This window comes from Molossus molossus, unplaced genomic scaffold, assembly GCF_014108415.1.
Source record: "Molossus molossus isolate mMolMol1 unplaced genomic scaffold, mMolMol1.p scaffold_m16_p_11, whole genome shotgun sequence".
Lineage (NCBI taxonomy): Eukaryota > Metazoa > Chordata > Mammalia > Chiroptera > Molossidae > Molossus > Molossus molossus.
In genome coordinates, this window is record NW_023425346.1 from 87,883,586 (window position 1) to 87,999,512 (window position 115,927).

At 41.0% G+C, this 115,927-nt stretch overlaps 1 protein-coding gene across 4 annotated transcripts; it reads right to left on the reverse strand.

Annotated features, from left to right (window-relative positions):
* Window positions 1-372: 372 nt before the first annotated feature.
* Window positions 373-69,694, reverse strand: BARD1 (BRCA1 associated RING domain 1). Of its 4 annotated transcripts, XM_036254861.1 has the most exons (13): window positions 66,152-66,262; window positions 54,609-54,665; window positions 51,738-51,786; window positions 50,819-50,967; window positions 44,152-45,140; window positions 35,210-35,290; window positions 33,171-33,343; window positions 23,023-23,128; window positions 14,945-15,077; window positions 14,312-14,404; window positions 3,338-3,435; window positions 2,178-2,515; window positions 373-1,283 (listed from the first exon to the last, which is right to left on the reverse strand). In XM_036254861.1, exons 4-12 carry the CDS (start codon window positions 50,871-50,873, stop codon window positions 2,183-2,185), a joined length of 2,061 nt encoding a protein of 686 aa, XP_036110754.1. In that variant the 5' UTR covers window positions 50,874-50,967; window positions 51,738-51,786; window positions 54,609-54,665; window positions 66,152-66,262; the 3' UTR covers window positions 373-1,283; window positions 2,178-2,182. The 4 variants fall into 4 exon arrangements, with proteins under 4 accessions (XP_036110754.1, XP_036110752.1, XP_036110753.1 ...); XM_036254859.1 differs by lacking the exon at window positions 51,738-51,786; XM_036254860.1 differs by lacking the exons at window positions 51,738-51,786; window positions 66,152-66,262 and adding an exon at window positions 57,136-57,183.
* Between the last annotated feature and the right edge of the window lie 46,233 nt (window positions 69,695-115,927).

Below are 115,927 nucleotides of genomic sequence, written 5' to 3' on the forward strand. Positions count from 1 at the left end.
CAAAAACTATACTTGATGGTTCCAAACTACCGAGGTTACATTGTATTTAGAAAAATGTTTAAGGCACTAAAGTGTCTAATATACTTTAGAAATATTATATCCAAAAATAACTAAAAAGCATTAGTGTTTAAAAAGATAATTTTTTATTAGCTGAAAGGTTTCCTCACAAGTCTTATTGAGTCTCATTCTTCAGGAGTGCAGAATAAACCACCTCTACAGAAGATACAGAAACACCAATAACTTTAATGATTTAAGGTACATAAAAGGAAGCTTGAATCTATGATTGAAAAATGAAAATAATTACAAGTATATCTATGCAGAAAGTACAAGTTTCAAGAGCTTGACAACAATCAACCGTTGTCAAAATAAATATTTAAGGAGAGCAAAAATAAAACTGCTTAATAGTGGGAGACAAAATATGACAAAGAGGGAAGCAGACAGACCAAGAAAAGGACAAAGGAAAGCAAGCAGCATCCCCACAGGTGTTTTAACACACAGGGATTCAGATCAGAGGAACAGACACACACCTGTCTAGGAATGTGACCAGTGAGCTAATAGAAAATGATGAAAAGTCAGTTATAAGTCAAAAATGACAATTCAAATCCCAAAGCATCTTAAATGCTCCCATCCAGACATTATCTAACCCCTCAGCTTTGCTTGGTGCTCTGGTGTTCATCACTCTCCATTAGAAGGGAACTCGGGACAAACACAGTACTGGTTGGAGAGTTTCGGAGCTGAGTCACCCCTGAAGGTCAGTCTGCAGTACATTACTGTATTCACATAGTATTATTTCCTGATATGGAGATATAAAATGCCTAAGAAGAAATTAAAGCAGAATTTATTTTGAATAATCAGCAGAATCTCCAACTTTCAAATAAATCAATCATAAAACATCCATTAACTCCAGACTCAGCATTCTAATCCAGTGGTCATCAAACTGCTCTTTGGCCCACAGCGACCAAAATGACAGGTCTCAGTGTCTTCCTTCCCATGTCCTCAGTGTTATTAAGAACATTCAGTTTCTAGGGAGACTTTTAAAACATGTTTTTAAGTGATCGAATCTACCTTGAGGATTCACAAAGGAGAACACTCAGACCTGGGTCACCTCCCCAGGTCTCCCCCTTCGCAGGTGGTATCCTGTCCACTACCCACAACCTTGATGGTCTTGTTATGAGTAAGCTCTTCCCACTCCTACCTTTAGACTTATTGTTACGGCCTTTTGTATCATCTGGATAAAATCTGTTCTAAGTCAATTAATCCCCAACTTCTGCCTACAAAGCAACCTAAAAATTAAAAAAAAAAAACCTTTATGAAGGAAGAAATTAAGACCTTTAAAAAATTATTTTCGTATAGATAGTAGGGTCTACCAGAAAAAGACTGCTTCCTAATTTAATTTACTAACATTTGATTGACTGGTGAGACCTTCTAAGAAATATTGCTACTAAAATATATTGGAGAAAATGCTCGAGGTCTATCCATAGAGATAAGGACTGCAGCATGCTGAGTCACCGATAAGCAAGTGCATACAGCAAAAATATGTGGCATGAGCCAATGTTGATTTTCACCACCAAAGAACAATTAATGTTAAGGTTATGAAGCCATGATTTCCTGATAAAAAGGCAAGATAAAAATAAGGGATAAAAGTATAGGAACAGACATCCACGTAAATTATAAGAAACTAAATGAACACAATGTAAAATGAATGCAACTGTAGACAGGAGAAAAAGTTAACACCTCTGGTAACACATGTAGGCCAGGTACTCTATTTTCATCACAATAAATTATGTGACAATATTCTTTGTTTACTAAAAGGATGGCAATTTCTGCTGGTGGCAGGTGTAGATTGTTTGATCAAAAAACATTAAAAGGCTGAGACATTAATACCACTCGTATATCAACCAATAGTTCTGATACCCTTTCATTAATCTCTGATAGCTGACAGTTTCAGTAGAAAGACATGATGAATCAAAACACCTATCAGTTTTAAAAAGAAAATCGTTCAATGCAATCTCAGCATCTAAATGGTAAACACAGAATAAATTCCTAATCTGGCATAAGATATCTTTTTAATTCAAGAAAAAAATATATGAATGAGTCTGCCTATTGATACAAATGTGAATCATCGAAACAGTAGAATGACTGGGTTCTCACAAGTTCCATTCGAAATGTTCACGTACAGTCTTCAGCTGTCGAGAGGGAGCAGTTTGAAGGACATGACACAATCTATAAACCAGCTGGAAGGAGCCACCCAGACTTTGCCCTGCCGAACCCTCTCTGGGCGGTGGCTGGACAAGTCCTCGTAGATGATGTACTGTGTGCAGAAGCGCTGATCCGAGTCGGGTCGGGCATGGTAGGCGACTGTGTTGATGGTCTGGGTCACGTCGCTGTCGGGCTTGGGCTTTCTCCTGAGGATCTGACCTCCCGCTGCGGTGACGAGCTTAATAAGGTTGTCCCTTGGATGGTGTTTGAAGATTCCCCCAAAATAGAAGTAGCATCCATCAAACAGCTTTGGCAACTGAAATAACAACAACAACAAAAAGCTGGTTAAAAGCAGGTTAGGTGTGTTTCGTATAAAACAAAAGAAGTAAATAAAAACTATTCATGAAACTTCTTTTATCGGACAGTTTACTCATATCTGGTGGGACTTCACGGCCAAAGGATCCCTGGGTATCTGAAATACGCTTCAGGGACACGCGCTAAACTTAAGTGATAAGAGTAGCATCTGTGCCATGGACCTTCCGTTCTGCCCATCTACATTCAGGCCCGTGTGCCACCAACCTAAGGTCTCCAGAGCAGCTGTGGCAGGGTGTGGCCTGCAGGGTTTAGAGATGTATTCCTTGGGGACGTTACATTCTGAAGCCAAGGCTAAGGATCCAATGAGCTAGGAGACACACTTGTATGCTTTATGAAAAAAAAAAAAGTTTTAGAATCCCCTCGTATGAAAATCTTTCTTCATCATTTCTAATATACATCCACAGAATAATGGAATATTATCCATTAAAACTGAGATATATGGCAATAAAGACATATGGTAACGAAATCGGAGCAGCAGCTGTAAGTCTTCTTTCAAGTTGCTTCCTGTATCTGCGACGTAACCTCAGCTTCTGAAAGGTTTATGGTGATGTTCAAGATGCCAAAAACCCATTAACGGGGTGGAATTATTGTCTTCTGGGTTTTACAGCTCATCGTGATCATCTCTCAGAATCAAGTGCTTGAAATAAGTACAATTAAATTTTTAATCGGTCACCTGCACTTGTTGAAAGGGCAGAAGTTTTTCCTGATGGCGGTAATATTCAGATACAGTGAGAACAATGAAAGGAGTAGCAAAAGGAAATACCAGCTGCTCCCTGTTGAGCCTGCTGCTCCGCGGCCCCTCGGGAATCTCGTACTCGTCCTCCTGCTCACGGCGTCCGCTCTGCAGACAGGCTCGCACCCCTGCAAGAACAGAGCGCAAGCCACGTCAGGGAGCTCACTTCTCTCTCGCTGAAACAGGCAACGCACCTCAGGGATTCTTCTTCTTCATGGTTAAGTCTTATTTCAAAAGGACAACAGAAACTTTACTGATGCTAAAAGAAATGTAATAAATGGGCTTCCCACATAAGGGCAATATAAGAAACCTCCCCTTCAGAGGACTGAGCGATGAAGTCGTCCTCAACACTAACAAATGTGTTGCCTTTCAGAAAATCCAAAATCAATACACTGTCTCACATACAAACAGAAATCTAAGTGACCGCAAGGAAGGTGAGCGGAGTCCGCCGTCTAGTGAGCCCAGCGTGCTCTGAACCTGAACGTCGGCCACCCGCAAGCTCACTGCTGCAGCCCCGCCTCATCGTTAGCCAGTGGTTCTCCACCTTCCTCCTGCCGCGAACTTTAATCAGTTCCTCACGTTGTGGTGACCCCCGACCATAACATTATTTGTGTTGCTACTTCATAACCGTAATTTTGCTGTTATGTCTTAGGCAACCCCTGTGAAAGGGTCGTTCGACCCCCAAAGAGGTGGTGACCCACAGATAGAGAACCACTGCAGGACTAAGCGATCTGACATGAAGCCAAGTGCTTTGGTCCAGGGCACTTAGCTCAGCTGGTGTCACACACTCCAGGGGCTGACGGCACTTGTTCAATCAGCAACAAGCAGAGCCGGAGGTATGTTTGCGATCTGACAGGTACACACTGAGGTCGTCCCTCCAGAGATGACTTGGGGAGCATCTCCAGTGCCTCCCGGCCGCTCCAGCGCGCTGTTCCAAGGCGCCGCCCAACACGTTTAAGTCGAAAGGCTGAACAACCCAACACCCTGACTCTCCAAAAGCAGGACTTTGGTGAGAGACTAAATATTTTCTTGACTTGGGGCTGTTAACGTATATTCAAAGGCAACACTGAACCTTGGCCTCTCCATAATTCCCTATCACGTGATTCTTAATTTGTTCGTTTTGCCTGTGCTTTGGTGTGGCTGTCTCCCGGTGTTTTTAACACAAGAATCATTGTTAGCCAAGTTTGCTTATGCTGAATGTCTAAATCCTATTCTTCTCACTAATTGATCATAAACATCATGGTTCTATAAAAACCAGTTTCTTCATATAGTAAAAAATCTATTTTACAGCCTGGCCGGTGTGGCTCAGTGGACTGAGCGTCATCCCAGGGACTGGGAGGTCCGGGTTCAATTCCCATTCAGGGCACATGTCCGGGTTGCGGGCTTGATCCCCGGTAGGGGGCGTGCAGCAGGCAGCCGATCGATGTTTCTCTCTCTCTCCCCCTTCCATTCTCTCCAAAAAAAAAAAAAAATCAATAAACAGATATTTAAAAAATTATATTTTACAAATATTGTATTTTTTGATAATCGGCTACTGAGTAAAAAAAAACTATCTTTGTAATGAAGCTAGTATTAAAATAGTAACTTTAAAGATACAGACCAAAGAACTCATATGCATAACCAATAAACACAGACAACAGTTTGGGGAAAGCACGAGGGGAGTGGAGCCAGGAAGAAGGGGTGATGGGGGAGAAAGGAGGACATTTGTAATACTTTCAACAATAAAGATAAAATCATAAATAAAATAAAATAGTAACTTTACTGTGTATTGAAAATGAGTCTCAAAATTTCTGACTAGGTCCAAGTATCATCCCAGAAACACTGCCAGTGTGTTCACACATATATACTATTACCATACTAAACACCATATACTATTACCACATTAAACACCAACCCCCAAAACATTGGCAATCTAGCTAATTCACTGACCTACACCACACTCATTATTTAACACGTAAACAATTACTTCTACTATCAAGCATGAAGGTCCCTTTCTAAATCTCCTTTCCTAGTGACATCTGCAGAGCATCCGTAACAGAATCTTTAGAAGAAGGAACATGCCAGCCTGTAAAGCCAAGGACGTAACACTCCCATGTGTCCACTGTAACAAGTGGATGGCTAATGTTTAACTACGGAAATAAACAAATGGGCTGTGCCTATGCTTGTTGCTTATCCAATGTGGCTTTATTTACTGTCAGAAAAGCATGTTAAGATGGTATCTATTGATCCTGGTAATGTGCTCACCTTAGACCCTCAACAGAAGCAGCCTTAACAGACACTGCAATGAGATAAGCATGGTATCAAGAAAACGAGGTGCAGACACCAAGGGGCAGCGTGGCACTCCACAGGAAGACGCCAGTGCCTCTACAGTATAACTATGCCTCAAACCATGAGCCTTTCAGCTTTACAGCAGTTGTTCAGTAAGCTTCTATAAAGTAAGGCAGGAAAATCCATGCTCAATTGCTAGCTGAATGGAGAACACATCCCCTCTGATATTCTCTTATTCTAAGGAACAATGTGCCAACTCTAGGCCACCTAATACCAACTAAAGGAGAAAAATGCAGCTCGTTTTCCCCCCTGAAAACTAAGAAACAACGTGTTTGAACGGTGACAAAGCGCTCTGCTAGAACTGCTGTGACAGCTTAGGAAACATGGAGAATTTCTTAAAAGCTAGGAGTGATGTCTTGTCCAAGGGTTGCACCTACAAAGTCTATGAGGGCCACTCAGATCCATACAGCCGTGAGGAACCTGGTGCTAACTGGCAGGAAGTGGAGGCAATGAATGGGGAAATGCACATCCTACTTAAAGACACGAAAATGCACGGGAGTGCTGGGCACAACCACACAAACTGTATCTGCCCTGGCCCTGCCACCCAAAACTCCTGCGGCTGCATCTCATCAGCCTCCTCCTTTCGTGGATAAGGACATTCAAGCTCTAAGATTTTAGCAGCTTTCCCCATGACACAACCGAGGTGAGAACTCATATACCCTCCAATTCCTAGGCCAGTTTAAAAATCTTAATTCTTCTTGTATCTGTAGTTCATTATTTTTTAAAAGCATCTTAGGACATGCCAGGAATTCTCCACTCAGATTTAATATATTGTGCCTCTCTTACAATAAATCACATCACACTCATTAGATGAGTAATAGAAGGATCCTTATTTTTAAGAGATTAGCCAAAGAATGTATGAAATGGCAAAAGCTGCCGACTACCTTGAGGAAGGAGGTATGGGGAGAATAGTTCATTTGGCTTTGTCTTCAGTGGACCAATGAGTTTATTTACTCTAACGATTGTCAAAGTTAATTTGTACCCTAGGCATTTCAGAATGAAGATGTACTGCACAGTAGACATTTGCGATAATTACAAATTCATATCAACTTCCTAGTGAACCTGTTTTGAGCTGAACTGCACTAGTTGACTAAAGGAGTAGAAAACAAGAATGAAATATTTTCAAATACACTTCAAGCAATTTAAATGGTGATACATTACGCAACCAAGGAAATGAAAGAATCTCCTAGCCAAAACATTTACCTTAACGAATAAGCCTAAACAACAGATGTTTTAAGGTTTTAGTTACTCAAAAACCTGCAACAAGAACTCTTAAGCCTATTTCCATGTTAAACAAAGTATCAAAACTTTCCCAACATTCCTAGTTATAAACTCATCTAAAGTATAATATATACTGTAACATACATCAAGATTTAAAAATAAGTCATTGTTCACCAATTTAAAAATACTTTTTAAAATTTAACCAAAATATACTTTATATTTGTAATATGTACTTAATAAAGTCTGTATTATTCCATCACTGCCACTAAAATAGTTCAGCACAAAGATAAACTCTTCTCTTTTGAAGAAGGAAGTGTATACAAGCACCTGCTAGCTTTCTCACTAATAATTTCCAAACTGAAACGACTTAACATGAATAAGCTATGCTTAATGTAAACACAGATTTCTTTATATGCCAGAATTATAATTTAAAATGTGTCAAGCCACTATCCTTATAAAAAATACGCTTTTTGATGAAAAGAATATATGAAAATTTCAAAAATAAAAGCAAAAAAAAATTCTTTATATCCTTTATTATTTTTCATGTTTCAGTATTTTAAGATTTTTGACAGAAACTATCATTTTGCAGAAATAGAGGAATGAATTAGTTATCTAATTAAAACTGAGATTCTTTTAGCCCAAATGTATTCCTGATCATGTCTACCATTTCAGGTAAGCTTTCCTTTAGTCCTGTCGTATCACTTTATATATATATATAGGTAAGCAGCCCAATTCCCAAAGTACTGCTTACCTCAAAGTTATTAACTCCAAGCCATTAAGGTAGCTCTGACTACCTTAGCAAAGCCTAGAATCTTTGTATACTAAAGCAGCTTATGAATTCTGGGTGTACACACACACACACACACACACACACATATATATATTTTTTTTTTCAAAAAAGAAGTTTGTACTATGCAGAAAATTACTCCTTTATTCTAAATCTCTAGTAACCACTCTTACCTCCTGCCTCATAAAATAAACATCTACAGATGTGTATTTTCATTTTAGCTGCATGAACCAGTGATGATATTCATAGATCTATATTAAGTTTAGTCAATCTTCATTTTATAAGGAAAAAAGAATCATACTGAATCCACTGCTACATACAAACGATACAGACCCAACGAAGACAGAACAGAGCTTCAAGATGAAGATCTGCTAAATGTCCAAAGGGGGACATTATCCCTCCATGGAAGCCAGAGAATTTGCTCCGTCTCTTCAAAAGCTAGAGCAGTAAGTAAATCCATATTTTAAAGAACTGTTACTCTTCTGGAGCTACTATAAAAAGTAAAATAAAAACGAAATGCTCCACTCACGCCATCATAAACATCTAGGTTTGTACCTGAAACAGCACTGAAACTCAGAATTAAGCATCACTCAGTTATCACCAGATGTCCTAAAAACAATTACAGTGATACCTCGGTTCTCGAACGCCTCGAATTTCGACCAAATCGGTATTCGACCAGGAGATTCGAGAAACTTTTGTCTCGGAATCCGAACAAATATTTGGAACTCGAACTTCCGAGATGACCGAGTTGAGCCGAATGGCGTTCATTCGGCCCAGCGGCCTTGCTCGCGTCATCAGTGTGAGTGCAGAGAGAGAGCCACGCTTTGTGGAGAGAGTCACGCTTTACACTGAATTTAACCCTTAGACATACTGTACACTTTTATTTCTTGTTGAGACTTATGTTTTTCTACATATTATATACAAATTAGGCCAGTAAATAGGCATTTTCTGGGGCTTGGAACGAATTAATCCAGTTTCCATGATTTCCTATTGGGTTTCATTGCTTCGGTTCTCGAACAATTTGGTTCTCGACCGTCCTCCTGGAACGAATTATGTTCGAGAACCGAGGTATCACTGTAAAATATAAAATCATACATCACTCTGTCAACAGCAAAAATCCTAATAAATATGCCACTAGATCCAAACTAGACACTTATATAATCAAGACAACAGCATATTAAAAAAGTTTTTCAGAAAAATTTTTCTTCTGATTCTATTAAAAAATAACACCTACATTATTAAAAAAGTGTATTTTTAAATACTTTTCTGTTAGGCTTTTTAGTAAACTAGGCTACGATATCACTACACTTTAGAAAAAAGAAAATCACAAGAGGAAACATTTTAAACCAATGACAAAAAAAAAAAAAAAAACTTGTACACATGGCAATGTTTGAAAATCTGGGTGTCAAGGAAAGAAGAAATAAGGCCAATATTATGAAATTTCACAGTCAACAGCGGAAGAACAGTGAAATTAAGGCTAAAAAGGTAAAACAAGAGCTAAATGCTCCCCTCCTGCCAGCATAAACATCTGGATGTGGGATGTCACAGTAAACAGTCACACATCAGTGGATTTCATGACAATTTAACAGCTAGTTATTTCTGGATACTTCTAAGCCAGTATTCTAATTATAAACATATTTATATATAAAAACATATTTCCTCATATGATAGTATGCTCTATTTATTATATTTAATGCATATTAAGAAAACAGGTCAAGTTCTATCATTATACATCACTGTATCATAAAGTTTTCATAGGCAAATTTGAGTAGCAATTTAAAAACTTTATATTATGAGTAATAATATCAAAATAATTCTCTTTACAGATGTGGTTAAAGACCAAACTTGGCCCAATGTCCAAAATTTTCTTAATAAAATAATCTAAAAACTCATACTTGGTGTTCTTTTCAGCCATATATTCAAAGTTCAAAAGTTTATGCAAGAATATCTGCTTTGATTAGGACAAGCGTCACACATCGGAATGCATTGGCTGGGTCTGAATAACAGTACAGAGATCTGGTATATGAGACTAGAGAGAGATACAAACACAGGTTCTAATTTCCCTGAGACCAAGCCCTTACCTACTCAATTACTCCATGGACAGACCAAAGGAGAAGATTGTTATTACAACTTGAGAAGTTCAATTTCTTCCTTGAGAACTTGAATTCCATTTAATAGACACATTGTTCTTAAAATGGTTTTAAACAAACAGGCATCTACTGACTAATCCACTACTGTTTTTTTTTGTTTTGTTTTGTTTCTTTATCCTCACCCGAGGATATTTTTCCATTTTTTGTACAGATAGAGTGGGAGGGAGAGAGAGGAAGGGAGAGAGAGTGAGAAACATCAGTGTGAAGGGACACATCGAGTGGCTGCCACCCGCACGACCAACCAGGGCCGGGGACAAACTGCAACCGAAGTATGTGCCCTTAGCGGGAACCGAACCCGGGTCTCTCCGGACCGCAGGCCGACACTCTAACCTCTGAGCCAAACTGGTCAGGGCTCCACTACTGTTTTTTGCTGATTATTTCTCTGCTGTACACATTTACAGATTATTGAAAGTAAAAATACAATTGTTCTATACATTTTAAAACAGAAACAATTCTGTTTTTCATAACAGTTCATTCTTAATAATCATATAAAAGTATAATTTTTTCAGAGAATACCTTTAAGCCTTCCAGAATTTTCTCTAATTCTCTCACATTTAGGCTATTCCACCTACTTTTCGCTATTTGAAATAACACAAATAGTTTTTTGTTCTTTTATCTGTATTACTTGCTAAGGGTAAATTCTCAGAAGGGAAATTACTATTATTTTTTTATTCTTGGAGAATCTTTAGTAAAGGATTTCTGTAAGCATGAAGTTGCCTAATCAATCTTAGTTGACAGAAATGCTCAGGTATATTTACTTCTTCATAATTTGAATAGAAAAATCATTACATTTATTTTTAAAATTCCATAGAACTCTCAATATCCTTTTGAAGAAACACAGTTTAATAGAAAAGTAAAAGTATGTTAATCTGATTATTAGGTTATTAATAAAATGATGACACGATTGTCTCTTAGGTTCCATCTCCCTCAACGAAAACAGAAAGAAAACCCACCCGATTTGGCCTTTCTGAACCTCAGATTCAAGTCCTCGGTCACCTCGTAGGCACATTCCCACGGCATCCCCTCAGGTGCTGAGGCCTGGGGAAACTCCTACAGCAGCAATCTTACTTCAGCTCAGAGGAGAGGGGGAGAGCCATCTGCTGTCCCCTTCACAATGAGATGAAAAGTGAAGAGGCAGAATTAATTTTTGTTTTTTGAAGGTTAGGCTAGAGGAAATTTTCAAAGCAGTGTAGTAAAAGAGCAAGTCAAAAGATATTTTCCTAGTGCAGGCTCATTTACATCTTTAGGATGCAGTTCTGCCTTATTCATACTCTAAGAGATCGATGGAAAGACATTTATATATCGTCGACTGTTTATTCTAGTCCCTTGCTACCAAAATTCACCCTTACACAGAGCTGGTGCCAAAACCAGGACTAAAACAGAATCTCAGCCACAAATTCAGTCTTACAGAAGGAACTTCTCCTGTCTATAGCTCCCATTTCTATAAATTGTATAAAATACATATGATTAGTCCTGGCCAGTTTGGCTCAGCAGTTAGTGCGTTGGCTCACGGACTGAAGGGTCATAGGTTCGATTCCTGGTCAAGGGAGGCAACCAATCGATGTGTCTCTCTCACATCAATGTTTCTCTCTCTCCCTCCCTCCCTCCCTCCCTTCCACTGTATCTAATAATCAGTAAAAACTATCCTCCAGTAAGGATTAACAAAAGAAAACAGAAAATAAAATACATATGATTAGACAGAATGGTACAATAGTAAAATTATGGCTGATTTTCAGAATCTTCATGCTAAGTCTATTAACTGTAACATTCTAATACACTCTACATGTACAATGTAGAAACACAGGAATATTAACAATTAAGACAAAACATGGTTAAATAGAAAACTTCTAATAAATTGGATGGTTATTCTTTTTGTTAATTTGCTTAAATTTGTTTAATTTGTTAAATAATTATCTACAAAGAACATTTAGATAGTTTCCTCTTAAATCCACGTGATTTATGAAAAATCCCACTAAAAGATATTATATTAAAGTTTCTACATAGTTAAGCCAGTGAAGGTTTTCTCACCAGTAAGCTAATAAATAACCTCAAATACAGTATCTAGTTTTAATAAGTCACAGATCTTTACAATTAATTTTGAAAGCTTTGTTCCACATTATTTTTGTTTAATACGCATGGATAGTTTTGAATAGCTCTGAACATTTTTTAAGTAAAACTAGATGCCTAAGACTAATATAGAAACTGCGAGAAATATATATTTGAAGGTTCTTGCCTACTTTTTATAAACCCAGTGACTATTTAAAGCAATTGTCTCAAACCCTAAACCCATTTCTCGTTGGACTCTATCACGAAATATGGGAATATGAACTTCAATAAGAGATCCCATCCATCCTTTACACTAAAAGAAGCACCGATATTAGAATATGTTATTCACTACTGTGAGAATTACCAAATAGCACTCTATTAAGTCAGCTTGAGTCCATCAGTGATTCTATAAAAATGACACGGCCAAGCCATTAAATTGACAAAATCTTCCATTTCTTAAAGAAGGCAGATTTTATAGACATGAATCATGTAGTCTGTATATATAACCAAATGCAAGTGCAGCATATTCACAAGAACTATACACTCAAAGTGGTAAATGCCGTAACATTCAACATTTCACATGGTTTCTTTATTACTGAGACCTTATTATTATGAAAATCTATTCCTGCCTATAACCACTGGCAAGATTTCTGACACAGATTCAGTACAAAAGCATCTATACACATGGAACCATTTTAAATCAATGTTTTAAACATGGAGGCCCAGTAAGACTTGCCACAGATTTGAAAGGGAAAAGAAGTTCCAAAAAATAAGAGTGAGACAGAAAGGAAAACTTTTTTCCTATGAAAATGGTTAGTCCAATTGCTTATCATCCGTGTAAACTGGTCGTGACCGGGAGAGTGGTAACAGAGACCGGAGAGAACAGCGTGCCCTCGCCTGCCACAGCCACTCAGCTGGGCACTGGAGACCAGCATCATGAGAAAGGTGGCAGCTGCGTTTAAAAAGGACATGAATACTGCCCTGACCAGTTGTTAAAGCATCATCACACTAGGCCAAGGCTGTGGGTTCAATCCCTGGTCAGAGCACATGCAAGAATCAACCAATAAATGTATAAGTGGAATAACTAATTCATGTCTCGCTCTTTCTCTCTCTCTCCTCTTTCTCTCTGAAATCAATAAATAAAAAACTATTTTAAAAAAAGGACATGAATAACAAAAGGAAACAGTTTTACAAACCAAATCAACTTAAAAATATAGATTAAATAATATAATTAAGATATTAATAAATCAAGCGTTTCTACCATAAAACCTTCAAAGCACAAAGCCATAAAACAAAGTTTTAAAAAGTGAATTCTAATCCATTATTTGCTTCTTAAAAAGAAAGTTTCATCAAAAATATACAACACAGTATTCTTTTTTCTTCAACTGTTTAATTTGAAATTACAGATTCATAGGCAGTTGCAAAGAAATGCCCAAAGAAGTCCGGTGCACTTGCCTCCAGAGACCATTGTTAGCATCGTACACAACTGCAGCACAATATCCAAAGCGAGAAGCTGACACTGACACAATCCACACAGCTTGGTCAGATTTCATTAGTTATACACGCACTTGTGTGGTGTGCGGTATGCGTGTGCGTGTAGATCTGTAAGTGACTTACCTGTGTAGCCCTGTGAAAGGTAACACCACTAGGATCAAGATACTCAACTGTATCATCACAAGACTCCTCCTGTAACCCTTCCATGACCACTATGCTTTCCTAAACCATTAGTTAACCAAAAAGGTCAATCCGCCGTCCCATTCTAGCCCCTGTGACAGAAGTAGATACTTTTGCTCTTCAGGAATAGAAAATAACCCTGTATGAGTTTTCTTTTTATTTGCCTTTAAGTCCTAAGTGAATCCAAGGCTGAGAAAAGCAAGCAAGGACGAGGAGGGACGGTGTAGGCTCTGACGGTGTGTGACTGCCAGCAACAAGCGGCTCATGGGGACACTTTCAGGGCAGGGTTAGAGAACAGCTGGTATAACTGCTTCAAAGCAGGTAGAACAAGGCAGAGTCTAAACTTCCCAGCAGCTTCCTAAAACCTAACGGATCAGTGAAAAAAGCAAAAAGGTGTTTACATATAAGTTTTTAGAAATCATAGAGGAAAAGCGATAAACTACTTTCATTTCGTAATAGTATATTCAAAAGATGCATTTATGAAGTAAAATGTATCATTTAATAGTAATATGGATTGCTTGGGCTTAAAAGTTTACTACATAACCCATTTATGCTTTATTAAAACAGTTGGTATTGAAGAAAAAAAGACTTTAAAACCAGAACATTTCTGGGGACAATTACCAAGAACATCTAAATGATACCATAAATACGACAAGCCTTTGCAAAATGCAGTAACTAACCAGAGGTTTAAAAAAAAAAAAAAAAAATTAGTATAAGTTCCTTAAATAATTATTGGCAACAGTGAACTGTGAAAAATGAGATTAGTCATTTTGGAATTCTCCCAAATGTAACACTTACACTCAAATTTTAGGATCCAGCACCCACTGAGAATCCCAAGCATACATTTCAGCGTACTCTGAACTGTATCGCCAGGAATAATGACATGAGTTACTAGAATACAAAAAAAAAGCAGTAAGAGAAACAAGAGATACACACCAAAATAATTCTTTAACAAGTCTGCATTTTATAGCCAGTGAGTCTGCACTTTATAAACTTCTATCTGAACTTTCTTCAAAAACAACCATTTTTATATTTAGGTATAATATTTCTTTTATTATGATCCTCTAGCCTGGCCACCAACATGAAAAATCAGATCATAAATCAAATATCTTAAAACCACATTAACATATACCATTTTTTCCTTTATTTTCAAATCAAAACTGAGGAATTAAAGTATTATACGCACTATAATTTCCCTGTCATTAGCAAACTCACAAATGTTCTCTTCTGACATATGTTCTGTCCTAAACTAAGGGCAAAGCTTTAAACTACATTTCCTAACCAAATCAGGCCTGTACGTACTTTATAACTGCGGAAAGATATTAGCTTTCTTATAAGATTCAAAGTATACAGCCATATCCCAATGGAGTGCTACAAAGGAGTTACCTAATTAAACTTTTCTTCTACCAAAAAGAAATACATAAGCCTCACCTGTACTGTCAAAGTCAGCACATTTCCTAGCCTTGAGGACTGCTGCGAGCTCACTGAGCATCTTCTGTTGCTCTGAAGAAAGCCCACTGCCTATCAGCGCGAGAGGCCCATCCCTGCGCTGACCAGCGCGTGCCTGGGAATAGAAAAGGAGATGCCAGAGTTAGAAACATTTGAAGATTAAGATATCAAACTGACCTTCGCTTGATGTAAGCTTGAATTTCATTCCTTAGCTTACTCTATCTACTAATTCCCAGATTCATCACTCAAAACCTTAATGCTCAATTCATTTAAACAATTAGTTTTCTATTTCTTTCCCCCGCCCCCAATTAAACCATTACCCGGGATAGCTCTTTATATCCAGGGCATCCTGTTTCCTTGATTCTAAATTGGATCTCTTGCCCTGGCCGGTTTGGCTCAGCGGTTAGAGCGCTGGCCTGCGGTCCAGAGAGACCCGGGTTCGGTTCCCGTTAAGGGCACGTACCTCGGTAGCAGTTTGTCCCCGGCCCTGGTTGGGTCGTGCAGGAGGCAGCCATTCGATGTGTCCCTTCACGTCGATGTTTCTCTCTCTCTCTTCCTCTCTCACTCTTTCCCACTCTATCTGAACAAAAAAATGGAAAAATGTCCTCAGGTGAGGATAAAAATAAATAAATAAATAAATAAATAAATAAATAAATAAAAAATAAATTGGATCTCTTTACAGTTTCATTCTGTCATCGCTAAGCCTTTTTTTTTTTAAGTAATCCATAATACCCATTTAAAATGATCAATTACCTATCTCCCCTCCACTAACTCATTCTAGTAGTTTGTTTGTTTTTTAAACTTATCTTTATTGTTGAATATATTACAGATATTCCTCCTTTTCCCCCTACTGACCCCTTCCTGCCTTCCCCACACTGTTGTCTGTATGCATTGGTTATGTATATATGCATATAAGTTCCTTGATTTATTTCTTCCCATCCCTCCCACTCCCCTACCCTTTGAAGTTTGTCAGTCTAACAATCAATTTGTACTTCTTAAGAGTTTAACTCAAACTTGTTTTATTTAGTTTAAACTGAGATTATGTGGAAAAAAACAACGCTAAGACTTCTAGAACAGCAGTGATGTGAAAGATAGAAACAAATTTTTACATTGAAACAGTTACCTTTCAAAACCAGGAAAAAGAAAACAGACAAGAGACTACAAAACACAGTAGTAAGTCAATGCAGCTCATGAAAAGGAAACAAATGCTAGTATCTTCTCTTCCACAGAAACACTTGAACTGTATTACAGGAGACAAAAAAGACAAAACACAGAGAAGGCACCAATGGATAGCATTAGAGATTAGACTTGAAAGATTAAAAACAAAACACACACAATGGGATCATTTATTCAATAGTAGCCAACAGAATTTAATAAACGGAACAGGAAGGAGAGCCGGCTGAAGGCTGCCTGCTGGAGCAGCAGCGAGGACTGAGCGATGAAGAAAGGAAAGTCAACACCACTGCATTAAAGGGTAAAGTAAAACACAATACTGTCGTGTTCAAACACAAGACAGTGCTCCCCTACGTGTGTGAGTATATATGCGTACTGGACGCGAATACACGAGTGAAACACGGACAGAGTGATCACCAGTGCAGGCCAGCACCTGGGTTAGACAAAGCTGGTACCTGTGTATGCACGTCAGCTCTCAGAGCAGTGATCATTTATCCAGTCTGATGTCCTATAAAATTACATCTAAATTGTTGGCTATACCTACAAATGGACTGATCTCAATACTTCATTCATCCAAAATATATTAAATGAAAGTCTACTATGTGTTAACAATCTATACCAAGATATTTGTTTAAGATTTTCATAAAACGTCTTTTATTTTTATTTCAAAAGGAAAAAGAACTCATAGACAATCACTGTGGTGACTGCAGGAGGAAGGGTGGGTGGAGGTGGAGGAAGGTATGGGGGAGGTAAGTGGTGATGGAAAAGTCTTTTTAAATTGTAATGTTCAGCACTTAGAAGTCCACCTTCCTAAATCACCTACTGCTTTAAGGCTCAGGCCGCAAAGGTCTTTCACTGGAGAGGCACGGCGCACACATTTCCATGCCTTTCTGCCCAGCTGTCTTTCCTAGACACTGAACTGCAGCGCGGTAAACCTCGTCCACCCTAAACATTGTCAACACGCCACAACGTGAAAACAGTTCAGCATACCCCACAGATTGTTGAATGACTGCACAATGGTGATATTAAAAACAACAACAGTATTTCAGTAATTCTTGTCAGTTATACAAATAAGTGCCATAAAATAGCTCCAAATGGAACAGTTTACTTTCTAATTTATATAACTTCACTTCGGCTAAATTAGTTCTCTACACAAAATACAAGAGTGGAAAGGTATCAATTCCAAATATAGGATATGATACTATTTCTACCAACCCAAGGAAAGCACCGAAGTGGGTCCAGACTTTTCCTAGCACCGTTTTTAAATGTGAATTCAAGAAACAGAAACTGGCACTAATTTCTCACAGTTCAGAAATGCCAATAAGAAAATAAAACACAGAGCAAACACAAGTGAAGCACATGTGTGCCAGGGGCCGGAGTGAGGGCGGGGTGGGGGTGGGGGTGGGGGTAGGGTGCTGGGTCTGAATAAGCAGAGGTCTCAGAACCATGAGCTTCAAAACACATTCGAAAAACACCCCAAGGGGTCCAAAACCCTGATTTTATAGCGATTAGATACTATGTACACGGACATTAAATTCTTATTTAAGGGATAATTTGACATGGAACATATTCTTAGATAAATTAGTTATTCTTAATTAATGAGTTTATCAAAAACAGGGCTTAGAAGTTTTGAGAAGAAGAAATAGGATCAACATGCGGCTCTACGGGATCACGGGCAGAGAAGTCACAAACGAACAAATGAACAGAGCAAGGAGCTTTTTAAGTCTTTAAGCCCCCAGACTGCTTCTCAAATTTAAAAATGCTTTTCAAGGGCCATTCATCTTCACTTGACACTGACAAACCTTCTGAATGGTTAGCAGAGGAAGTCAAGCCCCACCCCCTTTCACCGATGTCTCGATGTCTCGCAGAATCACTCAGAAGTCACTGATCTGAGCGCTTTCAGACCCAAGGACGAGGCGCTGGTGCCGGTTTCAGGGGCGAGCACGTGTCCTGAACCACCCTCACGGCCATGCACACTCCACACGCACCTGCTGAGCACAGCTGTGCGCCAGACACTGTTCTCAGTGTGGGGACTACCATAGTTAACCCAGGAGGCAAGTGCCTGCCCTCAGTGTTTACATCCTAGTTGGGGGACAATATCCACAATATATAGACAATGCTAGGTGACAAAGCAGGGCAGGGGCTTAGAGGCACTGGTATATACTTAATATACTGTAGAAGAGAGATCTCTTCGGTGAGACGACAGTGGAGTCGAATCCGAAGAAAGCGAGGAGCCATGTGGACATCTGGTCCCCACATTTGTCATTGGCAGAGACAAGAGCTAGTGCTGAGGATCTAAAATGGGGCACGTTGGGCGGATTCAAGCAACTGCGAGACAGCCATGTGCTGAGAAAGAATGAGAGCAGGGAGTCTGGGGGCTGGAGTACGGCAGACTCCAGAGCTTCGGTTTTAAGAATGAGCATAAAGAAAATCCCTTTCAACTCAGAACTTATCATTCGTTATCTTTTCCTTAGTCAAGAATCTACCATTAAGATAGTAAATAATGGTATTCACTGGCCATGTCCATGTGACGTGCAGAAAGCATAGGTTTCCTACATTTAACAAAAACACAACAGCCCTGGCCGGTTTGGCGCAGTGGTTGGAGCATTGCCATGCGGTCCGGAGAGACCCGGGTTCGGCTCCTGTTAAGGGCACGTACCTCAGTTGCAGTTTGTCCCTGACCCTGGTGGGTCATGTGGGTGGCAGCCACTCAGGTCCCTTTCATGTTGATGTTTCTCTCTCTCTCTCACTCCATCTGATCAAAAAATAAAAAAAAAAGTCCTTGAGGATAAAAAATAAATAAAAGAAAATAAATAAATAAAAACACAATAGTAACTGGAGTATTCAACCGGGAGGAGGATAATCACTTTGCTCCTTTCTGAAGGGCATTCATATCCTCAGACTCCAAGAATACCATAAAGATTATCTTATTTTTGACACACTTTAAATAATCTTTTTCTAGCTTTTACATAAAAGGAATGCTGGCAAATGACAACTTAGTTATGCTATGTTCTGCCAGAAGAGTTCAAGTTCAAATGAATAAAATAAGTGCCAATTTATAGTTAAGTATGCGGAGACTGAACGAGTACTGACCTAAGATTTGAATAATTTGTGTTCTAACTGATCCATTCAAAAAAATTTTTTGTATGCCTGATTAACCCAGGGCAGATCACAACCTTCCTAGGTCTCAACTTCCTCATTTCTAAAATGAGGAAATTAACCTGACTTCTAGGTTCTCTTCCAGCTCATCGCCGCTGCCTTTACTAGACAAGAAGTCTTCTCTAGGGGTCCTACATGTCAACATATTCCTTTCTCTTGTTTCCTCCATCTGAGCAGGTGCTAAATATAGTGAGTCCTCCATCCACTCTCTGTGAAACCCTCTCATCCTGCCCATCCCACACCACCACCGCCGCCCTACTTCCTGAGCACAGCACACCTGGACTTACCACCACAGCCTCCTAGCCAGTCTTCAGTCTTGTCCCACCCCATTAAAAGCACCCTGAGGGTGCCCGCTAACCAGGGAAATAAAGTCTAATCTCGGGGCATTCGAGGCCTTGCACCATCTGATCCAACCCAGCTCTTCACTGTCCATTCCTCTTAACACACTCACGCTCCTCACACTAAACTCTGGTTCTCAGACGGCCAAGGTCCTCCGTGCCGTCCCGTCTCTGAGCAGCTGCTCCTTCCATCGGGCCTGCCACCCTCTGCATACCTGACGGCAGTGGGCACTGTTGGCTGTCCACTCAAAGCCCATTCCTCACTTCTTACACACTGTAAGAATCCCAGCCCTGTTCAGATACCACTCTTCAAGGACTAACCCTATCTTCAACCATGACGTATGTCAAAACCAACCGTGTGACCAGTTCTGACAAATGGGACAGGAAGAACGTCCACTGAAGGCTTCTGGGAAATGTTTTCATCCTTTTAACACCAGACACTGTCCCATCTGAAACTGCAGCCATCGTCCTACAACCACTGGGGAGGGTTAGTGAAGACAAAGCTGAGGATGGCAAAGAATGAAGATGGTGGGAAACCAGGTCTTTGGTGCAGCCACTTAACTGCTGAGCTACCAAGTGGAAAGCTACCTTATATTGGGATTATCTTCATATAAGCTGTACACGGTCTTTACATATTTGAGTGAAAGTTTTCTGTTATTTTCAGCTAATAACATTTTCTTTCTAAACTAAGATATAGCTGAGATACAGCATTATATTAGCTCCAGATGTACAACATAATGATTCGACATATGTATATACAGAAAAACTAAACCACAGTAAGTATAGTTAACAACCATCGCCAAAGAGTTACTTTTTTTTTTCTTATGATGAGAACTTTTATGACCTACTCTCTTAACAACTTTCAATCTGTTCTTTGCATCCTGGCTCAGGTTTTTGGGGGAGGTTTTGTTTGTTGCTTTTAGATTCCAGTTAAGTGAGATCACACAGTAGTTGTCTTTTTCTGTCTATTTCACTTAGTATAGTGTCCTCAATGTGCCTCCACACTGTCACAAATGGAAAGATTTCTTTGGTTTTTATGGCTGAATATTATTCCATTCTGTATGTATGTATTTGTGTGTGTATTTTTTTCTTAATCCATTCACCCATCAATGGACATTTAGGTTGCTTATCTTGGCTTCATAAACAATGCTTCAATGAACACAGGGTGTGCAAATATCTTTCAAGGTAGGGTTTTTGGTTTCTTTTGATAAATACCCAGAAGCGGAATTGCTGGATCATACGGTAGTTCTATTTTGAATTTTTGGGGAACTTCCACACTATTTTCCATAGTGACTGCACCAATTTAGCTTCCTACCAACAGTGCATAAGGTGTTCTCTTTTGTCCATATCTTCATCAACACTTATTTCTTGTCTTTTTTATAATAGCTATTCCAACAGGTGTGACTCTAATTGTGGTTTTAATTTGCATTTCCCCAGTGATCAGTGACACTGAGCATCTTTTTATATGCCTATTGGTCACGTGTATTCCTCTTCAGAAAAATGTCTATTCAGATTCTCTGCTCATTTTATAATCAAATGGATTTTTTGTTATTGAGTTGTAGGGATTCTTTATACCAACAGTATTCTATTAGATACCTCATTAAAGCTTTTACTTTTTTAAAAAACTATATATTTTTATTGATTTTGTTGAGGAAGAGATAGAAACATCGATGAAAGAGAAACATCGACTGGCTGCCTCCTGCACACCCCCAGTGGGGATCGAGCCAGCAACCCCAGCATGTGCCCTGACCAGGAATCGAACTAGGACCTCTCAGTCCATGAGCGGACGCCCAATCCTCTGAGCCACACCACCTGGCAAGCTTTTACCTTTAAAGGCTTCATAGAGAAGGTCTTAGACATGTTCATTGTAACATTCTCTGTGAAGTAATCCCTGATTCCTCCCGAAGTTAGTTTTTTCCTTCTGTATAATTCTACTGAACATCTTTATGGCTTCTATTATGAATTTATTACATGTGTAATATTTTTTTTCTTTTTTATTGAATTTAGTGGGGTGACATTGATTAATAAGAACATATGTTTCTGGTGCACAATTCTACAATACTTCATCTGTACACTGTATTGTGTGTTCACCACCTCAAGTCACGTCTCCTCCACCACCATTCATCCTCCCCATACCCTCTGCCTCTCCCTACCCCCTTGCCCTCTGGTAATCACCAGACTGTTGGCTGTGTCCATGAATTTTTAAACTTTTTACATTATTTTCCCCACTAAACTATGGGTTTATCTCCAGCTGGCACCTCTGTAAGCTACAGACTCACACACAGAACTATTACCTTCCTTCTCTACGGCAGCACTAACTGAAAACACGTACTAACCCGCATCACTTCTCACGGTCCTCACTATTACCTTAAACCTGCCTTATGTACCTTTATCCTGAGCAATCTCCCTGCTGCCGTTCTTGCCCCCGCCCCTTGGTCTCTTTATTACAAAGCAGCTGCAGTGAACTTTCTAAAGCACAAATTAGCCCTGGCCGGTTTGGCTCAGCGGTTAGAGCGTCAGCCTGCGGTCCTGAGAGACCCGGGTTCGGTTCCCGCTAAGGGCGTGTACCTCGGTTGCAGTTTGTCCCCGGCCCTGGTCGGTTGTGCGGGTGGCAGCCACTCGATGTGTCCCTTCACGTCGATGTTTCTCTCTCTCTTCCTCTCTCTCCCTCCCACTCTACCTGAACAAAAAATGGAAAAATGTCCTCGGGTGAGGATAAAAAAAATAATAATAATAAAGCACAAATTAAATCATGTCCTCCCTTTGCTTTAAGTCCTTTCGGTGTTTTTTCACTAGTCCTAGCCTCGCTAGTTGCCAGTAATGACGACGTTCTCTCTGTCCTTCCAATGTGACACGCTCCTCCACCGAGGGGCCTGTCCACTGCTGTTCCCCTGCCCGGCGCACCGGTCCTCTGCACCCACTGGCTGCCTCGGCCCCTCGTGGGTATCAAATCAAGCACCCACTCTTTGGAGGCTCTCCTCAATGACCCCGATGCAAAGCAGCGCCTCAGCGGGGGTCCACCACGTCCACGGAGCCACAGACCTTCGTCGCAGCGCCCACGTGGAAGCTCCTGGAATTGTTTGATGCATGTACCTTACACAGGTGCCGTGCTTCCTCCATCCCACTACAACGCGAGCTCTCTAAGAATAAGAGTTCCATCGGTCACACCTACTGCGTATGAATGCTTCCTAAAACACAGAGGGGACGTGCGACGAGTACTTGTTGGCATCTTTATTCTGATTATGTCTTCAAGTTCACAACGGCTAACACACAGGAAGTGCTCAGTAACTGCTTAGTGAAGGAAAGCAACTGGAAATTTTCCCATTATGCTTCTTTCATAACCAATTTCAGTAAAAGATATAAATTTCCCCAAACTAAATCCACACTCACCACTGAGCAGTGGCTGGTTGCTGACTCGCTCTTCTCTGGCGGCAGCAGCAGCGATTTCGTCGTCTCGCAGTCTGTACAGTCCGCAGGTCGCAGACCAAATATGTTCCTGGGAAGTGGGGACAGACGCAGTAAGTAAATGAAATATGTGACTTGACTCTTAACTAAACGAATGTCCCAGCAAAATAATGTTTTCAACTTCCTTAATAATACATTATTTTTACTAAAGAAATGACTCAGAATTCACATAAAGCGTAAGGATCAAGCACCACAAGCTGCTGAATTCACTGAAATAAAAGAGGTGAAATTTCAGTTTGCCACCAGACTATTACAGGGGGTATTTTCATTGAATATATTGTTACTGACACATGAAATTTTTCACAACTCTCTATTCTTCTGTGTTCATATTCATACTTTAAAGCATTAATCACTACATGCGATGTGTTTTCAAATGCAAATAAAAATCATTTACTGTAGCAATTACAGGCTCTATCATCTATTTACACAAATACAAAAATCAGATAAATTCCCACGGTAGGTATTTGGGTCCACTAGAAGGAAAACCAATGCCACAGGACAAGTAATTTAATAAAGCAGTGAACAGGACACTCTTTAAATTAACTTTATGTGTATGTACACTGCAGTCTGTAATGACCACACCCCACAGAACAAAGTGGGGTGATCCGGAGGACAAGGCAATGCAGACCTCTCTCCATGTCCGAATGCACAGGCCAGAGCGGCCCACCGGAGGGGCTTAGAGACCCAGCACGACGCTACTTCAACATGAGGAGACAAAGAGAGAACGTTCCCAGTGACTTGGCTTAAGGTCGTGTTTTCCTTGTTTATTACAGTGATGGTTACTGCCCTTCATTAGTCTTTCACTTATCAGTAAATTGTACAAACTATATAACTTTTGTCTACTATTCCACTTTCTTACATATAGTTTCAAAATGATTTTAATATAATACTATGGCAGAAGCTTTCTAAAATGAGCCATTTATTTTATAATTTTTTATGATTTTTAAAAAATATTTCTATTGATTTTTTTTTTTTTATCCTCACCCACAGAGATTTTTGCATTTATCTTCAGATAGAGCAGGAGGGAGAGAGGTGGGAAGAGAGAGAAAGAAACATCCATGTGAGAGAGACACATTGACTGGTTGCCACCCACAAGACCCCAACTGGTGCCAGGGGCAAACTGCAACCGAGGTCCGTGCCCTTAGCAAGAACCAAACTCAGGACTGTCTGGTCCACGGGCCGATGCTCTAACCGCTGAGCCAAATCGGCCAGGGCTCTAGAGCTTTTTAGAGAGTGAAGAAGAGAGAGAAACGACGATGTGAGAGAAGAACATCGACCTGCTGCCTCCTGCACAACCCTCGGACTGAGCCGGCAACCCGGGCACGTGCCCTGACAGGGCCTTGAACCAGCAACCTTGCGGCACACAGGACATCGCCCAACCGAGCCCCACCAGCCAGGGCATGACCTTTTATGGTTTTTAAGATTATGGTATGTCCATATAATGGCCACTAAAATCCACGTGAAAATGCAAGGTGTTAAATAGGATATAAAATAATAAACACGATATAATACCAGAATTTACTACTAGATGGCACGTGTAAAAACCTTGGAAGGAAAGAGTGAAGCATCAGAGAAGAGGGAGGAGGAAGCAGCCACCGCTGATGCTGCAGGGAGGGCTCCCGCCGGGAGACACGTGGATGAGAGACAGAGACGCCTCCGGGGCTCAGGGACAAGGTCATTAACAACCTTAGATGGCACAGTAGGAAAAGAAAGCTAGTACATTAAGAACAATAAAAAGGCCTGGCCCAAGTGGCTCAGTGGACTGAGCATCGTCCCTGCTCGATTCCCAGTCAGGGCACATGCCTGGGTCGTGGAATCGATCCCCAGTGGAGGGCGTGCAGAAGGCAGCTATCGATGTTTCGCTCTCACGTTGATGTTTCTCTCTCTTTCTCCCCTCCTCTAAGAAAATCAATAAAAACCCATTTAAAGAAAACAAAACAAATGAACCAGAGCAAATGTTTCTCTAATGACTACTATTCATGACTAGTGGGTTCAGTCTTATCGGGACAGCGTGGGGTAAACACTGATACATTTGTATCCTCAGATGCCTTTACACCCAGGGCCAGTACTCTCTGGGAATAGCCTGTTTCCAGACAAGGATGCAGTGATCCACTGCACATCAGCTCTCTGATTTACAAGTGGCACGAGTCCTGTCCTGAAATTTGGGTCTTTGCACATTCCCATAGAGGTGGCGCAGACAACCTCAGCTTATCTGAGGCAGCTGATCTCATCACGATGCATCTACCGCTCGATGGCATTCCCTGAATTATGATGCCCATGCCAACTACACAATCTCTTCACAGACATACTCTAAGTGTGACGATCGAAAAATAGAAATCGGAGTTAAAAAACCAACATTTTAGGTCTTAACCCATCAAGTGTAAAAAATGAATTAAAAAAAAGGTCACGCTGTATGCCATCACACACACAAAAAATCACTGCACACATAAGGACCTTTTAACAAAGAGAAATGTAAAATTTACATTTCAAATAAATAAAAGGTAAGCATCCAACCACGTGTACTACCAAGGAAAGCCTCATAATCTTCAGTGACCTCCACGTGACCACACAGATAACATACTTTATCTACACTAAAGCATAAAAATTGCATTTTTCCGGTTATTGAAACATTACATACCTTTCTGATTCTGAATTTTGTTCTGTTCCTTCACAACTTGGTACTTTGGCAAATTTTACCACTTTTCCTCCTCTAATGTATTCCTGCTCTATTCCTTTAGGTGTAATTTTCCATCATAATTTTGAAAATATATTTCTCATAAAACTTTTAGTGATTAAAGATTTTAACTTACTTTAACATCTTGGCAGGAGACCTAAGTGTTCTTAAGTTACTGCTTTTTGCTATCCAAGGCTACTAAGAAATATTGGAGGATCATTGCGACTGATGTAAGTTAATAGATTCTATGTAAAAATGGCTGCATATAGTAACGTACATATCAGAACATACATATACCAGGACTGGCAGTAATCATTTAGTTTTTATTTATTTAATACACATAGAATGAGTGCCTGTATATATACATAAAGGGGGTTACAAACATCATCTGGTAATCAACTGGGCAGACAGCCATTCAGCTAGTACTTCTAAGAACTCTTTTAGTCACTAAAGAACCGAGGAGAGAGAGGCAGCTTCTGTCCTCGCAGCGGGACAAAGCAGGGGGGAAGCAAACAGGAAGAACTTCAGACCCCGGTGAAACTTCCGGCTGTGGAAGAAGAAAACGAAGCGAGCAGAGAAGCAGAATACAAGCATCCCAGGGCAGGAGAGCGAGCTGCTGTGCAAATCAGAACAGCAGAAAGAGAGAAGGTCAACAAAGACAGAAAAGTAAGAGGGAGAGCGTGACAGAGACAGAGACACAGAGAGGAAGAACACGCAGGGAAAAGGGGTGTCCTGGAAATGCACGCTGTGGCCAGAGAAGTGAGAACGAAAGGGTGGTGCTAGCGCTGGACGTTATCCTTAGGACAGGAAACCCTGAGCAGCCAGCTCTCCAATGGCTGCAGCAGGACGGGTCGCACAGACAGAACGTTTACAGTTGAGAGCTGGGGTCACCGTATCACATGGCCTGAATTTAGATCTCAGCTCTGAAACTCAGTAATCGTGATTTTGGAAGAGTTAGTTAACCTATTGTGCCTGTTTCCTCGTCTGTAAAATGGGATACAACCTACTACTTTATAGGACTACTCTGTGAAGTCCAAATTAATTGATACACCAAAAGCACATACAACCGTGCTCAGCAGACAGTGAACGCTCAATGACTGTTAGCTAGGAACACTGTTAGAGTTCCACTTTTGGAAAACAGATACAGAATGAAGACAGAGAACATAAGTGATATCTATAGTGCTGCCCCTGCTCTTCATTATCCCCAACTTTATAATCATCTTCATGTGTGCCTGTAATGATAATTTGGAGGTTTACCAAGGAAAGGCTGTTTTCTTAACAACATTAAAACAGGAAGAGAGAATCATTTCCCTGAATGGTACAAATCTAAAGACAAGCAGTATGTACTAGGTGACCCTAAAAATACTCTTCTTACTAGGATTCTTTTTGACCACTAAAACTGATGAAAAAGAAGTACTTATCAGCTCAGCTGGTGTGGCTCAGTGGTTGAGCATCAACCCATGCACCAAGAGGTCACCGGTTCGATTCCCAGTCAGGACACATGCCCAGGTCGTGGGCCAGATCCCCAGTGGGGGGCATGCAGGAGGCAGCCAAGCTATGTTCTCTGCCATCAATGTTTCTCTCTCTCTCTCCTTCTACCTCTAAAATTAATAAAGAAAAAAATGTTTTATAAAGAAGTACTTCTCGAATGCAGTGTTTAATGGTTCAGCCCAAAGGCGGAGTTCAGCACACAGTGTAACCCTGTAATGTCCTTCTCCCCTCAAGAATGATGACAGGTGCTTGCCTACAACTACGCCCGTGATGGGCTGCACAACTATGAAGATGAGGAGGGGGAGATGGCAAATTTAAACCTGCACTGGGCACATACAGGCCACTCAACCCTAAACACACGTAAGCAAAAGGCATTTTACTGATGCCTCACCTCTCACGGCTGACAGGAGACAGTCCAGGAATGAAATCGTCATGACAACCATGAAAATGCAAGCATATAGGTTTTAATTTTTCAAGCACTTGGCCTGATGTGAAGCAGGAAAAAGCACGGAAATTCAAAAGCGCAACTTTTTTTTTTAAGCTATAAAACAAATTACGTCTGTCGCAGGAAATAAAACTTTTTTTTTTTATCCTCACCCGAGGACATTTTTTGATATTTTGTTCAGATGGAGTGGGAGGGAGAGAGAGAGAGAGAGAGAAACATCAATGTGAAAGGGACACATCGAGTGGTCGCCACCCACACGACCCACGGGGATAAACTGCAACCGAGGTACGTGCCCTTAGCAGGAACCGAACCCGGGTCTCTCCAGACCACAGGCCAACGCTTTAACCACTGAGCCAAACCGGCCAGGGCGGAAATAAATTTTTTTAAAAATCAGGTAGAGCAATCGAAAGGATCAATGGTCCATCTGGTATTTTCGAATTAAGAATTCTACATCTACATCCTTCCAAGGAAAACTCTGCTAAGGCAGACCAAGTACCAAATCTGAAACTACGCGTCTGAGAAAGAAAAAAGCACCTGCTGTTCTCTATACACTCAGAAGGGCTCGGATGACTGAGAGCCCTTATCTCGGGTTCCCACTGGGGACAGGGCTGTAAAGAAGGCGGTGGGGAGGAAGAGCCGCCGCAGAAGTTCTGAACAGTTATCCAAAGAAATAGTCTCAGGCAACAAAGGAGTATAGAAGATATGAACCTTTTTTTCATTATCTGAAGTTAAAATAGAACTCACTTTCCCTCTGAGTAATGGACTCGTATTTTAGCTCACTAGAGGTAGATTTCCCATGAAAATAGAAGTTCAGAGTTAAATGAGTTAAAACTGAATTCAAATGCAAGACGCACTTAAAAAATGCCAAAGTTGCCCTGCTAGTGTGGCTCAGCGGACTGAGTGTCGTCCCTGGACTGAGAGGTCCCAGTTCAATTCCTGGTCAGGGCACATGCCAGGGTTGTGGGCTCGATCCCCAGTAGGGGGTGTGCAGGAGGCAGACGATTGATGTAGCTCTCTCACATCAATGTTTGTATCTCTCTCTGCCTCTCTCTCCAAAAAAAATCAATTAAAACATATGTTAAAAACTAAATAAATTTTAAAAATTAAAAATAAAAAGTACCCAATTTTGTACAGCAAAAGTTCAAAGCACATAATACAGTATTCTAAGTAAAATGTGACCTGGAAAAAAAACAGTCATCTGTGGCCGAGTGACTCGGTTGGTTGGAGCATCGTCCTGTATACCAAAAGGTTGCAGGTTCGATTCCTGGTCAAGGCACATACATACCGAGGTTGTGGGTCGGATCCCCGGTCGGCACATATGGGAGAATGGGAAGACCGCCAATCAATGTTTCTCTCTCACACTGATCTCTCTGTCCTTCTCTCTCTCTAAACATCAATAAAAAAAAAACATCCTTCAAATGTGCTAGACTCTTTTGCCTTCTAGCCTTTGACAGGCTTCCCCACTGGGTTGTGGTGGCCGGTTTCTCATCTCAGGTACCTTGACTCCTTCCTCTGTGTGAGGGGTTTCCTCCCAGGTGGAGACCTTCAGTCGTAGCACCTTTGCTGCCTCTCCCCTTGTCATCAGGCTGCGCAGGCCCTGCACCAGGAGCACGCCTGCCTGCCTGCCGGGCCTGCCAAGGGCCTAACAGTCTGCCCCATGGACTGGGAGAGTGAATTAGCAGTGTGTGAATGCATGAAAAGATGGCATATTTTTCCCCTCTCTTTTGATAAAGGGTCAGATGAGAATAAAATAGGAATGTGTCTCTTTCTGCTCCATTTCTCTGTACATGTGAAGAGAACGTCTAACACCAAGTGTCCACAGGCAGCCCCTTCGCCAAGGTGGTAGAACTAGCCCTGGTGGATGTTAGAGTGAGGGGTGTGTTCCCTGGCAGAATCCTCGTCTCCTGCCCAGCTGGGCATCACAGTGTGCTCCGTTAGTGGGATCGCGGCCCCCAAAGGAATCCCGTGGCCCTGACGATCTAAGGCCTGTCTGTCTGTCTGACACCCTAAGGCCTGTCTGTCCACCGCTCTTCCAGAGATGGTCTTTCATGAGTTAAACACTGGCAGGTTAGAGCAGATGAAATGTATTCCTCTGCTTTCTCCTTTCCTAAAGAACATGGGAAGTGGGGGACATGGGGAGTATATGGGGTTCTTACTACTTCTCTCTTTTTATCTGACGCTTTTATTCCTTTCAAGCCATTAGTATCTCAGGATCTGGAATCTGATTTGGCAAGCACGTTTCTTTTTCTTCACTTATTATATCTCTTTTATTCTTGATGAAACTCTTTTCTCAATAACCGGGACTAGACTCGGCTCGTTTGTCTCATTATTTAATCTTATTGACTATAAACCTACAGTTACCATTAAAATCAATAGAAGACCACCTCGGAACAGCGGTACACAGACAGGCCTTAGAGCGTCGGGGCCACAGGATTCCTCTGGGAGCCGCGACCCCACCTATTCACACACTGCTGATTCACTCTCCCAGTCCATGGGGCAGACTGTTAGGCCCTTGGCAGCCCCGGGAGGCAGGCAGGCGTGCTCCTGGTGCAGGGCCTGCGCAGCCTGATGACAAGGGGAGAGGCAGCAAAGGTGCTACTGCTGAAGGTCTCCACCTGGGAGGAAACCCTCACCCAGAGGAAGGAGTCAAGGTACCTGAGATGAGACACCGGCCACCACAACTGAGTATTCCAGACAAGGGGAAGCCTGTCAAAGGCTAGAAGGCAGAAGAGTCTAGCACATTTGAAGGAATGAAAATTTTAAAAGGCCGAAAACACGTGCGGGCAGGAAAGGGAGACGGCAGGGAGTGTGCAAAGACGAGACCGAAGAGGTAGGTGGTGTCAGACCGTCCAGGGGCTTAGAAACCATGTTCTGAAGTTTAACTTTGATTTTAAAAACCTGGAGAGGTACCAGTGGAGCATTTTAAGCAAAACAGTAACTTGGCCAGACTTTGTATTTTTTTAAAGTTCTTGGACTGCAAAATGAGAAGTAATATGAAAAGAAAGAGACCAGGACATGGTGAAGCCAATCAGATGAACAACAACTACTATAAAACAAAACGGAAATCAAGAACCACAGACAATACCTAAGTGTGATGACTAACAGTCTGGAAAACAAGGGATGACAACATTTAGAAACAGCTACCACACTAATACACCCTAGATTAAATCAACCCCGCATCTGTCCTACACTTGTCTTACTATCCTTTCAATTTCATTCCCTACCTCTTACACCAAATGCACCCTCCTTCCCCACTATCCTAACTGTATCAACCAGCTAGCTGTCCCTCATGGTGGCCATTTGGCACACATGGCTATTAAATTAATTAAAATAAAATACATGTCAAAAGTTGGTTCTGCGCCAGGCCGGTGTGGCCCAGTGGCTGAGTGTCAACCCATGCACCAAGTGGTCACTGGTTCAATTCCCGGTCAGGGCACATGCCCAGGTTGTAGGCCCGATCCTCAGTGGGGGGCATGCAGGAGGAGGCCAACCGATGTTTTCTCTCATGGATGTTTCTCTCTCTCTCTTCCTTCCTCTCTCTCTAAAACCAATAAAGAAAAAAAAAGGTTAGTTCCGCAGTAGCAACAGCCACAGTTCAAGTGTTCAACAGCAACAGATGGCAGGTGCTGAGTACCCAGCACAGCTCAGAGCATGTCCCTCACTGCAAAACAGTCTACTGGACAGTGCTGGGCTCTAGACACACCTCAATCTGCCACTTCGCCAGGTAAACCTATTAGAAACAGCACATCTACCTGAGAAGCACCTGGGAAAACAGATTCACTCACTGTCTCATGCCCACACCTTGGGTATTAATAAGCTTCACAGTATAGTGAGACTCATGGTGCGTGAGCCACAGGACAGCTCTGTGTTGGGGCTCATTAATCCTCACTATGATCTGAAGAAATGGAAAAGTCACAGACATCACCCATGTTTTATAGGTGAGGACACAAGGCCCAGAAATTAACCTGCCTGAGGCTATAAAGTCAATAATGGAGTCACAAATAGAACCTGGATTCCCTTACGCCCGGCCAGTACCCCATTCATTAACGTAGTCATGGCTGATTTAAGGAGCCAAGGACAGAAACTATTCTATTTCACCTGACCCAAGCAACCATTCGCTTTGTCAAATGGCTTGTTACACCCACAGGAGGGTCATATCTGTTAGGTCCATATATGGACCTAATGTAACGTACGTGTGTGTGTGTGTGTGTGTGTGTGTGTGTAAGGCAAAAAATAAGAATGTAAAAAGGATATTCATCCCGAGTTTGCCCCAATTACTTTATCACATATGATGGGAAAGAAAGGATATTAAACACACTTAATGAAACTAACAGCTCCAAGGTATAATACTCCTGTATTAGTAATTTGCATTATATGATTACGTATAAAAATTACAACCTAGAAGCTCTGCATTTTGTAATTCTTATTTGCCTCTGTAACCAGAGTAAGTCTGACCTTTCCATGTTCCTTCCATCCTACAGAAGCAATGGGGACACAGAGAGACAATTCTTGCATTTCCATTTCAACTACCTCATTGACTGGAAAGAGTAAAATAATATATAGGGAGACATGACCCAAGTTATAGATTAAAGACATCAAATCCACACACAGCATTTCCTTGACAATCTTTACGACGAGTTCCCAATGCAGCCTCAGCACTCACTAATGCGTCTGCCCTGATGCTGCAAAACGATCCACCGGCGCTTCGTCCCGGTGACGCGAGCGCGCTGAGAACACACCGGACCGCCCTTGCCTAATATCGGAATTCTTACATGTTTTAACTGTTGTTAGACCAAATATGCAGAAAAGGCAGAAAAGGAATGGAATATTTAAAACAATTGAAAGCACTGGGAGGCATATAACAGTTATTTCTATGTGTCTAATTCTTTTTCTATTAATAAGTTTTTCTTTTTCATCCTCACCCGAGGACTTTTTTTTTGTTGTTGCAATTATCTTCAGATAGAGCGGGAGGAAGAGAGCAAGGAAGAGAGAGAACCATTGACGTGAGAGAGACACATCGAGTGGCTGCCACCCACATGACTTCAACTGGGGTCGGGGTCAAACTGCAACCGAGGTACATGCCCTTACCAGGAACTGAACCCGGGACTCTCTGGTCTGCAGGCTGAAGCTCTAACCGCTGAGTCAAACTGGCCATGACTCTATTAATAAGTATTAATCCATCCAAAGAACATAAAAACCAACTGAATTTGTACAGAAAGTCAAAGCTTCCAAAATAAATTGGACAACTATTTCTGAATAAAAGAGCTTATCTCCTTCGAATATGGATCATAAAGGAAAAGGGCATAAATGATGATTTTAAACACTGAATTTAATGGTCACATCTAACTTTAGTTGAGAAAGAGGAGAGAGCCAGCCATCAAGTAGATTAAAAAGTCTTTGCTTCGCCACAGACCCTGACTTAGGAGTACGAGTCAATAAAAAGCCCCCATGTTGAATACTCACACAGCGCTCCTGGAAGCTCCGTAGGACAGTAACAGCCTCACGACATCCACGTGCCCGTTCCTGGCCGCGTCGTGGAGTGGCGAGTCGTTCTGATACCCGGGGGTGTTCACCAGCGCCTTGTGCTGGAGTAACAGCTCCACGACCTCCAGGTGTCCGTGACTGCAGGCCTCGTGCTGATGTTAAACAGGGAAAAAGTGAGAAGAGTGACGAGGAAGAGCAATGGATAATGTCCTAATAAAACCACACGTTAGAAAAATAAGCGTGAACCTCAGTCAGCAAACCGTTCTTACTAAATACTCATAGGGACCGTAGCTGTGGACAGAATAAAAGCACTACAAATAAGATACATGGTGATTAAGATCTATGCAATTCAGGGGAAAAGAAGTTTTTCATTTGAGCCTTAGGTCAAGTACTCTTATTTTAGAAGAAAATGCAGCTTTAAACCAATTATAGTTTCTAAATTATTCTACAATAGAAAACTTAAAACAACAACAACAAAAATATAGAAAGCATTTAACCACCAAATCATGCATAAAATTTGAAATTCTCCAAGGCTAAACAGAATTCACTAAATTCATAAGCTACATGGTATACCCGAACATACATATAACCACCCCATAAAGTGAATATTCAAATGAGTGTAAGACAAGCCTCTCTTATTTGTTGAAGCTACAGATTACTGTACAGCTGGTGTCAATGACAACAGAAATAACATGGAGTAGATCGAGCTTACTGAATGAATGACTTCACTGGTAACAACGCAATGTTCAGATATCTCATGCTCAAATCTTTCCTTACGTCTTAATGAACTACTAACAATGCCACTCTGCTGTAATCTAATAAATCTATGATATATTTTGCTATTCAATTCACATTAGGTGGTACATACTAAACGCCTGTACGTTTATTTCTGGGAGAAAGGAATTCCAATTAGGCATTAGGCCCTCGAACTTACTCACCAACTTTTACTATAATTTGCCTTAGTGGCTTAAAAAAATAATGAACCTTTCTTTGAAAAAGTTACTCAGCCACAATGCAAACAACAAAGACTCTGATCCAGACGAAAGCCTCCCAGTTTAAATTTGGCAGAGAGAAGTCATTATGTACCACCTTAAACCATTTTTGCACCTAACCTAAGAATCTCCCAATTTTTGTGACTTTCCAGTTCCCAAGATAAAGGCGTCCACCTCATCTGTTGACAACTCTACGAATGTATTCCAATCACATGCTTATTGTCCTAATATAAGTAGCCCATATACCACTTGTTCCCATGTATTTGTGCTATTATTTTTCCAGATTATTCTTCACACTGCATTTTAGTAATAATAAGCAGAGGTTTTAAAAATGATTAATGAAGCAAAGTTGTACTGCCTCTGTATATCTGGAATTGGGTAGGGCATGTAAGTGAGGCTGAGATACATCCTCAGTAAGAGCAGCTGCCTCGCCCTGGCTGGTGCGGCCCTGGCTGGTTTGGCTATGTTGGTTGAGTGTCATCCAATGCACCAAAGGTGACCAGTCCGAGTCCCAGTCAGGCACATGCCTGGGTTGTGGGCTCGATCCCCAGTATGGGGCATTCAGGAGGCAGCCAATCAGTATTTCTCTCTAACATCGATGTCTCTCTCTCCCTCTCCTTTCTAAAATCAATAAAAACATATTAAAAAAAAAAGAATAGAAGCCTAGTGGTACCTTCCTAACCCACCCAGTTCCTCTGACCTTCCTTTGTTCCACAAAATGCTTCTAAATGCATGCACTACTGCAGAATGGAGCGATGTTGGCTGTAGCAGTTACCTTTCCAAACATGTGCTAAATTCCACACTATGGTATAACTGGTTTCCTACATCGGTCAAAAGGTAGCTCATTTCGTGCCTACCACAATTCAAGAGCTAGATGAAAAATAATCATTTTCTCTTACCTGGTAAAGGTATAACTTCAGATTTTAAAAATGTATACGGCACAGAATGATATATAGACAACTACATAACTATAAATTATAAAATATAAACAGAACAGGAATCAAGGACAAACAAACAGAAAACTACCAATGGTGTCCATCCAGCATGATCCTTAACATTTGGGTCGCTTCCATTTTCTAAGAGGTATGCAACAGAAGGTATGTCGCCCTAGTGTAAGAACAAAGAAAACAAAAAGATATTAAAAATCATCAAGGGAAAAACAAGATAATTGAGATTTTGTTGTTTTTTTTTTTCCCAAAGAGTCTTCTTCTTTAAGATAAAATAAAACAAATATTTTCCCTTGAGCCTAGCCTACTGCTCATGAGTTAATAAGTTTTGTGCGTATGAAATGTTCTTAGGTAACAAGTCCTGGAACACATGTGGCCCATCCTTGAATACAGGGTACAAAACCTCTGTTAGGAGCAACCCATGTTGAAATTCATTTCAAAATACCATATAAAGGACTCTAGCCACAGATCATCTAATCAGAATCAAGTTATTAATGTCATTTCATTTGTAAAAAGCTTCTTTTTGAACACACATAAAAATGGTTTCTGAATATTATTTAAAAGAAAATCAAAGCCAAAAAGACTGCTCAGTAAAACCAACGTTAAGACTGCCAAAAACTGTCTTACGGGCTGTCACTCTCGCCTTAATCCATTAATTTAGCTTACATTCACCTTATTTGCTCAAAGATATTTTTCTAGGTAGAAGGAAGGCTTATTTTCTCCAAAATAACTAACTTAGCTTTCTCTGAAAAATAAATTTAAAATACTACATCCGACAAGTTACTTATGACAATGTTGTGTTTTGTGAAGCACTTCCTTAAGGAGAAAGACATGTCTCCTCCCACACCCAGCCCCAGCCCTCTGAAAAGAGTTTTTGTCCTCTGCAGGCTGATATCATAGAAGTCATTAAGACCCCCGAATACAGTAACATCGACTTTCATTTCATTGTCTGGGTCACCTTTCCTATGCAGCACACCTTAAGATGGCAGCTTATTTGATTTTCTGAAAAACAAATCCACATGAACATATATAATTTATGTTCCTGAATTAACGAAATGACCTTAATATTCAAAGCACCTAAAAAATAAGCATGATATGTGTTTCAAATCAAATGCTCCAGTTCGAATAAAAAACATTTGCCTGTGGTTCCTGAGGGGTGCACATTCTATATCTCTGAACAAGTTAACATGCATTTAGCAACTTTTGCTCTATATTCAAGTTTGTTCCAAACGAGCTCAGGAAAATCTGTCAAGATACAAATATGAAGTTTTGAAAAACAATTTGGGGCAGATGAACTGCCAGAACCACACACACTCCCAACCCTCAGCGTGAAAGAAGACAAAAAACCTTTCACTCTAATTCTACCTGGTAATCACAAAACCACACTCCCCTAAAGCAGCCCACAAAATAACAAACACGAGTGTGGAATGAAGAGTCACGTGGAAACGTCACATAGGAACAGAGTGAAACTCAGAGTTCTGGAAGGCTACCAGGTCACCTCTTTGCGTTAGCAAAGACTTCCTGTTAGCAATGCCTCCTAGACTCCCCGGACTGTACAGCTGATCTGCAAGCTGCTTGCTTTTTCTTTATTCTATTTCCTTTCCATCACCTTTTATCCTCCTATACCCTCTTCCACCTCCACCCCACCCCCGATCCCCCACAATCACCACACTGCTGGCAGCTTGCTTTCAACACCCAACCTGCTTTCTCTCCCCAAGAACTTACGAGTTTGTCATATTTTCATCCTTCCCCTTTATGTAAATTTAATATCATGCACATAAATAAAATTATGATAATTAGATAGGATCCACAGTAACTGGGTAAGCTTGAACCGATATGAAGTTCCAGGAAATAAATTAACTTCTGCCTCTGATTCCTTTAAATTACTTTCTTCTGTAACATAATATTTTCTGGTAATAAGCACTCACTTTTAGGCTCCTCACAACTTAAAAAAAATATATTTTTTTTTTTTTATCCACAGCAAGGAAAAAAAAATCATCTGAGGACAGTATTTACCAAGGCTTAAAAGACATTCTAAGTGGATTGATACTTGGAAGTAATACCTTAAAGGCTGAAATAAGGAAGCATGTGTGCCGCACTAGATTTTCTTACTGCGGACCTTTCACTCGAAGGGAAGACTCTTCACACATCCGTGCACACTCTAACAATATAAATTAACTTTCCAAACACACACACACACAAACAAAACTTTTTCCTTACTACACAGGTTAGCACTCCCAAAATATTGTTAAAAAAACATTTTTATGAAAATAGTATAGAACATTGCAAGTGCAATAATCACAAGTTACCCCGAATGGTTAAGCTTTCCACATATATGAACTGACCAAGCACCTAAAACTTCTTTTAGCAACTAGATATCATTTTTTAAAAATTCAGTCATCTGCAATGGAGCTGTCAAATGTATTAGACATTTCCCTGGCTTCTGAGCCAGAGTTTACTGAACAAAACCATTTCGCAGGTGATCCTGACAATCTAGTCATCGAGACTTAACTCACTGGTACTGCAGAGGTGGTGGATGACGGACAGAGGGGAAATGGACAGACTCCAAGAGATGTTCTAGAAATGAAAGTCTTGAAAATATCACAGATGCCCGTTTGCTTTTGAGTCCTTTGCCACTTTCGCAGAAAGCCAGTAGGAAAGACATGTGATGATCTGACTTTATACACAGTATAACATGACTGCAGTCAAGTATTATGACTTACAAAGTCAATCCCTGAAGGAGGCTCCTCACCAGGGATTTTCTCTCTACCCAGGAGATCCTCATCATCTTTGTTATGTTAAGCACATCATGCCTTGTAAACTGCCTTCAAAATATTACCTATTGTGTCTGCATGACAAATACACCATATGACATGCCAACTTCAAGCCATTCTTGTATTTCATAACATGTTCACTGCTGTGGCATGAATTCTGAATAGTCATTATCATTTTAAGGATCTGTACTAGAGAACCTTGGGGAGATTTTTCCCATCACCTACAAATTCTCTAGCAAAGGTGACATAACAGAGTAACAAACCAAAATCTTCTCTATGTCTAGAGAAATGTCAAACACTAAGGTATTTTTTCCCCCATTAAATCAGAAGAATAAACAATATGAGTGTTCATCTTAGTTTCTACTTAGGCATAGTACTTTCTCATAAAATCTCTCATTTATAACATAATGTTCTCAGCAGCACTATAATCACAGGAGACACACACATTCAAACAAAAACATGGGGAATAAAGAGCCTAATGGATCTCAATGTTTGTTCTGGTTAAATGAGAATGTTCACAACATCCCAGTGTTATTCACATCGTATTAGTGAATATCCTGCTTGAAATTCTCTAGTGTAACAAAATAAAAGTACAATTAAGGAATAATCCTGTGCAGAGTTTTCATTCAAAAACTAGCTGCCTGGCCTGTATGCCCATGATCCTGAGGAAAAAGGAGTATGAGAATTCATAGTCCATAGAGTATCTTCTGATGATCTACATTCAGTCAACCAGAATATTTAGGCAGTCTGGATATTTTATAAGATCCTTCTGCTGCCAAGATAAATAAGGTAACAAGTCAACCCAGAAGTCCCATTTCTAAGAATTTATCCTAAAGATATACCTGCGCACATATGAAACAAAAACTGCTTATTGTTTATAGAAGGAAAAAAACCCAAAGGCATCCATCAGTAAGAACTAGTTAAATAAGGAAAGCTCATGAAAAGCCATGCTACTATAAAAATGTACAAAAAGTTGTGTACTAACATGGGGAGCATTTGCTTCCATTTCCATAAAGAAATTCACAAACGATACCCAAGAACGCGGTCAGCAGGAAGGTCCGCAGGAAGGGCTTGTCAGCACCGGTGGCTGGGGCAGAAGTGCAAGGGGGGCTTTCCACTAGCAATACTTTCCTTTTTCTTTTTGAAACATGAAGCTACTACTCATATTTTGAAATTAAATTTTAAATGAGGAATATGCACCGGATAACCATGAGTCATATAATATAAATAAATAAAAGCTAAATTAGAAAGCTAAATGAACATTAAGTGCAAACAAAACAATGTCACCATAGAGAAGCAGCTAACTCTGGAAATTGTGAGAAGACTTATTACGAAGGTAGGATGTGAGCTAGATTTTGAGGGCAGGTCCTAGGAGCAGACGGGACAAGAGGAGGGTCAGGGAAAAGAACCGTGAGCACAATGGTGGGGTTAATGATGTGTCCGAACCACCCGTAACGTTCACAGCGAAAGCAGAATGGGGTTCGGATCATGGCTGAGTAAAAAATTCACTCATTTATTCAACAAATATCAATGTTCTACACTCTGAAGATATACCAGTGAACAAAGAGAACTCCCGTTCTCATTCTAAAGACAGGGAGAAAAAACAAAGACATCTACAATAATAATGTCGGGAAATAACAATAGGAAGAAAGACATACAGGCTACCGGGATGGCCCAAACTGCTCATTTAGCGACGTTAGGAAAGTCTCTGAAGAGGTGGCATTTGAGCAGAAGCTGAAGGAGGGATGGCATAGGGCCGTGTGGGCGCGGGAAGCCTGGGGGTTTCCTTGTCCGCGGGCCAGGAGGTTACTGGTAGGGGAGCGAGAAATGACACGTCTGGCTTAGGTCGGGTTACTATGGCTGGCATAGAGGGAAGGATGCAGGAAAGCAGAGCAAGAAATTAGGACGCTACTTCATGGTGCGGTTAGTAATGACCCTCCAAACCGTCTATGTTCTAATCCCCAGAACTTGTATACTACCTTACGTGACAAAAGGGACTTTGTAATGCGATTAAGGGTGCGGATCGTAGGTGGGGAGGTGGCCCTGCGCTGCCAGGTGGTCCCAGGGGGCCTTCCTGTCTAGGGGGGAAAGATGACTGAGCACTCCACGCTCTGCTGCTGGCTCTGAAGGCAGAGGAAGAGGGACACACACTAAGGAACTGTCACAGTCTCGAACCTGAGAATGGCCCTTCGCTAACAGCCAGCAAGGAAACAGGATCTCAGTCTTTTTTTTTTTTTTTTAATCCTCACCCGAGGACATTTTTCCAATTTTTGTACAGATAGAGTGGGAGGGAGAGAGAGAGAGAAACATCGACGTGAAAGGGACACATCGAGTGGCTGCCACCCGCACGACCAACCAGGGCACGACCAACCAGGGCCGGGGACAAACTGCAACCAAGGTGCGTGCCCTTAGCGGGAACCGAACCCGGGTCTCTCCAGACCGCAGGCCGACGCTCTAACCGCTGAGCCAGACCGGCCAGGGCCAGGATCTCAGTCTTAACAAGCACATAGAACACGCGGTGGCTTGAAACAAACCAAATAATCAAGGAGATGGGTTCTCGCTTGGAGCCTTGGGAAAGAAACCTGCGGACGAACTGATGTCAGCCTGTGAGACCCACGCCAGACTTCCGACCTGAGGAAACACATGTGCCTTGTGTTCGGTCACTACATTTGCAGGACAGCAAAGGAAACTCACACAAGTGGTCAGGGCAAAAAAGACAAGCAGCACCCACGAGAGAGACTCCGGCCAACAGAGATGCCCAGAGGAAGGTCTGGAGCGAGATATTAAGGGCTTTTGTTAATAATGTTACCAAGCTCAGAGACCATTCTGTAAAGCCCCACTGCGGCAGGGGAAGCTAACCAGCCGAGAGAGCGCGCCAACTGCCGCAGGTCCTCTGTCCCCGGCCGCACACCAAACATGCGTCACAACCGCTCTTCCACCATCAGTGACAGTGCAAATATGAAACATGCAAGTCTACAGAGACACGGAAAAATAGCAATGACAACAACGACAAAAATCTACCTTTGGCAGCAAAGACCTGGTACTCCCCCTTATTTGCTCTGGTCTAAAAGGCCATCAAATCTATATTCATCATCCAGCTGCAGAAAGCTCCTCCCTCCTTCCCTGCACCTTGTCCATTTAACAGTAGTTTTAACTGTGAGCCCCTCTAATCCCTCCCTGAAGTAGGTGGGTACGAAACATAAACTAAGATGCCAGAATTGCAATATTAGGTTTTCTAGTACACATTTCATTTTCAGCTGCAAATAAAAACTAGTACAGTAAAAAATATAATAAATATATGATAATAAATATAATATATATTATACTTTATAATAAATAAATATAATATTTATTATATTTTTACTGTAATATCTATATAGATATAGACATATACAAATAAATCTGAGTTTTTTTCAAGTATTTGTTTTAGTAAAATCAAGCTGAGTGGGGGTGGACATTCAACTCTTAAATTTTTAAGAGACACTACTGATAAACAGTGATTTAAAAAAAAACAACAGAGCCCTGGCCAGTTTGGCTCAGCGGTTAGAGCGTCGGCCTGCGGTCCGGAGAGACCCGGGTTCGGTTCCCGCTAAGGGCACATACTTCGGTTGCAGTTTGTCCCCGGCCCTGGTTGGTCGTGCGGGTGGCAGCCACTCGATGTGTCCCTTCACGTCGATGTTTCTCTCTCTCTCTCCCTTCCTCTCTCTCTCCCTCCCACTCTATCTGTACAAAAAATGGAAAAATACCCTTGGGAGAGGATAAAAATAAATAAATAAAAAAAAACAAAAAAAAAAACAACAGAACCCTGGCCAGTTTGGCTCAGCAGTTAGTCGGCCCGCGGACCAATGAGTCAGAGGTTCCATTGCAGTCAAGGGCAGGTACAGGGCACGTACCTCTGTTGCGGTTCTTCCCTGGCCCTGGTTGGGATTGTGCGGAAGGCAACCAATTGATGTGTCTCTCTTGCATCAGTGTTTCTCTCTCTCTCCCTCTCCCTCCCTCCTTCCAACTCTATCTAAAGATAAATGGAAAAATATCCTCAGGTGGGGATTAAAATAAATAAATGAATAAATAAATCCAATAGAAATCAATTGTCTTTTCAGAAGTGCACTGTATCAGAACCTGCCAACAGAATTTTATAAGTTCAAGAGAATCAAAATGGATAACTCTAATGCTGGCAAGACTCAGTAACTGACAATCTGACAAAACTTGTACAAAACAATCTTCAGTGGAGAAAATTCACAAGGTAGCATCAGACCACCATTTTCTCTGTCTTAAGATTCTACTGTGGCTTCTTCCAAGGCCTAGGCCAAGGGCCAGCAAACTGTGGCCCGTGGGCCATACACCTGCTTTTAGATGTAAAGTTTTATTGGCTGACACATTGTCTATGCCTGAGTTGAATAGCTGTTAGATTGTTTGCTTTGCAAAGCTGAAAATATTTATTCCAATTGCCCTCTTAAGAAAGAGCTGGCCAAGCCATGGCCTAGATTCCAAGTCTTAGAAAAATTCTTTACCAATGTAAATGGATGCTGACCTGGTGGTCTGAAAATAATTCCCAGGAAGCAAAATGTAGAAACTAAAGCCGCCACATTCTAATGTATTATTCAGAAAAACGAGTAAAAAATAAGTGTTATGCTAGCTACTTATGTCTATGAAGCATTAATAATGTTAAGATTTGCCCTGGCCGGTTTGGCTCAACGGTTAGAGCGTCGGCCTGCGGTCCCGAGAGACCCGGGTTTCGTTCCCACTAAGGGCACGTACCTCAGTTGCAGTTTGTCCCCGGCCCTGGTTGGTCGTGCGGGTGGCAGCCACTTGATGTGTCCCTTTCACATCGATGTTTCTCTCTCTCTCTCTGCTCCTCTCTCTCCCCCCCACTCTACCTGAACAAAAAATGGAAAAATGTCCTCGAGTGAGAATAAAAAAAAACAAACAAAAAACAAAAACAAAAAAATAATGTTAAGATTTATAATAGCTTATTTGTATATATTATGCATATGTGTATATATTATATATAACAAAGTAGACCCCCAAAAATATAGTCTGATTTTTAAAACATGCTTTGCAAAACTCAAACTAAAATGTAACCAGAGCTAACTGAAAATGTAAGGCGTTCAAAGGATATGTAATGCCAACTATGTGGTCATATTGCAGGTTCTCCCCCACCCCCTTGCATCAGATGTAGAATATTCTACATTCATCATTTACTGGAAGATAAAGCAAGGAAAAAAACAAAACACTAAGAGTTGAGAGACTCATTTTTGTGCATTTCTCTTTCTCCACACAAAAACATGAGGATCCCTGGACTCAATGTCTCCTCTATGTTCTGCACAGATGTTTTATGTCACCAACCTCATGAAGAGGTTCTTTCCAGACCTCCCAAAGTTCTCTATCCATACACAAGACCCAAGGATTTCCCAAAGAATTTACTGGAGTATCATAAAACCTACCTTGATTCAGTACTGAGCTCTCCTGTCACATTTTGGTAACACTTACACGAAATCACAGCTCAGTCTATGAAGCTGTGGTGCTAACTCCTCTTTCCACGCAGGACCTGTGCCAATTTCAAAGAGAACCACCCCCTGTTCCCTGAACCAACCAGCTTCCAAAAAGCAACACTGCCACAACCCAGGTGCTGAGGCAATAAACAAAGACAATTAACTCCCAAGAACAGGCTACAGAGGCATGGCTGGCTGTAAGGCACACACAGCTCCTTATGGAGAGCCACAGGGGCCATTTCTCAGTCAAATTTCCTGGTCATCAGAGAAACAGACAGATCACATCTTCCAACCTTCCAGATTCTGGCTGTGCCCCCTAGGAGTGTCAAACATACAGAAGCTTGCCACCTCTCACACTGCCCCTGGCTCTTCTGCTAAGAAAGACAGGTTGCCAGCAGAAACTTGCCAATTATCTATATTCATAGAGCATGGGAAGAATGGGCAAACAAACTGGTGGAAACCGAACAAAACCATTATGGAATAGACAAAAACAAAAGCACTTGCCAAAGTAGAAGCTAAAATACTGACACACTGGTTCCCTCGGCAAGCTCACGTTCTCAGGCCCGGGCCCACTGCTCTGAGACCGGCACGTGGTCCCTAGGAGTCAACCCTACTTCTCTGGTTCAATCTTTAACAGCGTCGCATCTGTGGGAGTTAATTACCCTAGTCATCTTTTCTCATTTTTCACAACCTCCAAAGAAACTGTTTCCTGTTTGGTTTCATTCTGAAGTTGTGTTTCAAAGGAAGCTCTGTACCTTAATTGAAGCAACATGGAGCAGCGTCTCGCCCTTCCGATTTCTTTTCTCGGGGTTGCCGGGCAGCGGCATCGCCGAGGGGCTGGGCAGCAGCCGGCCGCAGGCGGAGCTGCGCCGTGCAGGCGGGGTACCGGGTGACGAGCTAAGGGACTCGTCCAGTATCGTCCTCTCCTTCCTCCTGAATGTGTCACCAGCTCGGCGTTTGCGTTTGCTTGCGGGCGGCAAAGGAGGGCCAGGCAGCGGGAGGTTTTCTGAGGCCTCTGCTTGCTCAGCATCGTCCCCAGGGGTGCTGGGAGCGTCCCCACGGGTGCTGGGAGCGTCCCCACGGGTGCTGGGAGCGCTGCTCCTCCGGCGCTTCGAGGCGGGGCGGGCCGGTCGCCCGCGCTCCCCACTGTCACCCAGGGGCGCGGGCTTCTCGGACGGAAGGTCATTTTCAGAGAGAGGCTTCTCGGGAGTCACTGCCTCCTCCCTGCTCTCAGTCTCTGGGGACTCGATGTGCTCAGCCAAGGGCAGAGAGACCTGGGCTGAGGTCCCCGAACACTCATCTTCTGCAGCAGAGCCGCTGGCCAGCAAGTCCACTTCGCCGTTCCTCCGAGGACGAGCAAGGCCACGTGGCTGGAGACAGAAGGAGACCAGCTTTTCCTTAAACTCTTCTTTGGGGTCAAGTTCCCCATCTTTTTTGTCTGCCTCTAAATTCCATTCTTGGTTGATTTTAGCTAAAGTTCTCTTTTTCCGCCTCTTTGCGGACCTGGTGGGAGCCGCGGCGGCCCTCGCGGAAACAGCGCCGGGCGGGCTGGAGGACGCGTACTCGTAGGCCGAGGCCCGCTGGGGGCCTTCCCCGGATCTCACCCGAGGCTGAGTCTGCACTGAAACCTTGCTTACCACGTATCTGACCTTCTTACTTCGAGGACTAAACCACATTTTTATTGAATTCTTCTTATTTTCTGCATCATTAAATAAATTTTTCCTGGCTGTATCTTCTTTTAAATCTGATAGAAAAAAGGAAAAGAAATCTTTTACATGAACTTAATCTCGCCCATCCTGCGCTCCCAAAGAATTGCGTTTACTGTTTTCCTAAAATTTATCACCTTTTATTTGTGTACCTCTTTCTGCCATTCTAGACTATGAATTCCGTAAGCACGGCTATTCATTCATTCAACAAATATGTACAGAATCCTACGTTAGTCCCGACAGTGTTCTAGGGACTGGACATACACCAGAGAACACAACAGGGGACTTCTATCCCACCACACCTGTAGGTGGAATAGGCCTGCCAAGTAAAAGGTAACACTTTAAATAGGTTAAAAAAATAAAGAAAGAAAGAAAAATTGTGAATTTTGAAAAACAATTAGTATTTATCTCAGTACAAGTTACGGAGACACGATCCCTGACTAGTAAAGGAATTTCATCGAATTCCAGTCCACTCCCAAGAAGCCACCCCTTCCCTCCTGGTGGGACATGCAGCACACTGGAAAGGCAGGAGCCGAGGAACCCCGCTGAAAGCACAGGTGTGGATCTGAGTAAGGGCAGACCCTCTGACGTCCTTCCAACGTCCTGGCTGAATGTCGCCCGGTCCACCAACTGTTATTAGGACATGATCTTGGAAATCAAAACAAACAGAGAGGTATCCATTCACATCGAGACGTAATGTCTAAATTCAACAAGGTCTTTCCTCTGCAGTGATAAGAAGATTTCAAAACTAAGTCACTTCTGATAAAATCTCAAATCTAGAGGAAAGGTCAAAATGAAGTGTTACCAGGATTACTTTTTAAGAAAGACTCAGGATTACAAAGACTAAAGGTTAATCCTCTGGTAGTCTGTAAAAACTTGTATTTGATGTTTTAAAATTTGAAACACAGATAATGACATTTTCAACTAAAAAGTCAAACCCTGAAGTCCTCAATGCTTATAAAACTTACAAAATGTGGAATTAGACATTTAACAAAAAATTCAGGCTTTTAAGTAGTAGCAACACATTCAATTGACTAAAAAATTCTAAATCTAAAAAGACAACAAGTTTCACTCAGGTGTACATATTTCCTAACTTATACAGCAATGAAGACAGCATATGGCCATGTAATTTAGAGGCACACAATAAATCCACTAGTCACCCAGTAATCCTGTATTTACTCAAGATTATTTTAATTGTGTATCTTGTCCTACCTAAGCAGAGACCACAACCACAAGCATATTGTAAACTGTGGATTTTACACAGCATATGGAAGTTAGGACTTTAAAAGCGAACCCCCAACACTGCCGGAGCATCAACCACACTAGCGATGGCTACACCTTGCATGGGTGAATGCTTCTAAGCATGATAAATTATCATATTCATTTCACAAAGAAAAACACCGGTCCTTCCTCTACATGGAGGATTTCATAATGATGACATTTAAAAGAATCTTGGTCTCTGAATGTAAACATTTCTGAGTACTCCATACTGTAGAGGAACAGAGAGGCATGTGTTGCCAAGGAGCTGCTCAGCCAAGTTTACTCTTAAAATTTAATAAACTATAGAAGAGGGAGCCAATTAGCAAATGTGATTTAGCTATCATTAATCTACATCAAAGGATTATAATGATGTACATTGTGTCTTTCAAATTATCCTCTATTATAGGTTTCACAACAGAAGTTGAGAAATCTCTTTAACAAACTAGCCCCTTATTAAAAATCAAAGGAAAGCACTTTGCTACCATCTGTGCAACATTAACGTCTTCAGTGAGAATGACTATTTTGTAAGTTAAGAGTATTCAGTTCTATCTAAAAAAATAAAATAAAAACACAGCTATTCAAATGCTCATCTTCATCTATTATAAAACAGTCAAAGCATATAGGAAACACTATGTAATTCACCAAAGAAAGACCAGCATCTCTCCTGAAATCAGAAAATAAACTGTGAACCTATGAAAGCATAACCACAGTCTTTTTTTTTTTTAGTATCACCAACCCCAACATATATTTCATAGAACCTGACCAGCACCTGCAAGGTCTGATTTAATATGATGGGGCAAGCTCCATTAGTAGAAAACAGATTCTGTTATAAAGAATAAGATAAAATTATCCATAAATGGTTATCAGAAAAATTTATGACAGTCTCTTTGCTTTAAAATACACTGAACCGAGAAAAATCTATTCAAGTATTTAGAAGCTCATTTTAGAAAGCATCACTGTAAATCAGGCTGCTTTATCTCCAGTATATACCATATATATGTCCATGACTTGACAAGTTCTTCCTAATTACCCACTTAATTACAGTAATTATAAATTTTATAGTAAGTGCAAATAACAAGGTTCATTTGGAAGATAAATTGTGAACTACAGGTTTTTTAAAAAATAGAGAAAATGTAGATGTCCAAACATTCCACTTAGTTCACCTTCAACCTTGACCATTTAACCACATGATTTTGGAGCTAGACCGCAGGAATCACTTAATCTAACACTCTTACTTTATGAGATCATTTCCAGTTTCCTTATTATAAAGGGGGATCAACCATTATTCTATCTGCTCACCTCACTCACCTTACACCACGTTAAGTGCTCAACTAGATAAACTAACATAAAGGTACTACATGAAATATACTGAACAGATAAACCATAAAGAAACATTCTCAAAAAAACTCCACTGCCCTTCAAGGCTAGTTTAAGGGACATCGGGAGGAAAAAATGATGACAATGCAATTTACAATAAGTAGAAAAAGCTTTGCACTATGGAAATTAGATCTGGATTAGAAATTTATATTTCAGAATTTACATTTCAGATAATTTATATTTGTCATCTTCTATAAAAGTAGCAAAGGAGAATGTTACCATTATGAAATGAATTGTTGAAACCAAAACCTAAGAATTTGTTTTAAAATTGTTTTGTTTTCATTCAGGTTAGTCTCTGGGACATGAATGAAGTCTTAGCACTGCCAGTTTTTCTCCAACTCAAGTCAACAAACATAATGAACACCTTTACTTCTAACAAAAGCAATGTGCTAAAAGATAAGACAAAAAGCCAGAAAGAAACGTACAATATGACCACCTGCTTAACCTAGGTCTTCGATTTCCTCGTCTAAAGAATAAAGGTATTAAAGATAACCTTCCAGCTCCTAAAATTCTGATTATATATTATGCAAACTGTGAAATTTCAATTCATCTGAAAATAAGTAATGCTAAAGCCAGCACTACTAAAGTCAGGTAAGGACTGAAATAATTACTCATTATATAATATAGGAAACAAGCACGAAATGGCCATCAGAAAATTAATCACCACAATTCTCTCCCAAACTCCTTTACTCTTAAAAGTGAAAGATGAAATTCTAACGGGCCTCAAATCCCACACAAAAACTTGTAAACTCAATAATCTTCCTAAATATCAGTTTTTGTTGGTTTGTTTTTTACAAATCCTCACCTGAGGATATTTTTCTATTTATCTTCCGATAGAGTGGGAGGGAGAGAAAGGAGAGAGAGAAACATCAACGTGAGGGGGACACATCAACTGGCTTCCTCCTGCACGACCTGCCCAGGGCCGGGGATGAACTACAACAGAGGTACGCACCCTTGGCCGAAATCGAACCCGTGACTCATTGGTCCACGGGTCGACGCTCTACTGCTGAGCCAAACTGGCCAGGGACCTAATTATCAGTTTTAATAATAAAATATTAACACATTTCATAGTCACAAAATATGAAAACCATACCGATGACTGGAACATCACTAATCATAGTCAAGTTTCTAGAGAAGTCATTTATCTGATTCTCTTTGCACCCTACGCTACTACTAATCAAGGGTTACTCTGCTCCCCTCTATCACCATCAAAAAATGTCACATTACTGTTACGGTTAAACTGTGTCCTTATGAAAATTCATATACAGAAGACTGACCCAGAGCACTGCAGGGTGTGACCTCATTTGGAAACAGGGTCATTACAGAGCAATCAGTGAAAGTGAGCAGGGTGGCCGGCATCCTTTTAAAGGGGAAATCTTACCCAAACTTGCCTATAGGGAGAACACCTTGTGAACATGAAGACCATCAACAAGCCGAGGAGAGAGACCTGGAACACATCCTACCCTCACAGACCCTGAAGGGACCCATCGTACCAACGTCTTGATTTCGGACTAGCCTGCAGAATTGTGAAATCAGAACTTCCTGTTGTTCAGCCCCTGTGTGTGGTGTGCTCCTTCGTCCTGGCAGCCCCAGAAAGCTAGTGTCACTATGGTAGCACCAGTAGTCACTACACAGCAACTAGAGAAGCTAATGGAAACATCAGGACAGACACAAATCTCGAAGCAGCACCCCAAATTTCAATGCTTGGCCAACATTCCTAACCAACCACACATCTGTAAGAATCTCATGAAAACCACTTTCACAGAGACATGAACATTTTTCATATTGTGTAATTAACTCAAGAGGCTCACTGATCCTCCCCCTCGTCCCCCACTACTTCCACAGATGCATGAACTCTTGATTAAGAACAGCGCTTTATTCAGTGTTGGGGGAGGGGAACCGGATCGGACACTAACCTCTTTAATTAGAAAATAAACACTATCAGCACCACCTCTGAATAAGAAGGAAAAGAGTACAAATGAACTTAATAATAAAACTTTTCCTCAATGTGCTCTGAAATACAGCATTATTTTTACAAAAAGGTAAGTACTTTTAAAAATGTGTGTGTATAACTACATCTGAAAATCAGTAAAACTTTATCACTATAACACATTTTCTCACAAAAGAATGGAGTCTAGTATAATATTCAGATAACAAAATGAAGAAAACTTTTCGTTGGTAACTATGATTTTAATTCTTAAAAACACGGTCAATGAGACTCAGTGTTTGCGTTATTTCTTTATTCTGTCCAATCACTTCACTATCAATAGTTGACAGTGATGCATCACATCGGTAAACTAAGATCAAAAGATTTTAAAACAGAAATCCAGCCCTTTTATATGAGCACTATCAATCACTCATGGCATCCTGAAAAGGTCCTCCTATAAAGAAACACCAGCTAAAATGATGTGATCTGGTCAATAAAAGGACAATTCCAATGTCTCATTATGAAGATTCAAAACACTTGACCTTCTTTCCACAGCTAATTAGTTCTCAGCAGAAAGCACAATGGGAAAATACATAGTTAATACACAGAGTCTAAGGACAATTTGAAAAACATTAACCTCCATTTAAATAGAAAAAAATGAATATTAGACTTTTGCTCTTTCGAAATGTGCTCATCCAATTAATTGAGTCTAGAAAAGTGAAACATGCAAGAAGGTTGTATTCTATCTTGTGAAAGTGTATTTAAGTGAGTTTAAAGACAAAAATCACTGTTCTATATATATTACACAGAAATGATCATAATTGAAAAAGCAGGAAGTGAAAGAGGTAAAAAAAAAAGTCTGGACTGACAATCAGAAGAAATGGGCTATTTCTCCTGCTTCTGGTACAAACTACACATGTGACTTTAGACAAGATCATTTAACCTCTCTGGACCTTGGTTTTTCATCTATAAAAAAAAGGAGTCAGATTTAATTATCTCTAAGGTATCTGTCACTCAGAATAATTCCAAACACTATATATCTTAAAATCTGAAACACGCCATTCAGAATTCCTGATAGAACTTTTACACACTTCATGGGATCAATATAAATTCATCAGTTATTAAACTAAGGGAGACAGTGCTATTTCTCACCTGAAAGCTCATTCTCATGCAGCAAATTTCGGAGCTTACTACAAAGCTGGATCATGTTGTCCAACTGTCGGTTTATCTTCACGTCTTGTATCCAGGCTGGGGTATTACACACTGGGCACTCGGTCCCAATGCAGTCACTTACACAGTTACTGAAAAAGAATTAAACATGTATATGTAATTATCAATGCATTCAGCAGAATCTGAATTCCAAAAAATAAAGTGTTTGAAGAGAAGTAAATGAAGAAAAGGGTGTTCTAACAATGGGCAATTATAAAGTATTTGTTAAAACAAGTGTTTCTGGCCCTGGCCGGTTTGGCTCAGCGGTTAGAGCGACGGCCTGCGGTCCGGAGAGACCCCGGTTCGGTTCCCGCTAAGGGCACGTACTTCGGTTGCAGTTTGTCCCCGGCCCTGGTTGGTCGTGCGGGTGGCAGCCACTTGGTGTGTCCCTTTCACATCGATGTTTCTCTCTCTCTCTCTCTTCCTCTCTCTCCCTCCCACTCTATCTGAACAAAAAATGGAAAAATGTCCTCGGGTGAGGATTAAAAAAACAAACAAACAAAAAAACAAGTGGTTTCTGAAACACAAAATCTAAAGTTACTCAGGTAATTTGCAACGAAGAAACTATGTAGCCAGTCATTAGTCTGCATAATTTTTCCCTACAGATAAATCTACAGCTTCTAATGGGCAGGAGCAGAAGGAGACACAAAAACACATTTAGTGCCTAATACATAACAGCCAAGCATTTCAACCTCCCCATCCTAAACCTTAATACAGTGCTACATGAAAATACCTAAAATTATCAGAGACCAAGAAAGGTACTTTTTGTTTTGTTTTTGGATCAGAGTCCAAGCTTTAGTTTTTGAGGAGAGATCTTTGGTTCTTTCAGGTACATGTGCAACTGTAGATTCAATTAAATTACCTTGGATTATCCGTCCAGGAGTTCCAGTCTCATAATTAGAAGAGTTTTCCTAATTTGGGGGATTATAAACCTTATGCAGATCCAATATAGACATACAGAAGCTCTTATTTAAAAAAAAAAAAGGGGGGGGGGGGGTCACAATCTCCCCTGAAACCTATCTGTGAATTCCAAAATAAGAACCTATAAATCCACTCCTTCCTTAGCCTTGCCAATCGGGCTCTTATAGGACTGGGTACTGTTAGCCTCGTCTCCCCCAAACACTACATCCCTTTTCACGTGACCCACTCATATGGGGAATTCGTCCGGTATGAGCTCCCTTTCAGAAGAAGCCTGAGGCATTTCTAATCTCTGAGTCCCTAGATCCTAGCAGGATTCCTGAATCAAAGTAACTCAATAAATGTTAGAGAATGAATCCATCAACCATATCAGGGCTGAAAGAGACCACCCAGATCATTGGATTCAATAAATGTAAAATTTCTCTAGCAAAGAAAAGAACTTCTTTGAGTTTGCTTGTTGTTAAGAACTCTTAACTTGGAACCTCACCATATGAAGTAGGTAAACTGATTCCTCAGGAGATTTAAATGAAATGATGTACAATACTTAATTATTTGAGGAACACTACTGAAATGGAGTCAAATCCACTTATCAAAAACCATGACACCATTTTCGGACAAAGAAAGTGAGATCCAGTTAGATAAGACACTTACCAGTAGAGCACCACACCAGCACTCAAGTCTATTTTGTTACATAATGTCTGCTTTTAACTGTTCTCAAATTGTTTTATACACATTAATCTAGAATTTGGGGGAAATATGCCATTTCTCAGTAAATCTGCATAACTGGGTGTGCCAATACTTTCCAAGTGACCATGTATGATGTCATAAAATCCTGCCTGGATAAAAGATCTATTCAAAGTACAGGATTAAACCAACAGAATTTAACGTAACAGAGTACAAGAAGTCCACTAACATGGTTTTAGATTCCACACTGCTACAGATTTAAGAAACTATCACTGGTCGAGAAGCGATCCAGTATCAAAGAAGAATACCCATATAAAACACTCCTCCTTTTCCAACTACAGATATATGTAAGATCAGATTTTCTTCACATATCTCAATCTGGAACAGAGGTAACTGGCCAGAATGGGCGTGGCCAATGCAAACGCGGGAAAACCTGGAATATTTAATCCCCTAAACAAAGGAGTCCACTCTCTGGGTCACTCTTGGCTCTGGCCTGTTGCACCTGACTCCTGGTTTGCAGAGCCCGTCCTGTCTCCTGGCATTCTCCCACGTGGCCCCGGCCATGTGGCCCCCACACACAATGGACTGCGACGAAGCTCTGGACACTGGCTTTGCTTTGAGCTCTACTGAATCCCCAGCTATACTTCTTCCACGACTAGACTAAGGAAAATGGGACTTTGGAAGACCAAAGATGTAATTCCACGCAAATAAAAAAATCACTCGTCCTCCCTCCCTGCAAGTCTCAGAAAATTCTTTTTCTTGAGATATCATAAGGACTCCACTCCCAGCACTCAGTGGGGAAAGGGATACCCCAATTCCCTGATAACAGTACCACTTATTACTGTGAAGATCACTGAGGCAGGAACGGGTTGAAGGGGGTCAGCAGATCTGCTCTGAATATATCAAATCTGAAATCCCTTTCAGCATCAAAATGGCACTATCAGATAGGTGACAGGTACTATTTCCTACCCCATCCTCCTGCCGGATATGCCCCCTAAAATAGATCTATGTTTCTAGAAACAAAATTGGGACCCCCAGCACAGCTACCTTCCACAACCCCCAGCCCACTAAAGTCACACCATAAATTACTGTCACATGTGCTTTCAACTCCACACTGAGGTTTGCTCAAGCCAGTTAGTTCCATGGTCATGAGTTGAATAATTAAAAGATTGATTTAAAGGAGACTATATTAACCCTGCTCAGAGACAATTAAACTAAGACATTCAGTCCTTAAATTGATTTCTCCTGAATGAGAAACAGGGTGATATGAAAATCTCATATTCTAACCTATAATCCAGGGATTTCATATTATAACACGGATAGCATTGCACAATTGTTATGGCTTGGACTGCATCCCCCCAAAAGTTTTACCTCCAGTGCCTGTGAATGTGATCATATTTGAAAATAGAGTCTTTGCAGGTAATCATGTTAAGAGGAGGTCGTCAGGTTGATCCCTAATGCAGTGTCACAAGTATACTTATACAAAGGGGAGATCTGGACAGAGACAAACATGCACAGCAGGGAGAACACCAGGTAAACATGAAGCTAAGACCAGAGTGACATATCCACAAGCCACGGAATGACAAAGACTGCCAGATGACAAAGCGTCTCCACCAGAATGCAGGGAAGAAAAACGAGGCAGATTCTACCTCACCGCCCTCCGGTGGCCAACCCGGCTGACACCTTGCTCTCCGACTTCTGGCCTCCAGAAGGGAGAGACAATACATTTCTGTTGCTTTAAGCCACCCAATGCTGGTACTTTGTTATGCAGTCCTAGGAAACATGCAATTTGGAAAGTCTAGAATCAAAACTAACTGGAAGAAAGAAGAGACATATTTGAATTATATAATAATTATTAATTTCTCCACCAAGTCTAGCAAAGCTGCTTATTAAAACTTTATAACTTTGATCAAGTCATCCTCTTTGAGCTTAGATTTTCTTCCTGCAAATTAAGACAGTTATAAGAGTCAAAATGAGATAGTGTATAGTAAGTTACTTTGCAGTCTAAGACAGTTACACAAACATAAGAAATATTATCATCAATACGAATACATGACTGTTACTAGTAAAACCACAGTTGATACATATACATGTAGTAATATATAATATATATCAAGCCATAAGTACTTACCTACAAAAGATGTGCTCACATCTTCCTAAACACACAGGATCCCTCAGAATATTAGTGCTGTTTAAAGACAGGAAAACAATCATGACTTAGTCACTGATAAACATTTTATACCCAACATTACATAAATCCAAGGCCCAACACTATGGTATGTCTTTCTTTTCACAAAGCAGAAGATAAGGATGTATTCACTCTGCTTAAATATTGTATCATAGACCTGGCGGTTTGACTCAGCAGTTAGAGCGTCGGCCCGCGGACCAGAGAGACCGGGGCTCGGTTCCTGCTAAGGGCACATACCTCGGTTACAGTTTGTCCCCGGCCCTTTTTGGGGTCGTGTGAGTGGCAGCCAGTCAATGTGTCTCTCTCACATCGATGTTTCTCTCTCTCTCTCCCGCTCTATCTGAAGATAAATGCAAAAATATCCTTGGATTAGGATTAAAAAAACAAAAACAAAATTGTATCATAACGTACCTGCTGAATTCAAATACCAACTACTGAATTCGGTACAAACTGTAACTCTTTTTATAACATACACTGGGAGGTCACAGAAGAAGTAGCTTTGTTCAAGCATCTCTAAACCTCTCAGAACAGGCAAAACCAACCATTGGCTGCTTCTTTCAACTACTATGATACACCTTAACCTAATGATTCAAAGTGTCGATCATAAATCTCAAAATGAGACCCACAGTTGAAAGACCATATAATGTACCATCCAAATGACAGCATTTCTGAGAGTCAAGAGGACTGATAACTGGACAGGACGCTGGGCCAGCAGGTGTAGTCAGGACTGTCCCAGGAACATCAGGACACCTGATCACCTAGCCATAAGAACTCAATGTTCCCATAAGAAAACATTGGTTCTTGGCTATTGTTAAGTAGCTGCCTATTTTTCACAGATGCCTTGTCAAAAACACAGCCATTCTTTCAGTTCACAGGAAGTCAATTGTTTTGTCCTTAAGCAAGGGCGAATAGGAATCAGGCCAACAATCAATCTGCAGACGGAAGGAGATTCATGGCGCTGGGGGAAGTGAGACCGAAGCGCAATTACTCCCAACACTGCCCATCAAAGTACCTGCTACCCTGATAACCCTAAGCAGGTAATGGCACTTACTGATAAACAAACACTAAGTCATTATATTCAGAGGACATAATGTAGCAAGAGCAAACAGAAGTAAAGTTTTCAAGAGATGAACATTTTTTGTGCTTGCTTTACTACACTAATCCTAGGACCTTTAGGTATTTACTCCATTATTATCCAATTACTTCTGTACACATACAATAAAAAATTTAACACATTTCTTGTATCAAAAGTATCACAACTGCACTATTTAATAGAGATGAACTTAAAATGAAACTGAGCTTTCAGAAAGAGTGCTAAAAACAGAGTATGTACCCACAATGTTATTCTCAAGTTGTTTACTGACATTATAAAGCCCATTACATCTTTTAATTGATTTGAGAGAGCGAGAGGGAGAGAGAGGGAGAGAGAGGGGGAGAGAGGGGGAGAGAGGGGGAGAGAGGGGGAGAGAGGGGGAGAGAGGGGGAGAGAGGGGGAGAGAGGGGGAGAGAGGGGGAGAGGGAGAGAGACATCGATGTGCAAGAGATACACCAATTGGTTGGCTCCCATACAGGCTCCAACTAGGATCAAACCCACAACCTAGGCATGTGCCCTGACCAGGAATCAAACCCACGACCTTCAGATGTAGGGAATGATACTCCAACCAACTGACCCACACAGGACAGGCCTAAAACCCATTACTTTTTAAAAACTCACAATATCTGATTTTCCTATTGTACTACTACATAGAACATAATGAAAATGACTTGTGATGTGCTAGCCAATGTTGTGATTCTGGCAATTAAGATGATCTCTGATGCTGCTTCTATACTTTTTGTTTCTTATTTGATCTTGCAAACCTAATCTCCTATCTCCCAGTCAAGTGTGTTGAATTCTACTTCATTACAAGCTCTGCCTCTGAGATCTCACATCCTCCTACCATCATATCCTCTCTCTCTTTTCTCCCAATCTCCTATAAACAAAGCTAATCTTTTTTTTTTATCCTCACCCAAGGATATTTTTCCATTTATTTTCAGACAGAATAGGAGGGAGAGAGAGAAACATAGATGTGAGAGAGACACATCGATTGGTTGCCTCCCACAAGACCCTGACCAGGGAGGTCTCAGGGACTGAACCACAAGCGAGGTAGGTACCCTTGCCTGGAATCAAGCCTGCAACCCTTTGGACCCACTGAGCCAAACTGGCCAGAGCAACAGAGAGCTCATCTTTTATCTTCCAATCGAGTGTGTTGAATTCTACTTCATTACAAGCTCTGCCTTTGAGATCTTATCTCCTCCTACCATCATATCCTCTCTCTGTCTTTCATTTAATCCTGACCAAACCGCCACCTTCAGGTTGCTCTCCACCATGAGTGAAACCCATGCAGTCCACTAGCTCCCTGAACTCCATGTCCAGCCTAGGCCAGAGTTAACTACTTCAGAGCCATCTCGACCACCACCCTCTTCCACTGACCTCGCAGAGCCTCAGGTACGCAGATTTATGCTACACAGGCCCACAGTCCACTCCTTCCTCGCCGGCTCTCAGGCTGAGTAACCATCATAAAGAGACAGAATGATGTACAAGTATCTCTCTATAAATATATGTGGTGGCTTCTTGACCGCTGTACCTCTATCAAAGTGATAAGTAAACAAACAGATAGCTATTCAAAATAATCTCCATGCTCCTAAATCCCATTAACTGTACTGAAGTCAAATGGTACGAGCTTTTCACCACCTAGACTGAGTCCTACCTCTTCACCCATAATCTTACCCTCCTTCAAAACGATCGTTTCCTTTTTAAATGTGCTGCTCTGTCTGTCCCTAGATCCCATATCTTCTGACTCCTAAAGTATTCTATTCTCATCATTGTGGTCACCTTCTCCCATCTGCATCTAAACATGCACAGATCTTCTTTCCTGCAACCTAAAAAAAATACACTTTCTTTAGCCTGTGCCTCCCACTCTACCTTCTGACCAGCTCTCCCCTTCCTGGCAGACACGTTCTTTAAAAAGTGCTCTATCCAGCTAAATCCATCTCCTTCCCTTGCTAGCTCTGACTTCCCACTGCCGAAACTGCTCTCCAAAGCACTTCTGGTCCTCATTCTCCGTGACCTCTCTGTGAAATAAGATTTTCATCACCCTCTTTCCTGAAACCTTTCCTTCCATTGAGCATTAATTTTCTTATTCATCTGCCTATTTCAGCACTTCTCGGGCTGGTTCTTTTATCTCTCAACGTGGGCCCACTCCCAGGATACAGTCCCCAGCATTCTCGCGTTCTCTGACCGTATCTGACGCAGTGCCTTCGCTCTTCTGTTTCTAAACTTAAATTTCCTTCCTAAGATGACTGTGAACTCTTTACCTAAATGTTACCATCATAATTAGCTATTTATTAACATTAATAATAGACAGAGAGCAAAGGGAGGGCCAGACATTGTGAGCATGGTCATCTGGGCAGCTTCACCCTCCCCGGGGAACCACCGTCCACTCCCTGCAGATCACTGGGAGAAAGAGATCGAACAAAGAGGGAGCCAGGCCCATGTGCAGAAAAGCCGGGGCAAAGTAGGGAAGGTGCTTGCCTGTTGGTCTAGCCTGGGGAAAAGGTCACCAGCTAGAAGGGTGAAGCCACCTCAAGCTCAAAATCTTAGACGGGTAACAAACCCCGAGTCCCCCTCTCCTGCCCTCTGCGTCCCCCTTACTCCTAGCTCCATGACCCACACTCACCCGCCCTGTGGCCTTCAACAACCGCATGGACCTATCCGCAATGGCATCTGGGAGCACAGGCTCCCCTCGGCAGACGCTGGACCGGACTGGACTTTCATAGGGAGCAGAGACTGGGCAGTGGCCTTAACCCTAGCCCTGCTGAAGACAAGACTGGACTTTTTCCACGGCAAGATGAACAGGGAGGGGAACCCCCTTAATTTTATATCGTCAATAAAGCTTTCCACAAAACCCCATCCTCCTGTGGGAGCCTCAAAAAATTCTTTTCCTTGCCCTGGCCGGTTTGGCTCAGCGGTAAGAGCGTCAGCCTGTGGGCCAGAGAGACCCGGGTTCGGTTCCCTCTAAGGGCATGTACCTCGGTTGCAGTTTGTCCCCGGCCCTGGTTGGTCGTGCGGGTGGCAGCCACTCAATGTGTCCCTTTCACGTTGATGTTTCTCTCTCTCTCCCTCCCACTCTGTCTGAACAAAAAATGGAAAAATGTCCTCTGGTGAGGATAGAAAAAAAATTCTTTTCCTCTCAGCATCCCAAGAACTCCACCCACTTCCACCGATAACATATAATTCGTACCCTCCACCCTGGCAATAAGATGCTATAGTATAATTAGCAATAAATCTAATAACTATGAATTGTTGCTATTAATAGATGAGACAAGACTGGGAGAATGACTGAGAAGTACCTGCCTGTGAGCGCTGGGGGCAGGCACAGGAAGAGGTTACAGCACAGCTGGGAGACAGCAGAGACACCTTAAAGAATGTTAACATAAGAGCTTGGGAGGGGGCAAAGTTTTGCCAACCCAAAATATGCTTCCTGGGACACAGACTTTAAGCGAATTATTATAAAACAAAAGACTCAGAAAGAACCTTTGCCCCTCCCCTTGCCTGGCTAAAGGAAACCAGACAGAAAGACCTGCTTAAAGAAAGGAAACATCACCTTAGCATCTCCGTCTACACTAAATGTGGCCCACAGGAAGAAAAGCTAATTTGAACTCCCTTCTGCTTCCCTTATTTTTTTTTTTTTCTGGAAAGCCCAGCAAGAATTTATTTACATGTTTGCTCTTTCTCATCTACCTGTGAATTGCCTATTTCTCCTTGGAAGTCCCAGACCCCGACCCCCTTTTCTCCTTTGTCCAAAATGGCCCATAAACCTCTCAACAGCCCAATGCGTCTTTTTCCAGGTCTCGTGTCTTACGGCACCCCTGCATGGACATCCATAATAAACCGTGGACACTTTCTCCTGCATGGACATCCATAATAAACCGTGGACACTTTCTCCTGCATGGACATCCATAATAAACCGTGGACACTTTCTCCTGCATGGACATCCATAATAAACCGTGGACACTTTCTCCTGCATGGACATCCATAATAAACCGTGGACACTTTCTCCTGCATGGACATCCATAATAAACCGTGGACACTTTCTCCTGCATGGACATCCATAATAAACCGTGGACACTTTCTCCTGCATGGACATCCATAATAAACCGTGGACACTTTCTCCTGCATGGACATCCATAATAAACCGTGGACACTTTCTCCTGCATGGACATCCATAATAAACCGTGGACACTTTCTCCTGCATGGACATCCATAATAAACTGTGGACACTTTCTCCTGTCAATCTGTCTCATGTTAACTTGATTTTTAGCCGAGCAAGAAGAACTTAGAAGGTAGAAGGTAAATTATATGCTGTGCCCCACAAACTCAGGGGGAGATACACAACACAGAGAGTGGCGTTGACCCGTGTCAAAGTCAGTTTTTCTGACAATGTCTAGAGCTTAGCCAAGAAGATACACTGGAATAAGAGAATTTTATTACAACCAGGCAATATCTAAAAAAGTTGTAAATGCATCCAACTTTCACTCAACTGATCCACTGCCAGGAATTTAATCTTTGATATACATTCAGATGCTTGCAAAACTGAGAATTCAAAACACTGAAAAGATCTAGACAGAATACCAAAGCTTCTAGAGATTAGGATTAAACTGTCACATGTATACAAGAATCAAAATAGCATAAGAATCTCAAGGGTAACAAGGGATGTGTGGTCATCGAAATAATAACTGCAAATAACTTTGTACTTTGAACTTCATATCCACTCATCTTCCATGGAACAAAGTTAACAGATAATAGGTAATAAAAAAATTCACCTTTCAGCCCTGGCCTACGCGGCTCAGTGAACTGAGCGTTGTCCCATGCACTGAAAGGCTGCCAGTTCGATTCTCGGTCAGGGCACATGCCTAGGTTTTGGGTTCAATCCCTGGTTGGGGTGCATACAGGAGGCAACCAAGAGATTTTTCTCTCTCATATCGATGTTTCTCTCACTCCCCCCTCACCCTTCCTCTCTCTCTAAAATCAATAAAATATACATTAAAAAAAAAGAAATTCACCTTTCAGAGTAGCAAGTTAGGAAGTTAATAAATAATGTCTAAAGTGGAGAAAATCAAGAAATAGCAATAAAAAACATCATTTGGAAATGTAGAAATAAATACTTAAACTGAGAAAGATGAAAAGGGCTGTGACAAGTACAGAACTCAAGGGTGATAAGGAATCAGGAAAAAAATAAAAATGTTTTCATGAGTCTTTATCCTATTGATCTCACAACTACGTTCATGTATAATTTTAATTAGAAATTTTAAAATGTAAAAGCCCATAGACAAGATGTACTACAACAGTGCTTGTTACAGCAAAAGACTGGGAACACCTAAATGTCTGCCAAGAAAATGGTTAAACAAATCCTGGCACAACCACGAGATGCGTGGCATCCTCTCGTCTGAGGTGTATCGGGCTTATATAAACACAGAGGAGCCTCTTAAAGATGCACAAGAAATAGTGGACTCTTAAGAGGATTCAGACCTACTTGTCATTCATTTAACAGGTACTTAATGACCTCACACCATATTACTTTAATTCTTTGTCATATGTATATATTACTTTCCATCTCTTAAAACTTAGTATTAAGAATGTTTTCACAATCCGGTAACTCCCAAACCAGACAACGGGGGGCACAGAAAGTAACTCCCCTCCCACTCTCACAGCTCTGCTGGCTGAGAATCAAATTAACACGAGACAGATCAACAGGAGAAAATGTTCCAAGTTTATTACGGATGTACATGCAGGGGTGTCACAGATATGAGACCCCAAAAAAGGCACCGGGCAGCTGAGATCTGTGTGCCATTAAGGACAAAGGAGGAACGGGGGTTGGGGTCTTCGGAGGGGAAGTAGGCAATCCACAGGCAGATGGGAAAGAGCAAACATGCGCACCGATTCTTGCCGGGCCACCGACATAAACGGGAAACAAGGGAGCTCGGCACAGGCTTTGCTAGGTCTCCTGTCCGCCACACGTCCCTACAGGTGCGAAGGTGAGCGCGCTAAGGGTCCCCTCCTGAAGCAGGCTGTTCCATCTGAATTCCTCCAGGCACGTAAGGGGGGACAGTCAAAGGTTCTCTGGGTCCTTTGTTTCTTAATAACCAGTCCTGAATCAATAATAGCCCAAAGGACACATTTTGAGGTGGCAAAACTTTGGTCCCCCTCACAACCTTCTCTATCACGGCTCACCAGAAAGTCCGTGTTCTCATCAGACCAGTGCCTGGAACGTTTCTCAAATGCCCCAGGTCCAGTTCCAAGCCCACAACTGCTCAGACTACTCTTCCCCACCTAGAATACACTTTGTCCTCCCCCAAAACTGTCACGCCCACCACATTATCCAAATTCTGTCCAGGATGATATAAAAATGTCACTCAACAAGGCAGCACAAGAATTCTTGGGTGTTAGTTTCCATGCCGTCACTTACGTTAAATCTGTACCCTACACCAGAACTGTAAAGAACACCTAAACAAAAACCTTAGCTTCTATGGCTGGAAGTCTTTTTAAAAGAAAGGGTTTATTAGGCCATTGCTAGCAAAAGTAGAAAACAGGTCTTAGGCCGTGGAGACAGACGTGTCCATCGCCTATAGTTTGCAAGCGTTTGTATACATCGAGGAAGGAAGAGAAAGACGTGAGCCGTTCCGAGAGCATCTACTTTGCTGTAGACAAAGGAGCGTGAGAAGGAGGCGAGGCTAGTTCTGGGATAGGCCAGCAGAGTCCTTACAGGTACGAGTAAACAAGCCGCAGAGACTCCTGTGGGCCTGGCTACTCTCTTTTTGGATAATCATGGCTATAGCCACTTGGAAATTAGTTTAATAACTCCAACATACACTATGGAGCGTGAGTAGTGTTTTATTCGTCTTGCACTACAGTTAACTGATGAAGCCCTTTTGTCTCTCCCACCCTCTGGCCTGCTGTAATTTAACTTAAGACTCCTCCGGGTTGTCTCCTTGTGAACACTGTCCTAAGGGGCTTACAGTCCAGCTGGGTAGTTTTACAAGCCCAGTTATTATATACATGACTTAAGAGAAGTACAAAATGCTCTGAAGTTCCAGAGAGATGGTTCAAAACAAAGAAGTCCGAATTTTACCTGCCTGGTTCTGTTTGTTTCAAAATAGATTGTAGCCCTACAGACAAGAAATCTTCACTTTCATTTTTTTCTGAGTTTCCGCAAAACACTATTACCTACCTCGCATGGCGCTATAGGAACAGCAGGATTTCAATAAATTATTAGTGAAAGAAGCAACTGGAAGACTATCCACAAAAATGAATATATAGTAACAATTCTATTTGGTCCTTCCCCTATTTTTTTGTTTAATATGCATATATATTACAAAGAAAAAAATCCAGAAGAATGAGACAAGGCATCTGCATGGTAATAGGATTTCTGTATCTTGAAAATCCCACTGGGCCAGTGTGGCTCTGTGGATTGAGCGCCATCCCACGGACTGACAGGTCCCAGTTTAATTCCTGGTCAGGGCACATGCCTGGGTTGCAGGCTCAATCCCCAGCAGGAGGCGTACAGGAGGCAGCCAATCAGTGTGTCTCTCTCACATAGATGTTTCTCTCTCTCTCCCTTCCTCTCTCTCTAAAAAAAATCAATTAAAAAAGAAAAAAAATATTAAAAAAAGGAAAATTCCCACTGCGGTCCTAACATCTGTTACTTTATGTGTAGTTGGTTTGGAAAGATCAGTGTAGTCAGAGGATCATAACTTAGGAAGAACTAAGGAGTAAGAACAAGCAATTTTATTTTTTCAAAAAAAGGGTCCTGTTGGTATAAAATTTTCTTTGCAAAGAAAAAAAGGAAAGTAAATTCAGTTGAGATTACAAGGCAGACCTATTTCTTCACTGAATGGCTCCCTAAGCTTCCATAATATATCAACCTCTATTTAATATTAGACAAGAGAGCTAGCACAGTACTTACATTTTAGAAAACCTCCAAGGTATTTTTAAATGTGGAACACACATTTAACACCAAAATGCACAGGCTCTCTAAGCCAATTAAACAATTTGCTGTGTTCATCTTTACAAGAATAAACAAAACTGTTAACAAGTAAGGGATATGGATAATGACATAGAAGCATCTTATTTTGTATAGTTATTTTATATGCCACATTCAAGCAAATCACTCGGGAAAAATCATAAATCGAGCCTAATTGTTTACTGTCAATAACTACTGAATAAATCAATGAGTCAAATATCCCAAAAGTCGAATGGACAATAGAATTCTACTAATGACTAATTGTAATAGAATCTACCATGTAAGATGAGACAGACAGATAAACCATGGAGAATATCATGTATGCCCAACTCATGGTTTTGGTTATTCTGTCTTCTATCCCCTTTTCTCCAAAGCAAAACAGTACCCTGGTAACTGCTGGACTTCACCCCGCCACCTGACATTCAAACGCCGAGTTTTAAGGCTCAGACCCAGGCATTGTCTTTATTCCCTCTTCCCTGCTCACTTCCAAAAGAATGCCTTCAATTACCAAGTATATGCACATCACTCAAATTTGTACTTTCAGCCTAAAAATCCTACTCTGAGCCTCAGACCTTCTGATCAATAACTTAACTTGTAAGACCACCTCTAAGCTATGGGGGACAGTATTAAAGGGTGCTCAGGCCCTGGCCAGTTTGGCTCAGCGGTTAGAGCGTCGGCCTGCGGTCCGGAGAGACCCGGGTTCGGTTCCCGCTAAGGGCACGTACTTCGGTTGCAGTTTGTCCCCGGCCCTGGTTGGTCGTGCGGGTGGCAGCCACTCGATGTGTCCCTTCACATCGATGTTTCTCTCTCTCTCTCCCTCCCTCTCTCTCTCTCCCTCCCACTCTATCTGTACAAAAAAAAAATAAAAAAATAAAGGGTGCTCAGCGTGTCTCGTTAAGTTTCTCTGGCAGTCCCAAGCCCTATGTAACACCAGCTATGTACAGGACTGTGATGGGACTGTTCATGTTGCAGTTCCAGCTGGAAATCCCAGGGGGTTAGACCTGTACCTTCTATACCTGCCTGGGGGTGGGGGCATTCTTGGTAATTCAAGTGAATTAACCAGGTCCTTCTAGTATTTCCAATTTCAAAGGCCCTTAAATGGGATCCTAACTTAATTCTTTCATGTGGTAATTTAACAAACACTAAGAAACTATGTGCCCAGCACTATGGCTACAAGTGTGAGCCTGTCCTGAAGAAATATGTAGTATAACTGAAGACAGGGATCAAAGAATCAAAACACCACACAAGTAAATAAATCCCACAATTTGGAGGGCTATATGATGTATGCTGAACACCAATGATTTGTGCCCTTTTCTGTATGTATGTTAAACTTCAATAAAAAGTTTTAAATAGCATTCAATGGACACTAATAATTATGGGATCTGCAAACTGGAAGGAGCCTTAAAAATCAAGTAGTCCACTTTCTTCATTTTACAGACGAGAACACTATTCTCAGGAAAGCTACATCGATTGCTCTCCTTGGAAGTAACTAAAAGTATATCTCGGAGATACTGCAGGTTTGGTTCCAGACGACCACATTAAACCGATGGTTGCAATAAAGCAAGTTGTAATCTTTTTGCGGGGGGGGGGGGGGGGGGGGGGTCCTTCAATTTGTAAGAAAAAGCAACATCTGTGAAGCTCAATAAAGTGAGGTTGCCTCCATCTGAACCAACTGAACAGTTAGGCTACTAATCACTATGATTGACCCTGCCTTCATTCTCTGCCCACCTGACTCACTCCGCCTTTATTCTACAATACTTTTAGCATGTTATTTGCTAGTAATCCCTCACCTGGCTCCAATAATAAAAATCTACTCAAGGCCCAACTCAAAAGCCATGAAGTTCTCCTCCATCGGCTCCATCATAAGTACCCTTCTCGGCATCACCTTGGCCTTCATCAAGTCTACCCTGAACTGTGTCCACTTTTTATCCCTTAGAATTAAGCATATGCTCCTTAAGGGTAGAAAATGTCTCACCATATCCCCACTAACACAGTGCCTCAGTGATTGCTTGTTGCCCTAATGGACAACAAGTGCCAGAATGAACCAAAAACAGTGATCGTCTCATTTAAGGATCACCGGCCTACACGAATGCCTCGGATCACTCCCGAAGAAAGGCAACAGCTGACTCGTGCAGGCAGTTAATCTATGTTTTATTTACACACATTCATGAACACTTAGAACCTAACAGGCACTGTTCTACAGAGCTCATAAATACGAACTCATTTAATTCCCACACAACCTTAATTGGTACAAACTATTACCAATTCATTTTGCAGATGAAGAAAAAGAAGCGTACAAAGATGAGTTAATTTGTTCAAAATCACTGAGTAAGGATTTGAAGCCAGGGTCCAAAAACACCATACTACCTCAAAACCTGATCGTCTTTTAAATGACAAGAGATAATTCAGAAAAATAAAATCACCTACCCTGAAAAACTGCAAGTTTACGTTTTGACTTTTTACTAGGAGTTGATTTACAAGGTGCTAGAGCTCTGGCCGGTTTGGTCAGCGGTTGGAGCATCGGCCTGCGGACCAGAGAGTCCCGGGTTCGGTTCCCGCTAGGGGCATGTAGCAAAAAAAAAAAAAAAAGATGCTAGAACTACAAATTACAATAGTCATAGATGCCAACCCTCCCTTCCCCAATAAAATGTCGAGGTACCTAATTACTTTAACTCACAAAATAGTATATGACACCTGGGCTTCACACAGCCCTATTATCATTTCCTGCTTCCTTTAGGAACACGTTATTACTATGCTTTCTGCCAGTCTCCAATGATACGTCTAAGTCTTGCTTTTCAAAATCTTTACATAGCTTCTACCTGGTTGTGAGGCTTGGATCTAACACAAACGTCACATCTGGCCTCTTGAACAATTTCATCAGTTCACCTTGGAGCCATACTTATCCTAAAGGTCAAGAAAAGTTGCCCTGTAAAGTAGCCAATCCACCCTCATTCACACGTAACGCTTGCTGCAAAATAGATCCAGCTGCAAGCTAAACGTGAGGGTCATCGGGCAATCACTAGCCCACTGGGTAGGGCTTTGGAACTGTAAAAGGATTCACGAGCTGACACAAATTCCTAATAATGTGACACTGCTTTGGATGGTGGGTAGCAGAAGCGAGAAGCAGACCATCTCAAGTTGCTCCTTTTGAGCAATGATGCCAGGCAGCTACAGGCAAAGGCAGAGGTGAAAAGGTGTGGTGTTTTTCCTCACTATGGGTAAGAAGCAACCGGCCAGGCTGTGTTCACTACAGGCAGTGCCAAGCACGCAGAGATGCCAGGAGAGGAACGCAAACTCATTTCTTAATAGTAAACCCATCTGACATAAAATTTTACACCGAAAAGGATTTTTAAACTCAAGACATTTTACCTGTTAAAACAGTTTGGCAAACTATTGCCTAAGTGCCAGATCAAGCCCTGAGCTAAAAATGTTGTTTTTTAGGGTAAGAGTTGTAAAAAAAGAAGAAAAAAACTATGGCCAGCAAAGCCCAACATATTTACTGTATGACCCTTTACAAAAAAAGTTTGCAGAGCCCTATGTTAAAATATGTATTCAAAGAAACTGTTGAGATTTAGTTAATCCATCAGTGATTCACATATTAATTTTTTTTAAATCACTACAGGTCAACATCATTCTCAAGTCAAGGGGTGATTTGTATTAAAAATCTAGACCTAGCTACTGATGTCTACTTTCAGTCCTGTGGCTTTTATTGTCTGCTCACTTCAGTCAAAAACTGATAAAATATTTGCTAGATGACAGAAAGTGAAACTGGCTTTATTAGATTTCAGGACAACCTAGAGATTATTCATATAAATCACCTATCTTGTTCCCCCCCAACCATTCAGCAAGCAGACTATGCTTTTTTGTGTTTTAGTAAGACACCTATTACTTATCACTTATTCTATGACAACTACCACACTTAGCACTTTCCATGTGAAATTTCATTTAGGTTCTTCACTCCCGCACAATTTTACCTTCATAAGGATTAGAGCGTGTTTGTTTTCCCACTTTGTTCACTAATGAATCCCAAATGCCTAGAATAGTGTCTATCACTTTGTAGGTGCTCAATAATTTTTAAATTATTAATAAGCACTATCATCACTCAAATGGGGAAACTGAGACACCGAGAGGTTGAATGACTTGGGCCATTCAATGCCATCAAAGCTGGAACCTGAAATCAGGCAGCCTGACTCTACAGTCCAAGTGAAGCGCTAGGCTGCTACCATAGTGCCTTCCATACAGAAATGTCCTATCTGAACGTCTAACTTGTGTTGAACTGACCATTCAGGCAGGACTACAATCGCTCCTATAATAGCAACTAGCAGGGCTACTTCTGCACTTCTGATTCTCACATGAATGATCTCCATGCTATGGGAAAACACACAACTCAGAATGTCTTCAAGCCCTGGCTGGTGTTGCTCAGTGATTAGAGTGTGGCCCCAGAGCACTGAAGGTTCTTGGATTCAATTCCCGGTCAAGGGCACGTACCTGGGTTACAAGTTCTATCCCTACCTGGTCGGGGTGTTTTCAGGAGGTAACCAACAGATGTTAAATCTCTTATTGATGTTTCTCTTTCTCTCTCTCTCTCTCTTCCTCCTCCTCCCTCCCTCCCTTCCCCTCTCTCTAAATATCAATGGGAAAAATATCCTCAGGTGAGGATTAACAAAAAAAAATATCTTCATGACTCATTCCAACAAAAGTGCCACTTTTCTAAGGCATGCAATGATGTCATTTTTGTCACGGGTTGAAAGTTTTTGTAAAACAAAAATAAGTGCCAAGCTGTGACACTTAAGTCCTTTCATTTTTCAAGGAAAAGCTGCTATGTTACTAATACTTTATGTATAACTAAATTCTGCACGTTGGAAATCAGAGACAAAAAAATCAGAACAGTCCAAAAAGGAAATATGGTCAGCTACAAAGAGGGAGAACCTGCCAGAGTGACTCTGGTGCAGCAATCCTGAGCTGTGCATATAGCAGGTGCTCAATAAATGCTTTTGGAAGAAATGAAAAGTGTGACAAGCCTTTCAAGCCCTTCTTGGATTTATAAATCCTGTTGGTGTCTACGCTAGGAAGAGCTGCTGGAAAAGAGACGCAAGGAGTACCAGTCATGAAAATGATGTCTTCAGATGGAATGAAAACTTTGGACTCAGGAAACTCACATGGTGTAACAGCATGAAGCAAAAAAATAAATGAATAAAATAAAATAAGTAGCATCTCTAAGAGCTGGAACCAAGCCTGTGTTTGAGCAAACCAAGGAAATGAGAAACTGAGTAAGAATGAGTAAGAAAATGTCAGTGTTCATCACAACCCTGCCATCTTCAACCTTCCTTCGAAAAGGGTCCCCGACCTCTCCCCCTCCCCACAAAAAGCTGCTACGGAGAAAAGGTCAAAGAGGCCAGCTCCGCAGAGTGACAGCCGCTTCAAACTTAGCCGAGATTCTGTGATTGTCACAAAGATCCAGGGCCCGGGAGGCAGCCGAGGCCTTAGCCCCACCCAGCCCTCCAGCTTCAAACCCCGGAGGCGGGGCCAGGGATCTGCGCTCCCAACCACGCCCCGGCCGCCTCCTTCCCGCGCAAGTTGGAGAACTACCATCTTAGTTAGGTGTGCTGCAGAAAACAAAACAAAAAGGCTAGAAAGCCACCCAGAAAGGTGAATGGGGGCCAGGGAGGAGATAACTCACAGCAGGTCCCTGGACTGGTACTAACTCCGCTCGTCTGCCCGACTGCCGGGCGGGAATGGAAGGAGGGTTGAAAAGACCCCCGCACCCCAAGACGGGGGCGACCCTGCCCCCGCCCCCGCGGCACCCCCCTGGGGGACTCGGCTTTACCAACGAGAGCAGCGCAGCAGCTTCTCCAGCCGGTCGAGCGCGGCGCGGCTATGGGCCCAGGCCCCGCCAGCCGCCGGCTCCATGGCGGGCGCGGGACGAGGCTGGTTCCCGGGGCGGACCCTCAGCGGCCGGTTCCCCGGCATCGCCCCGCCTTCGCCGGGAAGACTCGGAGAGCGGGAAGCAGGGCGGAACCGGACAACGATCCAGACGCCGCAGGCCTGCGACCGACCCCCGGCCGCAGCGATTCCCGGGCCTGGGGGGCGGGGCGCGCGGGGGGCGGGGCCGGGCAATGAAACCCGCCAAAATCCCGGCGCGCGGGACCGGGGGGCGGGGCCGCCCTGCACGCCCACTGTCTGTGGGCGGGGCCTTGGGCGGGGCCAAGGAACGCCCCCTCTCCCGGAGGGGTAAAGGCAAAAAAAAGAAACCGGAGAAAGCCTTGCTGTCCTGGCACGAAGTGGGCACCCTGGGCTGCACTTACCCCCTGAGAAATCACAGCGAGAAACGTTTAGCTGAGCGTTATCCATAAGGAGTGCTGTTTGGACTGCTGTTGAGCTTGGAAAAGCTTTTCTAATGACACTGAAAGTGCTACTCTCTTTACTCCTAAAAAATAACTTTTTTCTCACCCCAACACAGGTTGTTGCCTGTTAAAGAGTGGGTCTACCTCATGAGGGTCTTTCATTGATCGCCATAATGCATGGATAACATCTACGGAGGTCCCCTTCACCTTCCGCAGCCAACTCTACCAAAATTCCTTGCTTTATTTCCCTTTCACTTACTCTCCAAACTACCCACCTCTCGCCGTCTTCACTCTGCAACAGGCCCGACTGTATCATGCTCACCTGGATTTTCCCCCACAGCATTCTAGCTGGTATCTCTGTGTCCACCCAAGTCCCCTCCAAGCTTCAGGCTACACTCCCAACCATGTAAAACGTTACCAAATAAACACTTGGGTTGTAGAAGCAGAATGAGTCAAACTGAATAAAATTTTATAGGGTATTTTGCCTGACCTATGATAGCACCATAAACTAACCTTTTTTTAAACTTAGATGTAGGCAAGAAGTTAACCCTTGATTATTAACTCTGTTAAGCCATTGCTTTGCAGAGCCTCGGGGAAATCAAACTCCAGAAAACTTAAAAAATGTTAAATAAACTGGGAGGGATGCTATGATGTGTAATGGCGTAAACTAGCAAGTTCGGGAGCCAGACAGTCCCACTTCTGATCCCATTTCCTGCACTAAAGAACTGTGTGATTTAAGGGTTGATGCTTGGCTTTAATGAAGAGGGTATGTGTTTTTGAACCAACTCTTCCTCTCAGCCCTGGATCCTGACTTTGAAAAGCCATTTCTTTCTCCCATCTCCATACATGTGCCATACATGTGTGCATGTAAAAGATGAGCAACCTATCCAGGATGAGGCACATCAAAAATGTGTAATATCCTGGAATTCTGGTCCCAGAGAAAAATTTCCCCAGTGAAATCCAGCCCAGCTATGGGGTCTTGGTAAAGTTTTGGCTCAGAGCATTAACAATACCCTCTCTCCATTTGAACAAGGGCTTAATGGTATCTTACTTGCCTTTTCTTTCCCTGCAGGGACCTCCTGAGTTTGTCAAAGTTTAACTTTGTTGCTCTATTCTCCTTCCTCTTCCAATTAAGCAGTATTGCCCCCTATCTTAGACTCTTTCAGGATTATTTATTCCACCCCAGTGTAACATTCCAGTCCCGGGAGGCTTCTGAAGCGGACAAATTGGCTTGCTTTAGCCTGTTTACACACCCTTCTCTCTCCATGCCCTCTACCTCATTGCTTTGATTACAATACTCCAAAGGCATCTCTGGCCTGGATCTCTTTCCTGATCTTCAGGCTCAAAACAATGATTTGTTGAAAACGGTCTAAATGCTAATTTTTTTGTCTTCTGTTGTGAAGTGTTGTACAAAGTAGTAAATCTTCCTCGTATTTACTTGGATAAACATATATACCAAACAAAATGGGACTCACACAGTACTCAGACTTTCCTCCCATGGAATGTGAGGGTCTCTCACAAATTCAACATGTGCACTAACCCTCCTCTGGCATTTAATTATGGTGTCATACAGTGGGATTGACCACTTTGACTCCTTTGAGTACATTATTTTGTCAGATACAAATTTTGCTTGCAAGGATCTCTTGCAAGAAACCTGGAGTTCCTTCCCTACTCATACCCCCACCCCCAAATTAGCTTCAAAATAATTGGCAAAGAGCAATCAAATGTGTGTGATAATTGATGGAGTGGGAGAAACCTCCACAGCACCTAGAAGTGTGGTGTCTGCTCTCCACATTTGACAGAGCTAGCCATTCTATGTGAAAAGGCCATTAACCAAAGTTAAAATCCTAAGCTCTGTGCTACCTTTTCTGGAATCCAGTGTGGCATAATGATTAAGTCCAGCAGAACATGGTGACAAACCAAACCTTGCCATTTTCTTGGATTGAGTCCACAGGTCCATTGTTTAACCTGTCTCACTTAGTTTCTTCTTCTGTAAATTTAGGATCGACGTATACCAACCTCATACCGTGGGGCTGTTGTGAAAGCAATTACAAATTATGAAACTATTCTAAAGCAAGCTGTGCAGCACAACCAATGGAAGTCCTTTCACAGTGGGCTGTACTGAATTTTATTACATGTATTAAAGCTCAACTCACAATAAATGCTTAATACATTTTTCCATCTTTAGTATTGGGTTTAGCACTGAGGTGTGCTAAGCTAGTTCTGTTTGCTTGAAAATTATTTTATGGGTGTGCACATACTCTGAGCAAGAAGGAGCTACTCATTCCATGACTATTGGAGCAGAGATACTCGCTGCAGCAATTCCTTTGCAAATATGATGCAATAACTCTGAAAGGGAGCTTGAGTTCTGTTTAACGATCATACTCTGTTTTAGTATCATCTCAAATAAACTATCCATTGGATTCCTAATACCGTCTTTGGCATGATAGTCGGACCTGATAATGAAAGTACAGTTTCTGTTCAATTAACTTGGAGAGTTTTTATTTACATTTTGTTTCTCCTTTAAGAACAAAAATAATATAACAGCAATTAAACACAGTAATTATGTCTTGTCTATTATAGACAGCTTATATGAAGCAAACAAAACAGTAGAACCAAAACTAATTAGTACCCAGTACCCATGGATGCCACAGTGATTAATGTGGATCCCTCTTTCATGGGTACAGTTGGGCATATATGTATTGATCAAGTTATTGGCTACAAGGGACTGTGCTGAAGTGTTTGACAGGCTGCAGTCTCTTTGATCTGTACATATAACTCAGTCTCAATGTCATGTGGACCTAGGCATTTACTGAAAAATTACCGAAGTTCTAGAAGCATCTAGATATTTTGAGAAGGTTTTGGAAAGGGCGTTAACTCCATTCTTGTGAATACCTGTCAAGTTTCTGTCACAGCACCAGAAATAACCAGTCTAAGGATATAGTTACATGACTATGTCTCTACAGCAGTGGCTTTAAAGGTTTTGGTATCTTCTGTATTTCCTGATCATTCGTCACATTCAGTCTGACACAGATATTCCAGTGGTCATTGTTTTCGTTCAATAGATTTCAGAGTTCAGCCATTCCGTTGCCTTATATTGCTTGCTATTTTTTTGGAGACACCTCAGTAGAAACCCCCTTTTTCTGTACAGTGTAATTACTGAAGCACATAAAGTGGTTATAGCAGGAATTTATCACTTTCAGGTGGAAATACTCCCAGCCAAATAAAAGATAGAGTAGGAATGCCAGAAGCAATTTATAACAGGCTCGCTGACATTTTATGTTGAGAAGCTCTACCACTGAATCAGCATCAAGTCATAAATCTCTGTAAACGTGATTAAAGCAAGCAAGTTAGTCTTTGAGGGGACACTGTCATAAAAGAAAGCCGCGATGCAAAGCAGCAAAATTCTGTTGACAAAAATCACCCAAAACAGCTGTCAGTAAAATTTACAAACAGCTTGTTTTAAATTCTGTTGAATTCCAGCAGCTGTCTGTTTGCACATAAAATGTTCATTTAGGAAATGAGCATTGGCCCTAGTTGGAGTTCCATTGTGTTTCGAAATTCCGTAATCATTTTCATCAAAATGCATGCAGTACTTTAAATTTCTTTCAAAGGACAAATGACAGGCAGCCGGTCCACAGTCATGCGCCGCCTGGTGACATTTTGGTCGCGGGTGGAGCGTACCTATGAAGGTGGTCCCTTACGATTATGATGGAGCTGAGCCAGTCCTGTTGCCCAGGGACATTGTAACTGCTGTGAAGTAGCAATGCATTGCTAGTGTGTTGGTGACAGTGGTGCAACGCCTACCGTGCTGCCGGTCATGAAAGTGTGGCACGTACAATTATGTACAGTGTATGATACTTGATAATGACAATAAATAACAACGTTCCTGGTTTATGCATTTACTACCCTCTTCTTTTTATCATTACTTCCGAGTGTGCTCTCTCCACCTACAAAGGATGTGCTGTCAAACAGTGTGCCGCGCTATGCCGGCGGCAGCCCCATCCATCGTGTGTTTACTGTGTCTCTTGATTGCCTCATTTTCTCTTGTGCTTGATTTAATTTCACGCTGTTGTATACATTTAGTGTAGCCTAAGTGTGCCGTGTTTATGAAGGCCACAGGGGCGCACAGCAATGCCCCAGGGCTTCATTCACTCACCACGCACGCCCTGAGCACCCAGGGCAACTTCCAGGCCTGCGGGCTCTCTTCATGGCAACTGCCGGCCACGGGTGTCCCACTTCTTCTCTCTTATACCGTATTTTCTCTCTTAAACCATACTGTACCTTTCCGATATTTATACATGTTTAGATATACACATAGTTACCATGGTGGTACAGTTGCCTACAGTATTTAGGACAGTAACATACTGTGTAGATGTGTAGCCCAGGAGTAGTAGGTTACTCCATACAGCCACGGGGTGTAGTCTGCTAGACCATCTAGGTGTGTGGAAGTGTACTCCATGCTCACACAAGAACAAAACTGCCTAACTGTGGGGTTGGGGCGTTGGAAGATGGACTGTTTTTAACCTTATGTTAAGCACTCTCAACCTTGTGTTAACACATTCTAGGAATCCTAGTGGGGGGGAGCGGGGGCTGGCCTGCCCAGGTGTATTGGGTGCTTCATTTGCATGTGAATAAGGGTTTGTTATCTTTTGGCTTCAAGGTCTCTTCCCGTAAAAAGCAAGAGACAAAGCTAGGGTGTATGTTTGCAGTAATGGCATCTCAAGGAAATAATTTACTTAAATCCACTTGTGACCTGGGGGTACCAATCTGCAAAGAAATGGGACTGCATCCAGAGATCTGGAGCATTTGCTACATTGCAAAACTCCCCTTCACTCCAAGCAGTGTGTGCTTGTAGTTTCATTGTGTTGCACCGATCCCGGCAGGCTGAGAGACGGCACCTAACGATGTTCTTCTCAGAATGGGCCCCCATCGTGGACGAGCTCATGACTGTATTGAAGTATGCCTTATTCACCATATGTGTTCAATAACAGGGAAATCAATGAGAAAAATATATTCCATTAGTTTTAAATGTCCAGAAAACAGTCTATAAATCCAGATTTGTCCAAGAATATTAATAAAAATGTTACAGAACCACTTACATTTATCTCTCCATTTGACAGAAGAGGAAAATGGGCATTATGTTCAATAACTATCCCAAGGACACACCGCTTATAAGTGCAGAGCAAAGAAATAGATCCAGTTCTGCTTGACTTCAAAGCCCAAGTTTTTGCCCTGCCCAGTTTGGCTCAGAAGTTAGAGCATCGGCCTGAGGTACAGAGAGACCCAGGGTAAGTTCCCGCTAAGGGCATGTACCTCAGTTGCAGTTTGTCCCCGGCCCTGGTTGGGTCATGCAGGAGGCAGCTACTCGATGTGTCCCTTTCATGTCAATATTTCTCTCTCTCTCTTCCTCTCTCTCCCTCCCACTCTATCTGAACAATAACAACAACAACAAAAAACCAAGTTTTAAGCACCTACATAACCTAGTTTCAAGTTCAACTTCGAGGGACATTGTTTAAGGCCAAATGAGTTGAAATACCAGAGAGTGCACCAATTTTCTGCACAATTATGAATTGTAAGATTACAGAAGAAGTTTAAGCTGAGGTCTCTCCCCTCAGAGAATTTACTGTCTGGTTACAGACAAGACTAATGCAAGAAACAATACAAATAGTATGAGACAAATTATAATCAACTGTTCCATTGTGTGACGCATATGTAAGAATCACAAAGGCCAGGGGAGAGAATGCTTAAAATCGCCTAATGAAGAATAGAGTGATCATGAGAATCTTTGTGGGAGAAGGGGAAGGGGAGTCCAGTCTTGGAGCGAGAGGTTTGAAAGGGTAGGATGATTACTTCAGATGGGCAAAATTACATGAACACGGAGAAGCAGTTTGACTAGATCAAAGATACTGAATTGAAGGTGTTAGATATTAGATTGAAATGACTGCTTTTGTAGGTCAAAAATGGCTGGATAAGAGCATTTCATCTGACTCAACCTGGTACATATTAGTGGTTACAGATAGTTCAGAGCTGAATGAAATAAGGAACTCCTAGGATTTGGGGAGGAATCCGTGAAAAGGCACTTTCTGAGAGGGGAGCTGGCAGACATCAACAAATAAATGGCTGAAATGATTATCTGCTCATTTATGCCCCCTAAGGGAGATTTGGAAATAAGTTGCTTAAATATTCAAAGGAAAACTCCAGAAGGACCAAAGCAAATTGAATAAAATTAAAAAACAAAAGCATTTTTTTTTAACTTGCCCTTTTCAGGGCAATTTGAGCCTGAGCATAAAAATTAAGTCACGTTATTAAATAGTAACAATACATTTATGTAGCTTTGGCATCTACCAGTGGTGTGTGGTATGTGGCCCTGTACAAGCTGTGTGCCACAAGAGCTGATATTAAATTTGTAGGAATTTTACTAGCTGTTAAATGTAGCCATTATGAGAAACCATATTATTTAAACTTAGAATTAAAAAATATATTTCTTAAAGTAGAGGTAATTAATATTCAAACGGTTACTTTCCAAATATTTCATTACATTTTCTTAGCTATCCTCTTCATGTGATATACATTTTACTACATTTTTAAACATATATCCTCATCATGTGATTTACATTAAAAAATATTTTTTTAATGTGGTGGAAATGCATTTCTTTCCAACTCTATATTCAGTAACATCCCCCAAGTGGCTTGAAATCAGCCAGCGAGAGTATTTATACAATGGATATTGGCCAAAGCTATGAGGTAGGGCTTGATAGATTGTTTTCTTGGTTTGTTTGCTTTTTTCAGACTTAGATGAAGATATTAACAATACAGATAAATAAGTTATGTCTATAGCTCTTGTATTGTGAATAGGGGTAAAAAGGTTGATGAATTATTCTTCTGGTATTCAAAACTAATTCAGCAAACAATTCATTCACATCATTGACAGACAAGTTTCACTTTTGTCTTGTTCATTAACATGAATATCAGTCAACGGATGTTGGAATTACGCTCAGAAAGCAAGTTGCTCAACATTTATCAGCCAGTCACTGCATCTACTCGTGTCAGATGCTGTCTCCCTGCCTGCCCCACTGCGGGAATCTCCAGGCTGTATTGCACATTGACTCCCAAACGCAGTACCGTCGGGTGCTGCATCCAGATTGTCCGTCTCCTCTGCTCCTGAGCCCGTGCTGTTTCCTACTGCCTCGGCTCAGAAGCCTGGCGTTCCCCAAACTCGAGATCTGCACTCCTTTGGGGCCCCCCAACCTCTCACAATCAAAACTGCTGTAGCTGCTGCCTTTGGAAGGTACTCCATGTCAACACCACTCTACTCAAACAGGGAGACCTTTTCCCTAATTTGTACCTATGCAACTAATTGAGTGCCTTCAGTATCTGTCAGAAATGTTGTAGGAAATGGACTCTTTCAGTTTTGGTGTGATTTTTACATTCACTTCATGAGGGGCTGGTTAGAGAAACTTTTCCTATCTTATTTTACCTTCTTTATGTTTTCCTAGCAGGTATCACTAGCTAACACATTATGTATTTAACTTATTCATCTCATGTATCAGCTATATTTATGGAAAGCATGCTTCAAGAGAGCAAAGATTTTTGTCTGCGCATTACTATGTCCCCAGCACTCAGAATAGCACCAGGGCTGTAGTAGATATTCACATAAATGAATGAATGCATGAATGCATGAACGAATGAATGAAGACAAAGTGACAGATATTATTCTGTGGTCAGAATCACATTGGCCCTTTGATGCTGAGAACGTTATTTCTGGACTAAACTTTCTCTGCATTCTCTTTACTTGGGATAAGTCACTCACCTGGAGATTTTTAATTTATTTGCACCTTCCAAGTTCTCTGTGACTAATTCTCTTCCTTGGTGTGTACTGCTTAGATTCCCCTCCCCCAAAGCTGTGTAACTGAGTGTAAAGGTGATGCTACTTCATGTCTCAACAGTTACATCTCTTCTGTGCAAGTGAAGTAGCTGTACACATTATTGCTCACTGATCACGGCCAGAGCACCTCATTATGTGGCCAGAGGAAAGTAAGGTGGGGCTGGCAGTCCAGGACTGTGGGTGATTAGGAAAGTATGAAACTGGGCTCAGATTGCTGAGATTTTGGTTTGGAATTGAATCTTTTGTTTGCTCTCAGCAGGGCGGGGTAAGAAAAGCTTCTGATGTTGTTTTGTTTTAATGTCTGCTACTTCCTGCCCCCTAAGAAGAAACAATTTTGCTACCAGAACAAGATGGGCAAAGGCCGTAGTTTCTTTTTCACTCTCAACCTGTCCAAACAGCCCCTGAAACGTAGGTTTACCCTCCCAGAAGCAAGAAATGACAGTCCTCCTGGGAAAAATGTATCACCTGAAATGTTTACTGATCATATTATCTTCTCAATAGAGTTCTATTTTCACACTCAGTGACTTGATGTCAAAAATTTTCACATCTTTCTGGTTATTGTTTTAGGTGAACGTGGGTGCAGGGAGAGCAGTAATTACTAAAACCCAGAGAAAACAGGAAAAGGAAGAAGACCCTTTGTTTTCCAGCTATTTTTAATGGTTAAGAGTATTTAAAACCAAAAGGAGAAATATACTATATTTTTTATTGACTTTATTGGGGTGATATTGGTTAATAAAATTATGCAGGTTTCAAGAATATAATTCTACAATACTTCATCTGTATATTGTATTGTGTGTTCATCACTCCGAGTCAAGTCTCCTTTCATCACCATTTATGAGAGATATACTTTAAGTGTATACATATTTTTTAAAAAATATATTAACATCAAATTTTTTGGAAGGGATCAAGAAGGGGTAGGCAGGAGGATGGGATAACTATTAACAATTAATGGGCAGAAACAACAAACAAATAAAATAGGGCAGTATTCTTGGAGCTATAAGATGTATGTTCAAGCCCTGGAACTCTCATTGGCTAGCTTTTTGACCTTGGTTAAGCCATTTAACACATCCTTCCTGTTACCCTCATGTGTCAAGTGGTTCTTGAGAGCTTATTATACGCCAGTCACTATCTTAGGTGCTGGGTGAAGAAGGCCAACTGAGTCTTTCCTTGTAGAGTTTACAATCTGTACTTACCTTTTCTTAACTCTAAAATGGGGAAAATAATAATTGCCTTCTCCTAGTATTTCTGTGAGGATCCGGTGAGAATACCTTAAGTGAAAGCAATTTGTAAACTGTGTATGTGAGAGATAATTATTGTACTTCTCTTTGTCCAAACTCGAAATATGAGGAACTCAGCCAACCGCACATTTGTTAAAATTAAAACAAAATTATTAACTTTAGCTGTCAGTGCACAATTGCCTCTGTAGGAGAAAATTCCTCCTTTAAAATAACCTATCAAGGTTTTGTGTAGCTCCCATTATGATCAATAGACAATGCAGCTTGATTTGAAATTTCTCCTCTACGTTTCATTTCCAAGTAGGAATTAAATTTCCTTTCTGAAATTATAGGGTGCCGGAGTAAAGGGTTGACGCACTAGGTGAGATTCACAGAATCTAACTCATTCTCTCCCAGTACCTGAACCACAGACAATAAAAAAAAAAAACACAACTCTGTAATTTAAGTAGACATATCCTCAGATTTCAAGTAATTATTTATTATATAACACTAAAAAAATGCATATCTAAAGATAATTTTTTAAAATATTGAATTAAATAGCAATTTAATCGGCTCACTCAAAGAATAAATTTAATATCAAATCAAACAGAATCATAGCCCTATATTTCCTCTATTCTCATTTATATACTGTATGTCTTTAAATACAATGACAGAACTAACATGTTCACTGTTCAAGACATCTTGACAAGTTCAGCTCTGCTGTTTTATAATTATTCAAAAATTGTTAAGCATCACTTGAAGTTTTGTATTTCAATTATTATTTGTTGACAAGTATATTATTTTGAAGTAGTGGTAATACCAATATTAAACGGTATCTTATCCATTGGTCTTCTAAATAAAATTGCCATTAACCTTTGAAAACAAAGGATACCAATACAAACCTCATAAGACAATAAAATAGAAAAATACAGCATCTTCTGTTTTATAAACTGAAGTATGTGTGCAGTCTTCATCGATAAATCAGTAGTTGTATGCATTTCTCTGTTGTGCTTGACTTAAATTTACAACCAAGTGAGCATAAACTACTATACATTACAATTAGGATCAAAAGTCTATGACTATAACAGTACATACATACAAATATATAATTGTAGTAGGATTTAAAGTTAAACTGACTTATTCAAGGTTAAGAAAGAGCTTTTCTGCAGACAATTGGACATTCTGAAGTTCAAACAACTGGTTCATGCAAGTGCGAAGAATGAACAGATCACTAAATTTGGTTTATGCAATGCCATTGTTGCCTTCATAAGGCAAATGCATTTTCAAATCAATTTGTAATGTGACAGAAAGCCAGTAAAATAGTTTCAGTAGTAAGTATGATATACTGTGATAGTTTAGTTCTATGCAAACATGAATCAGGACCTCCATATCCCGTCAAGGCAACAAAGACTCCAACCTTGCTAAGAAAGTAATATGAATTTCAAACAATGCACTTCTTAAAAGAAAAACTTTAGGTGAAAAATAGTGCCAAGCTTTTTCAAAGAGAAGTACAATTACATTCCAAGTAGATTGTACTGCAGCCTCTGTATTTTAAACTAGCTTCCCGTGTTATCTTCTTCTTCATGTACTACTTAGTACAAATGGTCTATTAAAATGCCTAGAAAAAATTTTGAATAAAAATATAGTACTCATTATTTTACAAGGTTTGATATGGTTTTTAATATAGTAAAAGTTTAAAATGTTCATGTTTGTGAAAATCAATATTTTAATTCACTAATTGAAGTATAAAGAACAACTATAAAATTATGAAGTTATTTTAAAAATAATAAATCTTTTTTATTGTTTTTCAACATGATTTTAGAAGGAATGACCACTCCTTTTGACAATATATCGCTAAAATTCTGCATAAACAAAATAAAGAATATTACTAAACAAGCTTTTAGTTTATAATCCCATCAATTAAGTACATTCCACTTAATAACTATTTAAATGAAGTATAAAATTCTATATAAAGCATGTTTTTGTAAGAAATAATCATTTCACATTTTTAAAATACTTACCTGAGAATATATTTTCTTTAGAGAGAGAGAGCAACATCCATGTTTGAGAGAGAAGCATCAATCAGTTACCTCCCTAATGTTCCCCAACCAGAGACTGAACCCGCAACCTAAGTATGTGCCCTGACCAGGAATTGAACCCACAACCTTTTGGTGTATGGGATGATGTTCCAACTAACTGAGCCTCCTGGACAGGGCATTATTTCACTTTTATATTTGTAGTTACATCACTGGTAAAAATGTCTAAGACACGCTATTAAGGTCAATTATAGGGTATCCAAAAAAGATAATTTGCAAATATATATATATCCCCTAACCTAACTTACCGAAAGTTTAAACTTGATACTTACTCCTATTATGCATCTATACTAGAACCAGGGTGACCAACAGATCAAGTACAAATTACCTGTAGTTCATCAGGCTGTACCAGCAGGGTAGGTACTAGTATTTTTTAATCCTCACTTGCACAGATAGTCACGGCTGCATCATAATGAGCAAGGCAGTTGAGTCATATCCTTTTTCAATTATTCCAGCTGGGAAGAGACTGAAATTTTATTTTGGCTATGATATTCTGTGGTGCTTAGAATGAACAACAACAGAAGCAAAAATACATTGAATAGGAAGAGAATGAAAGTGAAGAATCCAGAATGAAAGGGAAGCATATGTAAGAGAGATTTCCACACAAGAATGCCCTCCTTCTGAGATTTTGCATATTGCACCTGCTCATGTGTTAAAACTTGATTTTCATGTAGAAAAAAGTTGTGGGGGTCCAGCCAGTGTGGCTCAGTGGTTGAGCGTCGCCGGTTCGATTGCTGGTCAGGACATATGCCCAGGTTATGGGCTCAGTACCCAGTGGGGGCATGCAGGAGGAGGCCAATCAATGTTCTCTCTCATTGATGTTTCTATATCTCTCTCCCTCTCTCTTCCTCTCTCTCTAAAATCAATAAGGGGGGTGGATATCATAGTTAAAAAAAAAGTTGTGGGGGGTCAGAAAAGTGTTTAGAAAAATCTCTAAAATGTATCCATTTACCAGGTGATAAATAAAGCCATTCAAAAACATGGTCCCTGATAGCCAGGACCTCCAAGGAGAAAGTAGTGAGGAAAAGAGGGACAAGCGCCTTAGGGAACACAAACATTTAGGAGACAAGAGAAGCAAGTGGATCCAGGAGGTTAAAAAGAAAAAGGCATAGAGAGGATATTATTTAAGTTTGAAAAACCTTATTTTGAAAAAGAGTTTCGGATTCTAAATGACTAAGCTGGGCACAGGGAGGAGGAGACTGGAAATGTAACTGATCACATACTTGTTTTAAAAAGACTCCTGCAGCGCTGGCAGAGGTCAAGGGTTGAGAAATGAGGAAAAGTCATAGGATGCGGAAATTCCATCCCCAAAGGATGATGCTTTCCAGAGAAAGTGCCATTCCTCTCTCCCAAAGGTGGCTGCTCTTTCATCTTTTGCAGAATATTGAAATGAAGTGGCTAGAGCTCATTATTCCTTTTTCAGTTTTTCTCCAGAAGGTTCCCATTTGGTCCTGGGGAGAATCCACTTGAAGTGGATCCTCTTAAGCCTGGGGCCCAAATTTCATAATATTTACTAAAGAAAGAGAATAAAAAAAGAGAGAGAAGGAGTAGAAAGAAGAAGAGAAAGATGAAAGATATTTGATGGGTATTTAACTTGAAAATAGAAATAAAATTGTGAAAATAAATGATTATACTTAGCATTTAGGTTCCAACTGCAATTATGTGTTTGTTTTTAGAATGAACAAAAGATTGTTACTCAGGGGATCCAAAATGAGGCAGAGTGAATGGAAGCTACACAGACCGTCTCCCAGAACCAAACTGAAATTACAACTATAACACAGACAAATCAACAGGAAAAAGCAATAGAAAAGCAGCTTGCGAGGACCATATAACCAGGGACACTGACTTGATCCTGGTAGGATTGCGGAGGCGCGAGACGGGGGCTGGGATCCCAGAGACAACAGCAGCCTTAGCTGGGAGCAGCGCCCTTGGGTTAATGTCCCAAGTGGCTCCACAGCGCAGAGCCGGGACAAAGGCTAAAAAAGCCACAGCCACTCACCTTGGGCTCCAGCAGAGGGAGGGCAGACTGGACTGGAACTGTGTGGGGACACTCAGGATTTGGAGGGCACTCAGAGCTTTTGCTGAGTTGCTGCCACGCAGGACAGTGGCCATCTTGCTCCTTCCCAGGGCTCTGGGAAGAGGCAGCAGCCCCTCCCTCAGAGATGCAAACCCACCCTGTGGGCCATTGAAATGCTAATTGAGGGTCCTTAACAACCAACATCTGCCCCACCCTCGGGAAATCCCCTTATGCTGAGCACCTGAGGGAGTTTTTAAATCAACTGACATCCCAAAACTCTTCAAGTAACCTCAACTGCTAGCCTCCAGGCAAAAAGCTACAGGATAACAGTACCTTTCCTGGGCTGGCAACTTTAACCAGGAAAGTAAGACTTGAGAGTGCTGTTTAACATGGGTCCTCCCACGCTCATCTAAACCCAGAGGAGGGAGTCACAAACAACAGAACACCAACACCACAGGGAAAACTTCACATGTTCCAAAGCCCACAATGATAGCCAAAATGGTGAAACACAGAAACAGAAGCCAAATGAAAGAACAAGAGCCCTCCACCGAAGATTAAATCAATGTGGAGCAGTTAGGCAAGTTAACAGAGCTAAAATTCAGAGCCATGATCTTGAGGAAGATCAACAGCATGAGTAAGGACATAGAGATGCTAAAAATAAACCAATTGGAAATTAAAAACCACCAAGAAGAGATAAAAAATGACATATCAGAAATGAAAAGCACATTGGAAGGTCTAAAAAGCAGAGTAGAGGAAGCTGAGGACTGGATCAGCGAATTAGAAGACAGGGTAGAAAAAGTCAACCAATCAGAAAACCAAAAGTAAAAAACAGGAAGACAGCTTAAGAGAACTGTGGGACAACTGGAAACGTAATAATATTCACATCATAGGAGTCCCCGAAGAAGAAGAAAATGAGCAAGGGTTAGAGAATATATTCAAAGAAATAGTGACAGAAAACAACCCTAATTAGGTGAAGGAAGAAGGCATTCAAGTTCAAGAAGCACAGAGAGCCCCAAGTAAGAAGAACCCAAAAAGGCCCACACCAAGACACATAGTAATTAAAATGCCAAAAGTTAAAGACAAAGAGAGAATCCTAAAAGCAGCAAGAGATAAGCAACAGGTTACCTACAAAGGAAACCCCATAAGACTCTCAGCTGACTTCTCACAAGAAACACTACAGGCCAGAAGGGAATGGCATGAAGTAATCAAGGTCATGAAAAACAAGGATCTGAATCCAAGATTACTCTACCCAGCAAGGCTATCATTCAAAATAGAAGGTCAAATAAAGAGCTTCCCAGACAAAAAAAAAAAAAAAAAGGCTAAGGGAATATATTAACACCAAACCAGCACTGCAAGAAATGTTAAAAGGACTACTGTAATTAGTAGAAGAAATAGGAAGAAAAATATAACCACACTAAACAAAAATGGCAATAAATAAGTACATATCAATAATCACCTTAAATGTAAATGGACTGAATACTCCAATAAAAAGACAGAGTAGCTGATTGGATAAGAAACATGACTCATCTATATGTTGATTACAAGAGACCCACCTCACAACAAAAGACTCACATAGGTTGAAAGTGAAGGGATAGAAAAAAATTTTCCAAGCAAATGGAAAGCAAAAAAAAGCTAGAGTAGCAATACTCATATCTGATGAAATAGATTTCAAAATGAAGGCCATAACTAGACACAAAGAAGGCCACTACATAATATTGAAAAAAATCTATTCAACAGGAAGATATAACCTTGATAAACATATATGTACCCAATATAGGAGCACCAAAATATATTTAAAATCTTCTGGAGGACTTCCAAGGAGAAATCGACAGCAATACAATCATAGCAAGAGACTTCAACACCCCGCTGACATCACTGGCTAGATCCTCTAGACAAAAAATTAGCAAGGAAACAGAGACTCTAAATGAAGCACTACACCAAATGGATTTCATAGATATCTACAGAGAAGTACACCCCAAAACTACAGAATTCACTTTCTTCTCAAGTGCACATGGGACATTCTCAAAGATAGACCACATGATAGGACACAAACTAAATCTCTACAAGTTCAAGAAGATTGAAATCATATCAAGCATCTTCTCAGATCACAAAGGCATGAAACTGGAAATCAATTGCAACAAGAATATGCAAAGACATTTGAACACATGGAGGCTAAATAGCATGCTATTAAACAATGAATGGGTTACCGAATGAAATCAAGGAAGAAATTAAAAACTTCCTGGAATCCAGTGAAAATGAACACACAACAAAACAAAATCTATGGGATGCAGCAAAAGCATTTCTGTGAGGGAAGTTCATAGCACTACAGGCCTACCTCAAATAAGAAAAATTTCTAATTGACTGTCTAATCTCACAACTTAAAGAATTAGAAAGCAAACAAAAAGAAAACCCCAGAGCAAGTAGAAGGAAGGAAATAGTAAAAATCAGAGCAGAAATAAACAACATAGAGACCAAAAAACAATTCAAAGGATCAATGAAACAAAGAGCTGGATTTTCAAAAAGATAAACAAGATTGATGGACCCTTAGCTACACTCACCAAGAAACAAAGAGAGAGAAGCCAAATACACAAAATCAGAAATGAAAGAGGAGAAGTAACAACCAACACCACAGAAATACAAAAGATCGTTAACAGCTACTATGAATAACTATATGGCAACAAATTTGACAATCTAAGTGAAGTGGACAAATTTCTAGAAACACACAGTCTTCCAAAACTGGACCGGGAAGAGATAGAAAACTTGAACAGACCAATAACAACTAAGGAAATTGAAGAGGTAATCAAGACTCTTCCCGCAAACAAAAGCCCAGGCCCAGATGGCTTCACAGGGGAGTTTTACCAAACATTCAAAAAAGAACTGACACCCATTCTCCTCAAACGATTTCAAAAAATTCAAGAAGAAGGAAGACTTCCAAACTTGTTCTATGAGGCCAGCATAATTCTAATTCCAAAACCAGAGAAAGACACTACAAAGAAATGAAACTACAGTCCAATATCCCTGATGAACATAGCCGCCACAATCCTGAACAAAATACTAGCAAATCGGATCCAGCAATACATCAAAAAATTATTCACCATGACCAACAGGGATTCATTCCAGGGATGCAAGGCTGGTACAATATTCGCAAATCAATAAATGTGATACACCACATAAACAAAATGAAGAATAAAAACCACATGATCATATCAATAGATGCTGAAAAAGCATTCGACAAAATCCAGCATTCATTTCTGATAAAAATGCTCAGCAATGTGGGAATAGAAGGATCATATCTCGACATAATAAAGGCCATATATGAAAGACCTACAGCGTACAGCATACTCAATAGGCAGAAACTAAAAACATTTCCATTAAGATCAGGAACAAGACAGGGATGTCCACTTTCGCCACTCTTATTTAACATAGTACTGGAAGTCTTAGCCACAGCAATCAGACATGAGGAAAAAATAAAAGGGATCCAAATTGGAAAGGAGGAAGTGAAACTGTCATTATTTGCAGATGACATGATATTACACATAGAAAACCCTAAAGACTCCATCAAAAATTTACTAGACTTAATAAATGAATTTGGCAAAGTAGCAGGATACAAAATTAACGTCAAGAAATCAACGGCATTCGTGTACACCAATGATGAACTCACAGAAAGAGAAATTAAGAAAACAATCCCATTTACCATCGCAGCAAAAAAATTAAGATACCTAGGAATAAACTTAACGAAAGAAGTAAAGGACCTATTTGCAGAAAACTACAGGACATTGAAAAAAGACATAGAGAAAGATATAAAAAAGTGGAAGTACATACCTTGTTCATGGATTGGAAGAATTAACATCATTAAAATGTCCATACTGCCCTGGCCGGTTTGGCTCAGCGGTTGGAGCGTCAGCCTGCGGTACAGAGAGACCCGGGTTCGGTTCCCGCTAAGGGCATGTACCTCGGTTGCAGTTTGTCCCCGGCCCTGGTTGGTCGTGCGGGTGGCAGCCACTCGATGTGTCCCTTCACATCGATGTCTCTCTCTCTCTCTCTTCCTCTCTCTCTCCCTCCCGCTCTGTCTGAATAAAAAATGGAAAAATGTCCTCGAGTGAGGATAAAAAAAAAAAAAAAATGTCCATACTACCCAAAGTAATCTATAGATTCAATGGAATCCCCATCAAAATACCAACGACATATTTCACAGAACTAGAACAAACACTTCATAAGTTCATATGGAACCAAAAAAGTCCCCGAATAGCCACAGCAATTTTGAAAAAGAAGGACAAAGTAGGTGGGATCACAATACCAGATATCAAGTTATACTACAAAGCCACTGTAATCAAAACAGCCTGGTACTGGCACAAGAACAGGCATATAGACCAGTGGAACAGAACTGAGAACCCAGAAATGGACCCAAGACAACATGCTCAATTAATATTTGACAAAGGTGGCAAGAGCATACAATGGAGTAAAGACAGCCTCTTTAATAAATGGTGCTGGGAAAATTGACAGCTAAATGCAAAAAAATGAAACTAGGCCATCAACTTACACCATACATAAAAATAAACTCAAAATAGATAAAAGACTTAAATGTGACCCATGAATCCATAAAAATTCTAGAAGAAAACGTAGCCATCAAAATTTCGGACATCATACACAGCAGAATTTTCACTGATACATTACCTAAGGCCACAGAAACAAAGGAAAAAATGAACACATGGGACTACATCAAACTAAAAATCTTCTGCACAGAAAAAGAAACAATCATCAAAATGGAAAGGCTGCCCACTGTATAGGAGAACATCATTGCCAATGATATATCAGATAAGGGGTTGATATCCAATATATATAGAGTGCTCATACAACTCAACAAAAGGAAGACAAAGAACCCAATTAAAAAATGGGCAGGACATACAAATGGCCAAGAGACATATGAAGAAATGCTCAACATCACTAATCATCAGGGAGATGCAAATTAAAACAACAATGAGGTATCACCTCACACCTGTCAGAATGGCTGCCATCAACAAATCATCAAACAAGTGTTGGCGAGGGTGTGGAGAAAAGGGGACTCTAGTGCACTGCTGGTGGGAATGCAGACTGGTGCAGCCACTGTGGAAAACAATATGGTGTTACCTCAAAAAATTAAAAATTGAACTTCCATTTGACCCAGTGATCCCACTTCTAGGAATATACCCTAAGAAGCTGGCAACACCAATCAGGAAGAATATATGTACCCTCATGTTCATAGCAGCACTATTTACAATAGCTAAGATCTGGAAACAGCCCAGGTGTCCATCAGTAGACGAATGGATAAAAAAGTAGTGGTACATATACCCAATGGAGTACTATGCAGCTGTAAGAAAGAAAGATCTCTTATCCTTTGAGACGACATGGAGGGACCTGAAAAGTATTATCCTAAGTGAAATAAACCAAGCAGAGAAGGACAAATACCACATGATCTCACTTATATACGGAATATAAGGAACATAACAGTCTGAGGAATACGGTAGACCCAGAAACAAGGAAGTAGGGCACAGACTGACATCCCTCAGAAGAGGGCGTGGGGGGTGCGAAGAGATAAACCACAGAGCTTATATGCATGTATGCATAACCAACGGACATGGACAACACAGCTGGGGATGGGGCGGGGGTGGGGTGGGGAGGGGGTTGCCAATGGGGTAAAAAAGGAGAAACATCTGTAACAAAAAATAAATAAATAATTATATATATATATAAAAGGTACCAACAGTAAAAAAAAAAAAAAAAAAGATTGTTACTGAACCCCAATATTTGAGTCCATCTGCCTGTGCACACTGGTCAAAAGAAATGGGTGAACAGAAGTTTGCAATATAGATGGAACGTTTACTGGAATTGGCTGATTCAGAATTGGCCAATCTAGAGTGTAAGCAAGTTCGTGCTCTAAAGACCCTGCTCCCCAGTGGTGTGTAGGTTACAGATTATATAGGGCAAAATCACAAGACATCATTGGTTAAGGGTTTGGGGTTGTGTTGGGTGCTGATTGGTCAGAGGTGAGGTAAGGGTACTACATCATTTCATCAGGTCTTGAGGATGGTTCTGAAGTATGCTTTGGCATCCCTCTGTCTGGTGCCCTGGAAAAGAAGTCAGGAGTTCAAATATAACTTTTGTCAAGATATTATCTTTAGCCTGTCAGAAGTCCAGACTGTTTGACCATTAGTCAGATCCGGGCTACTGTCTGCTGCTTAGGGGATTGCTAATTGTCCAGGAAAAAGGGCTATATTTCTGAGAGGTGTGGAGAGGAAGCAAGAGAGAGAATTCCTAGAGCTAGAGTTCAAAGCTGAAGTTAATCAAAGTCATAAGGACCCTCGGTTTCAGAATGAGCCCAAAATATGTTGGTTTGCAGTGTAAAATGAACAATAAATGTTTTTGAAAGTAAGACTTGATATTCCCAACCCACATTTTCTTAAGGGCCTCTCTTAATTCTTTGATATTCAAATAACTTTCTCTTCAAATTTAACATCTTGTCATCATGCTTGTTGCTTTTCTCCTCTCCAATGTTGAATGGTTTTATTTTTATTTGCCTATGATCCTAGCAGTTCTCCATGATCACATTTAGTAACTTTAAGAAAGTTTGCATTTTGTGCAATGTTTGCATTTTCACTTGAAATTTGATTTCATTGTATTTTACATCATTATTGTCCAGATACTTTAAGAATGGGATTTATAGAGGTTAGTGATAGGCATAGAGAATTCTTCGATATTTCAATGAAGACTAATTTTATGAATGGAGAGTTTGGTATTATGTGTTTGTGTTTTATATTTTGCTTTCCTACACAATATTCTATAAATCCAGTAATTTGGTTATGAAAACGCAGAAGAAAGACCTCTCTGATCTTTGAATAATCAAGAATGGCTTGATTTCCAAATACCCTGGAAATGACTAAAATTGTATATAAAGGAAATATAATCATTGAGAAGTATGCTCTTGTTTTACTCTCAGAAATCTTGTCTTGCTATTCTTAAGTCATAATAATATATTTTGAGACTATATGCCTAGTCTTTAGCAAGTCAGTTGTCCATTTCAAAATTTAACTACAAAAAATAAAGCAGAAAAAACAATTGCTTATTAGTTGTATAAGTATGGCTGGTGAGCTGTCAATAAACAAAGAAAAGATTTTCAGTCCACTGAGCCACACCAGCCTGGCTTTTCTTGATTTTCTCTATGGTAGTTCAAATTGGTAAAAATTATTAGTCAATTTTAAATTTCACTTATCTTTGCTTTTTGTGTATGTAGAAATGATACCTATAACTTATGAAAATTTGAAATGCAAGATAATCTTATATTGCAATGTATAGTCACAGTCAGAAATACATAACATTGGTATGAGACTTCCTATGAAATGAAGCTATCTTCTACTAATTAGTATTTCTGGCAATTTTCTAATAAAGAAATGTTTTGATTCATTTTGAAAGTTTCCCTGGATGAATCTGAATTTTCAAATCTTGTTGATATAATAAATTAAGTTGATAAAAAAATGTAAATCAAATTTAAATCTATCTCATGCTTTTAGAAACTAATTAAGAATGGGCAATCTGGAAAAAGCCATCTATAATTTTAAATCTCGACATTCTATATTTAGTATTGTTGTAGAAAAAGATCATTACACGTATCATGAAATTCATTTGTTTTTGGCTTTACAAAAACATATTTGCTTTGGGAAGAAGCATCTTTATTACCCAAATTGCTTTGCATTTGGTTGCATTAGAAGCCAAGCTATTGCTAGCCAACAGATAATCAGCAAATGAAAAGATGCATTTTCCTTCTGCCATCTTTAATGCTTTTCTATATTAGTGATTTGGTCCATCTCATGTCCTTTTTGAAAACCATCTCCTTTTTCAGTCATTTCTTTATTTAGAATTCTGTGGACCTTCTCATTGCTTTGAACAGTGGGAGCCACTTCTGACAAGAGACTTCTTATTTCGCTCTTCCCTTATTCAGCCACAAATGTGCTCTAACAACGATATGAAGGGCCAACCAATTTCTCTGGGAGAGTGTAAGATATTTTTCAGATGGCAGGGGCAAAATACTTTGTCATATATGCTATTCCTCTCACTTTTCAAAAAGTACGTAACAAAGAAGTGTCATTGTATAAAGATAGGTTGTGGTGTACAGGATAATGTCTTAAGATGATGCTCAATCTTGCTTCAAATTAAATTCCTCAATAAACTTAATTACGTAGCAATTTTAATTTATGCATCACAAGATACAACAAGTTCCTAGAACTTAGTAGTACATAAAAATTAGCTTCAAATTTCAAGTTTCCCAAGGAGGTTTAAAAATTATATATTACTGTGAGAAGTGCACAGGAAAAAAGATTATGAAAATGCTGGACCATTGTGACTGCTGTGTCTTTCTTTTAATCTCTATGGAAACTGCAAATATCATCTGTTATTTTACTCTACCTCTTTGAAGCTTTCCAATTCGGGACAATATAAATCACAGACACAAATTATGGTAGAGGAATCCTGAACGAGAAGTCTGGTGGCTGGGGCTTTTAGCTGGGCTCCCACTCACTGAGCAGTCACAATTCTCATTCATTCACATTTCTGTCACATCCTCTCTGCTTTACTTCCGCTTAATTTGTCTGCTGCAGTCTGACGAATTGCAGCTTAGTCTTTCTTGGGTGCTTCTCTCATTTTTACTTGCTTTTGCATTTATTTCTATACCCCAAGTATTTTTTCCTTCCTTCCTTCGAAGACAAGAACCTTTCCTCATTTAAGAAATTCCATAGCTCTGGCTGGTTTGGCTCAGCAGTTAGAACGTCAGCCCATGGACCAATGAGTCTCCGGTTCGATTCTGGTCAAGGGGACGTCCCTCGGTTGCAGTTCTTCCCCGGCCCTGGTCTGGTCCAGATGTGGCTCTGTCGCGTGGATGTTTCTCTCTGTCTCTCTCTTTCTCCCTCCCTCCCACTCTATCTAATGATAAATAGAAAAGTATCCTCAGTGAGAAATTAAAAAGAGAAGAAAAAAAAGAAATTCCATAAAGATTTACTAACAACTCAAAGACAGTTTCCTCAAATTCAACACGTCTTCCTCTTCACAATCCTTTTCGACTGTATACAGCTGTAGCTGATAACAAACACAGTTTAACACATTTGGGTACTCTCCCTTGAAATTATCATATCTTCTCAATTGTAGTTATGTAGTGACCCTTATTATTCCACAGGGTCATAAAATCATGGAATTCATTCTCCTTTTTCTAGAGAACTTATGCAATTAAACTCTTTACAATTAATTCACCAGTTGAGTGAATTAAGCAGTTTTCAGAATAACTACTTCATACCCACTTCGGTTAGAACTCTTGTAGTTTGAATATGCAAAATTTCTGTTATGAAGATATTAGTCTTCAGATGATGGTTTACACAGCATAAAATTAATAGGTAAGAAACAATAGATGGTTAATAGATGACAGTGATAAATGTCAGAAATGTAAGCTTCTTAATCTTACCCATCTCTGGAAACTCAGCTGCATAGTCATTTCCTCCAGGAAGTTGTAAGTCCCACCCCTGGGAGTCACTATTGGGCATGGCGCCTTCCTTTATATACTCAGGGTACCTCTCCTTGTTGTGGGATATTCCCCACTACACAGTGGAGTAAGGCCAGGGGGTAGGTGTTTGTTTTCATTTAATCTCTGCATCTCTACTGTCTCAAAGGTAGAGACTCCCTTTCTCCCATACCAGCATACCTAGTATACAGAGGGCACTCAATCAATGTTTGTTGAACGAATCTAGCTCCTACAAATGCTATGTTCTAGGAGGAAGAACAGTTTTAATAAGAGGATCTTTCTCAAGGGCTACTCAGCAAATGTCAAGCCTTTTAAACTGTTGCCTAGAAAAATCTGACACTAGCAGCATTAACCTTTAGAAGCCATATTAGCATTTACTTGAAGGCTATGATTTGCAGTGAATAGCAGGCTACATCTAAAGTCTGGTAACTTGTACTCTAATAACACAGGTTTAATAAAAAATGCAAAATGGATGGAGACATTATAAAAAACCATAAACTCCCAGCTTACTACTATATAGCAAAAAACATATTCTCTAGTTAATCTTCTATTTCTCAGTGATCTATGGCCAGTTAATGATCCCTAGAATCCAGGCAAATCAATTACAGCATTAGTTCTTAGAGCTTCCAGACAGGAATATCCTTCATCTGCCCAAGGCCTCACATTTCCCTGTGGATCCAGGTTTCATTTCATCACCAGGTGAAAGCTTATTTTAAAAAATGACATGTTCTTTGAGTGATTTGCCCTCTTGGAAAAATAGGGGCTTCGAAATCAGCAGCAGTACAATCAAACTTCATCTGTGCCTACTAAGGCTCTATCTATGCTCACCGCTTGGGTAAATTCCGAGGGGCTTAACAAAGAAGGCAAAACACCAAACTTTGTGCAACTCTATGGCACAGTCATGGGAAACATTAATTAACATTATAAAGCGAGGTATGATGGTCAAGATGAGATATACAGTTAGGAAGTGCTTTTGAAGTTCTGCTGAAAGAGAGGGCCATCAACAAGAGTCTAAGAGAGTCCAGCAAAGCAGGTTGAGGACACAGATTTCTGCCATGGGCCACGGACTTGGGTGAGGTGCAGCTGTGAGAACTCTGGGCAACGCACTTGGCCTAAGGACAGTCGGCAGGACAGAGGGAGGAACAGCCAACATGGAGAAAATGTGAGGAGGAAAAACAGGTGTGAGGACTGTCTCCAGCTCACAGTGACTCTCACTTTTTTACTTGATACAGAAGTATATGTGCGCATGAGTATTATTCATACTATGATTTACCATTGTTATGGATTTATTTCTCAAAAAATGTTAGGTTGCAAAAAAAAGGATGCTGGCAATAAAATAGAAAACTAAAATTAGAACACAAAGAATCCATAATTTTAAAAAATAGAAGAAAGTTTAGAAGGCCAGGACCAAGGGAAAAAATCAAACAGAAAAGTAGACACAATTATTATATTTGAGCCACCGATCTGGGGCTGAGCTTTCTGGCAGTTAAGAAAGAAATAGACATCATTATAATATTTTAATGTCTGCGTTTGTTTAAGGAAGGATTCTTAAACAGGGTGTATGGAATCCAGAAGCGTCTACAATCTTCAGGGGACCCACGAACATCCTGAAATCTTATACACAGCATCATTTTGTGGAGATTTTTCTGGGAAAAATATCCATAACTTCATCAGATTCTTAAAGAGGTTCATGGCCTAAAATGTTAAGAACCATTGAAAAAATGATGTTATTAAATTCAAGGTCAAGGTTAAGAGTCCAAGAACCAAATCTGGCTGATACGTTTTGTTTGGCTTACACAACATTTTCTGGGGGGAAAAAAAAATGGAATTGCTGATATTTAAAATATTAAAAAATAGAAAAATCTGGCAATATGGACTTCTCACTACAGCATGATGGTAATTATCTACTAGAGCTGAAAAATGACTGCCCCAGGGAACCAAGCAAGTGTCCTCCAGCTTGTTCAACAGTTCTGGACTCTTTCCCCTTATCTCCTCCCTAGCTGTGGTAGATGTTTGTGTTTGAGAGTCCCACGTTAAATAAGTTGTGCAGAAGCTGATAACTGCATCTAATTTTGGCTCCTATTATGACTGGAATTTACTATCCAAGTGGTTCTCAGATGATAGGCCTCCTGGAACACTGCTGGTATGTGCTCAGCTTTGTTTTTGCTACTATTTGTCTAACAAGTGTCAATAGACATATCTGTACATAGTTTAGTTAATGATGGTTTGGTGCCTTCTTTTCTCCTAAGCTCTAAGGGTCCCCATGAGACTTGCAACCAGGGGAGAAGTGAGCAGCGAGCAGCGACAGAGGACTCTCCTCGCTTCTGTCACTTCCTGTCCTGAGTCCACGCATCCGTGACTACAGCCCGCCTGCTCTCTGCCTCTCTGAGGGCGTACTAGTAGATCTTGCCACTATTGCTTCAAGTCCTCCTGTGGTGTGCCCCTGAAATTCCTTTCCCATGACACCGCAAGAACCTCTTTTCAGACCGTGCCAGGGCAGCCCTGCCTGGGTCCTGGCCCCCCCTGGCAACAAAGTCACAGAGAAAGATAAAATGCTCTTCTAAGACAAAAGTAAGAAAGACTCAACATTTCCATGGAGGCAAAAAAGAAAATTCAAAAAGATTTTTTTAAAAAAAGCATAACAAGACACATATATCATTCTCTTCCTAAAGAAAAAATGAGTCCTGCCTTGTGAAAACATTCAGAACTTGTCCCGAAATCTACATGGAATTCCAACCTCCGCCGAATGCAGAACAGAACACAGCAGCGTGGAGAGATCTGGGAGTTATGAAGAAGGAATCTCCAGATTCGCCGTGAATGCCAATGAGTGTGAAGTTTGTAAAACTTACCAATAACGGCACTAACATTTGTGTAATACTTTATAGTTTATGGACACTTTCAAATACAGCATCTCATTTGGTTTTCAAAGTGCCCCTGGGGAACATGGAAACACATTGTACTATTTTATTGATCTGGAGAGGGTAGGGCTGGCCCGAGGCCCTTTGTTCTGCACTGAAACAAGGAGACTCCTCTCTGCAGCTTCACATCGGGTTACTTGGGAGGCACCTCTCACTCCCTAGAGGACCTCGGTTTCATCTGCAAATCCTCTGGGAGACTTAACACCTGCATTTACATTTCCACTGAGCGCAAACGAGTGGCTACAGATCCTTGTTCGTGGAAGACTTCGGGAAGGAAAGGGTCAAGGAGCAGCAGCTCTTAAAAAGGTGTATTTCCGGGTGGAGAAGGTGGCAGGAAGGAAGTAGGAGTCTGTCAAGGGAAAGCTGGCCTATCCACAAGCCCTCTGAGGCCCCCTTGTTACCAGTACAATCACCTGGTTAGTATTTAAATATTTTTTCTTTATTGATTTTTTTTTTTTTTTAGGGAGAGAAGAAGGAAGAAGGAGAGAGAGAGAAGCATCGATGGGAGAGAACATGGAATGGCTGCCTTCTGCATGCCCCCCCCCCCACATACACTGGGGATTTGGCCCACAACCTGGGCATGTGCCCTGACCAGGAATGGATCCCTCGACCTCTTGGTGCATGGGTCGATGCTCAACCACTGAGCCACACTGGCTGTGCTAACCTGGTTATTATTTAACAGGAAAGGAGTCAAGAATAGCTAGTTTAATATTCCAGGTCTATTCCCCGAGTGGGGAAGGGTCTGGACAAAGGCAGTTTAGATACATGCCCAGTAGGGCCTGAGCGATATGGGAGGTACCTACTGTCTTGGGAGGAGCCTACCTTAACCATCACACCTGGGAGCCAGTCAGTGGCCAGAACAGGCGTGGCCACTGCAAGCAGGTGAAACCGGAATATTTAATGTCCTAACCGAGGAAAGCTGCCCTTCTGCGCTCTCTCTCTCTCTCTCTCTCTCTCTCTCTCTCTCTCTCTCTCTCGCTGCTGGAGCCAGACTCCTGGCTTGTGGGGCTCCCATGCCCTGCACCTGCCATGTGGCCCACGGCCATGAGGGACCCATGCCAGAGATTCATGGACTGAATCTGGACTGATCCTGATCTGAACCCAGCTGCGCCATGGAACAGACACTCTGGATTTTGGCCTTATTTTTGGCCTTGCCGAATCCACAACTGCTCCTCTTCCAGGACTAGACTGAGGGACGTGGGACTTTACGACCCCAGAAAATTACTCCACGCCAGTAAAAACCATCCCTTCTCCCATGCGAGTCTTAGAACACGCGCTCACTTTCTAAAGAGGTCGAAAGCCTCCTCCCCTTGAGTGCTGGAGGGATCTGGCCCCTCTTCGCTCCCGCAACAACCTCATCCTCACTGGAAGCGATGCCAGAGAATATCATGTGTGAAAGTATATTTATGCTCTGGAAATTTTAGATCTGTGCCGATTGTTTAAAACAACGAATCAGGAAGGATATGAATTTGCGAAGTGATTTGAGAACGCGATGTGCAGAGGGAGGAGGAGGAAGGAAAGAACCACGTCCCAGACGAAGGAAGCAGCACGCGAGCGGGCCAGAGGCAGGAGGTGGGGCCAGAACAGTTCATTGAGATCACTGATTTGTGCTTTGTTTGCACAGCCGTAGATGGATCAGTGACTCAGGAGCTACTTCTTCCCCTCTCTTAATGCTCTTCTCAGCCCCTGCAGGCCTTTTGGGTTGAGACCTAGGGTTGGGCTTGTACTGCAGAGCTAAGAAAATTTTGTTCTGTGAAAGATAGTGCAGGAAAAGGGGTGGGCTCTGAAACTTTAAGATCAAGAACTGGGCATGACAAAAACTGAGAGACTCCCAGCAGGGTTGGTGATACGGGGATGGGGCAGTAAAACCTGCCCTTCGCCTCCTCTCTGCATCCAGGAAGGTGTCAGCTCCAGGGAGAATGGCTGGACCCCATCACCCAAGGTCCCAGTCTCGGCAAGGATTTCAGCGTTCATGTTACCAACCAAGCCTCCCTGTAAAGAAAATTCAGCTTTGGACTATAAGCGGTGAACTAGGTGGCCAAAGAGAAGACCTGCCAAATCTAAGATGTGTGGCAGCGCAGCGTACCGTGTGTCTTAGTTTTCTTAGAAGTGTGCTATTACTGTAGATACTCACTTAGGGTTTGTCAGTTGCTTATCTTAGACTCAGAGACCTTAAGACTAATCAAGCCTTTGGAGCATGAGCGACTCACGTTTACCTTTATCTCCAGAAACTGTAGGGTTTCTGGCTGTCTCAGGATTGTTTCCTACATATCCATACATTTAAAATAAGTAGTCATTTTCACAATCATTTGATAAATTCTATATTTTACAATCGTCATGGTCGCAAAGAACAGAAATCCATGTATAGGTAAGCCATGCAAAGGGGGACCTTGACCACATAAAAGTAGAAATAAGAGGTAGCACCCAGACAAATAGCACAAACTCTTTCCTAAGTACTGTTCTGAGTTAGCTAGGTTAAATCACATCATCCGCTTAACAACCCAATAGGTAGATACTACTTTTATTCCAAGTATGGACTGTTGTCAAAAGAAAGATGGTGGATGAAGAAATGCAAACACCAGGTAGGCAGCATTGTCCATCAGGAGAGAAGACGACATTAGCACTGATGAAGTAAGCTAAAGATAATTCCTAGACCAAATTCAAATGCTATCATAAGAGGGGAAAAAAAATTATTATATGCACCAAAGTTAAGCACAGAATAACTTTTTTGCTACATAGAGAATGGATGAAATGATTACATGGGCTTATTTTGCCCCCTACCTTCTGGGAGTCAGTTACTTTGAGTGTATAAAGCTTTGGGGCATTATCTCACTTGGGTTCTTACTGAACAATTAAGGCTCCTACTGCCAGATGACTTCCAGCATTCTATCAGGTCTATGCCTCATCCTGAATCCGGTCATTATTTTCATGGCATCAAGAGGCCGCCCACTGATTATAATAAGCCAAACATTCTGCAGTGGGAAATTTAGGTATTATTGTTCAATAGAATCTACTATCCAATTTATTTTGCAGCAAAAGCTATCACAAAAGCATCCAGTAAATTAATCTGGTTTAACTGTCAGGAGATTCTGCTGTTACTGTATTTCCCCCTCAGGGCACCAAGGGGAGTTTGTACATTTGCCATTTATATTATTCCCAATGTTTTACTGTCAATGACATGGCTGGCCCGAGGCAAAATTTTAAGGTAGCCCAAGTTCATTTTGAGAGTCCTTCCTTCTTTCGTGCAAACCTTCCCTATCTTCTTGAGAAAACCTGGATTGTCTTTAGCCCCAGGAGTGCTCAGATATTCATCGAAACTCTGGATTCATGAAGTGTTTGGGATCCCCAAAATGTGTCATTGGGCTTGAACTGATTTTCCATTGCTAAATCTACTCATAAATGCTCAGCCTTTATTTGACCTGACTTATCTGCAGCATTTAATAACGCTGGTCACTCCCTCCTTGATATACTATTTTTTGGCCCTGTTGGCCTCCCAAGAATCCCATTGCCTGGGCTTATTCCTATGCGAGAGATAGTTTCTCTTCTTCTTTGTTCCTTCTCTTCTCCCTAGACCTTTTACATTGGAGGGTCCAGTGCTGAGGCCTGGTCCTCTTCTCTCTCCCTCCATCACTCTCTTGGTGATCTCATTGCTTGAAATGCCTCCTTATCAATGACTCCCATTCTATCTGTCCTTCGGAGCTTCCTTCTGAACTCTAGACATGTGTCCAACTGCCTACTTGAAAGCCTTTCTTGAATATTTACTAGGTACCTCAAAGTAAAGCTGACCCCAATCAAACGCTGTATTTTCCCCAGAAAATGTGCTTTTCCTGAAGTCATTTCTATCTCACTTGCAAGAAACTCGATCGTTCCAGTGAATCTGAGCAAAATCTTTGGAGACATCCTGGTGTCTTTCCTTACCTCATGTCATACATCCAAGTCACACATCTAACTTCAGAATACATCTAGAATTCAACTACTCCTGGTCACATCCAGTGACCTCCGGGGCTACCACGCACCATGACTGAACCATCAGTCTATTGACTGGATTGTTGCAATAATTCTGTAACAGCCTTCCCTGTTTCTACCCTTATGGACTGTCTTGGTTGGGTCTTAATAGCAGATCCTGAGCAAGGAGTTGAGTGGACTTTATTTGGGAGGCAAGCCTGGGAGCACTGCAGAGCATGGTACAGAGAAAGGGGTAACGAGAAAAGCCAATAAAAGGTTTAGGGCTAATGAGTCGGTTACCACTGGGGACAACTGGGGCTCTTCTGAGAGACCATATGGGACATGGCTCTGAAATCTGCCTGCAATGAGCAAGGGACATGAGATCGTTAACACAACTGAGAGAATATCTTCTAGATCCAATGAGGGCTAAAGTGCTGGGCCTCGTTCTTTGTTGTAGACCATGGGTGTGGAACATCTGGCCTGTGGAATCAATACCAGCTAACATCACACACCTCACACAGTCAGCCTGACCAAGTAGAGCAGGCTAATTTTTAAGTTGATAATTTTGTATGGCCCACAAAAATGTTATAAATATCCAAATGGCCGTTGGCACTAAAAAAGGTTCCCTTCACCTATGATGTAGATGTAAGGACAATGACTTGTCTTTCACTTTAAAGGAATGTCCTTGCATTCCTCAAAACATTGGACCATAAAAATATCACTGATGCACTGTGAATTTTTCTAGGGTTTATCTAATTTCCAGTTCAGATGTGACTTACCAGGCATCCAGGGCAGTTGCCATGGTAAACACGGGACGCATGAGGCTGTTGGCCCGACATGGCATACTGTCTTACAGCAAAGCTTTTTTTTTGGTAAGTTGAAAGAGTACACTCTAAAATAATGATAAAAGGTAAATACAGAAACCGGTGGCATAGTCTCTTATCATCATTATCCAGTATTTTTTACTGTACATAACTGTGTGCCACACTTTTATAAGACTGCCAGTGTGGTGGGTTTGCTCACACCAGCATCACTACAAACACTCAAGTAATTAATGTGCTGCTTAAGGACATTCCATATAACATTATGACGGCCAGGACATCACTGGGCAATAGAAATGTTTCAGTAAGAAAAGGGTTTGGGAAGACAGATGAGCCTAACGAGCTAGAATACCTATGGATACCTCGCAAGCTAGAATGCCCATGGACACCCAACGAGCTAGAATGCCATGGGTACCTAAGGAGATAGAATACCTATGGATACCTAAGGAGCTAGAATACCTATGGATACCTCATGAGCTAGAATGCCTATGGATACCTAAGGAGCTAGAATACCTATGGATACCTCACGAGCTAGAATACCTATGGACACCCAACGAGCTAGAATACCTATGGATACCTAAGGAGCTAGAATACCTATGGATACCTCATGAGCTAGAATGCCTATGGATACCTAAGGAGCTAGAATACCTATGGATACCTCATGAGCTAGAATACCTATGGATACCTCATGAGCTAGAATGCCTATGGATACCTAAGGAGCTAGAATACCTATGGATACCTAACGAGCTAGAATACCTATGGATACCTCATGAGCTAGAATGCCTATGGATACCTAAGGAGCTAGAATACCTATGGATACCTAACGAGCTAGAATACCTATGGATACCTCATGAGCTAGAATACCTATGGATACCTCATGAGCTAGAATACCTATGGATACCGAGGGAGCTAGAATACCTATGGATACCTAACGAGCTAGAATACCTATGGACACCTCACGAGCTAGAATACCTATGGACACCCAACGAGCTAGAATACCTATGGATACCTAAGGAGCTAGAATACCTATGGATACCTAAGGAGCTGGAATACCTATGGACACCTAAGGAGCTGGAATACCTATGGACACCTAAGGAGCTGGAATACCTATGGATACCTAAGGAGCTGGAATATCTTCTTGTCTCAGTTTCTGGAGGACCAGGATAGAGTTTCCTCACAGATGTACTCTACTTTCAAATGTCTATTCCTCCAGAGAGCTGATTGCCTCTCTCAGTGGAGTCCCCAGCACCCCTTCTCTTCCTCGGAACACCGGGGGATTGGTGCCCAGTGACAGTGGACAGGTGTCCTGCACCACCTGTATGTCAGCGAGTGAAGACGAAGCAGGGCCCGGAGCGTTGCTCTGCCTCCTTCTGTGGGGTCCGCATGTTCCCCTTCGGGAATTCCTCCTGTGGAGTCGGACTGGAGATGGGGACCGAACTATAACATGTAAGGCTCGTTCCCCCAAGTGCCAACTGGTTCTTTCCTCTGCGAGCTCTCTTGTTGGTTTTCTTATGACCTGACAGCAGCCACATCGCTCCCTTTCTTTCTCCCTCTAAATTATCTTCATCAACAGTACATTTTGGCGACTTTGCTTCTCACTTTGTCCCTGTCTCTCAGCTACCAGAGCGTCTTTAGAAAAATCTCACCATGTATTGCTCCTGTATCTACCCAGAGCCGCTGAGATAATCTCTCCGTCTCAGATCACTTGGTGTGAATCTATCTGGGCACAGTCTCTCCGGTCCTGGTACGTGGGCCCAGGCCTCGTCTCCCTGTAACTGATGGTCAGAACCGATGTGCTAGCTCTGACAAATCCCTGCATCCCTGGACATCCATCTTCCCAGGTACCTGTTTGGAGGGTAGGAGACATCTGAAGCCTTGCACCTTGAATAATTCTGAATGCCAGACATTGACATTCTTGTTTTAATCCCCAAATCTTTCCCCTCAGTCCCGAGCCTGGGTGTCTTATATTTTCTAGTAACATGGAGCTTTCATTTAATAGGTACCTGTTGCAGAGTCTTATTTTAGCTACGGAAGAACAGAAAAGGCCTGTTTCCCTCTGCCTCAGACCTCTGACCTGCCTGCGGCAACATCTCTTCTTCCTGAAAACCATCCATGGAGATTGGGTTACCCTTCACTTTCTAGGTTACTACTTTGCGAGGTTGTCTCTTGGACTTGACCTTGACCCAGTCACTTGACATGGCATTTGTCTTGTTCTCAGCTGGACAGGTATCATCCTGAACCTTCATGATTCCCCCAAAGACTAGATTGCCCATCTCATTACAGTTGCCACAGTCTTTTGCAGAATTGGGAAGAATGTTCCAAGAAGTGACAGTCTTCTTGAACTTTGCATTGAAGAACTTAGAGTTTAGCTGGTGAGGGTACACTCCTCACACAGTTCCATGAAAACATCAAGATTGGTGGAACAATCAGAGAAAAAAATAACTGTAGCAGACACAGACACACCTGGTGCCCAGCCCTAGCTCTACCACTAAGTAAAGGATGTAACTGAAAACAAGTCACTTAACCTTCCGGTGCTTCACTTTCCTCATATATCAAAAGAGAAATAATAATAACTAGATTTATCACGAGACAAAATTCAATAATGGGAAAGTGCTTTGAAAAATATAAGACTGCAGCAGTGTAAGGTAATTTTATTATTATGCAGCCTAAGTTGCTTTGGTCTTCCAATTTCAGTTGAAATTAAACAATTGAACATGAAACATCAATTTCATAAAGGGAATATAGCACAATGAACAGTAGTAAAAAGATCAGTTTAATCTAGACTTCATATTTTTATTATGTAAAGTCATTTAAAAAGAAGTGGTATTTTTACTCAGAATTTTGGTTTAAGAAAGGAAATACATTGGAGCGACTGGAAAGAATTGGGCCATTAATTTTATTAGATTTTGACATCATTTAAATATGCTTCAAGTAAAAATTGTGTGTTTGTTTTATGCTACTGAAATGATAAACTCAAATGATAACACCATAACACTGAAATTAAAAGGGACTTTCTCTTATGTATAAAAAAGGAGGGGCATCTTTTTTGGAAACTATTACTACTATAAATATATCTTGATCATTTTTGCCTATGAATTATTAAAAGTCACAAGAACAGCAAGTAATACTTTTTTTTCACTTATGATTCATTATAATTAAATATTTAAAATTCAATTTTGCATTTGTATAATTAGAAATTGTAAGAGTTTTTTTTTGCTTCTCCTCATTACTGCTGCAGGTTTGCAAGCGAGCACCGTCAAGGTGACTCAGCAACTTCTCTGCGTTTAAATTATTTGAATTCCATTCAGTCACCAGAGTGAACAATCACCATACAAAGAAATCCCCAAACAATCTTGTGTTCAGTCACCCTTCCCCATCTGAATGCTTTGCACTGGGGGTAGGGGGTAAGGGGGAGGGAAGAGGGAGTTAGGTATCAGAACACCTCTGATTCTTTCTATCAGGAGGTCTGTTTTTCCAAATGGAATTTAAGGTTGTTTCCAAATCTGGAGTCAAGAGTACTGTTCTTGCCTGGCTGGTATGGTTCAGTGTTTGAGTGTCAACCCATGTACCAAGAGGTGGCCGGTTCGAGTTGTGGGCCCAATCCCCAGTGAGGGACAAGCAAGAGGCAGCCAATAGATGTTGTCTCTCATTGATGTTTCTATTTCTCTCTCCCTCTCCCTTCCTCTCTCGCTAAAATCAATGAAGAAAAAGGAAAAAAAAAGTGCTATTCTTTAGAGTGAGGTGAATTTAAAAAAAAACAACAACAAAAAACAATTGGGATGTTTATATTTACTTTGCTTCCTAAAAATACAGAAGAAATTGAGCTTTATCAGTAATAAAATACCATTTGACAGTTTGGTGTCTTTACATAATATTCAGTATAATACTTCATATATGTTCTCAAACCAAAACCATATTTACATGAAGGGTGTGTGCTCATATATTTGTACAGGTAAGGTGATGTTCCCCACATATTTGGAGTTCAGGTATTGAGAGCATCAGAAAACGTTATCTGACGAATGGAGAAAGTACGGCGGGACCTGCACTTCTGATTTCTCTCCTTGTCTTTCCCTGTATTCTTAGGCTCACTTCTGGGGGACTGCAAATTTAACCAAAAACAAAAAACAGACTAATAGGGGAAAAGGAATCAATTTCTATTACCATTTTTGCATGCATGGGAGTTCATAGAAAGGTAGTGAAACTAAAAGAGGTAGTTAGACTTGGGGGCTAACAGACTTCTCACAGGAAAGAGGGTTTGGGCTCCAAGGATGATAAACTGTGGGGAAATCACTAGGAAATATACGGCCAAATTAATGGAAAAGAGGGGTTACTTTAGTGGCTTTGTGCATACAGGCTCATCTGGGTGCTGGGTCTCTGTCCCTGGTGAAAAGGGTCACTCTCTTTATCCTAGCATAGGATAGGAGGGAAATTTGCCACCTTTACAGAGGGAAATTTATGTCCTGCTTTTAGGCAGAAAGGGCAGAGAGTCCTTCCTATTTTGTTGTTCCTTAATTCTTTTCAGCTCAAAATAAGCCTTGTACCAAAATGGCACATTTTGGGGTGGCATTTCCAGATGTCATTTCCTATCAACATGTACAGCGAACCAGCATCGTTAGCCTCTGTGACAGGCATTCTAGTTGGACTGGATGGCCCACCGTCACTCCCAAATCCCTTCTGCCTTTCCTTCCTTCACAGAGGGGTGGCAAAAGCTGAAGATTCTTTTCTAGGTTTCTTTCTCGCTGAGTTGGTCCAATGACACTAGTTATGGCCAATCAGACATACCTTCCCTGGCTTTCATAACAGGAGACAGAGATGACTTGTCATCCACTTTGCTTATTACTACTTCAGCGTGGCTGTACCACCAGAAGCTGCAGCGCGTATCCTCGTAACCACGAGACACTAAGCCCGAGACAAATGCAGAGAGAACTGTCCCGGCGTCTCTCCTGGCATGTCGTCAAGCTCCTGGGCCAACATTCAGCAGCTGCTTTTCTCCAGAATGGTTATGAGAAAGCGCTATCCCTCTGTGAGTTGGATTTCTCCATTATTTGAAGCTGAATGCATTTCTTAACTATAGGGCCTCCTGCTGAACAAAACAACGGTAGTTTGCTTCAATTACGCCCTACATCCCCTTCTCAGCATTTCCCATGGTCAAATTAGCTTGTGTTAAATATTGTACATCAACAACTCAGATGTCTTTGATTACTTCTGTTAATTAGATTCTCCTTCTCCTGCTGGAGTTCAGGAATTCTTTCAGAAGGGAGTTATAGATGGTGGCCTCCTGAGCCTTTATGCCTGAAACGTTTTATGTTGCTCTCACATTAAATTGACTGGACACAGAATTTGGGGCGTGAGCTAATTTCCTCTCAGAACTCTGGCATGGTTACCCCACCATTTTCTAGCTTCTATCAGTAGCAGTGACACGTTTGGCCAGGGCGCGCGCTGCACGGAACACCTGCAGGCAGGAAGTACCATCTGTTTCAGACTTTAAGATCATCCCCAGTGTGAACTGCTCCCCCTGGAGATGTAAAATTATGAGGGGGCCTCACCTGGACACTACTTTGATTTCCACTCCTTCATGGATACATGCTTGTTCATTTTCTTTCTGAAAGTCTTCGCAAATTTTCTCTTGATTCTTAGGCCCTGAACTATCGGTAGGATGCGTCTATGTGTTGATCTTTTTTCACACCAGCCCTCAGGTATGTGCTGGGTCCTTCAGCTCTGCTGAGTTCTCTTTTCTCCCACACCTCCTCCTTCCTCTTCTTACTTTCTTCTCCTTCCTCTCCTTTCCCTCCTCCGTCTCCCCTCTCCTCCTTTTTAAACATCATTTTCTCGCTCTCATTTCCTCTGCTGTCTCTTTCTGGGATGCTTGTGGGAACATCTGACTGTATTCTCCGGTCTTCACGGTCCTACTGTATTTTTCGCCTCTTTCTTTCCTGAACTACATTCCCAGAGAATCCACTTAGCGCTGCTGACCCTCTCCCCAGGCCAACCTTTCGTTCTTTCCGGCCTGCCTACCTACTGAAAGGGTTATTGTAGGGATCACATTGTTTTTATTTCAATGATCTCCACTTGTTCTTTGCATAGTCAGTCTTATTTTCTCTATTAACTGTTTCTTTTCATGTGAATTTTCTGTTGAGTTTGGAACCACAATCTCAACCATGTATCAGCCACCACAGTGTCATCAGCACCTCTTTTCCAGTGCATGGCTATGGCTGCATATCGGTTTCATTATGGTCAGCTGGTGGAGGGAAAATGATCAGTCTTGGTTCCTGAGTGGGTTGAGTTGGTCCGTAGGTTCAGGCTGCTATGATAGCAGCTACACTAGGGTCCCATTTAGGGGTGGCCTGAAAGAGAACAGTGAAGGCACAGACTCCCAGTGAGTGGAACTTTGGACGGTGCACTTAGGCATTTTTTTGTGTGAAAGAAAATGTGCCCTGAAGCTACAGCATATACAAGCTCATGGACAGTAGCAAATAACTTGACTAACTTTACAGGGACCTGGAAGGTCTGCGATAGAGGCATAGGGGTGGATATATGCTTGTGAACATGAAGTGTGAAATGTTTGTATCATATGCAATGTACCCAGCAAGCGTTCACCACGGGCAAGGCATTAAACAAGTGGATCAGTGATTTTCAACCTTTTTTTTTTTCATCCTCACCAGAGGACATTTTTCCATTTTTTTTTGTACAGATAGAGTGGGAGGGAGAGAGAGGAAGAGAGAGAGAGAGAGAAAAACATCGACGTGAAAGGGACACATCGAGTGGCTGCCACCCGCATGACCAACCAGGGCCGGGGACAAATTGCAACCGAGGTACGTGCCCTTAGCGGGAACTGAACCCGGGTCTCTCCAGACCGCAGGCCGACGCTCTAGCCGCTGAGCCAAACCGGCCAGGGTGATTTTCAACCTTTTTTATCTCATGGCACACATAAACTAATTACTAAAATTCTGCAGCACCCCAAATAATATATTCTTTGCAAATCTGACCAACAAATCGGTATAATTTTGATTCATTCACACCAGACAGCTATTGTGTTGGCTGTTGTATTTTTATTATTATTACATAGCAATCTAAGGGAAAAGAGGTCAGCACCCCTGACTAAAATAGTCAGGAATTGCATGTTTAAAAATTTTTTGCAGCACATCAGTCAAAAGTCATTGAGGTACATAAGAAACTAATTCGGTTGCAATCAGCCATCTTTTCCTCATCTAGCCTAGTGCTATCACGATGGGCAAACGAATGAGTAGCCATGATGACAAGGTTAGAGGCTGTGCATGAACCCAACACATGGATTCTCACTTACCAAGACTGATGGAGCTACTGTTGCTACCAAATGCCCAGTCTTCCAGCAGAAGAAACTAATACTGAGCCCCTCAATATGGCATCATCTCTCAAGGAGAACAACCTGCTCTTCGGTAGCAAGTTGATTGCATTAAACCCCCTTTACCATGCAAGAAGCAGGTATTTCTTGTTTGTTTGTTTGACAGGAAGAGATAGATACTTCAGGTATTTATTTACTTTTCTGTCCACAAGGCTTCAGCCAGTCTCACTACCTGAGGGTTCACATAGTTGTTTATTCATGTGGCATCCTACATACATTGTGTTAGGCTAAGGGACCCATCTGAAAACAAAGAAAGTATGGGAGTGTGTGCATGACCAATGGGCATCTTCTGGGCATGTCACATTTTACACCACTCAGAAAGCTGGCCACACAGGTGGAACACCAGCCCCAAGGCAGTACCTTGCAATGACGTAATACCTTCCTCCCGGATGTACTTTCATCAGTGCTTCTCAGTCAGGGGCAATGTTGCCCACTGGAGGACATTTGGGAAAGTGTAGAGACATTTTTGGTTGTCACAGCTGGGGGTTTCCTTCTGATATCTAGTGGATGGAAGGCAGGAATACCGCTAAACATTTGCATTGCACAGGACCACCTCCACAACCAAGAATTATCCAACGCGAAATGTCATTAATACCAAGGTTGAGAAATCTTGCTTTAAATTGATGAACTCTGGAGGGCACTACTTTCATATCATTGAAATGTGTTGGTCTGGGACCCATGAGTTCGAAGCAGAGAGCCCACTGACCCATCACTACCATCTCTTCTCTCCAACACATTGCAATCTCAAGAACACTCCCGAAGAAATCTCCTGCATATAATCTCTCATCTCAGTCTGCTTCTTGGGGAACCCCATATGTGACAGATTATAAATTGAGCCAAGGCAGTAGCGGCAGCAATGGAGCTTGCATAGAATTTTAGAATATTTTAAGACAATATGGAGTTCATTACCAACTGGATATAAAAAGAAGGGAAGATGGAAGACTTAATTATAATTTCCAGGTTTACTTGGACAACTGAGTAATCAATGGTGCCTTCATCAAGATAAGGAATATAAAAATATAAGGAGCATTTGAGGGAGAAAATGACAACTTTTTTGTACATTTCATCATGTATATGAAGAAAAATGCAACCACATAATATATATAAAGTTATTAGCCTGAATCATATGGAACTGCCATTTTTACAGGTGAAAAACTGTCAAATGCTGGCAATCTCAAATGGATCAAATTAATATGTCTGAATTAGCTTCTACATGGGAAAATTTACTATTTTTATTAAAACTTATATAAGCCATATAAGATTTTAGAAAGGTAATATCTGTCAGATCCAAAATATAACCCTTTGGATAATGATATGTCATTTACATTTAAGCTTCTGAAGTAAGAATATAAGTCACGTATTATTGCTTTAAGGCACATTAGAGGATCTTGATGAAATTGGGAACTCTGTTTTATGTCAATTTTCTTGTGGAAGTTGAGACATAATTGCTGTAAGTAGAGCCAGGAAAGGTCACAGATAACTTTTATGCCAAAGCTTTCAAAAACATGCTATCATCTGTCATGAGAACGTATCTAAGATGACTATAGGATGATATAGCTTTTGTTGCCTACCAACAGGTGCATTTGCAGAACCCAAAATGACTACCTGTAGTTTTAGGTTAGACCAAACCATAAACTCACAGATAAGCTTACATCATCTTTAGGGACTGGAAAATATACTCTTAATATACTATTTCCTACCAAGGTTGTAGCATGTGATGTTGATTAAATATGGGTGTCTAATTATTACTGATATAACAGATTCAAAGTGGTAGGAGACTCTGCTGCTTTTTACTGTCCTGAGCCTGAGAATTTGGTGCCTAGTCCTTTAAGTAGAAAGTAATCCACTGTATCTATATTATTCTGATCAAAGAAAGACAAGTAACATGGCTAATATCATATTAAACCACTGACCTGGAGATATATAAAATGAAAATATGTATACACAGAAGGAAAAACAGCTTTTTAAAAAAGTATAAGGCATAGGTTCAAGAACAGAGGCAATAACACCATTTGTTTGGGTATAAATCAATGATAGAGGATCAAGAGACTAAAGGCAATCAACTTAGTAAAATGTTACAAACTCACATCTACTTTCTGTACCGAAGGCAGTTTCTGATCCTACACTTAGGATCTGAAAAAGAAGGGACCCTGTAACACAATGACACATCATTTCCCAACAGGAATAATAGTCAGTTACCTGTGTAACCCAATTCTGGGGAAAGGGCTTCCCAGAACATTTTGTTTGATACAAACATTTTGAGAAATGTTAGATGTCAGATGAGTTGACGTTGATAACCAGACATAAAGCACCATCATTGTCCTTATGTTAAAGTGAAGCCATATGAAGGTCAGATAATTGAAGGAATTCTGGCATAGGTCCAGCTCATGGTAGTTGGTTCACTGGATTCACTGACAGAGAAAGTGATTGCTTCTTTGGTCCCAGGACATAATTGGAATGAAGATACTTGGTAGTTAATGGTTCATTAGACTGCAGAATAAGAGTTCATCCAGTGGGGAGGTCAAGTGGAAATTTCTAAAACTCCCTTCTAACCCTACTCCCCCTCACCCACCAGTACAACATCGTAAGTAAAATATAAAATAAAGGGTGGGGCAAAAGTAGGTTTATAGCTGTGAGTATGTGAAATAATTTATTCTTGTATTATTTATTAATCATTGTATTGTTTTCCATATAAACAACTGAAGACCTGCTTTTGCACCACTCTGTATATATTATATATACATCATCCCAGGGGACTTAAAGATCTGAGGTCATGGACCCATTATGTCTCCCATTTAATTCATTATTTTGGTCCCTGAATAACTGAGATTAATCCGGAAGATGAAAGTAGATTAATGCAAAATCAACCAAGTAGTAGCACTAATTGCAATTGCTATTCTAGAAGAAGTATCTTTGTTACAGTAGATTAATATAGCTTCAGTTACATGATATGTGGTCATTACTATGGAATATATATATATATATATATTCTTTATCTCTATCAAAAAAGAAAATCAGAAACAATCTGGATGCATGTGGGACCAACATTTATGATCTTGCCCCATTATAAGGTTAATTCTCAAACCCACTGTCATGATATTTTCTGGAGGGTCTTAGGCCGTTCAAACATCTACGTAATATCACATTGGTCCATTGTATTGATGCCATCACATTAATTGGGTCAGATGAGTGAAAAGTGGCAAGGCAGTGTATAGGAAGCCTCGGTATGACACATGCTCCAGAGGCTGAGATAGAAACTATGAAGGTTCAAGGACCTGCCTCATTAGTTACATTTTTGGAGATTCACTGGTCTGAGGCATCCTAAGACATCACCTCCAAAAAGAATAAATTACGTGTCTTTATATTTTCCATCCACGATACCTGGTAGCTTTGGGGGGGTTGTTAGGTACTTTATTGCACACTTGGAACATTGCTGTGCCCGCTGTAAGTGGGACACGGAGCAGATAACATCTGTACAGGAGGTCCAGATGGAGCACACCTGGTACAGAGGTATGTGTGGCTGAGGAGCTGTGAAATCAATGACGATAAGAACATCACAATTCCAGAGCTCCTGCGGTCCTAGAGCGTGGGCAGGCCAAATACCACGGAGAATTACGTGTCTAACAGAGTGTCTTTGGTGTGCTCCCGGCACTGTGGGTATGGAGTGCCTGGCTGCGGGACTCCTAAAACAGATGTACAGGGGTGTGACTGTACAACATTTTTAAGACACTTAAAAAGACCAAAGGGTCAGAGTTTTATTCTGTTGCACATTGTACTCTTTAAAGAGATTGAGTGTGCCTCATAGATCTCTTTAACTGCCCCGTAGGGAGTCCAGGAAGTTCAAGGGCTTCGCTCGTCAGCCATCTCTGTAGAAGTCCAAGGAAGGAGCTTTTCTCAAAGAGATTTATGGGTGTGGCTTTGGTCTCATAAGGAAAACTCCAGTGAGATTCACCAAAGACCCAGAAGGTCTTTGAGAAAACTATAACAACAACAATATTGCCAGCGTGGACTGAAATGGACAGAGGAGTACACAACGTCCGTGCCCCTGGGTTTCTCGCAGTCGGAGCAGAAATGTCTCGGTCTGTTATCCTATGTCTCTCTCGCTGCTGTATAGTGGACATGTGGGGGCAGAAAACTCATCTTTCTGGTTTCACAAGTTCACGGCTATAAAAGAACTGTTCTCCTGCAGTCTACTTAAGAAATCACACTCAAGGAGACTCAGCTGCACTTGAACATGATTTAGATAAGGTGATACTAGACTTTGATCTGATGCTGTAATGGGCTGAGTTTTACAGGGACCTGAGAGATGTTGAGTGTATTTTTCAAGTGGCATGGATAGAATAATTGGGGTCCAAAAGAAATATAGTAAAAGACTCCCTATAAGATGGTTCCCTGTCAACCCCACCTTCTCATATTCTCTCCCTAGTGTAACACCTACTCCTTAATTAATTAATCACTCGACTGTACTTAATTAACCACTTCTAGAGAGTAGAATATAGCAAAGTGATGGGATGTCACTTCTGAAATTAGGTTATAATGACCATGACATCTATCTTGTGCATACACTCTCTTTCTGTGACTGCTATTGCTTGTTTAGTTTCATAAAGCAAGTTGTCATGTTCTGGGATGCCTTATAAAGAAGCTCACGTGGAAAGGAACGAGGGTAGCATTCGACCAACAGCCCACAAGGACAGAGGCCGATGAAGAGTTGAATAATGCCAATAATTACATGAGTGAGCTTGGAAGCAAACCTTTCCCGAGTCGGTCCTGTGGACGACTGCTACCCAGATGACATGTTGATTGTAGCCTGTGAGAAATTCTGAAGCAGAGCACACAGATAAACCATGCCCACAGGAACTGTGAAATAATAAATGTTGTTTTAAGCCACTAAATTTTGGAATAATTTGTTATGAAACAACAGATAACTAATACAGTTGTATATCATTGTACAGCTGGAAGGTCATTTATCCAAGACTCCCCTTCATTATATAGCAAAAGAAAATGAGTCCGGTGTAATTGAGAACATAAAATATGTTCTTTTAACATATCGTTTTTAAGATAAAAAAGTTTTCAATCACTTTTAGAATCGTTTTATTTTTCCTTAAAAAGCACCAAATCTTTCAAGATGTTTAAATAAATGAATAATTAAATCACAGAATCATGAATCTGGAAGGGAAGTTAGAGATCAGCTAGCGGTATCCACTCCTTTTACAAAAGAGAGAGCTAAAAGCCTTCTTTTAACAATTGCCTTTTGCAGTTGCCCTCTATGAGCTACATGAGAATACTAGGCTCATAACTTTAACTCACCTTATTTTTGAAACCCCAAACACTGTAATACGATTTCACCAACTACTTTATTCACTATTCTTGACTTTTGGCAATCTATAAAAAAAATCAAATCTCCTGTCAAAGCATGAAGATTTTCTACTAATGAGGACAGTAAAACAACAACAACAACAACAAACTTCAGGCTCTGAAAGCAATTTCAAAAGGAGTTCTAAAACTTTTAAACAGTGGACGGACATAGACAACGCTAGGGGGTGGGGTGCGGGATGGGTAGGAGAGAGTCTGGGGTGGGGGAGAAACATCTGTAACAAAAATAAATTAATGAAAAAATTGGAGGAAAAAACAACAATGGTAGTGTGGCTGGAATAAATGTGCACTCTGTCAGGGCAGCTACTTCGAATAGGATACAGTAATTTGTATCTGCAATTTCTGCTTTGTTTTTTGAAGAGTAGAAACATTATATAGCAGTGTGCAGAGAATAATAGTCATCCATTCCATAACAACTACAACAGAAAATTAAATAAAAGGTGTCAAACAGTGCTTCAATCTCTGCTCAACAATCTACACCTATGATCCTGAATATAACCTTCTTGCATTTTGCGGTTTTCAGATATTTGGGTTTATGATATTCTTACCATGAGTGCTGTCATTAACTATTGACTTCTCTAACATTTTCCTTCAATATCATATCTAATAGCAGGACTAGGTTTATAATAATGGGGACTACCATCCCCCAGGCCCAATCCTTTTATCCTTCCGTAGAGTTCAAACATTCTCCCTATTCACACATCTTGACTGATACTTAAAATGTGATCGTTAGAGTTTTAAGACACAGACCTTGAATTATAAACAAGTTCTTACGTGCTTGTTTACTTTGTTGAGTTGTTTATAGCTACGGCGAACACCAATGTTGAGAATGATTCTGTGGCCTTAGAGGGAGAGAATGTCATCTTTTATGTCTGCCATGATCAAAGAGGAAAAGTAGCCACATATATACTGAGGACCCTTCTTTTAATTACTGCTTTGATTCCTATTGCAATGAAAGTATCCATAAGGTGACTGATAGTTTAGTAGATTGTCAGCCAGTTCTACCGTAGAAGAAATGAAAGGTTTCCATTGTGTGGCAGTTAGAACACATACAGCTAAAATGCATTGGGAATATGAGATGTTACCATGAGAGAAAATGAAACAATTGTTGCAAGAAGATCTAGACTTCCATAGTTCACGTTTTCATCCGGGTTCAGTCCTAATGGCTTTTAATTGTTTCTTCTGTTTATTATAATTCCATCTTTTCATCATTCAGGAATATTACAGAAACTTGGAATATCATATTATCACATATTTTCAGGACATTGATTTCATTTCAGCTCTATTGTGCTAAGACCGGTTGATTTCTGAAGCTATCATTTGCCTGGAGGAAGGATACAATTTATCATGATCACACACATGCTGGAGAAACCCTTGGCGTGAGAACTCTGTGCTGTTCCTAGATATTAAACCAGGATGCAGTCTCACAGGTAGTCTTTTATCTCACTTACATCACCTCTATCTTACCACAGAGGGAAGGCTCCGTGTTGGGTACCTAATTGATGCCCTGTTTTTGAATGCCACTATCTTTTCATCTATGCCTAGAGTTTAGACTGTGAATTTGACAATTTAAAACTTCCTTTTCTGCCTGCAGTAATAACTAAGAAGGTAAGCAATCAGAAAAGTTTAAGAACAACTCACAAAGGTGACTGTGGGGGAGGGAAAATAACTTGCCCTCTACCCTACTAAGTTTTTCTGGCTGGACTACTAATTAAATTGATGCCAATAAGGCCCTGGCCGGTTTGGCTCAGCGGTTAGAGCGTCGGCCTGCGGTCCGGAGAGACCCGGGTTCAGTTCCCACTAAGGGCACATACCTTGGTTGCAGTTTGTCCCCGGCCCTGGTTGGGTCGTGTGGGTGGCAACCACTCGATGTGTCGCTTTCACGTCGATGTTTCTCTCTCTCTCTCTCTCCCTCCCACTCTATCGGAACAAAATATAGAAAAAAAATTGTCCTCGGGTGAGGATAAAAAAAAAAAAATTGATGCCAATCAGTCCGCAATACTCTAGTTTTACCTGGGATTACCCCCAACTTCTCCTTTCCTCCCTCCTCTCCCTGGGCTAGCCCAGTCTCTCCAAATCTCCTAGCGATGCCTATTTCTTTTCTTATTTTTCCACCTCACTTTGTTATAGTCATTCAGAACTAAACAGAGTGCCAACCTCTGAACCAATCCACAGTATATTGCTGTGACCTGAATCCAATTTTCTCAGTTATCAATAAATTACAATTCATTTCTCACAGCTTCTTGACGTAACCCCTAACTGGCCCATGCTAAATCTTCAGTGTATCCCAGAACTCTAACCTGGTCCACGCTCCAGTTCACGTTCATGGTAACTCAATGTGTCTTTCCGGGAGGAGAGTTCGCCTAGTTAGCATTATCTAGTTTTTCCTTCAAGTCTGAGACAATATTACTAATTATGGGCAATGACCTTTAAAAAAAAAAAAATCCTTTATTCTAATGTATTTCCAGCTTGAAGACACATACTGCTTTGTCACAAAATAGCTGAACTTTACTTTTTCAAACTTTTATTAAGAAAAAAATGGAAAAACACTGAAGTAGGCATATTTTCCGAAGTAAAGGCAGCCTTTGGTGGGTTGGAAACTTCTCTGAACCCTTTCTATGAGGAGTAATTGAATGTGTGCAGAAGATGAATTACAATTCAAACCAGG

What these genes read in the sequence shown, in the direction of transcription:
- BARD1 (XM_036254858.1), bottom strand. Translation starts at nt 69,694, where the DNA reads ATGCCGGGGAACCGGCCGCTGAGGGTCCGCCCCGGGAACCAGCCTCGT. An exon ending in TCCATGTTGCTTCAATTAAG is followed by an intron (nt 35,291 to 44,151) that starts GTACAGAGCTTC and finishes TTCTTACACTAG; the next exon opens with GGCGACATACCTTCTGTTGC. An exon ending in ATGCTGGATGGACACCATTG is followed by an intron (nt 33,344 to 35,209) that starts GTAGTTTTCTGT and finishes GTTTAACATCAG; the next exon opens with CACGAGGCCTGCAGTCACGG.